Source organism: Echeneis naucrates, chromosome 10, assembly GCF_900963305.1.
Source record: "Echeneis naucrates chromosome 10, fEcheNa1.1, whole genome shotgun sequence".
Lineage (NCBI taxonomy): Eukaryota > Metazoa > Chordata > Actinopteri > Carangiformes > Echeneidae > Echeneis > Echeneis naucrates.
This window is the reverse complement of record NC_042520.1, coordinates 2,466,013-2,588,453: the sequence shown is the minus strand read 5'-3', so window position 1 is coordinate 2,588,453 and position 122,441 is coordinate 2,466,013. Positions and strand designations below refer to the sequence as shown.

Here is a 122,441-nt window from a genome sequence, read left to right as displayed (position 1 = left end):
GGTGTTTGTCATGGTGCAGGGAATGCTGGGATGTCTCACTCCACCCAGCGAGGGCCGGCCTAACACGATTTTCACTGAGCTGGTTTCACTCTATAATCCCTCTTGCGCTCTTTTCGTTTCCAGTTTGTAGATTATTGTGTTTTTCTGATCTGGATCTTTCCTGCTCTGAGGTTTTAACGCTGATCTTTTCACTGACACCAAACATCATTCGCCATTAAACTATATCCCAGTTGATGATAGTTGGAGGAATTCGTGCAACGCTGTGACACTAATACGGCACCTATTACACCCTTCAGCTGCATCTCATTTAGACTCCCATTCAGCCTTCGCAGATGTTCTTTGGTTTGTATGATTTGTATGTAAAATTGTGCCGACTCCATTGAGACTCTTCACTGCAGCCAGAACTTGACATGTTTCCTGGAATTAGGCTGCACGTAGAGAATTTTAATCCCTGCTTTCTTTTTATCTCACCTCTCTGTAACGCAGGGTTCAGCAGTCTGCCAAACTCAGGTAATTAGACTTCCTCAGTTCCCCCACCAAGCAAAGGCTGTTAGCTGCATGCAGTTCATGCGTGCAGCTCTTTTCTTTGAGTTAAAGAAGCGCAAGGCAAAAAATTTTCATATCCAAGTTGACCCGACTCATGCTAAACAGCACCACATAAGGAAAAGGGTGAAGTAGGTGAAGCATGTTTCGAAATACTGAACAGACACCCACATTTTTCAAAATACTCCACAAAAAGTAAAAGGTCGCCATTTTAAGCCGCTTGTTTCTTTTTTGTCTGAATGAATTTAAAAGACACAAACCTTTTTCTTTTTCGACACAACAGCTGTTGTAGCGATATGGGGATTATAAAATGCTTCACACGCAGACTTAGTGCTGGCAGAAAAAAATGCATACTATTTGGGAAGGTTGTGCGAAGGCTGAGTCCAGTGCAGATCATGAAGCACTTCCCCAGACTGGATTTCTCTCATGCTTTTGCTTCCTTTGGCATTAAAGACCACCAGAACAGATAACAGATTAGCACCAGCAAATTCAGGTTATCTTGCTGCTGATGTCGCCTTTTAGGATTTCTGCAGGTCCCTCAAACATCAAAGTAACCCGTCCTTTATATTTTACACAAACATGCTGAGCACGACAGTTTAAAACGGACCCTGCAGCGGCTTCTTTTTCTGTTTCTCCGGCTGCTTCGTATGATTGTTTTAGAGAATGCACGTCCTTGGCTCCACGCTGGCACTTTAATTTTTGAGAGAGAAATTATGATTTCAATTTTCATTTCATTTTGAGGTGCATGAATCATTTATCTCTTGATAAATTTACCGATCTGACTCTGAACCTGACAAAAGAGGAGCGACGGCAAAGGAAGGAGGAGGCAACTGCTAGAAATGAATCAACAAAACCTTCAATTAAGCGTCAATATTGGGCATCTAAACAGAAGAGTCAAGTAGAAATTGAGAAGTGCAGCTCTCTGTACTTCTAAGATGTAGCTTGGGTGACACTCAACTATTACTCCCATATTCTGAATCTGGGAAAGCCTCACCTAGCCTGCGATGCACTTTTGTTGCAAGGATGAGCACAAGCACACACAGACACACACAGACACACACACACCAGCGCTCACTCCCCTTTCCCTCACACATACTCCCCTGACATCTTGTTAATGCAACTCCAGCCAACTCTAATGTACTATGTTCTCTCTCTCTCACTGTATCTCCTCTTGTGACACACACCACGCCTCTTCGTTTTCCAGTGCAGGCGAAACAACAGCACTCGCACTGACTCACAGACATCCGATTCTCCCGGCTGAATTGCGAAAGCTGATCTGTGCGTTTAAGTGGCGAGGTGGTCTGTTAATCAACATGAGAAGGCAGCAGCAGGACAGAGCTGACGTGTCATATGAATTCCCCAGCGAGGCTCCCCAGAGCGCCGCTTGTGCGACCTGAACGCTGGAGGATGATGGCAGATGCTGGCTGCTGTTTGTGTTACTGATGTCAAATGTCCTCCAAAGCACAAGAAGAACACAAAAACATCATAAATGAAATTTTTCCTGCTTTGACCATCTGATTATATTAACTGGACTAATTTGTGCTGAGCCGATCTTCCTCATGCAAAGTGTCTTAAACCTAAAGGGGCAGCTAATGACCATCAGGAGGCGACTCCACTGGTTTTAAAAATAGTCCAATTGTATTGAAGTCAATGGGGAAATGGCCCTAATTCTCCTTCAACTTCTTACATTAGTAAAAGTTTTCCAAATGCATTTAAGGTCACAGTCGGTAGTTTCAGGTCTTCTGCTCTCTAACTCATCCCTATGAAATGTCTGTGTTTATCTGTCGTCTACCTGAGTGTGACTCATCAGCTGCACCTGCAGCAGCAGCAGAAAAACCCCGAACGCTCGTCGTTCTCTGAGCTCAGAGTCTCCACACAGTCACTCTGGGGCAACAATAGCTCTTCCTGGTGATGTCGTTTCTCAGGTTAACCCCTCCCTGCCCGAGCCATCCCCTCACTTCCTGGTTTGTCTGCCAGGTTTCTCTTCCAACTCTGGTTTCCAACTTTTAATGCTGTTTTATACTGAACTCCAGAAATTCTCTTAGTGTACCTCAGATCTACATTAAACCACTGATATTAAACAGATCAAGTCCAGGGAGCTTCAAATCGCACGCTTGATATTCAGTGCGTAAAAAGTTAAAACATTTTCCCTGAGATGCTGAAATATAATCCTCAGTCCCTTTAGAGTTTTTTATTGTTGCTGTGAACCCCAGGAGGAGCTGAAGCTTCATTAATATGCATCCACTGATTCAGTTTACATTATTAAACCGCTCCCCGTGGAGTGCTGCTTTGGAGTTATGGACCTTTTTTTTTTTTTTAAATAATAAAGCCAAATTGTTCAGCCGGAGCATCAAATATGCGCACAGGCCTTGTTGAGATAGAGACAGTCCTGCTTTCTCAGAACAATCCAAAACAAGTAGTGGAATAGTCCGGCCCGAAAGATGTCAGTGGTCTTCTTCATTGTAGCCTGGATCTGTTGGAGAGGATGAAGTTTAAATCAAACACAATGCAGCTTTCTGAGTTTGGATTTAGAAACCTGGACTTTCACAAATTCTCAGAAATGTCTAAAGCTGGTCCAGCTGGGTTTTCTAGGTCACTCTGCGTGACCTTTTGACTCCCAGTGCACCCAAAACTCAATCATGGCAAGTCCGGTTATTGGAATCTGGGAGTGAAGCATTTTTTCACCGCTGACAGCTCACGGAGGCCGAAAGGAAAGCTACAGAGAGAAACTGACAAATGTGCCCTTGGCTCTTTAGCACGCATTTGAATTTCTATGCAGTCCAATTCAGAATCATTTCACAGTGATTATTTGGGGGTTGGGGGGGGGGGGTGTCCAGCTCTTTCACCACACAAAACATGACTTGCACTTGGAAGCAGCAATCGTCTGTGTTTTGTGTTTGATAATGCTCCGGAACACTTTACACTACTAATGTTGCTATGCAACAAAAACTTGGATTTCAGGTAATTGTGCTCAGCAACAAACTGGTGAGGTGGAATCTTTTGTGAATGGAGCAGATGTAATCTGTTCCCCAACATTTTGTCATGGCCTGTTACAGTGCAGACATTTTTTCAGGATTTATTTTCCAAATTGTGTTCAATAAAACTCTCAGATCAGATTCCTTCACTTAAATTTGATTAGTTAATGCTGTAAATTATAGATAGAACAAGCTGCTGGTGTTGTTACTTAGTGACACTGGAGATATTTTTTCACAGAAGTCTTTTTCACTCATTCAGCCTGATTAGACCTCAACTACGAAGCTTCTGTATATTTTTGGACCCACAAGCAGAACGCTGTCTGAAGTAAAACCAACTGAAGGAGTTTTGCAAAGCAAAGATGATAAAGCACGCTAGCAGGAGCACAAAACCTGGAGCCTCAATACATTTCAGTCGAAACGAGGCTATAAGAAGGGAAATGGCCAACCCAGACTTATATACGTGATACGATGACAGCTGGAAGGCCACGCCCAGATTCACAGTGAAACAAAAACAGATGGAACTCCATTTGGAATCAGACGAAGGTCCATGTGGACCTTAATTTGGAGCCGATGTAACAGGATTTCCTTCCCATCAGCCAGACTGAAAAATTGTAGTTCTGTTGTGTCGTCTTTGTGTAAAGCTGCTCCTGAAGCTGCACAATGTCTGAAGGGACGGATGGACAAGGACACATTTACAGACCAGTCCATTTGCCTTCCAGTGAGCACGAGATGTGTACGTCTTTAGTTCCACAGTTTGACCCTGAACGTGAACTCTGAGGGAGGGAGAGGAGCTCAGTCCTCTGATAGATATTTTACCTCTTTGAAAACCTGAGAAGTTCAACGCACAAACCCGACGAATCCTCTGAAGAGACGACAACACACACACAATGTGTCCTCTCCTGCCTTTTCCATATTGGCATGTAAATAACTTTTGGCTGATCCAGTTTGAGCATGTGTGGCGTTTCCTGCTCATCCCGTCACCTGTTTTCGGTTTGTCCTTTACAGAGATTCTTCCACCTGGTCGTCGGTTGTTGTAATACTCTGGCTGCTCGGTGTCATGTAGTGGCTGACCTGCTCTGTAGCCGAGTTTTTATGATTCTACTCACCGAACGTCTTCCTGTGGGCTTCGGTTAACTTCCATGAACTGGTGGTCATCTGTGGCTGTCGAAGACTCGTCGTACTTTCTTATTTCTGGGTCAAAGAGGGGAGCACCGTATCATCAGCTTTACAAGCAGACATTGTCCTTGACATTCCTTCTTCTACAGAGGCGGCAGCAGAACTCGGCCCTCCTCTGCAGACAGATATGTATCCGATAATCTCAGTCGTGCATGTTTTTATTTTTTTATTTTTTCCATTATCTAATTTTTATTATTATTATTTTTTTTTTATCTTCAGCCATGCGGCGCCAGCTCTTGGCGAGGAAATGAATCATGGGTAATAATATTCTGTGGAAGGAAATGGGCGGCTGAAATGACTCGTGGCTGTAATGTTGAATGGGTTCAGCGTTGAGTGTTTGGCTGTTTAATAGAGGTGTGAACGACGAGTGAAGCAGCGATGCATCACGGCAGAGAGTCATCTGAGTCATCTGAAGTCACACAACATCCACTGTGTTTTTACGTTCATTCATATTTTGCAGATTCATGCTCTGCAAAATAAAAACAATTTCCAGATGTAATCTAAATATCAAGGTGGACCCTGTTTTATTCTGCAGCTGCCTGCATTCCCCTCTGAAACATTTTTTACAGATTTAATCGTCACTTTTCAGACTCCAAACAAACATTGGTGGCTGGATAGGAAGCAGGAGTTAATTAAGTGCTCAAAGAACACCTTGATGTCTAAAACGTGAAGACAAAAAGGGAAAAATAAACCTTGTTTTGGTTTCAAACTGAGAGCTTGACAAAAATGACATTTTAAACATTGACATTTTAAAGTGACATTTTCTTCAAGACTGACAAAGGGGCAGAATCCTCGCTGATGGATCTCCTGTGTGGAAAAGATTGATCTTAAAGAATAACCTTTCCAGTCGTGTTAAATCTATCAATCCCAGCTGAAGTTGGGGCGGGACTAAACTTTGGCAGAGGGACGGCGTGCGAACCACTGAGCCACCTCAGAGTCGCAGTACGTTTGAACCACAATTCATATTTTATATGAACTTACATTTTTGTTGTCATGGAGTATGCAGGGCTGAAAAGCGGAGCCAGTCAAACCTTCTATCAGGTGACCATCAGGGGCGAGGTTGTATTGAAGTGTATGTGAAAATGGCCCTCCTTCCGACTTGGTTTATTAGCTCACTTAACGTTTTCATGATGAGTTTATGAGCGCAGTTTCTGCTCCTCTCCAGTACAACATGGGTTGCCACTTGGAAAAGCCTTTCAGTTCCGTGTCTCCAAAGGGGGGAATAGTGCATCAGTTAAGCCTTCGCAGTACTTGGATTGTTTAAAAGGACTCCTGCGCTTTATTTATACACATTTCTGTCGAATTTAAACCAGCACATTTGGTTGCTTGAACAATTTTGGCCGCACAGTATGAGTTCGTAATGATGGAGGCGCACTGGCAGGTCTGCAGGTTTTAAGAGGTTCTAAAAGGGATATTTGAAAAAAAAAAAAAGCATGTTTTTTTTAAAGAGCAGTAAGCTTTCCATTGTACTGTTAATAGTGTTTGTTTGTAGTTCTCCTTCCAGTTTCTTTTTTACCGTAAATTATTTCTTTTACATCTACACGGTAGATTTCCTTGCGGTGTGGCTGGTAGTTATTAGAAATGTATGAGGCCTGTGCAAATGGCTCCTTGTCTTGCAGTGAAAGAAAGTGTTGGGGAAAAATCTAATGCTCTTGTGGGAGTCTGTGAAAAGGTCCCTTTGTTGGAACGACGACGAGTCAACAGTTATTGTGGGCTGTGCAAGAATCATCAGTTCTGGGGGGTACAATCAGAGGCTGAACTGAAACTTGTTAATGTCAGTACTCGTACAGATACAGATAAACAAGAAGCTGGAATATTCTTCCACCCAGCTGAAACATCTAGTTGCCCCTCTGGAGGATCTGGTGTTCCCTGATCTGACCCTCCTGTCTCTGAGCAGCAGGACCTGGATTTGCTTCTTATCATGCACACCTTGTTGTTATCTGCAAACCTGTTTCATAAAGTTTAAGTTCACTACGAGAGGAAGAGTTAGGGGCTAGGAGTTAGGAGTTAGGACAGGAAGGACAAATGAAGAGCAAAGAGAAAGCTGGACATTTATGGGTCAATTAATGAAGACCACAAGCTTGAAGTCTGAGAAGCTGCAGGTAAAATGAACCATAGAATAAATCCTCATTACAGCATGCTGTCTCCTGAAGAAACAATCCATCAGCAACTCACATAATTAATTCAAACATGATTATGTTTTTCACCACTCGCTACACTTCCATGGCTTTATGAACATTTAACAGTCTTGTGGTTTCTCTCTGATGACTCTGAATCAGTAATGGAGGCTAAGCAGCTAAATGAGCCCAGCAGAGAAGAGTTTTACTGCGAAATAATTCTTTGGAGTGTGAGGCCCTCCTAACATGTTTGACTTGCAGTTAATGATGAATAACCTCCTTTCGGACGGTCGCTGAGGATTCATTCATCCATTTATTTACATGAACAAAGTGCATTAATCAGCCCCTGTGATCGTGTGCCAGCGTTCGCAGGCAGCCAATTGTAATCCAGCTGTATAGGCTTGGGATCGGAGCTTTCTTCACATGAATTTTGCATTTGTTACCATGGAAATATAAAAAAAATTAAATAAATAAACATTTACGTGATAAATATTTCAGTGGGTTTGATTCTCCTGGACCTGGCAGATGATGCCATTGTCCTCTCAAAAGGCTTTGAAGTGGTTTAAATCACGTTCTCTGTTCGTATGGGGCAGTTTTCCTCCTCAGCAGGCCCTCTCACTCATGGGGTCCCCCAGGGGTCAGTTCTGGGGCCTCAATTGCTTTCCCTTTATTTGCTACCCCTGGGGTCGATATTTAGGAGGCATGGTATTTTCCTTTCACCTTTTTCTTTCTTCTTTCTTTCTTTTTTTTTAAAAAACATGGTTGGACTTAAAATTTTTAAAATTAAACAAAACAAAACAGGAGTTATCCCGTTCAGTCACCCTGATCTAGTCCAGGACTTTGCCAGCTCCCTTGGCCCATTAGCGCCTTACGTAGGATCCTATGCAAAGAACCTTGGTGTAGTCACCGATGGTGCCTTTAACTGTATGAACAGGACAGTTCTGTTGTTTGGTCTAGCTTTAGTCAGTTAAAGTTAAACTTATTTATACCAGAAAGTCATTCATGCTTTTACTCTCACTTGTACTACTGCAATTCTTTGTATGTGGGCATTGATCAGTCAGAGCTAAACCGCCTGTAGCTCGTCTCCTAACTGGGACAAACAGGTGTGAGCACATAACTCCAGTGCTCTCTTCAGTTCACCGACTCCCAGTCCGATATAGAATTGATTCTTTTCAAGAAAAGATTCTTTTATTCGTTTTTAAGTCTTTAAATGGGCTGGCACAGAATGTTTGTCTGACCTTATTCATTTCATCGGGCCTCCATAGCGCTCTGATTTTGGACGTTCCTCGATCTTTATTAAAAAAAAAAAACTAGAGGAGCACGAGCAGTTGCAGCTCCCACTCTGTGGAACTCATTAGCCTTGGCAGTGCGGACCGCAAGTAGCTTCGCCACGTTTAAAACACAGCAAAAGGCAAATTTCTTTCAGACACCCCTTTTAGGTCTCCTATCTTTATGTTTCATGCTATCAGAGCATGCATTATTGTGTTGTAACTGTAAAGCCCTCTGCTGTTTTAAAATGTTCTGTATAAATTGAGTTGTGATATCCAGATATGGTAAACATGGAGGAGGTAGCTCAAGTCTAATAGGTTTGATGCAGAGAGCAAAGCCAGAAACAGAAAAATCAGTAGAGGGTGATGATGATGATTGACTCCTAACATGTATCACACTTTGTCTATTTTTGAAACTCTTCTTTCTCTCTTCTTAACACCAGACAAAGTACCTTCACCAGAAAAACCTGACAGTGAGCAAATGTGGAGAGAAGGGCAACAAACTGCTATTTTTACTTCACATATGACAGTAAATTTATTGGATGAGACCTCAAACAGATTGTAATAAATCCCAAATCCCACTGAAAGAAGGCAATCAGAGCTGGGATCAGAGCTCGTCGTATACTGAAACCTGAGAGGACGTCTCCGCACCGCAGTCAGTCTGTTGGACAAAAAATAACATGTTTGATCAGGAACCGGCTCACTTGCTGACGTCTAGAAGACAGAAATCCAGACAAGCACGGGAAAAAAAGGAGAACTAGGAAACTAGAACGCTGTAAGAATTTTAGAAAGTGCTTTCATCGGAGGAAAAATATTAACACAACAAAGATCAAACAAACAAACAAACAAAAAAAAAACTGTTAATGTGATATTTGCTTGGAGAAGAAATATCTAGAAGTATCAACAATCTCTATTCTGACTTTTTCATCCATTAAAAGAAGGAGCAGAGCACCGGCCTGGAGAAGGTCTCCCCACAGAAAACAGAGGCAGTTACCCCATGATGTATCGTGGCGCCTCTTTCCCCCGAGCCAGTTTAATTAGAATGATCAGTCTGGAGCACAGTGGAGGTTTGCCATTGTTTGCATGACGTGCCCTCATTTTGCATTAATAGAAAAGATTCATATTTAATGGCAGCATGTGGGGCCTTTCAGGGAGAGTCTGTGGGCCACAGGTCTGAATTCCTAAACTGAAAATATCAAATTTATAAAGTTAATGCATCAAGGTGGAGGCTCATTACCAGCTGTGGTTTGTGTTAAAGTGCGGATGTCGGCAGTGGCCCGGACAGGTCAACCACAACAAACATGGCAGACTACGCTCATCTGGTGAGTGACTTCATCTTTTCAGTGACCTGAGAGAGACGTAACTCTGTCGATGATGTTTGATAGCAGAAATCATGAATAAATCGCAGCTATGTCGCATCAAGGTTTCAAACTTTTTCCATTATTACGTCCACCAACAGTAGTCCCATCCTGGTCGCCCAGCGCTCCGGGTTTTCGGTGTCTCCGCCCCCCCCTCTGAGAATTGGAGGCGTGGCCTCATTAATCAGCTCACCTGCTTCCTCGGCTCATGGCCAGCTGAGTGGCTTTGAGTAGCTGTGCCTGTTTTTAGCTCTTTCCAGCTCATACTCGTCTCCGTGCCCTCGTACTCCCCCAGCCTGAACCAGCCTCCCTCGTGGCCTGAAGGTCACCTTATGCCTGGTCCTGCTGCTCATATTTCCCCTTTCTGGCCGACAATAAACCCTAAAAACAGACCCAATCCTTTGCATTTGCGTCGACCCATCTGGGCCGTGGTAGATATCAACCTCACACCAAAACCCACAAAAAACTGGAATAAATAAATGTCACTGAAATCATAATCAAACAGGAGTCGTACCAGCACCCAGACCAAAATGCACCATCACAACTGCAACACACCGGTGGACAGTGCATAATGTTTCAGAGGTGTGCGATGCATTAACACCTGTGAGCTTGACATTTCGCCTGAGTGCAGACATCTGATGAAGAGTGCAGCACTCGCAGCATCACCTCGCAGATGCTGATGATTTTCACACACCACGGCGTCGCGCTCCTCGTCACTTCAGTCAGAGCCGTCTCACTGTGCGACACATCCAGACACCATCTGCCTGACAAAAGACAGGAAGAGTCCCATCAGACACACAACGTGCAGACAGAAAATGGGCTCATCATTTTGACCAAACAATGCCAAGCCTAAAAAGCAGGAAGGGGATTGTTTGAAGGAATAGATTGGAATAGAAAAAAAGCGAAAAAAACTTTTTTCATCTTTAAAAAAATGCAATGAAATTAAAGATCAGAATTACGACCTCATTGGTTACAAGTCTTAGGTTTTACAGCCTTTATAAAACCATACAGCAGAAAAATGTAAAGCAATTTGCAGCTCCACGTCTCCAAGAAAAAGTCAGATTTTACCGGCTGTGACTTTTTACACAGATAAACAAACCAGGAAGTACTCGCAGGATCTCCACCAAGAGACACACATTGCTGGGCAGACAGAGAGGACCGGTGGGGGGTGGCTGTCCTGTCGGATTCATCAGGACCATTAAAGTCACTGAGACGGTCGTCACACAGCCTCTATTTGATTTGGGCAGAAGGGTGAAATCTTGTTATGCTCCTAATGAGCAGAAAATAGTGAGGTACAGGAATTGGTCCGTCTGCCGCCTCATGTTGCTGACATTTTTGTCCCCGCCCGGGCTTCAGAGGGGAAAAAGGGGGACAAGGACGACGTTGTGGACAGGGGACGCTCTCACCTGAGCTGCCCTGGAGGACGCTTGCTGTTGATTCCCGGTGAAATACCTGACAGACAGCGAGCGTGGGCCACTAATGAGGCCTACGCTCACCCACCGTGACTCCGGCCTCGTTACGAAGGTTGCTGCTGTTTCTGCAGCGCAACGTCCAAATCAACGAGAGGAATATGGTGTTAAGGCAAACGGCAATCAGTTGTCATCACACTGGAAGAAATGCCATCCATTTTGAAAGAATTTAATAACCTGACGTCTCATCATTAGCACACAGGGAGTAATACAGGAACTCCTCCGGCCTCTTTGGTTTAATTATTTACACTGCAGTATATCTTCGCTTACAACCATCAAGTGTATTTCATACTTTCTTATTTGTAGCAGATGAAAGTATATTCTCCACACAGTGAGTGGAGCTGCAGCATTTTGTGATGAGTGATTTAATGTTGGGTTTTTGTTGTTGTTGTTGTTGTTCACTGTGAGAAGACTGAAAGGCGGCTCATGTCGGAGTGCCTCATATATGCCATTAGTGCCGAAGTGAAAGCCGGATGAGACGAGACATTAGACCTGAAAACAGATGAACCCATTAAAAAAAAAAAAAAAAACAAAGGGAGAGGTTTCAAATACTGCAGTTTATCAAAACAAAGGTACATTTGTCGTGACACGTGTAAGTCAGAAATCTGAAAATAAAATGTCAACACAGACACCGTCACTCGAAGTTAGTTATTCTGCACAATTAGTCAACATCAACGAAACAATCATCAAGTTAAGCATGTATTGTTAAAACATTCCTGCCCTCGAGCGTCTTTCGCCAACCAAGTTGCACCTGAGATAAATTATTTTGTAAAAGCGATAGTTAAAGAAGCAAAGGAATTCATTTTTATTATTATTATGATTGTCAACAGTTTAGTGTTGTTTGTGTATACAAAGTCTGTGATAAGTCATTTCACGTGTGACCACAGCGTAACCCTAACTCTACCTTCATTCACACAGACTCACATGTATTTTATGTTGCACTGAGTGTGTATTACTCCTCCACTGAAAATAGTCCCCCCCTCCAGCAGCAGCAGCAGCAGAGCCAGACGTTTGTAACTTTTGTCCTCTGGCTTCCAGATGATGAAACTGTTATCGTAAACTGGCGCCGCCCACCAGGAGCCATCGCACATTCCCACAGTTTCATTGTAAATATTAAATCTTTGCGATACATGTTTTCATTTCTTTATTAATTTGTCTTTGTAAAGTCTTTGTCTTGCTACGTCTAAATTCCTTGGAGGTCTGAACCCGCTCGCCAATCAAACCTGATTTTGATCCTGACAGCAGATATTCCTTCAGCTGTAAGCTGATTAAAATCAAGTGTTTTCATACGTCCATAGAAAGTTTGAGCTCCTTTAAACAAACCGGAGCAAATATCCAGTTTCATGACAGAACGACAGCCACGTGTACAGAAAGGCGTTGTACTGTTTCCACCATGATGGATATCATTATGAAGTATGTTGATAGCCTGTACTTTTCATCACGTTCAGGCTTTTCTCTTTCTCCCGTCGACTGATTAATGGCAGATAAAGTAGATGTGTCACATAAAATAGGAAAAGACACGCTTTGAGGGCGAGTGGTGATTGTCGCCTTCAGGGGAAATGTTGACATTTACGAGATCATTTCATTTTGCAGTCATTTTATTCGCCCCTGTGCCGGATTTCACTCGCCAACTTTACATCACGTAACAGCACACATCACAATACGGCTGTTACGAAAATAAAGTCCCTGCGGGGGGCCCCGGGCCCTTATCTGCATACTTCATGTTGTTGCAACAAGGTGGGAAATGAAACCACTGGATATTTTTAGTGTTAACAACCAAAACCTGCATCATTGGGCCACAAAAAAAAAAAAAAACAACGGACACCAAACCAAACGCCTTCCTCTTACTCAGAGCTGCAGAGACAAGATTTCCATCGACGGCTGAATTTATTCACAATTGTCTAAAGAAGTTTTTGATTAAACTGGCATTGGGGGAATAAATACCTTCTGAATCGGAGCAGTTTGAGGCGAATTTGCAACAATCGGTGTCAAGGGGATAAACATTTCTGCACACACATTACGGTTCTATAGCAATAGGAAGTGTATGGATTGTTGTGCTTGGCGGTTTGTGTTACTGTGTTGTCGCCCCCTCGGCCCTCAGAGCTGCCTCAAGTCCATTTATTTGATGGGATTACTGCGACGTTCCCTAACGAAGAAGAGGGGAAGTTCACAGAGGGGCTTTTTAAACCACCATCCGACAGGTTCCCTGACTGCCCTTTTCCCCTGAATCGGCCTCCTTTGGCGCCGACCTCCACAGTGCGTGACACCTTCAAACGGTATTAGTGTGAATGCAACATGGGCTTCTTGTTGTGTTGTTGTTGTTGTTGTTGTGGTTGTTTCATGATCATGTTGTTATTTTCAGGGTTTTTTGTTTGTTTTGTAAGGCGAGACTGAAGACATTTGTCCACTTCTGCTCGGATTTAAACCTTCTCTCTTCTGTTCCGCTCACCAGGACAATCAAAGCTTTACCGCTGAGTTGAGCCGATGTGGTAAAACGCCCCCACGCTTTCGGTCCTCACAGCGGGTCAACAACAGCACAAGCATTATTATTATGCAAATACTACCTGCCTTGTCTGAGGCAGCGGCCGCCTCCCAGCACTCTCAGGCTAATGTGATATTACACAGCTGTCTGTGGGCACTGCGGTTTATATCTGAGCCTCAAATGGACTCAATTTTGCCTTCATTAGAAAAAGTGAATCAGAATGTATTTCCCTTATCTCCCTCTGCCCCCAGCTGCCCTTCCCCCTCAACAAGAAGCTTCCAACGAGATTAGATCCATAAAGACAGAAAGGCTGCAGTGGCACGGACACCAGCCACGAGCCGAATGATGGAACAGGAAAAGTTCACACGTTAAACCTCATACGTGACCAAAGAACTGGACTTTCTGTGGTTTCGCTCCATTTTACCTGAAATCTGACACATTTTGAGGAAAAACTGTCAGCCAATCAGGCTGGCTGTTTATGTGGACGGAGAGTTGGGATTTGAAATGTCTCTGATGCTGAAGGGCAGTTTGTATTGAAGTCTATGGGAAAATGGCCCTCCTTTTCACTTGATTCAGTACCTCTGTACCGGCTTTCCTGATGCGTTTAAGATCTATAGTTTCAACGCTTCTTCAATATAACATGATTGTTTCAAATGCATTGGGGCGGGGCCAGAAGGTGATTGACAGACAGAGAGGAGGTCAGATCCATCCCTATTCTTAATATATCATCTTACGGATATCAATAAAAGACCGGAGAAACTGTAAAATATGGAACCTTAAACACATTTTTAAAAAGTTGCTGTATTTCTCCAATAAATTTGTTGGCGAGGTGCAGCATGAAGACATATATTTATAAAAAACTATAACAACCTGCTGACACCGCGCCGTGAATGAAACAAGGAACAGGAAGCATTGGAGTAATGAGATTGTCGCGGGAAAAAATAAAATAAATATGAAAGATCTGGTTATGTTTTCACATGAGCACCTTCTCCATCAGTCATGGCCTCATGCGGTGCAAGTCACACTCAGATGAATACATATTACCTCATACACATATATGAGAAAATCCATTAAAAAAGGTCATGTCGAGGGAAATGAGAGAGAAAAGCAGAAATCTCTGTCACTCCTTCTTTCCCTTTTTCTGTCTCTCATGATGTTGTTTTCCTCGCAGGATTCGGGGTTTGCATAGAGATGAAAAGCCAGCAGCGATGTGTACACTGTCGGGGGGGTGGGGGGAGCATTTCTCCGCCCGGCTCTGCCTCGTATTGTGCCGAGCAGACCTGGTTCATTTCACCCTAAATCATTTTGAGGACAGGGCGCAGTAAATCTTGACAATAAAACAAAAAGTGGTGCCATTCTTAGAGCGCTCCGACGGCTGAGCTTTGTGTCTGGGCGTCACATTTTTCAAATCTTCTGACTTCATTGTGAAAAGCTGCTGCAGAGGTTGAACACAGTGTGAAACCAGAAGCATTTTGGTGCATTTCAGAGGTAGCCCACCGATTTAACAGCGATCACGTGATCAGTTTAAAGGTGCTATCTTAGGTTTTGTTGCTTTCAGAGACAAATTTCATTCCTATATTCACAAAGGCTTATTTCCAGCGACACTACTGTTTCCGTGCTAACCAGCCAGCCTCAGCCAGATCTGCATTAAAGTTAAACCAAGAAGCCTTTTTTAAGACGGATTGTTTAGATACTGCTACTCCAAATCAACCTGTGGTGCCTTCATTTGTAGTTCATATATTTGCTTTTTACAATAACTGGCCTTCCTGTACTGCCAGCAGGCGGTAAACTCTGGCCGCTCGCTGCGTGCTGTCAGTTTGAGGAGTCAGACTCTCCTGAGTTGGGTGTCGGCGGCGCCCTGAGCTGAGGCGCCACAGGCAGATCCGACACTCCTCCGACACCCTGATGTCTCGCTCCGATCTCACTGTCGATGGTGACATTTCAGTAGAAGTGAGAGAGAAGTCAAAAAGAGCTGTGTGAGGACGCCCAGGCTCGTTTCTCTGCAGATAAGATTCGCTTTAACATGTTGCCTCCTCAAACACTTCTAACAATCATAAACAAATAAACTTAACTTGCCTTTGCTGTACAACTGCTGAATTACTGTTTCCTCCTCACCGGCGCTCTTCACTCCCGTTTTAATCGAGTTTATGTTAATAGGAGAGTTGCTGAGAAATTTAAAATAATAACATGAATATATTCACTGAAGTCGGTTTAATGAATCTGTTGAAACATAAAATAAATATAATGTTAAACTCTCCCGCGGTGCTTCGTGGGGAGCTCAGCAGGGCGTTATTAGTGTGAGCTTTGCTCATGGACTAATCTCTCTCAAAGACGCACTTATTTGTTTCATGGTACGTACTATATTTTAATGTACTTATCAACGGAATCTGATGCAGTTCTACTGCATTGCATGTAATGAACAGCTTTGAGAACTTTCCATGTTTTGCGAGGTATAATAATTAGCGTGCAGCACTTTGCCTAACTGTTTTAGAGCCAACGGCTATTTTTACATTAAAACTTATTCTTTGTACCAATTCAGAGCAGAACAGACAGCATCCATTACACAGTGGGGTTGGTAAAGGTTTTTTTTATTTTATTTTATATTCTACCTTCTGTTTGTTCCGCTGTGTCTTCTACAAGTATCAGCAAAGGTGCATTTTATCTTATTTACAAAGCGAGTACGCCCGAATATTCTCCTGTATGAGATGAGAATTATTGTATATTTCCTATTTGAGCCGCTTTGTTTGTGTGCAGTTGTGTGCAGGCTTCTTGGAAACATCAGTTCATTGCTTCCTTTGTTTTTGTACGATCTGCACAACAGTGGACATTCGGAGCCGGTTTAAAATCACTGCTGTGAGTGTTGGGATTGTTTTTCTGTGTCCTCTGTTTTGGAGGTAATTTCAATCAGAAGGGGGGGCGGCCGCAGACCGAACCTTCAGCTGACACTGGCTATTTTCTGTGAGCAGGAGCATTCTGTTAAACGGTTTGTTCACGGCTCTGAGAAGAGTTCAGGGGTTCAAGCTCGACCTGAGTTCGACCGTAACCGGAGCTCAGCCGCTGTTCAAACGCTCGCTGCCGGGGGGATTCAAATCAGTGACCTTGGAGTGACGGCAATTTCAAACCTCACAGTCCAACTCGTCGCAAATTTGGTGCGACGCTTCGTGTCACGCCACCCTAATAAGACCAAATGAGACGAGGTTAAACGCTTCACAGATATTACAGTCCTGTTGTTATAACAACAAGGAGGTCTCATCCAATCTAGATGAATAAATACATTTCATTATATTACTGTACTGTACTAATGTGCAGCGGTTCATTATTCATTAATCATTCCACATCCCTCCTCAGATATTCAGTCTTTGGTGCAGCTTCATTTCGAAAACTCCTTCCCTTTCTACCTCCATCTCTGTCAGATACTTTTTCTGGATCCAGAATCAATATCCCCTTGACCTTCAGACTTTGGTAAATAGCACGAAAACTCCACAGACATGGTGGCTGAAAGCTTTACTCGCCTTCGGCCTCAGCCTTTGCTTGTTTAGTGTTTAAGGAAGGTTGAGTAAGAACACAGTTTATTTGCAGCTGAGGCCTGTGGAGGCGCCGCACACTGTTTCAGTATAGCTGCAGCTTCCAACCAAAACACGTTTCTGCCTAATTGTTCATATCCTTAATTAACTTTTTTCTCCACTCATTTGCACAGAATTACGTTTCTTAGGACCATAATATCCATTTCAGCTTACACGAGAGCAAAACAGCATAATCCTCAAATCATCAGTTTTAAAATGACAAAACAAATGTGACATAAAAACAGTTACAATACGCAGAAATTGACTTTGTATGCAAAAAGGAAACTTAACAGATTTAAATTGTGCAGAGAATTGGCAAATTATCGAGGATGGTGTTTAACAATCAATAACTTCATTATTTATCATGCTTGTAATATCTGCGTCGCCTTTTCATTATCATTTTTTTTCTTCTTTTTTAACAAACTTTAACAATATTTCTTGTATTAAAAGTCCTCTATAAATAATAAAAAAATTATCATTAATATTTAATGAACTGTGATGCTCACAGGCCGTCTCTTATATTCATTCATTCATGTGAATAGATATGTAGAATATGAAGAAGTAATAAATCCAACAGTCTGGAAAATGTAATGACATTAAAATTGTTCATGTTATTATAACACACAACATATAAAACCTTCTGGTCTGATTTTAAACAAGCTGCAGGCTGACGCTTCCTATCAGGCTGCGTTTCATCATCTCTCCCACGCTGTGAGTTAAAGAAACAGTTGCTCCCATTTCGCATTGCAGTCATGTTTTGTTCCCTGTCAGCTCCGTGACTGACTGGAGCCGTAACAACTGAAAAAAGTATTCACCGTCTGCAGGATGTGGCGACAGAACATTCTGCTGGCAGAACATTCACTGATTTGCATTTTAATTAGTGCCTGAGTAAAACGGCGATAATCTAAAATCTGTTTTTTGCCACTTTCTGTCTGCACACGTTGCTCCCTCTTAATGGCAAAACGCATTTTGGAACGCAAACGTTCAGATTCTGATGTTTTTTGTTTGGTTTTTTTTTTCCCATTTGTGTCCACAAAAACTGCAGATTCTTCCCAAATAATCCACTTTTCTAACAAGCAAATCACTAAATTGAATTGTCTTTCTAATTGGTTGCAGGTGAAATTAAACCGGTTTTTAATGAGATAGTGGAAAGACTAAAGTTTCAATTCCACTTGTGCTGAACGAACCTCTAACTGCTCCACCTTTGCTTTCTACCCGACAAACACTGAGCAGAAACATTCAAGACGCAGCGACAGTTTCATCCAAGCTTCATCCTGTGCTCTGTTACAGCTCTCATCTTTCTCTACAGTCGGAGAGCTTCCAGGTTTATTTGACTGAAGCGATTTGGCTTCTCCTCACAAACAGCAACAACACGGCCGGCTCACTAATCAATACTGAGCCGGCTCATCCATAGCATGGATTTTTTAGTCAGCTGCTCCTTCCCTTTGCAGCCTGCTCTGATGAAAAGTTAACTTTAACTGCAACTAATGATCTGCTTCCTGAGAGGTCTGTTGGTGTTTACGAACAACGGCACAGTGTTTTCATTCAGGTTCACAGAATTAATGGAAAAACTATTGGCAGAATAACAATAAGGTCAGTGTGGCGTTTGACAGGAACTGCAATGTGTGATTATGGACGACGCCTCTTAAGCTGTATTGAATGTTTCTGCTTGGTTCTCTGGGCCATCATTGTCATGTTTCTTACACACTTATAGACCCGCAAATCCCCTGCAGTTCAGAGCTGCCGTTTCCTGCCCATTAGGCCGACGGCTGCGAGTCAATGCATTGACTAATCATTCATCATAATCCCTAATGTGTTTTAGAGATTGAAGTAAACTCAGGCATTTGTGCTGCATAAACCTTGATTTGCATACATTTACTGAGCCAAATAACTATTGTCTGCAGACTTCGCCGTAAGAGAGGAGAGATCAGCGGAGAAAATGACCTGCGATCTACTGTCGGTATTTTTATGGAGAATTGGGGTCAAAAACTACATTTTCCTGCCCACGCGGATGTGACCGTGCTGTCACAGTTTTGGAATCTGCTCCATTTATTTCATTTCAAAATCACTTTACTAGTTCCTGTTATCTTGTATCGGTATATCTATCAGGAGCCACCATTTTCCTTCGTCTGTCCTTTGGCGTTTAAGAAAGATGGCGTTTGCCTTTCCTCAGCTTGAATCACCGTGTTTAACAGTGTTCATGTGCATCATGAGGATTAATTAAATGCAGGTTCACATCACACTGTACGACTCAATTACAGAAAAGTGTTTTGAGCTCGTCCTTTGGGTGTCTCCAGAAAACGATGCGTGCTGTAGAAAGGAGATCGGTCTCACTGGGTCACTTCTCCTTAACCAAGAATAAAAAAAATAAGAGAAACACAATCCCAAGATACAGCGGGCGGGCAGTTAACGGCTCTGGTTGGACACAGAAGCTGTTTGAGGGTTTCAAAGTCCCAGAGCTGCTGAACGGAGGAGTAACTTGATGGCTGCTGCTCCTCCAATACATCCGCAATGCGTCTACCTGGCTGTTGGTGTTTTTGTGTGCGCTCAGTCTCTCTCTTTCTCCCCTTCCTTCTCTCACTTAAGCTCTGATTAACTAACGTCAATGCAATTCAGAATCCATCAAAAGACTAAAAAATAAATAATTAAAAAACCTCCTTAAGCCTGTGACTTAACAGTGTACTTGTGAAAAGTGAGCCCGCTGAGCGTGTAAGTGTTGTGTGTTGTGTGTGTGCACATGTGTGATCTGCATCGTAATGTCTCGTATCTTCGCTAACAGCTAGAGATGGAAATTTAAAAGATCCCTGCGTGGGAGTTTTGAGGCTGTGTTTGGGTTGTGCAGGGAGAGTTCATGTCTGCTTCCTTCTGCGGCATTGGATCTTAATATTTTTGGAAAGTGGGGCAACGAAGTCGGTCTGTGAAGGAGAAGCATGGAGATGAACTCAGTCAGGAGCTGGAGCCAGCAGGAGAGAAGCAGGTGTGCTGTTGGTTTATGGAAAATAGACATAAATCAAGACTTCTTTTAATGCGATGTGCTTCATAAGTACCTTGCTCTTCACCCGTGGCATTGTGTGCCACTCAGCTGGTCTTCACTGTTGGAAGATGTTAAATACGTCTAAATTGACAATATGACACATTCACAGCTCCAAACTGCTGACAGCCGCGTCGCAAACGAAGCCCAGAGCGAGCTGCCGTTCAGAAACTAAAGCCTGAGATTTTTCTGTGTGGCTGCTGTGTTTTCAGGAGATTTGTGTCTAAATCCGAGCTGCTGTTGCAACATCATCCGTCTTATTTTCATCACTGTTCTCCGCCTCGAAAAAGATTTACAGAAGTTTCTGAAGTATGACTGCTTGCAGCTATCAAAGTGAATAAAATTTCTTTGACAGCTTCCACGGAACGACAACAACTTATTGACTTTAATGATCGTCTCAGTGATGACGGGTTAGTTATGGAAGCCATTATTACTAATCATGGCAAACTGAGCAGCAGGTGTTCCGCAGACTTTATAGCACTGAAGCAGGATGAAAAAGTGTGAATTTTGTGATCTTCTAATAACGTCTACCATCACAACTTGTTTGTTTGTGTTATATGTAATATCTTTAATTGAATTTATGTATTTATTTTTTACGTTTCAACAAAGGGAGAACTATACAACATAAGAGGCAAGCAGAGAGAAACATGCAGACATTGGTTGGTTAGTCGTAAGTGAAACAATCATCAGGCCGACGTACGGAAAAACTTCTGCAGTCCAAATGGAGCCGTGATGCGACCGCACAGCTGGTAGCTCATGTTGCGGCCTCTGCTGTGAGTCTTTAGGAGACACACAGGTTTCTAAAAATGAATGCTTGATTCCAAAAACTCACACAGACACGACGGCCCTGATGAAGTATTGATTTTTCCTTTTTTTTTTTTTTTTGACCCAGTCTGGCTAATGAAGATAACTTTAAACACTGACACGATACGAAAACTGTGTCTGCTGTTCTCCTAAAGTAACTAACACGGCTTAATTGATAAGTCTTTATAGAAATGTTAATGTAAACAAGGAAAATTATGAACAGCGACATCAGGAAACGGTGAGCAGAAACAAATTTATTTGGATTGCACACTGTTGTGTGAATAACGTAGTGTTAAAGACATCACAACATAATGTCATTATTGCTCTAAATATTAAAGAGCTATTAAAGTGCTAATATCCAAAAGAGCATTTATTTGTGTTCTTAAGAAACAACAACTTTGTCAGTGTAGACTTTCAGCTCCTCTCTCTGGAGCCACAATAACAAGAGCTCACTGATCGGCTTTTTTCTGGGCGATTAAACAAAAATATACCAAATGTCAGCTAATCAGAATAAAAGGTGGTGACTTTGGTTAAATTTTAATGAACATATTGTGCAAAAGTCACCATCTTTAGCTTTTTCTGATGTAAACCATACCAGGTAGCTTTTAGCAGAATGTTCAATAAACGATAACGCCAAACAAAAGTATATTTTCTCAGTTCCTGGGAGGTTCCACCTTCTCCACAGCTCCCTGTTTCCAGGCTGATAAGTGATCGAAGATAACTTCTTCACTTTTTTGTCCCTGAGATGAGGAGGGAGGATAAGCTGCTTAAAAAGTTACCCATGATGCTTCGGGATACGGATAGGATCAGATAAAATCCCGCAGGCAGCACAACTGCCACCGTATTCCCTTTCAAATGTGTAAAAACAAGTTCTTCTTGTCAAAAGACCCGGCACAAAAACACGTCTTTCCACTGCAGCATGCAGAATTCCCCATATATGCTCATTTGACAGGTTTTCGTGAGGCTTTTGCGTTCGGTGCTCTACGCAACTGATGCGAAGACGAGAAAAGCAGCGAGGACGTTTCATCTTTATCCAGAACATCAGAGCAGATTAAAGAGTGCAACATACAGAGGAGAAGTCTCCGGTTTAGACTAATCTGCCATGAAAGAAAGAGACAGAGAGCTTTCTGTGTGTTTCTGCACTTGCCTTTTTATTTGTGAGTGCGGATGTGCGTGTTTTTGTGTTTGTTATCAGTGAGCTTAGACATTTGGCGGTGCAAGTTGGCAGAGAAGCAACAGCACAGAAAAATGTAGGAAAAAGCCCAAAAGACAAATGTTATGAGATTAAAAACCTGAGAAGGTGTGTGTGTTCTTTAAGTTTAGGTTATTTAACAGCAGCAGGAAAAAGAGAATCAGAGTGAGGAGGAAGAGTTTCGGCTGAAAGAACAACATAAATGAAAAGGCACGACAAAGATCACGCACTACAACACAACATGTGCAATAACACAATGAAAAAAGTTTTACTGATGTGACGGCTCTCTGGCTCCGGCTTGGTGCCTTTTCTTCACTTCACTGGCCGCATGTCTGTTTTTAAGATTTAGTTTTAAATGTTCGGCCTTCTTTTATGTAAATGAAAATAATTCATCCTTTATTTCATTGTTAAATATATATGCATACTACATACTGCAAACCCCCCCCCAACAAAAATCTAGTTTCCCTCAACATTTCCAGCCTGCTCTTCATCTCCAGCCGGTCCAGGCTACTTATCTTGAAAATCCCAAATGTCTGAGCAATCTGTCCACAGCAGGTTCAAACAAGGAAGAAGAAGGTGGGGGAGAAAGAGGAGACAATGTCTCTGGTTCTGCTGCATTGATTTTAATTTTCTTTTATTTTTCTTACAATTGCACATCTTGCAGTGAGTAAAAAACCTAAATCAGTAGGGAACCGTTTAAACTTAACTCAAATGGAGAAAGAAATCACGACTAGCGTTACAGTGCACAGAGACTGGAGTGCTGTTTTATCCCGTGGGGATTAACGTCAGGGCCTGAAGATGGATGATGTTGGGGTGGTGGTGTGGCTGAATGAACCAAGTGTCACCCCACCGCCTTTGGTCAACGAACAGCTGAAGAACCCGATTTTGAGGAGGAGCGACGAGTGGAGCTTCTGTGTAAGGCTCTCAATAAAGAAGAAATGCACTGTTTTCCCATAGAGTTCAGTACAATATGACTTCTTTGCACAGTTGCCCCCGGAAGGCCAGCTTTACACACAATCCCTAAGTGAAGGTTTGCACGGCCTCATGCTGCGTCTCGCTCTCTTCTCATGTGAGACGCCGGCGAGTTAAAGCTCCGCCTCCATCGCTCCAAAGTTCAGTCAGACTGAGCTTTGAAGGTGGAGCTGCAGCGTCAGTCTGGGATTCGGATAAAAAAAGCTCGAATGTGTGCGAATATCTGCTAATGAGTCTAATGAGAGGGTGTCTTCTCGCTGTGTGCGTGTGCATGCCTGGCGGTGTGTATGTGAGTGTCTGAGGCCTGAAGTTCGTACAGTATATCTGGGCAGACTGGCAGCGGGTAATTAGGGTGCCTGTTTCGCCGCGGTGCTTCCTATATCAACGTTAAAGGTGCCGGCCTTCCTCTTTACGTGATGGACGCTGTAATTACAGACGGAGAAGCTGACTTCTAAATTTGGCTGGAAATAAAATGCAGTTGTGCCCTGTTTAGCGATCCTCGCAACGATCCACACGTCTTGGTCAACAGCTTGGAGTCGTTTCAAAACTTTTTGTTCGTTTCTTCACCTTTCAGACTTTCAGTCCCGGCAGGAGCTCCGTACAAACTTTCCCATCAGGCATCTTGTGGCAAATGAATTGTGGGTGAAACTGTGCAGATGCCACAGACGTATATCCTGTCTTAGAATCTGTCAAATTTATTTAAACTACCTCTAATGATAAATCTAGGGCCCTCTGAATTATGCATTGCATCATGGGAAGCAGAATACAACTCTTGACAGTTGAATTTTGGGAAACCCTGCAGAGTTTGGAGAAGGAACAAGCAGTGGGGGAAGAAAGTCGGATACCTGGAGACCGAGAGGTTGAGGCTGCCAGAAAGAGCGAGCTGGGAGTTGCTCAGCGTAGTTGCGTTGAGTTTGAAACCCAATGTGAAATTATATGTAAGAAAAACTTTACTTCCTGCCAACGCGGCTGAAACTGGCTCATTTCTCTGCTGATGGGAAAATGTTCCTGCTGCAGGTGAATGGAGGATTGTTGTTTAGAATCTCAACTAATAGTGACAAACTGCTGCGGAGGATCTCCTCAGTTTCTGAGCAGAAAGTGTTCAACATCTATCATAACAGAGCAGCAGGCACGACTGCCTGGAGCCGAATTAACCTGAGGGGAGAGGAGGTTTCTGCAGCTGAGGTATCAGGAAGTTCTGCAGCTCCGACAACAACATTTCACATTTTGAGTACGACAATAAACAGAAGTGCAGCATGTGAAATGGCCCCATAATGAACTGGAAGACTGAGGAGCCGTGCAGGAAACGTGAAGGGAGGAAAAAACCACAGGTGGAAAACAACAAGTCAAACCACCCACGCCGCTGACAGGATTCATATATCAGCCCTCAAAGATTTTCAGCTTTCAAGTATGAGCTGTTGTGAATGTGTGTGTGTGTGTGTCTAATAACACATGCTGCTGTTGAACTAAATGCTCATCACGGAAATCTTTTATTTCATCAGTGTTTACGATAATATTCATCTTGTATCACCACGGTAACGGAACAGATAAAGGAATGAAGAGGTTTAAAGTATCATCACCAGTCATGTGGAGACTTCCTGTAAACAAAACAAGCCCATTGGTCGTCTGGTGGCAGGTCGTTATGACCTCATAGAGAGGTTTTGTTGCTAGGCAACGCCTAGCGGTGTTATTAGTAACTGATGGCAAAAGGGGAAAAGTGTTTTGATCAGGAGGAGGCGGATGAAAGAAAAGTTTTAAAACCAACTGTGTAAACTCAGAGCAGTCCTAAGGAAGCTCAGATTTGATCCAAATCATTTCCCGTATCTATCCCCGACACGTTTCACATTTCACTTTGGGCCATTTATCGTCATTTCTGCGTCGTTTTCAGCGATCACTGAGCTCAGAGCAGACAAAGGACACATCTTTGGCCTCTGTGACTGTATGAGCCTGAAGAGAAATCTGAGGCTTGTTTTTGTGTGTTTATTTACAGTGACTTTGTCCTTGGAAGAAGAGAACAAAGGCTATTTTTTCCTCCTTTTAATTTTTGTTAACTAAATCATTTCCCTGAGGATAAAATGTAATAAAATGTGTTGACCATCTGAAGCGGCAGAAGCAAACGTTCTTCTGTATTCAGCTCCAAGTTTGACTTGCGGAGAGAAAAACAAGCCAGTCTGGATTCATCCACAGAGAATAACAACAATTTTGAAGCTAATAAAGAAATCCATTTGTTTTAACAGCCAAAAACATTGAACAATATTGTTTAAACTCTCCCCTGATCCCGTTTCCGAGGCGCTCAGCTCGTCCCTGAGGGTGATTTCCCGGCTTTCCCGGATTACGGAGCCGCTCTGCTGGAAATCCACGACTAATGTGGAGCTTAATCAAGGCAGTCGTTTGAAAGGTCATCTAATGAGCAGGAGTGGAGATCATATGTTGGCCTTTATCCCCCACCGAGGCGTGTTGTGGGGAACACCTGCCGCCTCCCAGTCAAAACATTAACTCATCTTAATTGGCTTAAGTAATTCCTAAATCCAGTTCAACTGTGGACATAAACGGGTATTACAGACGTTCAGGATATATTTGACTCGGGTCAAATTTGGACGCTGCTAAGTTTATTCATTTAATTCATAAAAAGGAAATCTTGGCGCCATTCGTTTGCCAGATAAATAAGTTGAGTTGCTTTCATCTGGCTGAACTTCAAACAAAGAAAAGTTATAATAGCAATCTGTTTTTGTTGTGGTTGTGTTGATAATAAGAATATCTGCTTCTTTTTCCCTGAGCTCGTCATTAACGACCTTCAAAGTCAGCGAAAATAATATTTGGGACTTTTTTTAATTCATTTTTTTTTTCCCATTGAGAGACTGCTGCTGCTCCACGTGCAGGTATTCACATGTTCATTTTTATAGATTATTCACTAAATCATTAAAATCTGCATGCTCAAAAACAGGCTATTAATTATTTAGAAAGTCAAAACTGGAGGTTAATAGGAATTCCACATCCCTCAGGAGAGACGAATGAATCTGAATTATTCTGCTCTTCCACTAACAGACAATCAAAACTACCACGGTTGTTTCCAGCCCTGTAAAAGGAAGAAAGAGGAGCCCCAGATCCGACGAAACATTAATCCTGAATACGTTTCCATTTGAAGGTGATGAGGATCTAATCCCGTCGATCCTGACTCCGTTTGTCTCCGGAGTTATTTTGTAATAAATCTTTGTTTTTTTGTTTTGTTTTTTTTCCTGTTGGCTCATTGTGTAAACTGTTTACATCACTTTAATAACACGTTACTTCCATCAGTAACAGGTATTATAGGCACCGCTCGGGGGGCCATTATAACCCCTCATGAAATCTGACTCCTGAGTGAACCTGCATTCGCAGCAGATTGCGTTTTTCTGTCAGCATGACTCACGATCTTGGCTGGCTGCATTCCTTTCCAGCAGATTCATTGCACTCTTTACAGCCGAGACGCTGACGGTGCTGCTGTAGGGCAGGAAACGGATCGCCTGAAGGCCGACGCTCGACTGGATTATATTATCCAGCGGTGTAATTAGTCGTCATGTCAGGTTGTGTTTACGTTGTCTATCATTCATTTCCTTGGCGTGAACTTCCATTTGTTCATTTTCAGCTGCTCCTTTCTGAGTCACTTCTCGGGACAAATAAGTCACTCGTCATTATTCTGAAATATTTTGCCAAATTAATTTTCCTCCACGGGCTTCACTTCCCTTCATCCTTCCTTGTCATCCTTTGACTTCTCTTCCTGATTCTCTTTGGCCTCTCCACTTTTATATCGTCTTCCCTTCTACTCCTTTTTTAATCCCTTTCCTCTCCTCCCATCTCCTCACCTTCACTCCTCTTCTCCTAACTGACTCAGATGAGTCCCGTGGACACCAAAAGGTCAGTAAATGTGGGACCATTAAACGCACACAAGCATCATAACATTATAGCAGGGCGACATGCACACACTTTGAGGTACACACAGACACACAAACTCACTGCAGGTTCAGTCTGTGACACTAACTAGAAACCAGGATGTGAAAGCTGACATGTTTTTGAAGGAACAAAATCACAGCAGGTTTCCATTGATGCGTGTTACACACACACACATTTCAAATACGAGGTGGTCTACAGACTGTGACATTTAATTCACACTCCTCATACAGTTTGTTGTGCAACAAGGAAGGAAATTGGAAGTAATTGGTGCATCTTTGCGGAAAAAGCATGACATGCAGTAGAAACGACAGACGAGCAGTGTTATTTACATACGTGTCTATTATTTATGGGCGTATTTAACAATGTGCAGTCTGCAACGTTCAGAAGAACTGTTCAGATTGACCACAAAAGTATTTTCATTCTTTCTAAATACATGTCCATCTATATGTGTATATAAAGTGAACTATCTCTGCACATTATGTTCCTCTTTCAGTATGTATGTAAATTAGCGGCCTGGTCCTTCCCCACTGGCCTGCAGATTCGTCATGTTTGTCCTATAAATGTTGAAAAGAAGCGTGACAAGGCGTGACAGTTTCACCCTGAGGCCTAATTTCTAAGAAAGTGAACCCCCCAGATGCCAGCGATCTTTGCCGTGCTTCATGTAAGTTTTGCATCCGTAATAAGCTGGACTTTTGTCATAATGATGTGGAGAGTCAGACATTATTAATAAGAAATAACGTCTAGAAGAGGGAGACAAACGTTCGGTGCGATGAACATTTGCAGTGAGCATGTCGAACACACCAAAGGGGCTTGATTTATTTTGATTTTTTTTTTTTTTTTTAAACCTTCTGTTCAACCCAAAGAGAGGATTTTCTTCAACTCACCCCTGTCAGCTTTTCTGACAGCCCATCAGCCGATCATGTCGGGGAGCATATGGCAGAGCGCTACCCTGCATAACAATTGTTTCTATAAACCGCAAAATTCAAACTGATGTAATTTCATCATGTGACATTTAACCACCAGAGTGTTGAATAAGAGTAAACTCTGTTGTCTTTGCTTCTTTCTGCCCAGCTCTCATTAACAGTCCCTCCGTTCTCTCTCCTGCTTTCTGACGTCAAACTCTGATCCTCCTGAGAATCGAACATCTGCGCTCCGCTCTGCCATGAAGTGCTGCCACATCCCCAACCTCAAACTCATGCTGCATTCATTTTATCATTCCTACCTCTGAAGCGAACGGCGCGTCACTGGATGGCTTGGACATCAGCCTCCATCACAAACCTGCACCTGTGTGCTTTTAATTTCACCGTGAAAGGACAGTTTGAGATTTTCTTTAGCTCGCTCTCTTGCAGGTTAACTCTCCAGCTCGCTCATTGAAAAGTCAAAGACACTCCAGCGCCAACGGTATCACGTTTAGACGTTTCCTGTGTCCAAAGTGGGTGTGGTCCTGATTGTTTGTTCAGGTAAAAATAGAAAACAATAAAACCCCTGCAGCATTGAAGTGTTATCCTTGCAGACACTGTGCTCTTCTTGTGTCTTTGAAGGAACAGCGTTGTTGTCACAAACGCACAACAGCCCTCGGGCCTCCACGCCTCGGTGGATGCTGTATTTTCCTGTGGTCTGGTTGACGTGTGCGATGGACACACTGCTTTTTGTCGGAGGCAAATGGTGATGATGGGAGGACCCGAGCTTCTGGCAGCAGCTGATGTGACCCGCTCTCAAGGCAAACACTCAGTCTTGTTTAATTCAAAGCTTTGGCTCAAAGTCAGAGAGCTCTAACGAGCTTTACAAACGTATCCAGAAGCTTCCATGTCAGCGCTTATCGTATCTGCCACATATTTATATTATTCACACACTAATGAGATTTTAGCCTCCACACCGCGTTCCTGGCATCTCTCTTTGGACAAAGAAGGCGGGCAGAGTGTTTCCAAAAGCCCCCCCCCCCTCCTTCTCTTTGGTCAGAAACACACACACTGCGGCTCTCTTGTGAAATGCATTCTCACATCCCAGATATATATTGTTGTGTTTGTGCGGCAGAGCAAAAACAAATATATCACAAGGGGCATAAAGCCAGAGAGAAACACTGTATGTGCTTTGTGTGTCTGTCTGTGTGATCGTGCTTCAGAATTGGCATGCAGCTTTAACACAAAAGTCTTAGGGTGAATATTTATATCACGTTTGACACTTTAATGACAATGTTTGCATCACCGAACGTGGCGGAGCTTAACCTCTCAATTAATCATCGGCTGTTTGAACCACCTCAGGCTGCCTTTAAAAGCCACCTTGGCACATTAATATCATTTCAGCGTTTCCCACAGAATTAGACAGTAGATTTGTTAGCTGATCATATATTGTGACTGACCGTCTGCCCACAGCTCTCGATGACCTAACGACGGGTGTGAATAAAGCTGTGGTGGAGCAGATTTAGGTGATGGATGGGGAAACACTGGCGTCTCTGCAGAGCCTCATGCATCACAGACGTCTAAGAGAGCGTTTAAATCAGCAAAAATAACTGCGGAGGCGACGTTTTGCTTTGCTTTGCACACCTTTATGTCTGCTGCACCGTAAAGTTTGGGGATTAAACATCATATATACACGATGTTAGGATAAAGACGATCAGAAGACTGAATCCCTCTCTGATGATACACAGAACAAAACAGCGCAGAAAAATGACAGTGACAATGGCCAATGTTTAAACTGATTCAAACAAAGTGCTGTGTTCATCTGGTTTTGTTTACATCAACCAAACGTGGTTGAGGTATGAAGGCCGAAAAAGTCCGCACTGACTTGTCTTAAGTTTGGCCTCTTCAGTCACAATAATGAGTTTTAAAAACCTGCCTACTGAGACTAATTGTCGCCTGTGCAGCAATACATTTCCTCTCTATATTAACTTATGCAAATGAGTTTTATATTAATGTAATTCGTGAGGAGCACAGTTACACATTCACAGGAATCTGTGTACTGTATACTTCGTATTGTTGGCCTTTTTGGGGACCAGAATTTGACTCGCTGTCTGTCTGAATTTGTTTTAGGGTTTCATATTAAATAAAATAAAGAGTCAGAATAAGCCACAATTTATTACAGTGTCCTTATAAGTGACAAAGACATTGTGTGTGTGTGTCTGTGTGGTACTGCGGCCCTGTTGTGTTTCAATTTGTCCTCCTACTGTAAAAGCCCCATCAGTCAGCGCCTGGACGGAGCTGATTGGGTATTTAATCAATCCATTGACTCGTTGCAAGACATTTTATTTACAAAATCATTTTCGCAAACATTTCTTACTGTCCTCTGCTCTCGTTGGCACACTAACTGGTCAGTATTGTGACGGTTTGTTGTTTATTCCAGTTCGAGGCCAGGACTTTTCAACGCTCCTGTGAAAGAAGCTTAAAAAGCCCCAAAGGTCGACCTTCATGGTGCAAACATGGCAGAAAATCGTCCTTAAACTGATTCACCTGCTCCGTGTTAATTGGTTCACGTGGCGGCTCTGAAGGCAAAACTAAAAGAAGCGCTGACCGACATGTAGAGGATATCGGCTTCCACCTCTGAGCTTTGATTTCTTCGTGATCGACCAGCGTTGTGAGCAGACGTGGTTCTTTTTCCAGTCTCTGATGAAACGTGTGATCCACTGAAGCACAGAAGATTTTTTTTTTTGGGGGGACAGGATCATTTGGTCTCTCTTCCATGCTCTCAGCTTTGATCAGCACTTCCTCTGCTGTTTGGTTGTATATCGTGTGTGTCACAGACCTGGCTGACTCCTGTTGGTCCTCCATCCTTCCTGGTTCCTGCTCTAATGCTCTACTCACTGTGCTCCCTCCGGTTCTGACCGGCTCCTGGACCAGCCTGTGGTGCTCTCCTGGTCACATTTCTGGATCACCTCACTCTACTCGTGAGCTGTTTGCCCGCAAGTTGCTAATTCAGACTCCGTAATCGAACCATCTCCAATTATTACGAGTTTGGTGCTCAGCCATATCTGACATTTGTTCAATAACTGTATATTTCTGTCTGTCCTGTTGACACTGTGGGCCCAGATCTGTTTAATCAGACAGTCTTTCCAATATATTTAAGTTAGATTCTTGGCACGACTATCGCGTTAGTTTATAGGTCATGTATATTCTCTTCATGGCTTCTGTGTCAGAAGACTTCTTCTTCCCTTCCTACCTTCCATCCTTCCCCTCCTGCTGCTACACATAAAAGTCATGACATGGCCGTCTGATCCAAAGCTCGGTGAACCAGGACCGACTGGATGTTCAATGATCCAGAAGCAACCAAAATATCTGTAAGAATTCATGAATCCTGGCACAGATTGGCTGCGAGTTTTGATGAACTGCGCTCACCGACCGGATCCCTCTCATTGCTCCACACTAATTAGGGATGACGTGCAGCCGCTCGCCACGATGAATGGCACGTTTCTATCCAACCCCCAAAAGTCAATTTTGCCAGCTTTATTATGGAGGCGAGCACGTTATAGCTGGCCATACTGTGCGTAGGTTGATGGAGGGACTGGAAAACAAACTGTGCCTGTGGTAGTCATTGTAAATTATTCAGGGCCTTTACCTCAGTGTTGGCATTTCCATTAATGGCAGCAGAGAGTGACCCAGCTGAAGCCATTCAGGCTGCTCGCTGACTGACTCTCTGACAAACACATGCACGCACACACACACACACTATAAATAGGCCAGTCACAAGTCCTGCCTGTTCTCTCGACTCCAGTTTGATACAAGGGGGAAATTACTCGCTGTTGTTGTAACAATAACAAAAATGGGCCACGTCTTTCGTTTCATATCTTTCCTCATCACTACGAATGTGTTTATACAAAAGCCAGATCGCTGAGTCACCACACGAAGAGCAAAGTATCCTCAAGAGCTGAAGGAAGCGCTCGGCGTGATTGAGATCAAAGTGAAAACGGGACAAAGGGAAGTTGGGAAAAAGACGTGTCGAGTCATGAGATGACTTTACAGGTTTTGGAGGATGAGAGATTCACTTTGTGTCTCTGCCTGCCCTTGGAAAGCCTGATGAAAGGAGTGTGGTGTGGTGGGAAATGTGAGACAGGCTTCAGGTTATATTGACAAGATGGGGCTTTTAATGTGAAGCAGCTTGACACCATCGCCTCTCTCTGTGTGGACGGAGGTGATGGTGAGGACTGTCAAGGCAGCCTCAAGTCAAAGTCCTGACTCATGGCGATTATTTTTGTCTGTAAAGTTTGTTTTCTTCGAACAAATCTGTGCAGCATCACCTGATAGGCTCATCAGGTGATGAGGTTTGCAGAAAAACAAAAAAGGATGTCTAAGTCTAAGTAAGTTATTTATTTATTCATTTAACTTTGTCACATTACAAGTTCAGGAGAATATAACGTGGGGACAATTTAAACTGTACAGCTACACACTCAAATCCATATAACAGAATAATGCACACGACTGATTTCACCATCTAGTTGCTTTTTTAGCTTGTGACTTTGGCAGAATCTCTCCAAAGTGGACTTTTTCTGAAGGTGATTTTTAGCTATGATTACTTCTGACCATGATGACAGCTCAGTTATGTACCGACGAGTGAGCTACATTGATGTTTTCAGCTCAAAACTCATCAGGAGATGCCATTAGGCCAGAGAGCTGACTGTGTTATTCAGGACATCACGCATTAAATTGCTTTTTCCTCTTTCTTTTTTGTAAAACAGTTTATCATATCTCTTCATCACTAGTTAACGTCTAGTTTCTTTCTCCCATCTGAACGATGTGCTCATTGAAACATCACTCAGTAACCGTTTCATTAAATTATAGCGTAAGTACCGCAGGTGGAGAGCCCGGTGACTCATTAACAAGCTCTCACTTAGTATTTGACTCTACACTTGAACTTACAATTAAACTAATGTTCAGAGCAACAGGCTGCAGGTGTTGGTGAAAGGCGAGAACACACCGGGGACGCCTGCAGAGCAGGAAGGGGAGTCTGCACAAAGTGGAACCTGCCAGAAAACAAAAGGCAGGGACAAAATTCGGACATCTCATGTCCTCTTGAAATGTACGCAAATATAAGAGTGTCAGGAATTTTTACTGTTCTCATCTTCCTCTAACATGAACGACAGATTTACAGAATGTGCAGATTTGGAGATGGTGTCTGTAGTTGGAGCTGGTTGAAACACATGCACATTGTAACTCTTGTCCCAGGGAGTCTGCAGCACAAAGAGCCACTTACTGTCTTTAAAAGGGAACATAACTGTATTGAAATCTATGGGAAAATAGCCCCACTTGTCCCATGATGTATTGGCTCAGTGGTCTCACTCTAGTTTCAAGTCTTCTTCAATGCCTCACGATGTTTATTTTTTAAAAGAAGGTCCCATCTAGTGGAAATCACACCATAACGTTTAAACTTTGAATGAGCACCAGAAACTGACGAAGCAGCCTCTTTATTCATCACATCAGTGTGTTGACGGTGTTGTTCCCTGCGTGGAGGGATGAGAAAGTGATCCATGCTTCCAGCGACATAATAAAAGTGGAGGGTTAGATTAAATAAGGGGTGTTTTGGAAAAGTAAGGGTTCGAATCCAAATCCTGAGCCACGAGGAAAATAAATCACAAACCTCCATCTGCTCTATAGGTTGCATTTAGGTTGCTGCTGGTGTGAATGTGCTGAAGTGTGATATTGGCGATGAATCACCTTTTCTCAAATAAATAAAGGTCATAAAAACCTGACATTTGTTCCACCCACCTGACGCCGCGGTAGCTGGCTTGTGTTGACACCGAGAAATACCACCGAGAAGTGTGTGACAGCATGTGAGCTCTTTGACACAACATTCAGTTCACACTGTTGTCGTGTGCGTGTGTGTGTGACAGTTTTTAGTTTTAGTTTTGTTTTTTCTGATGCAGGAAGATGACAGCATAAATGTTGGCTGCTCACAAATCTCTACAGGCGAAACAAACCCGGGGAAAAAATTTATTTAAAAAAAAAACAAAACAAACAAAACCTGGATTTGGGATGAAAGGGAAGAAAAAGAGATGATGTCATCGTCTGCGTCACGTGGCGTCTCCGAATGCTTGATGGATTCCGGTTTGGCGAGGGAGGAAGTGGGTTTGTGTTCTGGCCATCCATCATAACGGGGAGATGAGGCAGAGCTGTGGTGACAGATTGACAGGGTGTGTGTGTGTGTGTGTGTGTGTGATGGGGGGTCAACTGAGGAACAAGACTCATCCAACAGATAATCTAACCATACAGCTGTAGAGACATTGATTCATATCTGGGCCTGATCTTCCTCTTCCTCGTCTGTATTTTAATTTGAAATGTAAAAAAATGTAAATATATCGTGTCTGGTTTCCCTCTCAGAAAAGGAAAGAAGTCTTCTGAAGTGTTTTCACATGAAAGGAATAAAAAATAAAATAAAAAAAGAGAGAGGGAAATAAGAAGAAAAGCCCCAAACCAATGTGGGGGGGTGCAGAGAAAGGCACGAAAATGCCACACAAAAGAAGAAGGCAGTTGTTTTATGTGATGCTGCCTTTTGAATTTGTGGCCTTAACAAGCAGAGTGAGCTGGCTCATTTCAAGATGTTATTTATCCGAAGTGAAATAACTCTGAAAATCTTTTTCTTAGTCTGAAGGAAAGTTGTCATCGGCGCCAGACTAACTGAAGTGGAAATAGAGTCGGCGAAACTGAAGAGAGAGACCAAGCAACGGTGTTGTGTAAAAATGATTTCAGAGTTTAGGAGTCCGTGAGGCAAAGAAGAAATCCCCGGCCTTCTCAAGAGGCCTTGGATCCAAATAATTGTCTTGCAGTCCTGCGGCCAGGACTGGAAATTACACGGTTACAGTCGGCGATCGGTGAAGGAGGGCGATTGGACTGACAGCACTGATAACGCTGATCGCTCCATCTTCCCCGCGCTGCCATTCGTCATTCTGCTCCACCTCGATATAAAGGTTAAACACCTCTCTGTCTCGGCGGAGCCACTGTCCCTGCACACGATGGACTGAGGTCTTTGTCAGCAGGTCGACGAGCTGACCTTTTCATACTCCGACCGCAGAGGCCAGACCTCATCGGCTGTTTTCACATCCTCGCCGGTGAGAACTGGTATTTTCTCTTTGTTGGGTTCACAGTGAAGCTCCTGCTTTGGTCTGACATATTCATAAAATAAAAAGTTTTTTTGTACATACATTGATAACTCAGGTTGTTTGATTTAGTTGTTGATTTGAGCAGCAAAGAAGGTTACAGATTTATCTGCAGCTGTTGCCAGAGCAACACAATTGGACAACAAAGTGTTGTGACCAACAAAAGCAATTATTATCTGATAATTAGGTAATAACCAACTGTCAGATACAAACGACTCTAATTATTATGGTTTATTAAAATGTAATGAAAGTATTAATCAGAGCACAGGTTATTGTAAAACTGTTATGGCCTTTAGTTTCAATTATCATAACTTAATTTAACAACATTAGAAAAATAATCAACTCTGTTTTTGTTTTCAGAAATTATGAGCCAAAAGAAAACTTAAAACTTTCAGGCTGTTACAAAATAAAAAGTCCAAGAAGACTCTGTATAAGAAGTCTGTATAAATTACTACAATGGGGATTTTAACAATAAATTGTATCCTTGCAGACTTTCTGTGGTCGAGCTGAAACAATAATGACAGCTGAACTAGTGAAGTACAGTTAAATAATATCATTAGAATGGAATATTTTTATTATATATATTTAATATGGGATTATGTTGAATTATCGATAAAACCATTCCCATTTTCTCACAGAAGGTTTTCTGGCCAATCAGCGCTCACCCTGTTCCCTCATCTACAGGAAGTTCTCATAAAGTGGAGTCCACCCAACGGTGGCGTCCCCGAGGCGACGTCCACGCTAAATGTGTCTTCAGTCTCAGAGAGGACAACGAAATCTGTCCAGATTTAGTATGTTCGAACGTACAAGGAATTTTACTGCAGTTTCACATTGTTCTTAGTATTTCATTCCATATCAGAGATGAACGTCATCTCTACAAACGCGCCTAAAAAAATGACCTGCTGAGTGAGCCAGTAGTCTAATCTACAGAAAATACTGTAGAGGAGGAACAGCGGTGTAATTTGTTTTATCATAAAATGCCAAAATCCACAACAGCTGCTAGCAAAGACAGCAAGATCAGTCATTTTTCAAAGTTTTCAGACCAACTTTTTCAGGTGCACAAAACAAACACACGCATCACCCAGATGGTTGCATTCAGTTTTACACCGACGATGGCGAGATTGGTTTCCCTCCTTGAAGTGATGCTTCAGCCGTTATCAAAGCGTCAGAATCACAGCAGCCACAGCTCCACTATTGTAGCGAAGCAAGTCTGTGATGAATGTCTCGTTGACATAAGGGAGCGAGCGTCTCTGCGGACTCCCATCTAAAGGCAGATATTCATGTTTAATTCATCTGTAGCCTCGTTAATTTGGGACAAGTGCCTTGATTTCTGACTCCTGCACATGGCCGTCTTCCCCTCGGTTGCTTGGAAACACAGACCTTCCCAGTAACACTTCGGTGGCTCCGCAGTTCCAACATGAAAGTACAATCAGGAGCTTTCAGAGAGCGGAACGAGACGTCTTGTCTCCTCATCTCTCGCTGGCCAGGCCACGAGTGTCCAGCTTCTGCCTGCACATTTTACATGAACCAGGAAATATCAGGATGAGACGTTTTCAGAGAGAAGCTGCACATTTTCAGGACAGGATGACGCCGGCCACATCCTGGCCTCAGCTGTTTGTCCCCACTCTCTGCCTGTGTCTGATCATCTGATCGCCCTGCACTCTGTTCCCAGGCCTTTTCTCCTGTTGTCTGCCGGCCTTTGGTCAGTTAGTCCTGGTTCTGAGTGGTGCACTTCACCGGTCTCTGATGGATCAGTCCTCCTCCCTCCCCCGATCCAGCTGCCTGTTATTTGTGCTGCAGGTAAAGCCGGCTTAACTTCCTTCTCTGAGTACCTGTCTGGATTGTGACCTAAACAAACACCAAGACTACTTCAGGACAAGCTCAGGTATGAGTCTTTGGTGCTGCACTGTCTGTGACGAGTGACCAAACAAGCTACATGTGCTGTACCCACCGCAGCCAATGTGCATTTCTACATTATTTCCTCAAGGGAACTTCAGGCAAGCAAGGCTGAACTGCTTTTGAAATTAATATTCAGATTTTTTTATTACTTTAAACTATTGCAACAGTGATTCTTTACTTCCTCATCATTAGTAGCTGCATATCAATTAAAACACAAACGAGTCTTTCGAGACAATACATTTATGCAGTCTACTTTTAATTTGTAAAGAGATGAACTCCCAGTTTGCACAGTTGTGCCAAAGTTTTGCTAATTTGCTGTTGACACTAATCAAACATCTCTGATTTGTAGCATGTGGTGGCTTTTGTTCTGAAGCAGCCAGAGATTCCAATTAAGTCATTTCGAATCTAATGATCACTGAAACATCTACAAACGACAGTGAAGAGCATCAGCCAACCAATTTCTACTCATTACACAAATCATGAGATACTGATTAAATATGTTCTTGGAAGATTCAGTCAGTTTAAATTAATTAGGATGAATTTATTAAAATTAGTAAAACCTTAATTCAAATTTTAGCTCCACATTCATAAGAAATCTCGACAGATATCTTTTGTGCTGATTTCCATTTGATGAGGTGAACTCAGGTATTCATGGAGAACGAGGAATTTAAAAAGATGCTTTTGATTTCTGAAACTAAAAGTTTCAGGTAAGCTGGACCAAACCATTGGCAATATTAGTTTGGCTTTGAGCCTCATGAGGTCTGAATGGAGCCGAGCTTCACTGTGAAAGTCTTTAGGAGATATCGTCATGTCAAGTTTAATACAAACGACAGCTGTGAACTCGCAACCTCTTTCAAACTCAGACTCAGTCGCGCAATCTCTGCAGCAAGATCAAGTGTTTTAAATTGCTGTGAAAACTAAAATTCATCAAATCTCGGTAAAAGCCAAGTGAATTTCACGGCACTACTCTTCACCCCCGCTACGAGATAAAGTGGCACTTCAGCAGCCAGCACAATCTGCATCCTGGCAACTATTCTGAGAGGGATGTATTCACTTATCTGCCGCTCTAACGTGGCCACCGGGGACTGAGCATGTGTGCAACATCTGATTAAGCTATCAACCAGCTATTCAACAGCCGTTATTTTATTGTCATACCGAATGCAAAGAAAGCTCGAGAAAGCAGAGGACGACCGGTGATCCTCTGGGAGCGAGTCGCCACAGGCAGGATGAGGATGCATCACAACGCCTCTCAGCTCTGACATGGGGAAGTGTTATCTACCTGTGAGGGCAGTCTCACACACTCATGACATTGCATTCCCCAAAACTGAACCCTAAACCATCCCTTTAAATTTGGGGGTCCGTCATTTAGAGCACCATATAGCAGCATTTCAGTATTTCGATCTGAGGAATTCAGAAAAAGAAGACACACGATGTGGTGCAGGGCGGCCTAATGGACACCAGAGCTCCCATCCAGAGTGTCTGATAACAGATTGATGCTCTCTGAAATCTCTCTCCCTCTCAGTGTGTCGTGGAAGTCTTCCCAAGGGCCAAAACGACTTTTTATTTTAGACCCAGCCTGTCTGGAGAACTAATGGCCAAATTTAAGGCCAATACAGATGGCCATTAAGCGTTGGTCCAAGGAAATGAAAGTCCTTACAGTAATCCATTTCTGACTGCATGGAAGAAAGCAATTAGTGGGTAATGGAAAAAACAGGAAGGAACTGGGAAGGGAAAGATTTATTTCATTTTATTTCTGGCAGCAGCTATCAGTAAGTACTTATCTGTTATCAATAAATAATGACTTATCTGTCATCAATAAATAAGTCATTATCACGTGTTGTCAGGTCACCATGGTGATCAGCTGCCAACATCACTGCATTTTTCATGCCAGATATATTTGGTGTGGGCCAAAAACGGAGCTAACTGACTGTTGAGTTAAACTCGCTACAGGTAATAACATGATGTAGAAGTATCATATCAACTTAACCTGTCCAGCGTGACCCTAATTTGAGCTGAGATTGGCAGCAGCTCCCCTCGCGGCCCGGAAACAAATTAATTAATATTTATATATATTTCGCTTGTGGATCAGGAAATCAGTCCAACGAAGAGGTCAGCTGATACGAGGCAGGCAGTTCTTTCTCCCCCCGGCTGTGATATATTAAAACTGCAATGAGTACATTTGGCTCAGTTTTAATAGACGATCATCTGTAACATCTGGACAGTTGCTTGTATTTTTCTTCATTCAAGTGACATTTCTTCAGAGCTGTCTCATGATATGTAAAGCTTCCAGAATCCAGAAGTACGAGGCAGCCTCTGTCAAAACGGCATTACTATATATAAAACCTCCAGAATTCAATATACAATAAATGATAAAGCAGCTCACATATCCTGCAGCTCCGCTTGTGCACTAAGCCGCTTTTCGCTGAGAAGCCATTAGAGAAAATGAAAGAGGGGCAGATATCAACTATAATAAAACAGCAAAACCAAAGGCGGGTGCATGTGAAGAGGAGCCAAAGCAAATGAATGTTTTCAGCAACTTGATGGTAGAAAATAATGACGTCATCGGCAGTCGAAGACAAAACAGGTGTTTGCAAAACAAAAGAGTTCCATCCAGGGATTTTCTCACGCAGCTTCAGATGGACCATAATTTACCACAAACTATTGATTTTTGTTGCAGAGGAGCTACTTTGAGTCTCGTCTCCTGAGAATAAATTGCACAGTGAAATGTATACTGTCATCCACGAGGAGCCTTTCAAGGAGACGGATATTTAGGAGTCTGTCATCAGGAGGTGGCGAACTTCTTACACGTCTTCTGCGTTCGGACTCAAACTAATTCTTTGTCATTCTGGAGGATTAGTATTTTCCAACTGACACATCCAACCATTGAATTCACGTGATGGAAGATTCATTCAAACTTAGAAAAGACGAAGGAGTGAATTAACCAGAGCAAAATGAGACGACCTTTAATATCCGGCCGGATCGGCCCTGAAATCCCTCTGAGGGGCTCTGATTGTGTTTGTCATGTTCTCGCAGAGGCCAACTTCAGGGGAATGAGTCTGATAGTTGATAAAACAAACGAGAAGATGAGATCTCGTCCTTTTAGATAAGATCTGCTAAAGTCAAAGGAGGCAATTTGTCATCCGTGTCAGCAGCTTTTGTTTCTGCTTTTTCTGGCTCCAAAGTTTCATCTGAGTCTCTGCGAGTTCTATTTTGTTCCTTTTTTTTTGTTTGTTTTTGATAAAGTTACGTAGTAACTGTGAAAAAGAAAGATATAAAGTTTATGTTGGATACTTTTCTAAGATCTAATCTGGTTTGATGTTTCAGACACGGTTTGAAATCCAGTGACTGAAAACTGCACGGTTGACTGATGAAAAACCTAAAAAAGTCTTGATTTGGATGCTGCAGCAAAATTTGAAGCTGCATCAGAAAAGCACCTTTCTGTCTTAAAGGCTCCGTTTAACACAATTTCATGCAAAACTGTGTTCACTCTCTTTCAAGGACTCAGATTAGAAGTTCCAGGTTTTGTGTGTAAGAAGCTGAAGCCGACAAGAAATCAGGTTTGTTTCATTTATTCACTGGTCTGAAATCAGGTGACCTACGAATCAGAAGGTCAGTTGTTTGGTCCTCAGCTCTTCAGTCTGCATGATAACGAAAACATATTGAATTTCAAATGGCCTAAATTTGATTTAATGAGATTAGCGAGCACTGTGTGAATGAGTGAATGTAGTTTCCGCTCTGAGTTCGTTTAGCTTTGACTGGTTACTCAGATGAGCTCCCCATAGAAAGACCAGCTGGCATGCATGTAGATTCGAACCCAGAACCTCAAGGCCACTGTTCCACTTTACCACCGCGCCAACCAAAGCAGCAAATGCAGTTCAGAATAATAAAGATAACGGGCCGCCCGGCTCTGTGTGGTGTTCATAAATCTGCAGAGACTACAATACTCAGTAGTCAACGTGATGTAGCTGGTTAATTTCATCTAAAGAATTAATGACGAGTTTTTGTTTTATTTTTTTATGAATGATGGGATGAATCTTTGTGTGAAGCTTATGTTGAACTATTTTCTTTTTTTTACAAAAGTAAACGGACCTAATCAGCGCTGCTCCACAGTGTAAGTATTTATCTTTTTACTCTAACTGACGACATTTAAACGTGTTTGTCTGACATATCACAAATCCCAAAGTGAACTTAAAAAACTGGCTCAGCTGACTGTGAGCTGATTCGCAGCCACAGCTTAAGACCAAATAGGTTCATCTGAATGTGGCACAATTTTAATCTCCACTTGTAAATTATTGATAGTCTGAGTTACATAAGAGGCGGCTCAGCCCTAAAATGTCTGAATGTCATCAGTGTTAATGAGAAATGTACTTTTGAGTGTCTGCTGAAATGTCAGACAGCGGAGGTCAGAGCAAAGTCCAATTAAAGAGCGTCGGGCCTCCGTCTCATTTGCAATGATGAAAACACAACTGTGTGTGTATGTGTGGGTTGCTGTCCATGGATGAACAATATATCTCACGGATCATTTATTAGCTATACAAAAATCCATGCCTTTGCTCAGTTTTATAAGTAGACATGTCAAGACAGGCAGCAGCCACAGGCAGTGGCTCTTATACAGCAGTGCAGAAACACTTAACGGCCGAGGGGGCTGTGATTTTCCTGGAAGTCTCTTCCAGATTTTCATGGATCAGGCTGAACTGTGACCCCACCCCACAGGTGTTGGCAAATTATTCAAACCGAGAGGATTTTCTAAGAGCTGCACAGGGAGCAGCATCTCTCCCTCTGTTGCCATGGTTACCACGACAACAACAAGATGGCAATTTGAGGTCCAGGTAAATATTCCTCCATGTTGGTCGATCATCGCTAACAACAACAACCTGGTTAAGTTTGTGGAACGCCGTCCTCATACTGTTGTGGCTTCGGCGTCGCCTGGCAACAAAGCCGAGCTACGAGATCATAATAACCTGCTTCACTGTTTTTGTTTTTGTTTTGTTTTGTTTTGTTTTTTACAAAGCTGGATAGTCTCGCAGTTTTGTACCTATCGAAGGGCTAAAACTCGACCTTAATGACGGAGAGAGTGTCGGACACTAATTAGTTAATTTAGTTAAAATTCAAGTAAATTCAGTTCATTTCCCTCCAAATTGTTTTGAATTGAATAAGTTAAGACACAGGAACCTACCTCAGAAGTATATAATGTCAAAAGGCCTTTGAGCAAGGCACCTTTCCCCAGAGAAACAAAGTAAGATAAAATAAACTTTATTGATCACTGAGACTGAAGCGGCAGCAGCAGTGAATTACAAATGAAAGATCTAAAGATGAAATAAAGTCAGACTGAAGAGCCGACGAAGGGTATAAATGTTGTTTTAGGGAATAAATAACAGGTGAAATAAACAGAGTATGTTAAAGATTCTGATGTTTAATGATTTAATACGATGGTGTGATGTTCTGCTGCAGTGAGTTCACATGAGGAGAAAGACTGAAAGAGACGGGGGCTTTCCTTTTTCCTCCAGGAAACTGAGTCAGGCTTTTCTGCCACCACTCAACAGGACGCATCAGTTAATCCTGAGGCGCTGTCTTCTGCCGAGCTCATGGGAACAGGATTTTATAAGAAAATCTGCAGTCTTTTTCATTATTTCTGTTATTTATTTAACTTTGGACTGTTTAGTACCAAATAACAACCCATAAAGAAGACGCCTCCACGGTCTGACTTCGACTGAAGCGCAGTTCATGCAGAATAAAGATGGTTGAGTTGTTTTTTTTTTTATTATTATTTATAACTCTATAGGTGTCTCCTAAATGTCACAGTGACAGATTTTGAGGAGTCTCTGTTCCTCCTCCGTAGGGAAGAATTTGTGAATAATGCAGAGAGGTGTAGAGCAAAACACCACGAAACAAAGACGCTTACTTTATTGCAGTAATTTGATTTTAATAAACACGACGAATAAATAACCTCCATGACAGAAATATAATTTTGTCGTGGTCTCATGATACACCTGTTTAGTGTGTCCTCCTCCGGTTGCTATAATCTTAAACTAAATCAGCAGTGGAGGGACAATTACATAATCATTCTTGACAGTTGCATTGGGATTAATTATTTAAATCGGATGCAAACCTTCAGGCTCCCATACGACCTCCTCAAATCACTGAAATAGCATTTAAAAACCTAAAATAAAAAAAGAAGACGACATAAACTATAGAATGACATCAGGCGTGGTAAACATTCAACTTGAAATTTCGATTTCTTTCAATTGTGACAGCCGGGCTCGTCTTCCACAGGACGAAGAGTCTTGTTTTATGTCTGCGATCTGCTCCTTGAGGATCTACAAATGACATATGAAAACAAAAACATGAGACTCATTGACAACATTTTCTGGCTTTCTCACCGCTGAGTTCAGTTGAGGGCTTTCGTCAACATGAAAAACATTTTGTTGAGATCCAGCGACATCAACCTTCGAGGCACAAACTTGTCTCTCACGTCTGATAAATTGTGGACACGCTTGATGTTTTCCTCTGCGGGAAGAAGCCTTCTCTGCTGCACTGGATTTGCCTTCGAGTCTTATCAGCTCTCCAGCGTCGGGCTTGTGTGGGTTTTAATGTTGTATAAGCTTTTTTTTATTCTCTTGAATGGAGCGGAAACACTTCTGCCCTCTGACATCATTCACTCCCTCCATTATCCTCAGCCACAAAAGACATATATTACATAATCTCTCCTTGCTGCAGAAGAAGCCCGTGGCTGTTTTTTTTCTTTCTTCTCCGCCTCGTCTCAGAAGTTTATCAGAAAAATAGGACTGATAATGATTTTCAGAATAAATATTGACTGATAGTAAGATAGGGAGTCGCCTGTAGCAACACATTGTTCAGCACTCCTTATTTTCAGGCAAAAATCTTCTTTTCTTTGCTTACCTGAGTCTAAAAGTGATGACCTGTATGAATAAATGTCTGTTTCATAGCATAGATATTGAAGCTGTATCTAAATATTCAGAAATGTTTTCTACTTTCAGGGATGTTTTGATATTCTGTGCTGTTGCTCTTCTCTGTTGTAAAGACGCTTCTTGTTGCTATTTTGTTTTCAATAAATAAAATACTAAAGTAAGAAACAAAGTTAGTAGATCAATACATCGGAAGTAAGGGTGTTGTTAAAGTTGTGTTAGCATTTTGGAGACAATCGACTCAAACTGGACAAAAACGCAATGTTAAGAAAAGTTTCAGGAGTGCGAAGAGCCATTTGGTTGCTTGATGCTAAAAATCACAGTTTGAAAAGACGCAGCAGTGTTGCAGGAACGGCAGAAGAACATTTCAATATCTTACAATTTTAAATCGTGTAAATTACACATCAGCCGGCTCACTTCATAAGACTGCTAACTAAAATGAAACATCAAACAGGACGTTTTGATCTAGTTTTAAATAAGATAAGTCAGTATAAGTTAGCTGGAGGATGGAGAAACATCCATCACATGACACACACACCTCGGCCCAAAAAGGCACAATAACCGGACAGGAAGAGGCAGAAATTGAATTTGGTGAAGTAACAAAAGCCCTTGATGAGCTGTATGATTCAATCATTCTTCTCATACATGTGTGCAGGAAGGCGGCGAGCTCGGCCAGTGACGGTTTGAGTCTGCAGCTCATCCGGCTCAGCTTTACTGAGCATGCTCCTGCAGCGGTGTGAGGAATCCCATGGAGGCTTTTTTTTTTTGTGTGTGTTACTCTCTGAGCAGCTTTCATGGTCACCTCCAACTCACCAGGAGCTTCAGATCCTCCATCCAGGCTCTCTCCATTCTCTCTGTTCTCTGCAGGCTTGTGAAACATCAGCACTGTTTTTGGTGTCGTACGTTGTCTTAGTACACAACTCTGTAAAATTCTAGCATCGATCTGAATAATTTTAGTCAGCAGCTTATTCAGGATTTCACTTCAAACTCTGAGGCTGCAAAAATGAAGCCGATGCAGAACCTGCAGTTCCTCAAAAGGTCACATGACGCTTTAAGTCCAACTTTCCTGCAGAAATAAATGTATGATGAGGTTCTTCCATCTTTAGTGTGGCTGTGTAATTTCAATAGCATGAACTTAAATTCAAATATTGTTCATTGTCAAGTCGTAGCTTAAGTTATTTTCGATAGGTCCCAAAACAAAGCTCAGTTTAAAGGACTTGTGTGAATTAGGCCGCATCAGGTTAAAAGCATCAGTGAAACTAAACAATAGTAGTAAATTTGTCCGTCTCTCATCGGTTATTTAGATTCAAGCTTCAAGAGCTTGAATCTAAATAACCGACAGATTGTGTCTATGCATCAGAAACTTTTTGAAACGATTCTCATGCTTTTCATGACTTGGCCCCAGTCATGAATGTGAATGAATGCAAATATAAAAACACAATAAAAGCAGATAGAAAGCTGTGAAGGACACAGTGTGAAATATCTGCTCCTAAATCTTCTCCAGCCCGGAGTCAAGAATCGCTCTCTTCAGTTTGCCGGAAAGACAGCTGTTGGATTCACAGTAATGTGATGGTGGGGTGTGAGATCACATCGACCCGATCGATGTCTACAGCCTCCCTGACTGCATCAGACAGCTGGAAGATAACACCTCATGATGCAGCAGCCGCCGTGTTCTCTTTCTCCTCACGTCCTGCTGAGCGAAGACCCCTTTGAAGCTCAGCGACTGACGGATGCTCGCACTCTGCTTCCTCTGCCTCACGCTGAAGTCTGCCTGAGTGCGCACGCACGTTGTGGAAACATTTGCATCTGTCTGAATGTTTCCGCTCACTGGTGTGTTCTCTGCATCAGTGAGCATTCATCCTTATGAATGCAGAGATGGAAAGGGTGTCCTTGAGTCTGCAGTTCTCTTTTTCATTTGTGTTTTTGTGCAAAATGTAGTCGACTTAGAAATGGACACAAAGCTGCCATCATGGAGCAGCTGAATGCACACGGTTTGACAAGGCATTATTTGACTCTGAATGATTTTCAAAAGCAGTTTAGTGAATTTAATGACTGCAGAAGACTGCACTTCCTAAAATGGCCACTTGAAATTGTTTTGAAAGTGAGTCAGTCCTCATAATAGCTGCAGCCCAGTAGAGAGAGAAAAAAAACAAAAACAAACTAAAGAAACAAACGGAAGGATTGCTGATTTAATGTGAACAGGAAATAATGAAAAACTGAAAAATAAGTAAAGCTAAACAGTTTAAACTCTCACCAGCAGCCACTCATTACATTTATAATAACTATAACACAACAAACTGTCCAATAATTGTTTTAACTTTAACTTTGATTTATGTATGTGCATGGAGAATGCATCTATCACATTATATCCCTGATAGATCACATATGCTACAGGAACATTATTAATCCAGGCAGGTTTCCCCTGACCTTTTCTTTGTGCACCGAGTTCTAGACAAGTGTATCCTGTGTACTAACGCTGAGTTATGAAATAAAAGACTTGTGTATTCAGTGTAGCTCTTCTTAAAAATAACACTGCAAGTCGTTTCGCCTTGACACACAGCAATTATATCTGATCATTATCATGGTTTGGAAATGCAGATATGACCAATTGCCGTGTCCCACCGTGACCTTTGCAGTACGTACGTTCAGTTGTGACGCTCAGGCGAATTCCTGCAGAGACAAATGCCACCGAAAAGTATTAAAACATGGGCTGGTGCTACAGGACAGACGACGAGATGCAGTGACATTTCAGTTTTTCTTGTTTCATTTCTGCAGTCGATGCCCCTGAAGAGCCCACCAGTGAGTTCCACATTCAATATTTGAAAAGGAGCCATGCACACCAGCCGCACTGATAGCCCACGGCCCATTATTTCAGCTTGACACCAGCTGCATGCTGGGATATGCTGCAGTGGAACAGGGGAAAATCATCTAAATCAGAAATAAAATCAAATGTCATGGAATTCCTGTCAAATGCATCATGGCTTTGGAGGGCGGCTGTATGCTAAGCATCTACGACAGGCCCACTGTGTGCTGGAGGGAAGAGGGAACAGGTGTACTTCTATTGGAACGCGTTATGTACCTCAAAATGTAACTTCCAGGGTTTCCTACGTTTAAGAGGAACAACTGGCTCTCTACATTAGTTTGGGTTTATCTGTCTCATGGAGTGTGTTTATGTCTTTGCTTGAGTGTTTATATCCCATCAACTAGCTTTGTTCCACTCCAGCAACGCACCTTAATTAAACCACCACGGATGAATTTATTCTATTATTGCGGCGTCTGTGCCAGTGGACGTCCCAAACGTGTCGTAGCTCCCCTGTGCTTCATGCATTGGTGCAGCTCAGTTTGGCGTGTTAGGACTTTACAGGAGAAAACAGTGCCACGGTAATCCTCAACAAAAGACAGAATAAGAAAATTGGACCTGAATGTGTTGCTCCGCTCCCCCCTCAGGACCGCATTTCTTCAGCAGGGCCTGACACAAGATGGATTTACTTATTATGGTGCCTGTGCATGCCAATGAGTGAGACATGGGGAATCAATAACTCCCTGAGAAGAGTGTGAGGGGCATATAAATCCACGGCCAATCCAGGTTACAAACGAGGCAGCGGCTGCCCAAAGCATCCAAATCACTTCTGCTATAAATATTATTCGACAGTTACTAAGAGAATTACCATGTTAATTAACTCCAGATAGCCTCCCTTTGTCTTCTGTATTTTGCATAATAACCTAATTTCACAGCACGGCGGTGTAGTGGTTAGCGCTGCCGCGCCACAATAAGTCCTGGGATCAGTTCCTGGCGTGGGGCCTCCAAAGACATCATCTTTGGGTTCATTGGTGACTCTAAAGTGTCCGTAGGTCTGAGTGGTTGTTGGTCTCTGTGATGGACTGCAGACCTGTCCAGGGTGAGCTGGGATCGGCTCCAGAAACAGAAAAGCAGTAGGAGATGGATGGATGATCCTAATTTCAACCTGCTGGACCTGCCCACTGTGAGCCTGAATGGGTTTCATTCATCAGTTGCATTCTGTTTTTTTTTTTTTTGTTGTTGTTGTTTGTTTGTTTGGTTGTTTTGTTTGTTGTGCTGCTGCACCTCAGAGACTTTCATAGTGCCCATCATAAGAGGGATGGTGGTCACCTTAATTCTTCAAACTGGAGCATTTCAGCAAAAAAACAAACAAACGTGAATCTTCCATAAACAGCTGATTACCGAGCACTCAGTGAGCTGTGAGGATTTCACACTGTTGGTACATAGTTTGTTTGCGGCAGAACATAAACTGAGGAGACTGACATCTTCATGTTAACGCCAGAGTCAGACCTCCGTCACACAGCTGATCGTTTAGTCAAACTTTATTTACACAGCACTTTTCATACAAGCTCATGCAGTTCAAAGTTTTTATCTACTTTCGGAGGTGAAAAGAAAAATCATAATCCAGGAATAATCATAAATATTCCAAACTGGCTGTAGATGTGAATGTTTGTGCGGAGGGACTGGTGAGCTGTTTTAGGTGCTCCTGGTCCTCAACAATGGGCAGCTGGCATTGGTCCAGCTTTCTTCTTGTGCCCCTGCAGAACAGAATAATTAGAATAACAGCAATTTACTCGGTGAATACAATGGAGGTCAGTAACTAATGACCAAAAACCATATTCATCTAAAAGAGACCTGCTTGGAGCATCAAAGCTGAAAGCTGCCTGATCAAATGTTGACAGAAGACTCAAGGAGCCATACTGGTTCATAAAATGTAAGCATGTTGGCCGTATTTACTGGTCTGAGACCACAAAGTGCTTTTAAAGCAAGTGAAAGTAGAAAAAAATCAATATGCCTCAACCTTTCTGGGTTTTTTTTTTTTTTTTTTTTTTAATCTTACTTGAAATTTTAGTGGTAAGATCAGAGAAAGTACGTTTAGATTCAGCTTTGAAACTATACAGAAAATAATCTGCACTAAAGGCTGCAGTGTGCTTCAGACTAAGTTTCTGCAACCCACCTTCCGACATGTGAGAGTGCTGCGCCCAGTTAAATTTCCTCCTTTCATCCTTTTTGTGTGTGTGTGTGCGTGCGTGTTGTGTGAGTGCAACACATGAAGTACCTTAAAGCAGAGCGTGTCCCAACGTTTGTGGCGTTTTTCTCATTTTCACAGTTCATCTCACTGAGATTAAAAGAACACAGAGTCTTGTTATCATCGCCAGAGGAGCCTAACAGCAGATTTGGATCACATATAGAGACTCTTTGCCTGCAGACATATTCAAATAACACATCATATGGCCCAATTTGTTTGAAGTACACTAAAGACTTCAGAGTTTCATCAAAGTGATGCTGGGTTCATTTGTTTTTCCATCTCCCAACAGAGTAACCTCAAAAGGAGTCAGCGCATTTTGAGACTGTTGGTCTTTCTCATGCCGCCTTTTCCTGTTAGCTCGTAACTGCAGACTGTCGTGCAAGCCTTAATTGCAGCCTCACCCTCAAAGCTCATTTTAGCCATTGCGACCCTCCTGCCTTTAATCTGCGCCACGGCCAAAAAGACTTGAGTACGTTGGGTGAATGTTCAACGCCTCAAGTTGTAGACGCCAAACGTGCAGAAGAGCAGGAGCAGGCTGAGATAGGCTAATGAGTGAAAAGAGAGAGCTTACCCCACTGAAAACCGTTCACTTGTGTCAGCACTTTGTGTGCGTTTCTGTAAATACAGCCCAGCTCTGGGAGCTTTTCTACTGAGCAGAGGCAGCGGCATTCACCCGGGAAGTGGATATCTTCTATTTGCATTGTCACAGGTGGAAACGTGGCCTGCTGTGTATCTCTCTTATCCAGACTGGCTCACAGACTGCCTGTTCACGTATGTGCTGCCTGGTACAATGCCTTACAGCCGCAATCCCATTTCCAGCTCAGTGCTTTATCACCTCGATGACCCATAATTCATCGAGCTCCAATGCAAGCTGCTGCAGCATGACAGAATCTGATTCTGCGTCTTTGTATGGCGAGGTTTGTGCACCTCCTCTTCAGAAAACCGAATTCAGTCCTTCAAATACAGTGCCGCTCCTTATTCCTGTTTTTCTGTCAGCAAGATTGAGGATATCAATAAGGGTTTTCTCAACGAGTCCCTTTTGGCCCTTCTGATGCATCCATTGAGAATAATGGACAATCCAATCAGACTGACGCTCAGACCTGTGCAGCAAACAGCCTACAGGGGCAGATCCATCAAGATTTACCGCCCCCCCGCCTTTCTGCCCCCACCGGCAGCCCCCATCACCAATACTTAACCACACACACACCCCCTCCACCCACTGCCCACTTGTTACTCGAGGGCTAGCAAGGAAATGTGCAGAGCTTCACGGCAGCAAATTAATGGACCCTTGTTCATTGTTTTTCAACTGGCAGATACACCAGAGGGCGAAGCTCTTAAAGAGGCATAAACAAAACCAAACAAAGCAACGAGCCTTTGTTGTTCCATTAAGCTGTTTTTATTTTATGATGTAATCTGCATCAGCTGTTCGCTAAGATCGCCGTGTCTGAAAGTCTGATAGATTTTAACACTATGCTTTAAAATGCTGGATTTGGGAGTTTGATGGCTGTCAAGTCACATCAGTTCCAGAGTTGTGCCAAGCGTACATTGATGTTCTTATCCAGAAAGACAAAGTGGCATCATGTCAAACCATCACAAAAAGTCTGTAAGTGGTCATTGTGTAAGTATCAAGTATCTCCCTTTGACACAAACTAATGGGTCCAGAATCAGGGCTGGTTTATAACCAGATTTAAATTGAATTAAAATGAGACAAAATTTGAATAAACTGTTCAGCTTACATCAACAATTCAGCATTTGATAGATGTAAACTGATGGAAACTCGCAGATTAGTGAGACAAGCTGCAGTTTTTGAAGCTCACCTGCAAGTAAGAATTTCAGCACCGGATGCAAATTATGAGTTCGCTCCCTTCACTGATGCGTGAGCAGGTCACACGACCCTCCACTAACTGTTCACAGCTCAGGGCTCAGTTCGCCCTGCGTGTGAACAGGAAAATGTTCCACCAATTAGTAATCTTTTGTCCTAATGCAGATCAGATCATCTGTGGTACAACATCTTATCCCAGGTTAATGGATTTTGTCTTTCCGTATCTCCATCTCAGTGTTTATGAATATGCAAAGCTTAGCTGGAAAGAGGTATGAATGCAAAATGTCTTTGCTGTTCTCAAATCTCACATCTGTAATCCCGTCTTTAGCCGAACACATCGTAAAGATTCACTTTCACGTGGAAGTCATTCCCGTCTCGATTTGTCCGTATTAAAAAGTAATGACGATGAATCTCAGGTGAGATTTTGGCATGAAAGAACAAAAACTGTAGCCTGGCCTGTCACAACATATCCAACCTTGGCTGGATTCCCAAGTGGCCACCATCCTCTTCCTGCTCAACCCATTTTCATCTATTGATTCATTCATCAATTCATCTCTTAACCGACTGTCCCTTGGCTCCGTCCTTTGATTTGTTATAATTGTCAGGGCTGTGGGTATTCAGCGTGTCCAAGTGGTCATTTCAGCTCAGCGTTTAAAATGGTTTCCATGAGAACACAAGAGATTGGTGTTGTGAAGATTGTGCCAGGAATGCAGAATTGCTTTCCAAATAAATGTGCTTCTGAGGCTGTGAAAAAAAAAATATTTTTATTTAGCTTTTTGTTGAATTTTCGAAAACAATGTTAGAATTATAAAGGAGAAGTGATGTGATACCACTAAAGCTGCTTCCCATCACTGAGCAGATGTGTATCTGCTTTCTTTCTGAAAAAAAGATGCCAGATTTCTTTTGTGGTGGTAATATGTTCTAATTGTATGGGAGTTGTTTTTTTTTTTTTTAAATTGTACATCATGAAGAGCACCTCATATAAATTTAGAACTTTCTTTGTTTTTCTCAGAAAGGATGAAGTGATTACATTACAGCCTTTTGTGATGCTGTCATTCTTCCCGCATGGTGTTAAGTATTCTCCAGGCAGCCTCTGCTTTGTCATGCCAGAAGACGTCAAAATTATATTGACATTTTTCTCCTGCTCTTATGTTAATATATTCAGAATGACTGCGGTGTTATAGAAAACACCACCCCTCCCGTCCCCTTGTCCTCTCTGCCTCTCCTCATTGCTTCCCGTTATATTTCTCCATCTGCAAAGGCAAATGAAACCGAGAGATGTCTGCAGTGTTCCTGGTGCCAAATTCATTTCCAATATGGATGGGGCTCACAGGGGGATTATGTTGTGATCGCCCAAAACAATCAAAGCCCAGTCCTGGGGGCTGCATCCTGAAGTGGTGCTGCGCTGAGCATCATCTTCATCATAACCTTGAAGGACCTTCACTGGCACAGAGAAGGGAGTCTGTGGACGACAGCTGGGCAGACAGCGCCTCCTGTTGACCGGTTAGGGATGGCACCAACGTCAATGGGGCTGAATGTGTCCCTGCAAAATGACCCACAAACCTGTCTGTCCTCAGGAGGGGGGGTGGGGGAGATAAAGACATCCAGTGAAACCCCAGAACCATTTCTAAGAATAAATAAATGGATGAATGGGGTCGAATTGCTTTATTGTGTATGAAAACAAAAGTGAAAAAATGAAAACGTGAACGCTGAAACTGTGACCCTCATCCGAGGCTTTTATTGTGAAAATATGCGAGCCCGCCCACTACTTCCGTGTTTGAGTCCGTGCTTCGTGCTGCCTCTCTGCTGCGGACTGACAACTTCTGCCTGCTGTTTATCAGAAAATAATCATGTCTCTGGAGGTGGAATCTGCAGAGTAAGTTTGCAAGTTAGTTTTACACGAACTCCGGCGTTTTTTAAAATAAATCTTCATCCTTTAATTCCGATTTTTGTCACAGTTTCTGCCGGTGAGGCCTGTTTCATCCTCTGCTCGCGTTAGCGCCCCGAGCTAAGCTAAGCTAAGCTAAGCTATGCTAGCACAGTTTGTCCCGTATGGATGTTGTCTGCTTTTTTTTGGTGCAGTAAATTAAGTTAATGTAATTCTGACATGTCGCTTTGTAATTGTGGATCTCAAACCCACGCACTTTGTGTTTCCAGCTCCAAAAGGAGGATCTTACTGCTGAAAGATAGAATAAGTTAGCAGCTAGCGTTAGCTTAGGCTGCACGGCCAGTTGCTGTAGTGTTCATCATTCTGCAGCTCAGAAACAGAAACCCTAAATGTTAAGCACCGCCGGTTATTTCAACAGAATAAGTCCGTTTTTCATAGTTTACTAAGCTGCAGAAACGTTAAATGAAATGTTGCAAAATGTTTATTAGCATCAGTTATTTCCGTTAATGCGATCTAAAGCCTTAATATCGATATGTGAGAGTTTAAGAGCACATATTATCATATTTAGGTATAAACCTATTGAAAGCATTTTGATTTGAGCTCCTGAAACTAAACATGTTTTGTTTTGTTTATTGGTATTATTATTATTATTTAAAGGCTTAAAGATGTAGCCAGTAAATAGTACCAGTGTGTGAATTCCAAACTTCTTCAGTGTCATTTCTGTACTTTTTACATGTTTGTCTTCTTTAAAAAAATCACCTTTTGGCTTTAAAACAGCAGCAGGTCCCCAAAGTGCAGGGGTTTTATTTTTGATTGGTATTTGGTGTTTTGATCATCAAGAAGTTGATTACATTGATTCTTTGGATTTAGACAGTTTAGTGTCTTTTCACGAGACCATGTTCTGTGTCCAAATTTGCTTATCAGGGGGCCAGATGACCTGCTGCAAACTATATCTACTCTGCCCTGATGGTGTTAAGTGATAGATGAAGATCTAAATGTAAAAATAGTGCTGACTTTATCCAGCAGTCGTATTCATAATTGGTTCTTTCTTCCCTGTGAAGCAGGAAATACAGATCAAATTATTATGTTTTCATGGCACTTTATTTTACTGACCTCGATGGCTCATTATTCAGCACTGTGTGTTTAATTTCTTCAGTTGAAGTATCCTGCTGTCTTGTGTTATTTGCCTATCCAGAGGACTTACATCAGTTTTGTTTTCCACAGTGTGATCCGTCTGATTATGCAGTACTTAAAAGAAAACAATTTGCACCGGACTCTAGTCACGCTGCAGGAGGAGACCACAGTGTCCCTGAACACCGTGGACAGTATAGAAAGCTTTGTGGCCGACATAAACAGCGGTCACTGGGATACAGTCCTGCAAGCCATCCAGTCCCTCAAGCTCCCAGATAAGACCCTGATAGACCTTTATGAACAGGTGAGGTTTGCTTAAATTCTTGTCTAAAAGTTGTCCTTAGCGAAAACACTCTTCCAGTTAAGAACTTTATTGATGTCATCTGAAGTCTTGTACCCTCAATATCACATTGTTCCGTGTCATTTCCTGACCAGGTGGTGTTGGAGTTGATCGAGCTGAGAGAATTGGGTGCAGCTCGTTCACTTCTCAGGCAGACCGACCCCATGATCATGCTTAAACAGACCCAACCCGAGAGATACATCCACCTGGAGAACCTTCTCGCTCGCTCGTACTTTGATCCCAGAGAGGTGAGTCCAAACAAGCCACGCAGCAAGATGCAATTTTTGTTTATCCATGTTGTATTCTTTGTGTATCAGGAGGTCCCCAGCCTGCATTTGAACAACTGTTTTTTCTTTGACATCCAGGCGTACCCAGACGGCAGCAGTAAGGAGAAGCGCAGAGCTGCCATCGCTCAGGCCCTGGCAGGGGAGGTCAGTGTGGTGCCGCCTTCTCGTCTCATGGCTCTGCTGGGACAGGTAAGCACTCTAACAACCTGCAACTGTGATTTGAGCCTCTACTCAAGAGCATTAGCATTTAAGCGTGACATTTATACAGCACACATCTTGATTATCGTTTCCCATACATACCAGTAGTGACAACATCTGGATAAAGTGTAGTTTTTCTCTTCCCTCAGTCTCTGAAGTGGCAGCAGCATCAGGGTCTCCTGCCCCCCGGTATGACTATTGACTTGTTCAGAGGTAAAGCTGCTGTCAAGGATGTGGAGGAGGAGCGCTTCCCCACCCAGCTCAGCAGACACATTAAGGTGCCAACGCTGTCTGAGCATACAAGCAACAATAATTGGCTGCTTCATTGTATCAAGCTGAGCATTCAGCCGAACTGTCCAAAAGTTGTGTTGAGTTACAAAACTTAGAGGAGTTATGTTTTTCTCCTCCCGACAGTTTGGACAGAAATCTCACGTGGAGTGTTCCAGATTCTCCCCTGATGGCCAGTACCTGGTCACTGGCTCCGTGGACGGCTTCATTGAGGTCTGGAACTTCACCACCGGAAAAATCAGAAAGGTAACCAAAGACACACAGACCACATTTATGCGTCCCAACATGACTTCTGCGACGTTGAAATCATTGTGTGTGCTGTGCTTTACAGGATCTGAAGTACCAGGCTCAGGATAACTTCATGATGATGGACGACGCAGTGTTGTGTATGTGCTTCAGTCGGGACACAGAGATGTTGGCCACCGGAGCACAAGACGGAAAGATCAAGGTGGAAAATTCACTCTACCTCCACTTCTCTCTTTGTTCATATGCATTTTATTTACGTACAAGCTGAAGTCATCCATTCATTCATCTTAATACCCTGAAACAGTGATCTGCTAAATTAGTGTTGCTAATATCAGCAAGAAGCAAGCAAGTTACTTTAAAAATTCTGTGTTTGATCGTTCAGGTGTGGAAGATCCAGAGCGGTCAGTGTCTGAGGAGATTTGAACGAGCCCACAGCAAAGGAGTAACATGTGTGAGCTTCTGCAAAGACAGCAGCCAGCTGCTCAGCGCCTCCTTCGACCAGACAATCAGGTGAGCACCTCAACTCTTGTTGTTTCTGTCTGTTAGCTGTCAAAGTTAAGTGTTGCAACGCCAAGCTCTGAACTGAGTAGCCTTTTTTTTTTTTTGGATAATGTTTGACATAACGCTTGTGTGCTTTGAATAAGAATCCACGGACTGAAGTCAGGTAAAACTCTGAAGGAGTTCCGCGGTCACTCCTCATTCGTCAACGAGGCCACGTTCACTCCAGACGGCCACCACATCATCAGCGCTTCCTCCGACGGTACAGTCAAGGTAGGAAAATCAGCCGATGTCCCAAATCTGATTTCCAACCTCACGGTCCAACAGCGCCATATGAAGTCTTCGCAAAGACCAGTTTCTTATCTTCATGTGTTGACATGTTTTCAGGTGTGGAACATGAAGACCACTGAGTGCACCAACACCTTCAAACCTCTGGGCACGTCGGCGGGTACAGACATCACCGTCAACAACGTCATCCTGTTGCCCAAGAACCCCGAGCACTTTGTCGTGTGTAACCGCTCCAACACGGTGGTTATCATGAACATGCAGGGACAGGTCAGTTCAAATCATCACAGCTCAGTCTGGGGAAGCACTGCCTCAATTAATGAGTATGAAAGGCACCGTTTATTTTTTCAGCTTTTAGTTATTCAAATACTGTCACTGTTAAATAAATTAGTTATAAAGAGATCGAACAAATTAGAACCTGTGCTGTTATTCTGTGTATCAACGTGAGAATGGGGCTTCTGTGTCTTCTAACAAGACGCTGAACCTGAATCACTATAAAGTGCTACACACATTTAGAAAAGGGAAGATAACATTTTGATATGTTTGTCTGACACACATTCATTTTTCATATAGAAATTAAAAGCCAATTTTAGACAGTTATAATATCTTAACTGAACTTAGTTCACAGAGTAATTCTAAGGTTTGGTATCATCTAACAGGGCTAATAAAAGCATCTGTCTTCATCTCCCACTGCAGATCGTGAGGAGTTTCAGCTCTGGTAAGAGGGAAGGTGGTGACTTTGTGTGTTGCACTCTGTCGCCCCGTGGTGAGTGGATCTACTGCGTGGGCGAAGACTTCGTGCTCTACTGCTTCAGCACAGTCACGGGCAAACTGGAGAGAACGCTGACGGTATGTTACTGCGTCTCCAGAGAGTAGATCAGAAGTGTTCAGGAATATCACGGCTCCTTGTTCCCTCAGCGCCTCAGATCGGCACGAGAAGCTTCATCTTTACACAAATTTAACAGACAAATCATTTTTTCTTCTGCAGCAAGCAAACGTAATGAAGTTTTCTCTGTATTCTGATCAAATTCTGCTGAAGCTGCTTGACTGAAATAAATATACAGTAACAGTTAACATCATGCTAAAACTTAGTCACATTTTATCCAGTTTCTCCTGGAATCATATAACCTGCTTCTTCTCATGAATTATCAGAGATAGACTTCCTTAATTAACAAGCTCACATTACTGACATATCAGGCAAGACAAGGCAAATTTATTTGTATCGCGCAATTCAAAGTGCTTTATCGACATTAAAATCATAAATAGAAAATAGATTTCAAAGAAAAAGAAAGTACGCCACTAAAAGACAATAATACCAATTGGAATGATTAAAAGCATAAAAAAAGTAAAAGCTGCAGTGAATAATAATGTTTTCAGGCCTGCTTTAAATGAATTAACAGTTAGTGCAGGGAAAATGTTCCATCAGTGAGGAGCACAATAACTGAAAGCTGCTTCACTTTGTTTGGTTCTGATTCTGCCCGATGCCCTCATCGGTCTGGATACTTCATATGGAGTTAATAAGTCCTACACCATTTAGTGCTTTGTAAGTTTAAGTCTATCCTCTGACTCACAGGAAACATTAACATTATTTTAGTGTGTAAGTAGTTTAGTTTGGCTGCCCAGCAGTATAAGTTTCTTTTTAATGCTTAAACAAAAATGTGCAGCTGATTGGTACCGCTTTTTATAGCTAGTAATTACATTCATACAAAATAAATACAATACATGAGGCATTTTCCTGACTGCGATGGGGCAAATAATAATATTAAATGAGAAAATATACATCGGAAAAGTATTTTTGAGTGGTGAAACAATAAACAGAGGGCTTGTAATGTATAATCACACTATAGGATGGAAGTTGATAAAAGCAATATAAGAAACAAAGGTTTTGATTCAGTTACAGTCTTGAACCTTAGATTGAGCTTCCTCCATCGTGTCACTCCTTCCCTCCTCCAGGTCCACGAGAAGGACGTAATCGGGATTGCCCACCACCCGCACCAGAACCTCATCAGCACCTACAGCGAGGACGGCCTGCTGAAGCTCTGGAAACCTTGAGTCACCGACCCCGAACCGAGACTCGGACGTTCTCGCTCGGCAGCTGCTCCGGTCGCTCTGGATGCCGTTTGGCCATTTTTGTTTCGTTTGTGTCATTTTGCAGACTCTCTGGTCCACGTGGACTCAAAAGGTTTGGACGTACGTGTCGATGATCTCAGTTCAGTCGTCACTTCTCCACATTCAGCTGCACGTTTCCATCTGATTCTGGTGTGTCTGAATATTAAAGCAGAGTGTACCGGAGATTTAAAGTGCTTTGTTTGTTATATTAATGAAAACATGCAACTGAATGTATTTCCAGCAGAGCCTCATTTACCTCAGCCTGAGGGTCGAGGTCCATTTTTAGATTCTTATTCACCTTTTAAAATATCATACAATTCTCAATTTATCAAAATTTTCCAAAATATTCCATTTTCAGCCCATAAAATAATTTAGCGAGCAGAAATGATTGAATGTGCATCTTCCAAAAAAACATCTGCTTTATTTTGGCTCCATTGTTATTGAATTGATTTTTCAGGTGACTTTCCAAAGAAACTCATGAAAATGTGAAGCTGACATACTTTATCAGAAATACTCTTCAGCTGCACTGAGAACGGACACCTTCATGTTTATCCGGTCAGTAGAAAAGGCCGAGTGCAGACACTCTTCAGGTAGATAAGGTTCTGCTGATGACCTTCACGTGTTTTTCACAGATGAGGGGAGGAGTCAGATGTCTGTCGAGGGCTGTAGATACTAGACTTAATTCTTGTTTTTGAAAATTCCACTTTTTTGTAAATATATTTTTTAATAGCATTTTTTTTCCAAGAAGAGCTGGTTAAACTGTGTAGTTGTGTCTTAGCTTCAATTTTCTGGCTTTATTTCCACTCAAACATGGATCTGATTGTCTTTGTCAGCAGAGATGACTATAAAATGTATCCTATGTTTTAATTGTATCAATTCTCCCATTATCCATTTTGAATCTGTGTCATTTAAAAAAAAAAAAAAAGTCAGTAATTCTTTTTTGGCCTCCCTGAGCGATCTTCATTCTCTTATTCCAAAATCTGACGGCTAATTTTGAAATGTACAAATTTTAATTTGATGAATCATGAAGAATTCGCACAAATCAGACATCTGATTGCTAATCCACACGTCCCCTCTGTATGTCATCCTGTCTGCCATTAAAGCTGTTTAACCAGAAAAACATCCGTTTTTTTTTTTGGTGCCTTGGTGAAACAGAACGAGGCTCCTCTGCTGCTCGATGAAGAGCAGGGTTGGCTGAGTTTAATCCCTGAGTAAACTCTGCAGAGTCAACTCAGACAGAAAGAGAAACTACAGGGTTTTCATTACCCCTTCAAAATAAAAGCACATTTGTTACTGAAGAGGAAAGTTTTGATTACAGGCAATGATATAAAATGAATTTATTGAATGTCCAACTTGGATCCCTGGAAAGGTTCTTAAAGTCTTCGATAGTTTTTCCTGAGAATCATCTTGCCAACTTAAATGGGAAGCTGATGGTTTTCTGTGGCTGAAGACTGTTTGTTTTTCAGAATTGTTTCGTCCAGTTGTTGTCCCGATTGGTCGTTTTGTCAGAAGGTTCATCACACGTCTGTTATGATTTACTGAAGCACTGAAGAGTTTATTCAGTTTGGTTTGACGTGCGACCTGAAAAAGCACTAAACTGTCACGCTCCATCGCAGACTTTATTTTGTAGACCTGTGACAGGAAGTTGTTTCTGCGCGGCGGGGGCTTTGGCAGTGCAGGTCGGGGAGGTTGACTGAGTGCTGGTGGTGTTTCTTTAGAAGGCTCAGAGTTACTATGGCCGGAGCTCTGCACTTCACTCTGCTCCTGTTTCTCCATCATGGCTCTTCTGTCCTGGTGCGGAGTCGACCTGCTGACGGAGGCTCATCCGCAGGGGGACCCCCCCATCCAGCTGTCGCTGCAACTGTGAGCCCTTTTCCTGCAGGAGCCACCTCTGATGCTCCCACAGCCGGTTACAGTGAGACGACAGCTGAACGTCCAACTGGAGGAACCAGGAAAACTGCAGCTCACAGAGAAGAAGACGAAGGTCCTGTGGAGCTAGGTGAGAAGATATCACATTTTTATTTTTAGGGTTTAATTTTGGATGACTTCATTGGTGCAACATCAGTCCATAGAATTGGCTCTGGGATTCAGCTGGAAAAATGTTCATGGGGCAGTTGTGTTAATCTGCCCAAACTAATTGTTGGTCCCATGTGATTTTCCTTTCTTCAGTTTTAAGAGGAAATGTAGAGTAGCTACTGAGGTCTGGGTGTTTGTAGACAAAGTGGGATTCCTCAGATCCTCGTCGAGACTCAGTGTTAGAAAGCTCTGTTGTTCTTTGCATATCTGCAGTTAGAGTCAGTGTCCGAGCGTTGGGGGAGGATGGGAGACTTCAGCTGTGTGTGTTCTCTACTGATGAAAACCAGATGCTCAGTGTGATGGCCCAAAAAAAAAAAAAAAAAGTGTGTGTGATGGTGTTCATGAAGGCATCAATTCAACGGCAGGCTGCAGCCAGATTGGTCCGAATGTAAATTGATGCAAACACGTCGAATGCGGCAGCAGAACTCCCGTGAATGCCGTCTGTGATTTTTAAAGTTGTGTCCTCTGGTGGCTTCAGATGGAGCAGCAACAGCCACACACACGCACACACACACCTGAGCTGAAGAATGCTCTCTGCATGCATTCACAAATTGGTGTGCCTTTTTGTAGCAAGGAGGTCCAGCAGGAGCGTTACTGTAGGGAAGAAGTCCAAAGCGGTCCAGAAGAAACCCAAAGTCAGCAAACAGAGGCCAAAGCTTGTTAAGAAAACCAAGTGGAAGGTGGAGACGGTCCCACGTATGTATCGGCCCCGGAGTGAACAGTATGCAGCTCGTAGACGTCAGAGGCAAACAGTTTGGAGGTTTGCTGCAGCAGGATGATTCAAGCGGTCTCACTGGGACACTGAATTATCAGCAGCAAACACAAAATCAAACTATTTGCCTGTTTAACCCCTCCAGTCCAGGATCAGATGCTGAAACTGCACATGCTCTCTGTCTGCAGCTCACACTAAACATTTTTCAGTTTTAATTCACCCACCAGCTGCTTTGTGTATCAGTTCTTCTGTGTGTGTGTGTGTATGTCTCTGTGTTAACATTCTTGTGTATGAATGTGTGTGCGTCTGTATGTACAGCCTGATTGGTGAACGGTCGCAGCAGATAAATGCTGAGTAAGCGACTTGTCTCGTCCTGTGAAATCAGATCCACTCAGGCCTGTAAGCCGGAGCTGGAGTCGGATTATCAGACGGTGCCATGCCGGAAAAGCCGGAGAAGCAAAGTTAATAACATCGGCGCTCCTCTGTTGGCTCTGTGTCAGAAAAGCACAACACAAATCACAGAAAAGAAGATCTATAATTTATAAATGAGACGTCACCGGTTCTTTTTCCTGCGAGTGTGAGAGGAGCAAACAGCTCCAGATGATAATTAGACGAATGGTCGGAAGCTCAAACCTCCTTTGATTCCTGCTCAGCGAGGACCAAATGTTGTTCTCATGAAGCTCCATGAAAATTTGTTTTTTGCGGTCAGTTTTCCGGTCAGTCTCTTTTGTTCAGAGAGATCTTTGTGTTTTGGTGGGAATCCAGTAGAGAAGTCAACAAGTCGCACAACAGAGATCTGACTGGAGTACAAGGCCAGAGGGGGTGAAGGAAATGCCACCTACGTCTCAGTGTTGATCTGAGCTGCTCCTATACCTCGGCCTGACTCTTTCAGCAGCCGGTGGAGCTTCCTGGCAGGAAGAGGCCGTTTGAACCGAGCTGAACTCTCCAGACAATGAGAGTCTGTGTGAGGTTTTAATGCAGCAGGAGGTTTAAAAGAGCCAGGGCTGTTCTCTCTGCTTCCTGCCCTCCTCTTTCAATTTACGAGACATTTTCTGAAAAAAGCTCCAATTCCAGAAAAGAGAACAATAAAAATCTAAAAATCTGAAAAACATTCAGACTTTAGCTCGTGGCCAAAGGTGAAGGTAGGATGGAAGACTGCCCCGATTCTCCGGTCAGTCTCGCCCTCCAGAGGTCCCTCACTCGGGAACACCCTGAGATACTTGAACTCCTTCTCTCGGGGCAAAGACTCGGGTTCAGATCAGGGAGGCTTCTGGAGGGAAGCCCCACCAGATTCAACCCCCAGCTCCTTCCACTCCCACAGAGAGGTGCCGGGCTCCGGGCAGGCTAACCTTCCTCCCTCCTTTATCTTTCAGGAGCCATAGAATTCATCTGCACACATTTTTCCTTGTTCTCTCACATGCTTTAGAGGAATGACCTTCTAATATCTTAACTCTCAGCTTCTCAAGTAGTCAAGCGTGTGTAGAATGTACACACTGTGTGTCTGTGTATATGTTATGTGAACATACAGCGTGTGTGTATAATTATAATGTACGGTTGACTTACTTCAGCAAAGCTTTTGGAAATCAAACTGCCTCTCTTCACAAGTAACCCAGAAACTGGAGACTCATTCTCCGTTTTCTGTCTGATGGGAGTAAACGTGTTGCTATAGAGATGCTGTTGGCTGGAGATACAACACCATCTGTCATCAGCAGTTAATCCAGGATTGATCAGAATGAATTCAGCATCATTAGTGCCATCAGTTTGACTGGCTTGGCAGTAGAAGCTCACCCATCAGACTTTTTACCTCTTGTCCTTGATTGATGATGTTGATGATGTTGATGTGATCACCGAGTGTCTTTCGGCGGCATCAGAATGTCCCCCTCTGGGTCTGGAGTCGCTAAAGGTCAGAGACGATCAGCTGAGGGCGTCATCCTACAAGCGGCGAGGCCTTGGCCCTCACCGCGGCCGCCTCAACATCCAGGTAACCAGGCAGTCCGACGGGAGCTCCGGTCAGTCTGTCCAGAGCAGCAGCATCATTCTGTGTGTTTCAGTCCGGCATAGAGGACGGAGACATCTACGACGGGGCTTGGTGCGCTCAGCACAGAGACAGGAAGCAGTGGCTGGAGGTCGACGCTCGGCGACTGACCCGCTTCACCGGCGTCATCCTGCAGGGACGCAGCTCCATCTGGAGGTCAGAGCTGGAGGTCGAAGGCTTCACAGCACCAGAGAGCATGATGGGAAATGACATGATTTTTTTTTTAACTGTACTGTTCCACTGAAGCAGACGTTAGCTGTAAATTAGCAGCATTAGTTTGTATCACCTGATCTTTTCCTCCGTCAGCTCGTCTGCTGTGTTTTCTCTGTTCACAGTTGGGACCTGGTTCACACCTACAAGGTCCAGTTCAGTAACGACTCCCTGCTGTGGAAGTCCTGCATGAACGGGACGAAAGAGGCTGTGAGTAACCGAGCTGTTTTCCATCACACTGAAGTCTAATCGTGAGTTTGAGGTTCGGCTTTGATCAGTTTCCCAGCAGAGGCTAAAGATGAATTCAGTTTTCTTTTCTATTTCTCCAGATTTTTGAAGGTAACCAGGACACGGAGAGTCCCGTCCTGGCCCTGTTCAACACGTCCACCGTGGCCCGCTACATCCGGATCAACCCTCAGACCTGGTACCAGAACGGGACGGAGGGGGACATCTGTCTGAGAGCAGAGGTGTTGGGCTGCCCCGTCCCAGGTTCGTCTGTACAGAGCCTGACACGTGCTGTTGTGTTTTCATTCTACGTTTAACCTCCGTAACGCACACGACCCTCCTCCTTTATTAGATCCCAATAACATCTACCCCTGGCAGACGGAGCCGCCACAGTCCAGAGACAAACTGGACTTCAGACACCACAACTACAAGGAGATGAGGAAGGTGGGAGAGAAAATGCCCCAACACAACAGCGTTCATATTTACTGTGCCAAAGGACATCTTTAAAGAGGCAGAAGCCGTTTTTTAGTTTTGCAGGGAGTGTGTGTGTGTGTGTGTGTGTGTGTGTGTGTGTGTGTGTGTGTGTGTGTGTGTGTGGTCTCAGTTTAGTCTGACCAAAAAACAAATATTATGGGATGTTTCACGCCATCGTGACAGTGTCCTCACTGAGCTGCCACTACCTGCAGTCTATGTGAAGACACCGTCCTAGATCTGATGGACAGAAGACAACAAAGATGGACAGTCCACGTAACACACTCAGTGTTTTAACACAAACTGGACAGAGGAAAAGATTGTACACAACACACTCAAGAACCACAACAGAAGACAGACAGACAGACAGATGAGTTACTTCATCATTTTTTCATTCACAGTGATAAAATCAGACTTTTTCCTCTCGCAGCTGATGAAGTCGGTGAACGAGGCGTGTCCTGACATCACCCGGATCTACAGCATCGGCAAGAGCTACACAGGTCTGAAGCTCTACGTCATGGAGATCTCCGACAACCCTGGAAAACACGAGCTGGGTGAGAAAAACAAAAACCTCATTCAGATTCAACTGCTAGTTTCACTGTTTTATCAACCAAACGTCTCGTAATGTAATACTAATGATATATAACACATCAGCTTTTCAGTGTGAGTGCTTGATTCGTTTTGAGCGAAGAGGTCAAAGGTCAACGTAAAGAAACCAGTCTTTGACTAAAACTGACAGTCCAGCACTGTGTGAGCCGTAAACCTGCACGAGTCAGAGCTCCTCTACGTTTGCTCTGAGCTTTACAAATGTTTTCTTTGGCCCTGTCGGCTCAGACCACATGGCGGCAGAGAGCTTTTCCCGCCAAAATCAGCGAAGGAAGCACAGCATGAGTAGAAAGAAAGCGGGAGATCACTTCGAGGTAGAAAGGTAGGAAACTAGGGGGGTGGATAGGGAGCTAGGCAAATAACTGAGCGGTATGTAGATCATTTATTATAATTATTTTTATTTTATTGTGCTCCGTCTTTTTTAATTTGTTGTATCACTTTTCTTCTTTCTTGTGTTATTTCATTGTTATTTTTAATTAATCTTTTCATGTTTAAACACATTTCATCAACATATCTCATTTTTAAATTAGCCGTTATCACTTTGGATCGTAGTCCCCTGTATGTGCCTGCGTGTGTTGTCTTTTGTAAAGCACTTTGATTTGGTTTCTGCTGTATGAAATAAAACCTGATGGGTTGGGAGGTTAATAGGTAGTGAGGAAAGTAGTGAGTTGGGTGGATAGATAGATCAGAAGGTTGGTCGCTATGTGGCTGAAGTAGATGGTTATGGAAACGGGCAGGTAGACAGGAAGACGGCTTTGTGGAACTCTGTGGGTAGTTTGAGCTGAAACTTCTCCTCGTTAAAAGTTTTGTGGAGGATGTGTGAGATTTCAGGGCTACTTGTGAGAGTAATGCATACGGGGAAAACAGGAAACAGATCCAGGTCTCTCAGGGCACTCAGCTGCATTCAGTTGCATTCTGAAAACAAATGCGTTGTAAGTAAAATGAGTTTTGAAGATAAGATCAGGTCAGGTCAGTATAATAAAGACATTCAGTTATCTAACTTTCGGGCTTTTGCTTTTATCTCGATTCATATTTCGAAGCAGACATTATTCTGTTGCTCCATCTGGACTCAGCAGTGGTTTCCCCCTGCAGGAGAACCGGAGTTCCGTTATGTGGCGGGGATGCACGGGAACGAGGTGCTGGGCCGTGAGCTGCTGCTCAACCTGATGGAGTACATGTGCCAAGAATACAAACGGGGCGACCAGCGCATTGTCCGCCTGGTCAAAGAAACTCGCATCCACCTGCTGCCCTCCATGAACCCTGACGGCTACGAGATGGCCTTCAAAAAGGTGCCAAAGGTTATAAACTGTTTGGAGCCAACCCGGGATAATTCAAATGTTTCTGACCTCCACAGGGCTCGGAGCTGGCGGGTTGGGCCCTCGGCCGTTACAGCTACGAGGGAATAGACATGAACCACAACTTTGCCGACCTGAACTCTGTGATGTGGACTGCCATCGAGCTGGAGACGGACCGGTCCAAACTCATCAACCACTACTTCCCCATCCCCGAGCAGTACACCTCTGAGGAGGCCTTTGTGAGCAGAGTTATAATAATGAAATAGTTTTCCTACGTGTGGCTTTGACCATTCAGTCGTTTCGTTCGTTGTCTTTCTGCACCATCGACGAAATATCTCATTGGTGATGAAGTTTAGCTGTTTTTGTGTCATCTCATTTTACAGTCTGACAGTTAAACTGATAATTGTGTATTTACGCTGATAAACATGAAGACTTTGTTGCAGAATAAGGACCACAGCCACCAAAAAACATACACAAATCTCAGAGACTAGAAATTCAGCTTAGCTCTCACCTCAGTGATGAAAAAAATCTGATTATTTTAACTGTAAACTTCAATTTATTCAAGAACAAAAGTTAAAAATGAGGTGAACTTTGGCTCTTCCACCTCCACATTCAGGTGGCGTCAGAGACCCGAGCTGTGATCAGCTGGATGCAGAACATCCCCTTCGTCCTCAGCGCCAACCTCCACGGCGGGGAGCTGGTGGTCACGTACCCGTACGACATGACCCGGGACTGGGCGCCACGCGAACACACGCCCACCGCTGATGAGAGCTTCTTCCGCTGGCTGGCCACGGCCTACGCCAGCACCAACCAGGTCGCTGCTCCTCCTCAACGCAAACAACCAAAGTGATACTTCCAGTTTTAGAAACGTCACACGACACGTTTTAGATTATTGATCTAAATATTTCACAGTAACATTCAAGTTTTCTGACAACAATGTTCAGAAAAATGCATGAAAACATAAATTTGTGTGGTTTTTCATGCAAGTTAACTTTTTGCATAATGAATTACACTTTCTGAGTAACGTTTAACCCTCCTCAGCAGGAGTGCACCTCGAGTCGACAACCAGTCACAACTCCACAAGCACAAAAACTTCTTTAATTCCTCTCTGGAGCCATCTGTGTTTTTTAGGTATCGATACCGAATGAGCATCGTGAGTATCGAAGGATCGAACCGACCCTTAACGTGTCCTTCTGTGTCCAACGTGACCAGGTGATGTCCAACCCGGACCGGCGGCCTTGTCACAACAAAGACTTCCTCAGATACAACAACATCATCAATGGAGCCGACTGGCACAACGTACCAGGAAGTAAGATCATTTGCTGTTGAGTTTCCATAAGTGAGGGAGCAAAGTGGGAAGATTAAGAAAAATAAGATGTTTTAATTTCTAATGTCCAAATTCCAAACATGACAAATGTAAACGTAAAATAAAAGCAGTCTGGTAGTAACTGCAGCAGATTGCCTTTCCCCTTTTGTGTTCCATCGTTGCAGGCATGAACGACTTCAGTTACCTCCACACCAACTGCTTCGAGGTGACGGTGGAGTTATCCTGCGATAAGTTTCCTCACGTCAGCGAGCTTCCCATCGAGTGGGAGAACAACCGAGAGTCTCTGCTGGTCTACATGGAGCAGGTCGGCCTCATTTAACATCATCACCTCTGCTTTAGGCTGATTTCTATTTATGTTCTTTTGCCTCTTTATTGCAGGTTCACCGCGGGATTAAAGGTGTGATCCGGGACAAAGACACAGAGGCTGGGATACCAGACGCTGTAATAAAAGTTGACGACATCGATCATCATATCAGATCAGGTAGTTTTTACATCTCACACCATTATTATGAAATCAATAATTAAGGCTGTGAAAATGGAAAATGTGTAATGTAGAATCTGCATGAATTTTCTGTCAGTGTTATTTTTATGATGAGTAGATTGAGGCCTTTGGATCTGCTGCCATGAAGTTTTGAATGAAATGCATTTCCTTCTGCAGCCTCTGATGGCGATTACTGGCGGCTGCTGAACCCCGGCGAGTACAAAGTGACGGTGAGCGCAGAGGGGTACTCCCCCTCCTCCCGAACCTGCCAGGTCATGTACGACTATTATCCCACAATCTGCGACTTCCAGCTCACCAAGATGCCCAAACAGCGGCTCCAGGAGATCCTGGCAAAGGGAGGGAAAATCCCCAAAGACCTGCAACTCAGGCTGCGGCAGCTACGTCTACGCAAGCTCCGAGTCACCACCAAGGCCATCAACCAGAGGCGTGCAGCCGCCGCCGCCGCTGCTGCCGCCAAACGGGCCAAGAGGGTGTGATGAGGATGAGGATGGGAACAAAGCAGGACTTGTTCTTACTGGAGTCATGTCACCATTTCTTCTTTAAAAAAAAAAACAGCTGTTGAAATAAGAATTAAATCTGCTGTGGAGCAGCAGAAGTCACTGCGTCACCTGAACTGCTGCGTTTGCTTTGGACTGTTAGCGCTCTGCTGGCCCGATGAGAGAACGAGGCCTTTCCTTTTCCCAGAATAGCTGCAGGTCAACAGGAGGAACAAGTACTGCACACAGGAAGCGGGTCCGTTTTTTGGACCATATGCACCTTCACACTCTCGATTGTGAGAAGAGGACAGCAACTTTGTCTTTATGTGTTTACCTTAGTTTGGTGACCACTTCCCCTTCAGCCGATCTAATACGGCTCAGATTGAAATAACACCACTCCTTCAAAATAAAAGTATCATGCCCACAAATCTATTAAGACTACAAGATTTTGTACAAAAACGTACCCCCATGTTGTTAACTGGATCTTTATTTATGACATAATGAACATTTGACTTTACAGGTAAAAACTGCAGGAATAAGACTACTTCAGGATGGTGAGCTTCCACTTGACTCCGTTTCTCATCTTTGGGGGTGCCGGGAGCTCAGCATCTACAGCAAAGGAAATTAATGAGACCCAAAAATCACTGGAAGACAATACAGAGCAGACAGGTTGTTCCAACGGTGACCTGTGAGTCTTAATGTGAGGTAATAAACTGGGTAATGAGCGTTTATCTCTTAAAATGCTGCCGACCTTGTGAAGCTGCAGGTCGCTGCTGCTGCTGCTGGAAAGACGCCATGATGGTGTTCGCGGTCGAGTTTGGCCCAGTGATCTGGAGAGCGGGAAAAGAGTAGCGATATAAATCCTGACAATTTACAAACACAACACTGCTCTTGTTTCTAATTTGTTGAAGATATCTTGTGTTGCTGGTGTTTAATTTGGTCAAAGTGCGGACAATTAATTCACCAAAACTACAATCAAGACGCTCTAAAAACATGCATGTTACTGACGTTATAATGATCATTTCTGGTATTCTAGTTACCGGAGCTTGGTTCTGTTGGAGGCCTTCAGGCCACACCTCCGGCACCGCTGTCTCCATCGTCTGCAGAGCTTCCTCGAAGGCCGCCTGAAGCTTCTCGGCCTGTTTGTCGAACTGGAACAGTACCAGGGCTTTCAGCAGGTTGTGTACCTCCTCTGTGTTCCATCAAACAGGCATGGAGGGATGGAAATGTGTTAATGAAAAGAGGTTTAAATAAATATTGGATGAGTTTTTATCAAGAATGCCATTTTAAAAATCAAACAAATGTGAAGACAGCTTTCATCTGATCCATTTATGTATTTAAATCTTCGTCTAAATCTTCAGCTGAGACTGAAATAAATAAATTATGACATTTCTATGTCGAGTGTTTGAGTGTACAGGTCTGTACCTCTCATCTTGTCCACTGTGGTAATGATCTCGCCCAGAGCGCACATCAGTGCTCTGTCCTCCATCGGGCTTCCTTCCTTCAGACTGAGCTTCTTCCTCTCGGCCTTCCTCCGGTTCTTCGATGATCTCCTGCGTGAGCATGAAACCAGAAAAAACAGTCATCATTTGTGGCACATCTAGACATTTAGAAGTAAAAAAATAAGATCTTACGAGGAGATGCGGGAGTTGCTGTGGGAGTATTTGGATCCGGTCATCACGCTACTGGCTTCAGAGTAAAGCTCAGCATCAGGACAGTCTGGGCCGTCCTCATCTGAAAGACGACGTAAAAGAAGAGTCTCCACATGCAGCTGCTACAATGGCTAAAAATAGACATTTTATTTTATTCTGTCAAAATTAGATTAAAATTAACATGAACTTGTTTTCCCGCAATAGATGAGCAGCAGCAGCCAACACACACACACACGATGAAAACTTGCTCTCACCCAGCATGTCCAGTCTGGCCTTCTGTTTCTGCTCCCGGACCACAGCCAGCCGGGTCCTGTGCCGGCTGAACGTGGCCAGCTGAGCCTCAAGGAAAGCCGCCTGAGTGTTGACGGCTGATGCAACACAAGGACAACATCAGATACAACACTGAAAATCTTCCTGGACGACCCCCCCCACCCCAACCACAAACTCTTTAAATGGCAGAAGACTCACACACCTTTTTCACTCCTCCCTTATCCAAATTGTACATTTTGTACAATTAGTGTTTTTTTTTTTTTTTTTATTCTTCTTAGATGCACAGTTTGCTGTACACATTTGCATTTCACTGTGGTTGCACCACATGTGACAAATAATGATCTTGAATCTCTTGATTTGTAAATTTAGACTCACACTGTTCTTACCTTCCAACAGAGCAGGCTTCAGGTTGGTTTCAGTGATGTCCTGCCTGTTGTGCATGTACGTCTGAAATAAAACCATCACACACGTCAAAGGATGCTGCTTCAGTTGGAACATTCCAACAATGCCTCTGGGATAAATAACATTTCTGCCCACTGACCAATCGAAGTGCCTCCTCCCAGACTGCACCGGTGATCAGAGCCAAGATGGCTTCCTCGCAGTCCTGTTGGAAACAAGAACACAGACAACATGAGACCTCAGCGGCCAGCTTCAGACAGGAAGTTAATCCGGTTCTTTCCCCGTCAGAAAGCTGCTTCATTAAGAGTCGTTTGGGTCGGCTCTTCTCACGCTCTTACTTTGGCGTACTGGTCCAGCAGCAGAGCGGCCTCCGAGTAGCGCCGCTGCTCAGTAAGCTTCTCTGTGAAGGAAGGAAGTGGAGACCATTGTTGGATTGGCGTGTCAAGAACCACATCACCTCCCTGTCAGTCTGTCGCAATGGTTACCTGCCAGGTCCCTGGCCAGCAGAGCCAACTGGTCAGGAGGCAGCGGGATATGCTGCGCCACACAGATGGCGTTTCTCCAGCTGGAGCTGCTGGCGAACGCCTGCAGGGCGCCAACTGACTCGCCACAGCGCCATAGCAACAGGCCGGCCTGCTCCACCTGCTGCTGCTCCACCAGGTGCTCTGCATAGGCGCAGCTCAGAGCCTGGAGGTCAAAAGGTAATCTGTGATGTCTTTGAAATCGAGGCTCCTCCACACCATGAAAGAAAACGGCGTCTGTACCTTATAGTGAGCGCTGTTTGTTGTAAACAGTCTCAGAGCTTCACTGTAGAGTTTCTGCTCCTTAACCAACTGCAGAGCTTCGGGGAAATGTTCCTCACCTGAGCACAAAACAAAAAATAAATAAAAGTAAAAATAAAAACATGTAACTAAAGCATTTCAAAACTTATTTTTCTTTCAAAATTTGGTGGTTTTTTTTTCTCGAGGTTGACAGATTTTTCTTCCTCTCAGTGTTAATTGTAGGTATTCATATGAGATTGGCACCACACAAGATTTCTGCCTCTTGAAAAATGGCTGCAGACAAAAGCAGAAAGCAGCAGAAGGCTCTGATGTGACTGACCACACTTGCTGAGATGAAACAGAGCCTTCCTGTAGCGTTTCAGGTGTCTGTCGATGGTGTAGCGCTGGTAGTTTAGCTCCAGACTCTTCAGCATGTTTAGGAAGGGAAGGTACTCTTTGGGGTCCTGCAGGGACAAAAATCAATGAGTATCAGCCAAATTCATCCCCTATTTACTGCCTGGTCATATATTAATAATAAAAGGATCAAACTGGTCCCTTTAAAAGTTGATCGTCTAATTTGATTTTGGAGCAGCTCTTTGATGAAGTGGAAGTTAACAAATCTGACAGCTTCCATTTTTACTCTTCTGCTTTGATGCATAATCTGCATATTAATGTTTTTGTTCAGAGGTCTTCCTTTTATAAAAAGGGCCAAAGCATTACAGTTCATTTGGAAAGTAAAACTGAAACAAACAAAGAGCTGTCTGACTTAATGACATCATTAGCTTAACTGATTATTTAGAACATAAAGTGTCATGTTTTCAGATTTGTGATACCGTCCCTGAAGGAAGTAAGCTGTTTCCTCCACCGCCTCCTCCACCTCCTCCATCGTCTCTTACCTTCTGAGATTTCTCAGCCACCATGAGCACGAGGTCGAAGTCGTATGTTCCCAGAGAATGTTCGTACAAGTCGTTGACATTGACGAGGAAGAGGAGGTACTTCAGCGCCTCTTCTGCGTTCACAGCACCCGGAGCTTCAGGTGGGTTCTCTGGACGAATAGAAACGGCACTAAAAATAAGATCTGTTACGTTGCATTACCATCTATGTGTGTTTGTTGTGCTCACCTCGAAGCTCGTGGACTTTCTGCAGAGCGACTTCCAGCTCTGGAACCGTCTTCTTCACATGAGCCGTTAATATGGACAGACAGAACCTAGACGGGGGAGATCCTTTTATGTCCCCCTGCTGATTACACCTACAGAGTCTACAGACTTTTACAGCTATAAAGGAATCTAGATCATTCGTCAGACAATTTAAATACGTCACAATATGTTGTATCACTGACTTGTTTGGATCCATGGACTCCATGGCGCTCCGTAAAGCATCACAGACCACATCCACCTTAAGACCAGAGGCTGGTGGCAGCTGGACAGGGGTGCTCTCAGGACGGGGGTACATGGTGCTGGTTGTGTCCTCCTCCCTGGGAGCCAGAGCAAATCAAAGAATAGAAAAATAAAGATTTCATTATTTCTTTCATTCTCATGGAAAAGAATTTTCTTTCTTTCAGCTCTGGCAGTCTTACCTGAGTTCAGTGAGGAAGAGGTTGATGTGGTTGATGGAGTTGAGTTGTGTGATGAAGGTCTCTATGTTCTCCAGAAAAACCTGCAGGCGAGAAAACAACACCTTTTATTTGTTTATTTATTTATTTTTATTTTTATTTTTTTAATTGAAGCACCAACTCCAAACTGGTAAAGATGACAGACATCCAGGCTCATATATCGTTACCCCACAAGACATCTTAAATCCAAATTAAATGTAAAATTCAGGGAGTTTCCTTCAAATTTGACAGAAATAGTCACTTAGGCTAAAGAACAAATTATTTTGGTGGTCAAAGGTCCCATACAATGTTTTTATTCAAGGCTTCACATTGAAATTTGTAGAAAAATTTGTACAAAATATCACATAAATGGTTATTTCTTTATGGGACTGGATAAACTGGATAAACCTGAAACTAGTCTTAGTGGTGGAGGGATACAACCACAAAGCTAAATATCTTCATCCTTTCAAATGTAATTTTACACATTTATGTGTTTATGGGATTTTTGTTGATTTTAGAAATCAGTGTTCTCTTTCACTAAATCTTGGTACAAACCTTTGGGCTGTGGTCGTAAATCAGGTTCAGGTTGATCCTCAGCTTCCTCATACACTCGAAGGCTTCTCTGAACTTTAAACTAGAAAACAGGAGAAAAAATGACGTGCTGAACTGAGCTGAACTCTCCTTGAACAGCGTGACACAATTTCCTCCACTTATGCTCAGCTGGGCTGATGGTTTATTTAAGAGTCGGGCTGCAAATTAGGTTTGAGCGACACCCAAAATCCTCTTTATTGGCTTTTATGTTTCAGCAATAAGCGATGCCACTGAACTGCAGCGGAACAACTTCTTTATCACAAAGTACAAAATACCATTTCTTTGATGAAAGATATAGAATATGGCTTGAAATTTTGTAGAATTTGATATTTTTCTAATACAATGGCAAAACCCACAAGAAGCTGGGTTTTTTAAACATTTTTATAAGCCCTAACCCAAAGTTTATTATGAAAAAGGTGAAGATTTGGAGATAAATATAAAACAAAGATTACAGATGTTGATTACAGTTGTGTACTTAAAATTAGTTTTGCCTGGAGTGACTGTTGTAACAGTCATTGTCATTGTAATTGTAACATCACTTAAAAACTGGGGATGTGATGTGATGGAAGAAGATCGCACTCACTCATCCAACCACCTCCTGAGCTGAGCCAACACCAGTGCTCTGTGATGTACGGTTTCCAAGTTCCCACGAGGCATCTGGACACAAACACAAATGATGAGAATTTTTTTTCCAATCTGTGTTTCTGGTTTTTAAAGCAAAAACAACAAAACTGACCTGTAGAATAACTCTGGTGTCTTGAGGCACCACAGTGACGATCCTGGATCCTCTCTCCACCCGGCGCAGCGTCTCGTCATTCTGACCTCCAATTGAGGCCAACGCCGCCTGCAGCCCTGCAAGGTCAGAGGTCATTTACCTGGTCCAAGAGAAAACAATAACTACAGCACAAATCACCTTGTCTTACCTTTGACACTGAGTGTACTGAGCTGGAGGCAGCGGCAGGTGTGGGAGTGTGTGGTGATGAGGAGGAAGTCGTTGCAAATGGCGAAGGAAGACACGTTAGAGGCCAGCTGAGAAAGAGGCAAAAGGGAATGAACATCCCATCAGCTGTGCCTCTGGACCAACATACAGAGAAAGTGGAAAAGCGAGGCGATGGTACCTCTGTTTCTCCAGCATACAGGTGTGATCTGTCAGTCAGGCCCAGGAGATATTCCTGAAGATGTTAAGGTACCAGCATTATGCCTTTTTCCTGTATTCTTATGACTAATCATGTGACCATAATTCTATATTTCTACCTCCCCACTGATGGAGCAGAGGGCCATCTGAACACAGGGAACAGGGAAGTTCATTTTACATCCAGTGGAGTCACACCAATCCTCCACAGACTGCTCAGGACAATCTACAGAAGAGATTTAAAAGAATGTCAGACGTATGTTATTTACTTTATCTATTTAATGTATCTCCTGTTATTATTAGAGTGCTATTGAGCATTGTTTTATCAAATTGCTGATTAAAGCAGAATTTAACCTTCAGAGTTAAAACATAATAATCTACTTTGTTTTAGTTACCCCAAAGCAATTTCCTGATCTGCCCATCCTCCAGCTGTAGAGCCACAGTGCCAGACTGAGAACAGTGAACCATACTGACCACAACACCGTCCACTTCTATCTCAGACCTGAAGCAGAAAGAACTGCATGAACAGGCAGCACTGTGACAGCTTTGTGTTCATTCACAAGGAATGCAGGACAAAGACGTGCTGACCTGACAGCGAGCGCGTCGCTGTCGTTCTGAGCAGGATGGAGCATCTTCAGGGTGGAGGTCGTCGGCAGCAGACCGGTGCTGACGCCCAAAAACAGCTCATCCTGCAGCCACAGCATCTGCCGCAGAGCCAGAGGGTCGTCCTGGAGAGCAGGTACACTGCAGGACGCACAGCAAGCAGGAAACAGTGAGGGCAGAAGCAAACCAATAAACGGAAAAACAGAGAGACTGTTCACATTTTGAAATTAATATGCTAGTTATTCAAATGAAAAAGTAAACAGATATTACACTATGAGACACGATCATCTTATGGACACAGTATCACGCACAACATTGTCTGTAATTGTGTTACCTGAAGGTTTTCCGGAGGACCAGTGGACGAGACACAATCCTAAATTCATCAGCTGTTTTTTCAGCTGGTTCTCTGGAGTCTTGATAACATGAAAACAATCAGGCAGGTTACAATAATAAAACTGAATCCAAACATATTTTTCGTCTGCTCATGCACAAATTCTTCTTCTACCCATAATCCCCCGTTAAAGTTTTTGTCTGTCGTCACTCTAGGTTATCTTCTATTCTAAAGACATACTGGGTTTAATGAGACTCTTCGAAGGTATAAAAAAAGTTATGTATTTCAAAAAGGGAGAAAGAAATTCTGCATCTGATCTAATGCCTAATGTTATTTTGTTCAGTTATTAGCTCTTTATGGAAACAGTGCAAAACCAACCTTGGCTATAGACTGAGATCTGTCCATTAGCTGTGAACGCTGCCAGCTCATTGGTTCTTTGTGGTTGGCAGAGGAAGGTCACCTGGTTGACCGCTGACTTCAGCTGGAGCTCGAACGAACACATTGGTGGAGGGACGACACACTGCCTGAAGGTTGTCACCAGGATTTTATCTGAGAGGTATGAGACAAATATTAACACCACACTGGATTGCTCTGCTACTCCACCTTGTCCTTTCATCATCGTTCCTCACCTCCATCAATCACAGCTACGCTGGCGTTGTCAGTGGCGTCCAGCCCGGGGCTTCGCTCTGTCGTCCATCCCCAGTCGTAAGTGATGCTGGTCCAGCTGCGCGTCACCAGGTGGAGCTTCAGGGGGTGTTCGGGGTCCCAGCAGACACAGACCGGCGCCTTCTGAGGGTCTCTGCCAAAGTCCAGGCTCTGTTTCAGATACCAGTGGTAGTTTCCAACTGTCCACAGCTGGACTGCAGAGGAGGAAACAAGTTTGATATAAATTCAACACAGACTGAGGGAAAAATGTGATTTAAACAATTGATGGCTTTATCATTTCAATTTCATGGTGGAACAAAACAGAAAAAAAGTGAATGACATATGGGGGAGAATCTGTCCAGCCAGGAATCAAACACAAGGCTTGCTGCTCTGATCTCTGATCTGTGCACACATGGTATTTGTCCCAAACACCTAACCACTTGTCTATTGGGTCACCACTAATTTGTGCTTTTATTTAGAAATGATAAAAACTGTCCCTTATCATCATGTTTCATAATATACTAGAATGTATTCATTTTTTCCTTAATTTTGTATCCCTTGCTTGGTATTTTCACATGAAATTAAAATATTCTATCACCAACCCAATAAAACAATATTTCAGATGAGGGAGGGTGAGGGTTTTAAAAATCATCTAGAATGTCAATATGTGTGGTCTCGATTTAAACTACAGTGACACTTAGTGGCGGTTTCCAAAAAGACCAGAGTTGATGGCTGAGCTTACTGCAAGTGTTGAAGCTTCCATCCTCTCCAGCTGTCATGTCCTCCACCCAGACTGCTAAAACAGTGGAGTCACTGTTCCACAACAGCTCCTTCACCTACAAAGTCACAAACTCATCAGAAAAATAATTTGATAACACTGTTCTCTGGATGATAAACTGCTCCACTGATCCTTGTTGTGCTGAAGATTTTATATGTTAAATCAGATTTCTCTGGACAAACCTTAGCCTGGTCCTTGCTGAAGGGCAGAGTGAAGTCTCCGTGCAGCAGTCCATTCTTCTCCATGAACACCACGCTGTGTTTGTTGGGGTGACGCTGAGTGCTTGCTATCAGGCTGCCAGACGGTCTGAGGCCCAGAGAGAAGATTTTCACTTACTTCACACCTAAATCAGACAGCTTCTTTCACACATTTTAAGAGATTTGCTATAAGAAAACATCACAAGCAAGATTAAAAAAAAAAAAGTTTAATGAACCAAAAGGAAACTGCTCTCTCTTACTTCCAGCAGAGTGCCTGCTCCAGGCCGTTGACGGGCTCACTGGTGGCCTGCAGGATGCCCTCTCTGTTCCAAACACGCACCTTCCTTGCTCCCGTTTGAGGACAGACGGCGCTGACGGCAAACAACTGACCGTCACCCCGCCACGTCACTCGTGGCCTGCGGTCGTCCCACCCAGCAGCTGGCTGCACCTCCTGGAGTTTAAGTTTACATCATTTGCTATATGTTCATTTAAAAGCAAGTTTACACTCATTCATGCAAATCCACTGAAACTCAGTTGTGTCTGTGGTTGGATCTGGACCTGGATCTTCCTCTGTGCTGCCTGTTTCCCCTCAGAGCCGTGGAACTGAGTCTCCTTCTTGCCCCAACCCACTGTGATGAACTTTCCTGGGAAGCACACACAACATGCACAATGTTCAAAATATTATATGAAGTATTATTATCATAATTTATCTGCTGGGGACAAATAATCTGGAGTCACTTTACCTTCACCAAAGTCGTCCTGGTGGATTCTGATCTCGGTGATTGGCTCAAAATCTTTGGTCATCATGATGATCGTTTCCTGACCTGTGAGCACAAGTTTTTACCATTTTATTCACTCGTTGACAAACCTGTTGTTTAAAATAACACGACTGATTTTATCAATATTTTTTTTTTCGTTTGTGTTTTTTTTAGAAGTACAGACCAGTCGTGAGAGTCACAAGCTCTTCATCAGGACTCCAACTCATCGATGTCAGGCCGCTGTCAACACTGCCAACACACTCAAACTGTCGACAAGAAACAATATGTGAGGACCCTCATTCAGAGGTAAATCCTAATAGTCTCTAATTAATCTAGGAAATGGACAAATGTCTCCTCACTTCTTTTTTTTTTTTTTTTTTTTGGTGTACTGCTGACCTGGCATGTATTGAGGCTGAAGAGGACAACATCGCCACCAGCTGTGGCCAAACACACTGACTCAAGTTCAGCCAAGTCCTGCAGTCCAACCACAGCTCCGCTGCCATCCTCTGGGAGGAAATTATCGGCTGTCAAAGAGGCTTCACTTACCACCTACAGGAGAGAAAGGCATAAAGTTTCAAAAAAGAAATTTTGCCTCCCCCTCTAACTTACAATTATATGCATCAATAATCACATTAATTTACTGCTGTAGAGAGTTAAAGCTTAAACAAATTTATTTGCTTTTCTCTTACCAGCCCCATCCCTCCCAGAGACAAAGAGACAAGTACAGTAAGTTATCACAAGCTCACCTGGCCCGTTCGGGGGTCATATTCTGTGATGGAGTACTGAGAGGCAACCAGCAAAGAACCAGTGTCAGCCCGCACAGAAAAACACTGTGGGGAGCCCAGACCCTGCAGCTCCGAGCTGCACAGGCTCTTCAGCAGCTTCAGGTTCCTCATTTCACCTCAGGACAGATGCTGGAGGCCAAAGGCTGCAAAGGACATTTAACATGTAAAACGCTGAAACCAGACAGTCTGGAAGACTACACCTACAATTACAATTGAGCATGACTTTTGAAGGATGTTAATGAAAATGATAACGTGTTTGATTTGATTGTATCGACAAAACAGCATATTCCATGTTAAATTAATCAAAATCCAATTTTAATGGCTTGAATATATTTAAATATTCCAATTGCTTTTGGTTTTTGGTCTTTAATGCAAGTTTAATATTTAATGCATTTCTTTTCCTTTGCAACGCACCTTTCCCACTAAAAGCTCTAGACATGTCAAAATAAATCAAGTAAATTTAATATTCAATGCTTTACAGCTACACAGACGATGTGGACTACAAGGGTACAGATATCTCACTGTGTATTTCTGAGATATGACTGTAGACACTGAATATTAAATGCATCGTTTGAATTATGAGGCTAATTTAATAGTTTTTGCATCGCCTTGTTTTACCGACCAATTTCAACCAACCCAACATCAGACCAGTTTCACAAACGGTGTAAAGTTCCATAGATAGCCCATAAACAGTGTAAACTTTGGGGATTTGTTGGTGGAATTATAAAATGAAAAGTGTGCTGGTGTCCGAAAATGGAACTAGAAGTACTAGCTTAAAATTAAAACAGACACTTCAGCGGGTGACCAGAAAATGGCGGCAACAAAAATCCTCCAAAAAAATCAAAAAGTAAAACCAAAAGCAACTTACCTAAAAAACCAACAGCTGGAAGAAATAAAACCTTTTAAATGTCCAACATCAACAACACACCAAAACACACATGTGGCGTTGTCGCGCTGGCGACCTTTCACCTCTGACGTAATGACGTCAGTTCGTGCCGGTGTCGTCCTCTGACGACACGGCGTAAATCTACGTCGCCCGGAAGCTGTCAAATAACCGTCTGATCAACTGTTAGCGATGCGGATGAATAAGAAAATAATAAAGACAATACATTATAAATTATTCTGGATACGTGATTAAAACAAAACCAAAAATATCGGAGGCCCCAACGAAAAATATCTGACCATTTACAAGTTTCTACCGTTCTTAATGTGAATACATTTCAATTGATAGTATATCATAATATAACCATCCATATATATATATATATATATATATATATATATATATATATATATATATATATATATATATATATATATATAAGACAATTTTGTCTGTGGCACACAGATAAAACGATAAAACAATACACTTTGATCAGATTTTTTTTTATTACCATTTGCATACAACATATGGTGAGACGGATAATTACAAAATTACATGTCAAGATTGTTCTTTTGATCTTGAAGTAACAGAACAATAGAGCAAATTAAAACCTCTTAAAGTGATTTACTGGAATTGTGGGGTTAGTCAATAATTGTAGTGTAAATGATGATAAACCAGAGAAGAAGTAGGCTGATAAAATAAAGTCCTGCAGATGGTGGAGAAGGGAAGAGATTCATTTTCACCCTTGGTGCAGATTTACAGAATTTTGCAACTATTCTAAGTGAACACTTAGACATATTGTCAACAGTTTACCGTATTCTTTACAATCGAGGGAATGTACTTCAAATTAAAGTTTACGTGCTTTGTTCTTGCACTTAAACTCTTAAACCAACAGAACAGGCAGAAGCATCACTTTCGTACTTGCCAGGATTAGACTCAGAAAGGCTGTGATTTCAGCTAGAGGTATGTTGGAAGACTACTTCTGGTAATTACTTAAGCTTGGCCACTGTACTGAGAGAGAAACTATGTGAAACAAACACACTGGAGGACATCAGAGACGCTGCTAGACACGAAGTAGCGTCAATAATTTCAGGTTTGTTGCAAATCCCAAAACACATTCCACAGTTCTGACCTTGTAAAAATCACAAAACTTAATGAAGAATTTTGTGAGTGTAAACAGCTGGAGGGGTGACAGGCAAAGCAGTTGAATTCCAGTATACATGTTCACCAACAGAAACCATTCCCTAAAGAAAACACACAGAAATAAAGATGTCAATGAACACACTGGCTGACAACGAAAGCAGAAATAGCAGTGTTATTATAATATGTGTAAAGTGCTTTTTCGTTAGAACTTTATATGATTCAGGCAAGGCTGCTACTAAAAGGACATTAAATGTTAATGTTAAAAGTACTAATACTTAAATCTCAATGTAAAACTATAATTCATATTTTTTTAAGGTCAAAAGAGGTTTACAGATTTACAGAAGGTCTATGGCAGTATAAACATAAAACTGTGGGGAAATAAACATAAATCTTTGCGTTCTGCTGGTACAGGAAAAAAAATAGACTTTAACACTTTCGCACAATCATGTCACCAGTTCTTCATGAGCAGAAGCAGAGTCCTTTCATTTAGTGCCGTTGTATTTGACCTCCTTCCCGCATTTCTTCAGTGTCTCCATGAGAACCTCCACATCCTTGTCAGACTCGATCCAAACCAGTTTCTTTGGCAGGTCGATCTCAAAATTCACCTCTGAGGTAGAGAACACAAAAAGGCACTTGTTTTTTTTTTTGTTTTTTTTAAATCACCAGGGCAAACCATCCCACAGAGCTTTGCTTTGGCTGGCAGACAAATTAAGTAGTTTCTTTTTGTAATAAGGTACATGATGCATCTTGGAACACAGAAGTGTGACAACAGCACACAACATTTTGAATAAAGCAAATAGAAACAAGGAGCCACCACAGCATCAGCTGACTTTCTGACTGAATCAATATCCAATTAAATAATTTTGGTTTCTAATGGCAATACTTGAGCACAATGATCTGACAGTTTGCACACAAATATTAGTACAGTATTTAGTAATATTGTTTTATTTCATAGCCATGTTCATGTAAGTGGACAGCAGTGAATTGGATGCTTTTTCATTTTTAATAAACTTGCCATCTTCCTGTATCAGGTTACACAGACGTGTTTGTCATATATTGATCTTTGCGTGCATGTCTAGATGATCCAAATAAATGGCAAAAACCTTTTGGATTCTGTCAGAAGAGATATGACAGACTCAAAGGAGAAGAACCACCTCACCTCCAATTTTGTTGAGGACTCTAGTCACAGCTCCCGAACAGCCCTCACAAGTCATCGCCACCTCAAACTCGTGCTTCTGTTGGGCACAGATTCAAGCAGTTTAATCACGCTGTATAATGGGCTTTATCATACGTATCATAAAATCTATTCTGTTGGTCTCTCAGATGCAACACATACACTGTGTGGGATTTTTTTTTTTTTTTTTTTTTTTGAAATTTCCCTGAGATTAAGATTTTAAAAGTGAGAAAAAAATAAAAATAAACAATGGACAAATCTAATGAAACATGAAATATTTGGCTTGAATTGGTTTTGTTTTTACTTGATACCCCCAAAACAAAAACTTAAATTGAATGAAATGATGAATCTTTTAATAGAATACATTTTAGCTAGATGCCTGCTCTTTTACTGTTAACCAAACATGACAAACACACACTATTGGGGTGCTGAAACTTTAACCTACACTATCTACTAGTTATGCTAGTTACTAGTTATTAATGTAGACTTAATGTGCAGTTGGATTCACACTGAAATTAAATCAAGCCGAAGACGAATGTGTTCGGTAACTTCAAAAACTAGCCTGGACAGCTAGCTTGCTAGCTACTTTCCGGTGGAGGAAACGCAGTCCTAATTAAAGCTTAATTTCACAACATATTAAAAATAGCAGCCATAAAAACTCACGGTCATGTTGGAAAATTATGTCCTGTAACCTGCTGTCAGCCCAGCTGCGGACTTTCGCCTCTGACTGTATCGCAACTATTGCAAAAGTAAAACGGTTGCGAAGTCCTGCAGAAACCGTCAGTACCTGTTTTACGGTTAGCATCAAGCTAGCTGCCGTCAGCAGCACAACTTCCGGTGTGAAATATTCAACTAGAAATTATATATTGGGACTTTTTCTTGCAACCTTTCTAAAAATCAAAAAACACTTTTTTTATTTTTTAAATTATTTTATATCAAATATAAACCCGTGGCATTCTCTTTGGTTATCAACAAAATTACAAAATATAATTAGATTTTCAGTGTTTTTTTTTTTTAGAACAAATAAATCTTCCTGTATGAATACGTATACAAACAGTTTCGATTACCTCCCTCTTTTAATAATCCCCTGAGGTGGGAATCCGTCTTTGTTTCAATGTAAATATTTATTTTATAATGTTTTGATTTTATAAATAAAGTCCCTCTTTCCCCGATTTCTACACTTCCGTGTTTACTTTGGCTAACTTGATGTTAGCTAACTTAATGTTAGCTAACTTGACGTTAGAAAAACTCACCCCGGCCATTTTCTGTGCGCATATCTTTTTATTTTGCTTCGGGTTTGCTCTCATTTTATTTTTTATCGTAGTTATTTAAAAGAGAATTAAATATTTAAATAAAGCAAACTTTTAAACGTGGCTTTAATGTCGTCTGACGTCCATCCTGTTACGCTCGTTTTCAAAATTAAAGTCTGAGCAGTAGCGGCGAAGAAATTCCTCAGATTTGATTTTTTTTTTTATTTTACTGTTCTTTGTTATTACTGTAAGACATTCAGGTAAACATGGTGTGGTTAAAAAAATAATCGATTGACACACTGCACAACATTAAAGGTAAAAAAAAAAAGTCAGACAAACTTTCCTTCTCTAATCAGCCGTCAAAAATCAACGTTACCATCATTTACGAAGAAACGCTCCCATTATAAACAATGGGGCAATCGCTGTTTTTCCCCCGTTATCCATTTGAAGGATTAAATAAATGGTCAATAATCTGCAAATCAACTAATCACTTTTGCCTGAAAGTATTGTTTGGCTCTTTGGCTGTCTGGGAAATAAAGAGAGTTTCAACGGAGCACATCGACAAATATTTACTCCTCTATGTTTATTAATGTGATTAAAAAATCTATCACATAAGCCTCTTAAAATAGATAAATGAATAAATAAATAAATAAATAAATAAATAGATAGATAGATAGATAGATAGATAGATAGATAGATAGATAGATAGATAGATAGATAGATAGATAGATAGATAGATAGATAGATAGATAGATAGATAGATAAATAAATAGATGAAAACGTTAGCCGCGCGTTGCTAACCCGTCTCCGTGGCAACAGCGCGTCGCTAGAATCTCCGTCCACGACTGCATGACGTCGTCAGCCGGCCTTTGTCACGTGACCCCCCTGCTGCGTTCACTGGCTCGGCGGCGAAGCGGAGCAGCTCCGAGCCAAAAGATCGGTGCTGCATTAAAAACCACCGACCATGATCCCGATATGAAAATCTGAGCTCTGTGGTGAAGCCGGGCCTCTGCTTTATCCAGCCGGGACTGGAGAGAGAAGACTGGATTAGCCCCCCTCAGAAAAAAAGGTGGGTGGTAAAAAAAAAACAAACAAAAAAACAAAAAACAAAAACAAAGGTGGAGAGCAGAGCTGGTGGGTGTTTACGGACACAAACATGGCACCGGGACGTTTGGCTGACGTTAGCTTGTTTTTCTGGCTGTTTTGTTGGTTAGTCTTAGCTAACGTTAGCCAAGCTACATTGAATATTACCGAGGAAAACGAACAGGTAACAGGTTTATTCTGCTGAAGAGATGTTCCCATTATAGCCCCTGTCTTCCTTCTCTGCTGGTTCACCCCCCCCCTTCCTCCACTTCCTCCACTTTGTGTGTGCGTCTTTCTCGGGAAGCAAACAGCGACTGACCCGCCGGAGCTCAGCCCCATCTAACCGCTGTCTCAGCTATCACTGTTAATCAGAAGGAGGGCATCCCGTCATGGATGTTTGTTCCGTCGTCCGCTCCGGCTAAAAGATTCATTCAAACATAACGGGGTTATCCGGTTGATTGTTAAGATGTTGATTGTCAATTAAATAAAATACAACAAGAGAAGACGGACAAACACACAGGAGTGAGCTGTGTGTTGTCTTATTAACCAAACACAGCATCAGCTTTGACATCCAGGTCTCTGACTTTAAAGGTCACCACATGCTGCTCCTCCTCTGGTTTATTTTATTTTAAGACAAAGACAAAGACTCTCTCTTTGTTTATGTTTGGAAATAACTTCCAACTGGCATAATTCTTCTCCAGAAGTAACTCACCGTGTTATTTTTATCTGCATTTCCACAGTGGACAGTTGAGTTGAGAATCGCTGAGTGGCTCATAATTGAAACTTTGACCAGCACATAGTAATTCTGCAGTCATCTTTTTTTAGCACGCTGAATGAATAAGTGCTGAGTGTCATTCCTAACGGGAACTACCACCAAGTTTTACTGTGTTTGAATACAAGTTCCTCTTTGTAATTCAATTTCACAACCTACAAATTGGGGTACACGTGAAGTAGACGAAGGAGAAATGTCTGAAGGGGAAGTATTCCTCTTCACGTGTACCTGCAGGGAATTGCAAGCTATTTTGTTTCCTTAAAATTTTTAAATTGTCTGAACCTTTTCTGGCATCTCTAAAGCACCAAATCAGCAGGTGAGCAGCAAAGCCTTTGGACAAATCCACCTGTGATTAGAGACAGCAGCAGTAACATGCAGCAGGTTGTAATGATGTTGTCACACACCCTGTTTGAACCTTCAGCCCTTATGCTGCTATTACATAACATGATTAAAGTGGGCTGTGGTTAAGTGCCTTGCTCAAAAGCCATCCAATACGTCTGCGTGTCTGTCCAAAGCCCAGTGAGAAAATGTTGCAGAGAAACAGCAAAAAATATTTTGAACAGATATGATTTTAAGTCACAAGTGTTGACTAAAGCTTCAACAACTGGTCTTACCACCTTGAGATTATTTATTCCAATGATTATATGTAGCATGCCAGTTGTAATTTCACAGAGCTCAGTTTGATGTATCCTAATATTTTGGTCAACCATCAATGCAAAACTTGAAAATACTCCACTAAGTATCACGTGATTAGCAGAGCGTAAATAAATCAAACTGAAAGCAGCAATAAAGTTCACATAATGACTGAACTGTTTCAGGGGGAGTATAGTAGAATGACCAGTACTCATTAATACAACAGTGATATACTGTTGTATACGCAATCGTTATCTCTACCCAGAGGCTGTTCGAATGTTTATGCCTCATTGAATGCACATTCACATTATGAAGGACTGGTTATTCTTGATTATTTTATAGATATATTTTACATTTATTATATTGTACGCTGCTATACCTGAGTACAAATTTTGTTTCATGTACAAGCGTGCAAATGACAATGAATCAACCTTGAACCTTGAAAATTAAACTTTTAAACAACAAGATGTAGATGCCATTTTAAGAATTTTGTGCAAAGACCTTGTCAGGCAGTTATTATTATACAAAGAAGAGTTAAATACAATAATTTACATCCATTTTATCAGTGACCAATCATATGCCAGTATGTTTAACTTTAGTTTTTGCAGGATGTTTCCTTGCACAGTATTCAAGCGAGGGTTGAATTCTACTATCTAAACTTCTCTTTTCAGTGGATAAATGTGGAAAAAAAAAAAAAACAAAAGCAGATCTCAGCTGTTTATTCTGTAATAGTCATCACTTCAGTGCTATTCGGTCTCTGGGAAAAGCCAAAAACATTTTAGGATATATTGAATTTTTTTTAACAGATTTCATGAGCAAATGTATCATTATTTTATGTCAAATTACATTTCATTTTCAGCCATTCCTACATTGAATTTTGACATAAACAGTGTTAATGAAGGATCATTGAACCATTAACGATCACTGTAGTTTCCTTATTCACGTGAACTTGTTTCCCTGCTGTTGCTCAATCTAACACAGAGTTATTTTGTCTTTTCTGTTGTCAGACGCTGTCAATGCTAAACTCCCTGAACTTGTAACTTTAAGAACCACGAGGCTGGGACACAGAACCCCCGTCTGTCCACAAACACACACGACCCAACATGATGGCCTCCAGTGATGTTGACATCCGAGGTGAAGGTATTCAATCAAGCATGCCTATTTTAGCCCATATATTATTTGCATTTGGTTTTTTGACTGCACTCTTAAAAACTGAAAACTTTTGAGCCAATGACAGTGTAGATGTAATATAGTAGATGCACTGAAGTTATTTGTAATCTCAGTTGGCACATAGTATTTTAGGTTGATATATTCATTTTCCTCAGGTGTCTTCTTTGTCAAAAGAATGTTATATTCAGTTTGTTCAAAATACCACAAAGTATATGTTTTTACATGTTCTGTGGTTCTTAGAGGATCATTTATCTGATCCATCCTGAACTTTGTTAAGAATCATATCTAAACTTTTCTATCTCGCAACACATTTTGTGTGGAATACACCAAAAGGACAATTTTTACCTTTTTGCACATTAAAGAAAAAAGCCCCGTTAAACCAAAATAAACTTGAAAGTAAAGTTATCAGGTTTTGCAGTCTCGAATAACCAATACCAATGTGTGCCTAATACGCTGGCCAGCTGCTGTTTGATTGACAGAAATGGGAGGCAAAGTGACAGTGTGGAAAACTAAACAAAGTAAATAAACCTGCGCTGGAGCTACGTGTCATGTGCAAACAGTGTTTTACTGTCTGTACTAAGGGGTGTGAAGCGCAGCAACATCTATATGGACCTGGACGACATTTGTAGGTGCGTTTAAATGCTGTTTAATGTGCTGCAGCCGAGGAGATATCTGACTGTGTAGCATGTGTTTTTGGCAGTGTACTGAAGAAGCTCAGGTGCTGGATGAGATGTGATTTTGAGTTTGTTTGCTTTGAAGGAGACTCGGGCAGGAAGTGTTGCTTGTTTCGAGTCAGTGGATCTTGTGTTGCAGCTGCTGCTGTGTAGCTCAGCGTGACTGTCTGACATTATGACTTTATGGAGAAGTTGATTGACTGTTTTGAAATAAGGTCGCCTTCTATATCGACACAGATGTCAGGGTGATTTGAATTGATGCAAAGCAAGGGGCAGCCAGCAGGAAACCACAAAAGATAAAATATAAACAATTCCATTACGGTTTCTGATTTGTAGCTGATACAGTATGTGTCCAGTCACAGACAAAGGCCATTGTTATCTCAGTACTCACTACCTGAGTACTGAGAGGTTTTTGAGCATGGAGCTGTAGGTTTTAAAGATGTTCTCAGTTTCACTTGTATATACTGTGTATTTTTCACACGGTGAGGAGGCGCTTGGCGTGCTCACGTGAAAAGGATACTTCAACAGTGAAAATATCTCCAAGCAGTTCTGGGTGAAATGTTTACATTTTGGGATTTTTAAACACTCTGCTGAAACCGTAATCACAAGAGAATCACAAGAGACTATATTTCACTGATAACTGTTGTGATGTGTTGAATGGAATCAGAGAAAAAAAAGTGTAGAACAAACTAAGACTGACTTTCAGAGTCACAAGTTTTTATTTTCATTTGCCTTGAGCAGGATACATAACAGATATCAGAGCCAGCACTCCATCAGGCTCTCCTTTAGTCATCTAATACCACAGAAATTATCCAGTGTCTTTGGAAAAAGTGCCTGACTTAAAGTGCAGCTTCCGTCTCAAAGTTTATCTTTTTGTCAATATTTTTTTAGAACAAATCACATGACTCTTTGTATACTTAAGATGTGACTTGGCGATGAAGAGGGCTGCAATCTGCATCCGTATCCTGGTCTAGTGATTCTGCAGTAGATCTGAGTATTTGTGGATGTGATCACCACGCCACGATGACACCATCCTCCGACAGATTTGACAGAGGAGAAGATTTGAAATAACACACAAAATCTGTGGTCGACGTGGAGACTGCAACTCTTTTACATCACCAACCCAGAAAAGAGACATTTCAGTTTATATAGTGGCTCGAATCTCACTGCCTCCCCTGCGTTTGTCTTCTTTGAAGTCAACGATCGTCACAGTCATGTGTGTCCTCAGTTTGAACACAGAAGGGCAAATAAAAAGGGTGAACTGGCTTTTATTAGAGACTCCCGCGTTTAGAATAAAATAGCTAACTGGCAAACAAAGAAGAGAATGTAGAAGCTGAAGTGACACTCTGAAACATAATCCTGCTTGGTGGGCTCAGATAGATTGGATGGTGCCTGATGGCGCTGACTGCTTTGTTGTGACAACAGAAAGTTAAAGAAGTCCTAGTTTCTGGTTTTAAGGCTCATTTTCGTTTGAATGACTGTGAGCATTTCTTATTGGATTTTCACACTATTTACAACTATTATTCTAAACTCAGCCATGATTTGAATTGATTGCAGGATTTTCAGATTTACTCATTAATATATTATTTCTGTCCTCCTCCTCTTATGAAATAAGGAGAGGGATAAGGGAACTGTAGACAGGAATTGCCGATAAGTCATAGGGAGGTATAGAGATAGAAAGCAAACAAACTTGTTCAGTAGCTGTATGTCACGTGGCAGACGCTGTGCTGCTGCTGATAATGAAGAGTAAGGAGCACAGCAGCGTGAAATGGGACTTGGATTATTTCAGCAGGAACATTTACATGCTGTTTGATGTGCTTTGAATGAGTAGGTAATTGGCTGTCTAAACTTTGAACTGATGTTTGCTCTGCATTGAAAAACAAACTAATTAGTCACTATTAAGCCTAGTAAGGGATTTGTTCGCTCTCTTTAACAGCTCCATAGAGACTTTGGTCTAGACCTGCTCTATGTGTAGTGCCTTGATGTAACTTTGTTATGATTTAGTGCTATATAAAAAAATACATTTGAATTTGAATTTAACTAGGTTTTGCTGCAGGGCTTTTGAAAGAAATACTTGAGTGTAGAAGGGAGGCGATATTGAAATCTGTTAATCAGAAAAGATTATATTGATGGTTTCATGTCTTTTTTTTATATATATATATAAATCTAAGACCAATGTAAAATGCAAAAGCTTTAGATTAATCCATTGCCTAGTATGTCATGACTTGTGTATTTTTGTAGGTTCTTTGTTTTCTGACCAGAATCCATCAGAAATGGATGCTCTGTGTCCGTCTCCTCCTGGGCCATCCCGACCCCAGCGTCACTATGAGAGGATTGGCAGCCGGACAGGAACTTCGTAAGCATCATAAATCCAACAAACAGTTCACAGCCAACAGTCAAATGGCGTTTGTCTGTACTAATGCAGATTTTTCCTCCTCCAGTATCTGTCAGACTCTTATCCACCTGTTGAAGGGGAACATTGGTACAGGGCTGCTGGGTCTCCCTCTGGCTGTAAAGAATGCAGGTCTGGTGGTGAGTACACAAAGAGTTTATCAGCTGATCACAGGACGTCTGGTCTGGGCTCCATTCCTGTCAGATATTTACAAAATGAGACAGGCAGGATCACATTTGCAGTGAAGTTTGCAATTTATCTGGATTTACTTTTCGCTATGATTGTGGGCTTTTGTCTACATTGACGAATAACATGTTTACACCTTTCATTTACAATACCCAGAATCAATTCCCTGTAATTTAAAGAATTCTACAACAGCTTCTCAGTCCACATTAGTGAATCCCTGGTTAATATGCTTATAATGACGCCTTTCACTTGAACTTCCAAATTTCATAAGCTAGCCTGATGCTCAGCAGCAGGTGTCAGTGATTTTTCTCTAATGTCTGCCTGTCTTTATTTCTCTCTCTGTCCAGCTCGGCCCGGTCAGTCTGCTGTGTATGGGTATCATCGCAGTCCACTGTATGAGGCTGCTTGTCAAATGTTCCCACCACCTCAGTGCAAAGTAAGTGACACACCTAAGAGAGTCTTAACACTTTGAAACCAACTCTTTGGCCTGGATTTCCATCACATTATCCTACTTTAGGAGTAGTTACACAAGAGAAAGGTCAATCGTAAGCACTGAGGCTTGATGTTCACGCTTCCTCACAAACCAAAAGGGCTTATCACGTTTTCTTCATCCACATTAATGCAACATTTGTCGTCTTGGGAAGCAATCTTTTTTCTAATACTCATAGTATTAGAGTCAAAGGGCTCAAAGAGCATGCACTCAGAGGATTATAAGTTATGAATTTTATAATATAATTAATTGATATCATTACATGCAATTCCTGGGTTGTGTCAAAAAGGACATTGGGCATACAAAACCTGATCCAAATCCTTCAGGATGCCAAAAGGCAATAACAACAATAGCGTTTATTATGAAAGTCACTATTGTATCATATAGAAACTCAGCAGAGGAACCCTTTACAGGACAGCTGTGGTTTTTGCATTATAGTTTAGCATTATCAGCATTATCAGTGAAATTTTGTTTTGTGTTGCATGAAATGAAAACACCTGGGGAAACGTTGGCCCTAAAGCCATTCATAAATGAAAACACTTTTTATTCCAGTGCTGATCACTAGTTTGATCTGCACTGCCAGCTGGATAAACAATACAGATAAAGCTCTGTATGCTGCAAAAGTGAAACATGAAACAAACCTCGAATGAAAAAGTTCACACCTCCTGAGCCACACAAATATAATGCAGGCCGAGATAAGCTGGATGAAATCTGAAATCTGTTTGCATGTTGTTCTATATTATTATATATTATTCCGGTTTCTTGGATGCTCTGTGATCATTTATTCTTGCTACCTCTGTTTCCTCACAGCACACCATGGAGACTTTTTCTGCCAATTAATCCAATTGTATGTGCTGTAAAGCCACGATAACAGCCCTGCCCTGCTTGTCTTTTGTATACATAGCTGTCCACTGTGCCAATAGTGACTTGCTTGTTTTTGCTGGCCTACAAGTTACATGTCTCCACCCTTTTCCACAGTGTAATCAGTAGCACATGAGCCACAAAGCAGAGAATAAGAGAAACTTTGTCTTTAATCAACTCCACCATTCAGAAGCAGTGCTGTCCAATTTCAAAACTGAGCCAATAAAAAGATAACAGACAAATATAGCGAGTTGCAACTGAGCTGATGCTTCCTGTGACAGTGAACCCGCCTGTCCACAGTGTCTTTGCCAAGTTCAGACAGGGATATACACGCCAAAGAGGATTAAACCGATAGAGAGCATGAATGAGCAGCTTCTACAACAAGCCAGAGTCTGAAATATCCTCTACACAGTAAACACCCAGAGACGTACAGAGAAAAAAGCTCATGGGAAAATGATGCACTTCCTTTTCACAGAGTTTTAGTCAGTCATCACTTCCTTCTTTCCCCTTGTTCATGTGTAGGAGGCACTAGTTGCATTTATTTCTAACACTGCATTAATCTGTCCACATGAATCCCTCCACATATGGAGAAATTCCTCCTCTTCACTTTATTGGCCGCTAGCTTCTCTTTCCACACCTTAGTTTTTTCTTCCCAGCATCTGTAATTTGTTTATTTGTGTCATTTGAGCTTCACTGCAGTGTTTTCATACTTGCATTTTCATTTGTGGTTCCTTTGTGGTTGAACCGGTTGACTCTGCAGTGTGTGAAAGTCTGTACTTGTGCGACTGAAAAATATAATGGTGATGATGAACCAGTTGAACACATAAACATCCCTGCTGAATAAGTTCAGGGGAGAACAGCAGTCTGCTCAGTTGCAGTGCTCTTTAAAGAGACCATTGTATCCAAACAGATGTAAACAAAGGCAGTAAGAGTCTAAATGTGTTTCTTGTCCAGGGTGAACAGGCCGTCTCTGACTTACGGTGAAGCAGTGCAGTATGGGATGGAAAATGTTCCATGGCTGAGGAGACATTCACAATGGGGAAAGTAAGAAAACTTTTTCCAGTAAAACTTACAAACTCATAAAAATACTCATTGCAGCGAGAGTTTTTGTTTTTAACGCCTGTTTATGATGAGAAAATATAATAATAATTGGCCATCTGCACATTTTAGGAAATAGTGGTTTATTAGAGATTTTTTATGCATTTTATATCACACAATGTAGACAATAGTGAATACTTCACTTTGTTTAGAAAAGTTAGTAACTCTTGATGCTCTCAAATGTACTTTTTATGTTTGTTTTTAATTGCTGTTGTAAACTCTGATGCAAAGCCCCGATGGATGGGCAGTTGTTTTAAGGAAAGTCCTATTTTGTTGGTCAGAAAGAATACCCAAACTGTACAAATGAAGCAGAACCAAAAACCTGAAATTACAGGAACAGTTCAACATCTTGGGGATGAGATTTGTAACAATTCTTTATCCGAGGAGGAAATAGGAAACTATTGCCAAGAGGTTAGGCTAGCTTTGTAACAAAACTGGAAGCAGCTCCCGCTCCCTGATGATAAAAATAAAAACACAAAGTTCACTAATTCAAGTGTAATCCTGAAAAAAATTAACTCCTGATTCAAGCACAGACACCAAATACTGCAAATGTGGAGTCTAAAAATATGAATGTTTCCCCCGAAGAAAGGCACCTGATCTGTGTGATGATTTAATTCATTTATTTTATGAGTCCTAATAATATCTGTATGAAGATTTTTCTGATCTACCATCTGACCTCCTGTCTTCTTATTCTGTTGCTCTTTGTGTCTTTCAGACGGACAGTGAACTTGTTTCTCATCATCACTCAGTTGGGCTTCTGCTGTGTGTACTTTGTCTTTCTCAGTGACAATGTCAAGCAGGTCAGATTAAACAGACACACACACACAAACTAGATGTGGTTTTAAAGGTGTTACCTGAAGTTTTATTCAATATGTATCTATTAGCTTTATTCATGCATGTTTCCTCTGTTTCATGAAGCCATTTACCTGTATGTGAGACTTTTTGCCTTGCTATTTATCAATTTACACTTATTTTGAGTCTTTTGCGTGTGAAGCTCTAAAAGATAGTTAGCAAACAAGTATCTGTTTACTCTGATTGTGGACTCACAGCCACCCGGGTTATTTTAGTTTCTATGGAGATTTCCAATATTATGCAAGAGTGTTGCCCATGCATGTACATACGTGCACACTGGCGGTGAGGAGGTTTCAGAAGGTGTTCAAAGTTTAGACATACCAGGAAAGATACGAGAAGTAGGTCACAAGTAGTGGGGGGGGGGGGGCTTTAAATTAAAACAACCCCACACCCCGCATCTTACAGAAGTTCTAAGTCTAACTGCCATCATGAGGCCACATAAGTTGGGAACAGAGACAAGCTTTTTGGAGGAACTAAAACACATTCTGAAACTGCATTTGAATCTCTCATACAAGAAAATACACTGTCATTGTTTAGTTTTTATTATTCGTCTTGGTGGATCTGAAGCCGACGTGTCACTATTGTTTACTCCATGTTGTTAAATCACAGGAATGTTTGCTTTGTCCATGATTGCTGTGACTTTTGACCCCTCACCTCTTTACTACCAACTGACCTGATGAACTGATGTGGAAAGTTTTACTGATTGAACTGATCCCAGTGAACTTTTCCTACTGATTCAACTTTACTGGCCTTTCAGTATAGTTTTCTCGACAAGTTAAATAATATAGTTAATTAGTGTAGTACAGCTTCTTAGCACTAGATGGTGGTGTCTGCCTGCTGTGGTGCTCCTTCCTCAGCTGATAAATCAGTTCACTTGAAAACATTTGAATACCTAGCAGAGATATACATGTTTTTTATACTACCTAAAAACCACAGATAAATAAATAATACAATCAATAATAACACATAGCAGAGAACAGATAAAATATTAACAGCACACTGAATTTGAATTAAAATAAAATAATCAACATAAAGGAGAAAAATTCTGTGCATGTATTGAGAGTGGTCTTTATGACACTGATGACTGACGAGCTGATAGTAAAACAGAGAAAGAAGGAAAGTAATGAATGCACAGCAGATGAAATGTCCTCTCCTCCTCCTCCTCCTCCTGTCTGCCTTCACTAGGTGGTAGAAGCAGCCAATGCCACCACCTTCAGCTGCCAAGTCAACCACACCAACCAGACACAGATCCTGGTGAAAAGCTTTGACTCCCGTCTCTATATGCTCTGCTTCCTGCCCGCCATCATCCTGCTGGTTTTCACCCCCAACCTGAAGTACCTGGCTCCACTGTCTCTGGTGGCTAACCTGGTTATGACTGCCAGTTTGATCCTCATCTACTTCTACTCCCTCACGGTAGATGCATCAATGGTTTCTTTTGTGTGTGTGTGTGTGTGTGTGTGTGTCCGTGTGTTTTATTTGCACAACTCCACCATTTGTTTCACTGATTTGTCCGCAGCATGCTCTATTACTTATAATTGATTCACAAGAAACCAGCCAAATGCTCTTAACATGAAGGAGCAGAAAATGAAAGTTTTCGTTTTGCATTAGCAGTAACTAAATACATCTGACACGGTGATGACAGGGTTCCATTTCAACAGTAATATTGCCGAATTCAATAAAATTTTATGAACAGTAATACTGGATTACTCATCACACAGAAAAAAAATGGTCTCTTCCATGTCAAGGTCTTCAGGCCTCCTCCCACCTCAAATTCCTTTTTTTTTTTGTTCTGTTCTGTCTCTGTTTCTCTGATTGCTCTCTCAGGTTGTTATGGATAAAAGGACAACTAGTACTGACAGAATCTCCAGATTACCTGTTTTCTCTCTAGAGTATTTCATCATGGAGCTGCTGTGCTTTTACAGATGCATTGCAGTCCCCTGGAACTGGCCTTGCCTTGAAAGAAAGCAAATATATCAAAGGGTCCAGAATATTTTAGCAGTGTCTTTCAGCCCAGAATGGAGGGTGTTGTGTCCCTGCTCCTGTGGTTAGGAGGGAGTGTTTAATGACCTCACATTTTAGGGGTTTGGCTAATTTAGTTTATTGTAATTTTAACAGGAAAGTTAAATATGATCATACAAAGTGAGAGCATGAGAACCTTTGAACCAGAACCATGTTTCAAGATGGCGGCGCGCACAGTCGCAGCGGCCCAGCGCTCCTCAACTTTCGGCAGCTTTTTACTTTTTCTACTACTTGTTGCGTCTTTGTTTACATCTCTACTTGCTGCAAGAGTGCAATATAGTAGAGCGGAACTCCTGACCGCTGCAGTAAACGCTCTTTGCACACACATGGACTTAAACCTCTGGAACACTATTTCCCCGGAGATACGACGATTGCCGAGGGAAACCAGCTTCACCCACCCCCCATTGAAGTGGCGCCGGCGGCGCCGGCACAGAAAGCAGAAGCGGGGCAAGAGAGCGGGGCTAGCGGCCAAGCTAAAGGCTAACCCCCACAGACCGGTCATACCTAGCCTCTTTCTTACCAACTCCCGGTCGCTTCACAACAAGATGGACGAGATACGACTGCGGATTACTTCTCACAAACTGGAATACTATGTCTTGATTGTCACGGAGTCCTGGCTGGATCATAACATACCCGACGCGGCGATCCAGCTGGCGGGCCGCGCTGTTTACAGAGCCGACCGAACAGCAAACTCCGGTAAGAGCAAAGGAGGAGGACTTTGTGTATACATTGATAACCGATGGTGCACTAATGTGACTGTTAAAGACACCCACTGCTCTCCGGACATTGAATACATGATGCTGCAGTGCCGACCCTTTTTTCTGTGCAGAGAGTTCACATCGGTGGTAATTATTGCTGTCTACGTGCCTCCTCAAGCTAATGCTAAAGACTCCATGGAGATGCTACAGCTCTCCATCAACAAGCATTTAGCCGCGCAGGCAGACAGTGTAATTATTGTGGCAGGAGATTTTAACCACGCCAACCTAAAGTCTGTCCTGCCCAAATTCCACAAATATGTGAACTTTCCCACCAGAGAGAAAAACATTTTAGACCAGGTGTACTGCAACATCTCCAACGCATACAAAGCCAGCCCTTTGCCTCATCTGGGTCTCTCCGACCATCTGTCCCTCTCCTTCATCCCTGCGTACAAACCACTGATCTGTAGACAAAAAACAGCTACAAAGACAGTCAAAGTCTGGACTGAGGAAGCCACCGCAGCCCTGCAAGACTGCTTTGAGGTCACAGATTGGGGAGTTTTTGCAGAGGGGACAGACCTGAATGGCCACACATCTGCAGTACTGGACTACATCAGCTTTTGTACTGAGAATGTGACAGAGAGCAAAACTGTTAAAGTGTTCCCCAATCAGAAACCGTGGCTCAACAGTGAAGTGAAGACCCTGCTCAAAGCACGTGACACTGCTTTTAGATCTGGGGATCCACAAAGCTACAAAGATGCACGGAAGAATCTGCGGAGAGGAATTATAAAGGCCAAGCGCAGTTACCAGCAGCGCATAGAGGCCCACTTTTACAGCAACAACTCCAGAGGCATGTGGCAGGGGATTAAGACACTGACTGGCTACAATAACAACACAACAGCCACAATCTCATCAGACAGCACCCTCCCAGATACACTGAACCAGTTCTTCGCTCGCTTCGACCGTCACAGCGAGAACTCAGACACCCTCCCTGTCCCACCAACCAACAAAGACCTGCTCCAGCTGCAGCCACACCAGGTCAGGGCCACCCTGCGCAGAGTCAACGTGAGGAAAGCACCCGGCCCAGATGGTGTCCCCGGGCGCGTACTCAAGGCCTGCGCGGACCAGCTCGCAGAGGTATTCACCACCATCTTCAACCTCTCGCTTCTGCAGTCTGTGGTTCCTGCCTGCCTCAAATCAGCCACCATTGTTCCTATACCAAAGAGGAACACAGTGAACTGCCTGAACGACTACCGCCCGGTTGCTCTCACCCCCATCATCACTAAATGTTTTGAGAGACTTATACTCCCCTTCATCAGATCTGCCATCCCTGCTGACCTCGACCAACATCAGTTTGCATATAGAGCAAACAGGTCGACAGAGGATGCGGTCATAATGGCGACCCACACAGCCCTCACTCACCTGGACCAGAGCAACACCTACGTGAGGATGCTGTTTGTGGACTTCAGCTCAGCATTTAATACAGTTATCCCCCAGAAACTAGTTATGAAACTGAGCAACTTGGGCATCGGCAGTTCACTGTGTGCATGGTTATTGGACTTCCTCAGAAACAGACCCCAACGTGTCAGGATGGGAGATCGCACCTCTTCCACGCTCATCCTGAACACTGGAACACCACAGGGGTGTGTCCTCAGCCCTCTCCTATTCTCACTCTTCACCCACGACTGCTCCCCCATCCACCCCACAAACACCATTGTTAAGTTCGCGGACGACACCACCATTGTAGGACTGATTAAGAATAACAATGAGTCAGCCTACAGGGAGGAGGTCAAACACTTGACGGACTGGTGTTCCAATAACAACCTGGTCCTCAACACAGCCAAAACCAAGGAAATCATTTTGGATTTCAGGAAATCCAAAAAGACGGTGCTCCCCACCCTCTCCATTAAAGGAGAGGAGGTTGAGAGGGTGGAGAGCTTCAAGTTCCTTGGAGTACATATATCGGCCGACCTCACCTGGGCCGTCCACACTTCGTACCAGGTGAGGAAAGCCCACCAGCGTCTTTACTTCCTCAGGAAGCTAAAGCAGGCTCACCTCCCCCGCCCCCTGCTGGTTAACTTTTACAGGGCATCCATCGAGTCCATCCTGACCTACTGCTGTACAGTGTGGTCCACCAGCTGCACAGCCAAGGACAGGAAGGACCTGCAGCGGGTGGCGAGGACGGCGGAGACAATTATTGGGACCACACTTCCCCCCCTCAGAGACACTTACGCTGGCCGACTGAAAAAGAAGGCCAGAAACATCAGCACAGATCCCTTACACCCCGGTTATCCCCTATTCTGCCCCCTCCCCCATGGAAAGAGATACCGCTCTCTCAAAGCCAGAACTACAAGACTCATTAACAGCTTCTTCCCCCAGGCCGTCAAAGCCATCACCCCACCCCCACCCCCACCCAAAGACTGACAATGGCCACACTCACTACCAAGTGCAATATCCCTTCCCCCCCAAAGACACCTACCTGCTGTAAATAATGACATTGCCATAATGTAAACTCTTTTGCACTACAGTATACACTGTTTCCCGTATTTATCATACCCATTCCCATATTTATCATAACCATTCCCGTATTTATCATACCTTGGAAATACTTATTTTATATTTTATATTTTATATTTTATATTGTTTTTATTGAGATATCGCGCTTTTGTGTTTTTCTTGTTTTTCTTTCTCGCTGCCATGTGGAGCTGCTAAGCATATTTTCACAGTTAATGTTGGTGACAATGTGAACAGTGACAATAAAGGATTCTATTCTATTCTTTCCCCATTAAACAAAATAACCGTGTCTCATTTCAGCAGCTGTGTTTTCCTGAGGCAACACAGCAGAGAAACAGGGCAGGGCCATTTTCAAGGCGTCTTCAAATGCAACTGAGAAACATGGCCCTTTTTTTTTGTGTAACACAACCTATTCTATCTAGAATTAGGTTAGGCTTTGTGGTGAAACGTTAAGGACAGACATAGATTGTGAAGAAAAGCAAAAATCTTCCATAGTGCAGATGGCTTTTATGGTTTTCAAGGACTACAAAAGGCCAGGCTTTGGTCAATCACATTCACCAAAGGATCTCATGCTGAATGGTTCTATTGTCTGGGAACTGTACTGATGTCCCTCCAGCCTAAACATTGAATTCAGTCATTATTTAACGCTTTTCTTTGCGCTCTGCTGATACACCAACTCAAATTGTCTTCAATTTCTCTCATTTGGGTTTATTTGGCGACATGTCAGTTCCCCAGTATATTATTCTGTTTCTTCCGCAACTACAATCAAAGCCTAATTATGTTGAATGATTCTATTACAAGCTAATGTGATTTGTGAGCACAGGACCAATGGGAGGTATTCTCCTGGCACAATGGTGACTCGGTGTGATCACAGAGGGGAGCTCTTATTTGCAGGAGTGATGATTAAGTTTTGAACTGTCTGTCTCTCATTCAGAAATAACAAAGCCGTCATTCTAAAGGGAGCATTCAACAAAGCCTTGGATCATATCAAATAAGAATATTATGTTTTCTCCCTTTTCCTTCCAGAACATCTCATACCCCATCAGCCTACCAAAGGTGGGACGAGCTAAGGACTACCCACTCTTCTTTGGAACAGCCATCTTTGCCTTCGAAGGGATTGGAGTGGTACGTGACCAAGAGATGAAAACATGCTGAACCTAGTAGTGGTGTGGGGGGTGGGGGGGGGGGGGTAAAAAAGAAAGAGAGAAATCAAGGGTCAAAGACATTAACATCCATACAGCTAAAACCCCCTAACAGCTGGTATTAGCAAGGATACATGTGGATACATTATCTGGATTATGACATTTGGAGGTGGGGGTCTCTGCATTTATCCCAGGTATTAGAACTGCTCTCATTATCTCCATTATGACTTGATTTTTAATATTGGAATCAGACAGACCCATGTGGTGAACCTGGCAACAAACTGAGCAGAAGAGATGAGAAAAGTGTAGATGTAGATCTGTGACAGAATACTTCTGTTATAACAGTACACCATAAAACTTCAGCTATAATAATAAAAAATACTTGTAAATAATTTAATGGCATTTATATTTTGAAAATGTTTTCGTGTATAGATACTGAAACATTATCCATTCTATCTACTTTGAATTTTTTTGCTTATATTTTGTTAAAACTGAGTGGTAATTGGTTCTTATCACTGAGTTGGTGCTGAAAACACAGCAGTGCAGATGTCCGTAACTCTTTTAAGATTGGTTTGACATTTTTTCTATGCTAACAAAAGCAAAAATAAATGCAGAGATTTCCTTATTAACACCTAATACAGATCTGTAATTTGATTTGTGCTTCCAATAATCTTGGTTCACTTGGCGTGTTTTCAACCTGCATTAAAATGCATTTGTTTAATTTCAGATAAAATATCCAGCTACAGATGACTGTAGTTTACTGATTGCACATATTTAATATAATATCATGTGGTTCTGTCGGCAGTCTAGAGGAAAGTCATTGGAAATTAACACAGTGCTGTTTTCACTTTGTTTTATTGTTTTTTATTCGCTCCTCTTCAGAATCCTGGCATTCATATCTCTTTACATCAGGCTAGAATTTGAAGCTTGGATGTTCTAAATGATTTCAAACCTTGCAATAAAGTACACCTATTACAGGGAGGTCTACACCCTCCTCATTCGTATTGTTTGTTGTTAGAAGGATTTAAATTTTGCATTAGCATGCATGAGACCTTACTCAGGCTTAACATAAATTAAAAATTGTGAAGTGTATATGTTACTTTTATTTATTTTTTTGCTGTGAGCAAAGGCAAAGTCATCATTGGTATTCAATTAAAACCACTCAGTGTGCTGAGGAGAAGACTACTTTTCAAAAATGTCGACTGCAAAGAGAGAGAGAGTTTCAGTCTTTTGCCGAAATGTCACAACAAATTTCATTTTTATAACATCCTTCAGTCCAAATCAAGACATCACAGCCTGAGAGGAAGTGACATTTTAAAATGAGAAATTCACAGGAACACGGGAAAGGCATGCGTCACTTTGTTTGACTGTTACCTCTAGTGTTCAAATGTCATGGAATCATTTTTGGCCACTGTCCTGATAACAACCTGCTTGTGTCTCTTTCTCCTGTGGTTCTGGCAGGTTCTTCCCCTGGAGAACAAGATGCAGAGGCCTCAGAGCTTCACACTGGTTCTGTATCTGGGCATGGGCATCGTCACCTTCCTCTACATCAGCTTGGGCACCATAGGATATATGTGTTTTGGAGATCAGATAGGCGGGAGCATCACACTCAACCTGCCTAACTGCTGGTAAGAAAACATCAACACTCTCCAAACTACATGTGATGTGGGAAGGTCTTTTATGAATCAGTTTTCAATGATTACAGGTGATTTTTCAATCAAATGAGAATGTGTTCCTATGATGCCATCTTATGGCCGCCTTCAGATAAATGACACACAGCAAGAATTTCTCCAGCTAATTAAAGTTGTTTTTTTTTTTTATGGGTTATAAAAACACAATGTTTGAATTTATAGTGGAATTATTTTAACACAGTTGCTCTTTTTAACTTGATATGGTTTTTCTGAGGAGGCCTCATGGTTTTAAAGACCATTAGAATAAGTTGATCGTAACCAAAATGAAAAGGAGTGCCACTCATTAAACCCTGGTTTTTATTTTATGTATGTGGATGAAAGGAAAGTGGCTGACTGCCCAGTTCAAGTGTGTGCCAGATGTTAATTAGAATTGGTAATTCAACCACGTAAAATATTTAACAGAATAATCCCCTCTAAAGCAACAATACCAGCTACACTGTTTTACCTACTGTCTTTCATAAACTGGTTATAAATCCTTAAATTGAATCCTGAATTAGTTTGATCAAACCTGTGAATAGGTGCCGTCTGACAGGGAATACAGAGGACCAGCTGCTCAGCATGTCAAGGGTGATTTGTAAAAAAAAAAAGATATCTTCTCATATCATTGTTTAATAGCTATGAAGCTTTTTCAGTTGTTAATCTCAGTTAATAGGCACTATCCTCTTTGCAGACAGGAAGCTAATAAGCGGTGTCCAGGAATTAAATAGGTTAGGGAAATATTTTGGCCTGCATCCTCAGAGGAAACTAACTTCCCAGACAAATTTACGATGTGTGTTGGCTGGTCTAGTTCCCGGCAGTTCTTATTAACACCATTCATCTTCATCCCTGTGTTGAAAAAGCTCAGTTAGGAAGTGCCCTCCTCAACTTGTTCCTCCTGTGAGATTGTTTTTCTTCTTTTATCAGAAAGTTAATGAAACCAAACACTCGGATCCGAGTTGTTTGTCCATTTCTTGTTGCTATCACTACGGCTGCAGGGGACTGACGTCTTTTGAAATGTCCCCTATTTACTGGGCCGATGCCACTAATTAGTGGAACAAACAGGCCATTCAATGAGGCTGAAAACAGAAAGACTGTAATTAGCAGCGTCTGTTTTGGATAAAATTGAGTAGTGGACAGGGAGAGACAGACAGTGTTTGTGTTTCACAAGGACTACTAGCTGATTCCTCTTCCTCTTGTAATAATTTTGCACTAAACTAATTTAAACATGATTTTTCTTTTTCTTTTTTTTTCTGCAATAATTTATATTATATAATATTATTTGCAAATATGCTTTCATATCAGCAACAGTATCTCAGACACTCTTTATTTCCTTTTTTCTTCCAGGACCTACCAGGCTGTAAAGCTTCTATATTGCTTTGGTATTTTCATCACCTTCGCCCTGCAGTTCTACGTTCCAGCAGAGATCCTTATACCACCAGTCGTGGCTCGCGTTCCTGAGAGATGGGAGACAGCGGTCGACCTTCTGCTTCGCACCGTCTTGGTCATCTTCACATGTAAGTCTAAATCAGGGAACAAAGTAGTGCCAGATACCGCACACTGACATTAACCACTCTTGTGGTCCAAATCCAATTCTCTGACTATGAGAGTAATCACTCAAATGTAATCTGTCAGACTTTGCCCAATGGTGCTGTTATGAGATCATCAGTGTTATTTGTTTCAGTGAGTAATGTCTCTGTCCATCTGTGTCTTGTGTATTGCTCTTTTTAAAATAATTGCTTTAAAGCCTAGCTTTAAAAGTGTTTATTGAAGTCTAATGTAAAGGTGTCAATTATGCACAAACACAGAAGTGCCAACAAAAGGCAATGAAGAAGACAACTGTAAAACAGCAACCATAAATATGGAAAAGGTTAACACATTTTCTTTTTTTGTCATGAGCTTTGCAAATGTTTCATAAAAAAGAAACTTTTTTAAATGTTTAGTTCAGGAAACAGGTAAATGTTTCGTTGAAAATATGTCTGATTGGTGGATTCTTCAACTTTCCCACCCAAAATCTCCAGTTTTGGAAGGTAGGGGGATAGGAGGATGAGTAACAGACAAAAAACAAAAGACAGGGAGAAAAGAATCTACCAGATCTCCTGCATCCTCAACATCACTTTAGTCATGAATACAGGAGATTCTATCACCCAAGAAGCATTTTGCAGTTTCTGGCTTCAGACCAGCTCATTCTTCTTCTTTTCATTTATTGTGCGTTCTCACAGTCCCGTGCAGGAAAGCCCAGCACGATGCTTAGTTTCAGTTCTTAGGAGGAACAAGATGCCTGGCATCTGTTTTGTGATTATTTGCTGGCTACTGTAAAGTTTTTTAAGTTCCCTCTGTGGAATGCCTCGTTCCTTTTATTGCATTTTTTTTTTCCTATCATGTTCATTTATACACAAAATGAGCAGCGACAATCAACACACCATTTGGTACTTTAAAGCGCCCTAAACAAGGAAATGAATGCGCTTTTATTTATTTCTTCTTATTAATGATTCAAATGACAACCAGCTCAAAACCACATCTAAAATCAGCCCCTTTAAAGTTGTCCTTTCTTGTGTTAAAGTAATTTACCAGAGAAAATAGAATAGCCGCAGTTGTGTTAGTGTACATCTCAGAAACCTGGAGATCAGATAAGCAGATGCACTACATACTCAGAGCTGTTGGTTTGAATCTTGGATTGGCTTAATATTAGTCAGAAGACTGAAGGTGATCGGAGCCAGTTGTTGAGGAATTACAACCAATTATTAAGTACTGTGGAGCATCATGAGCTAAACCAGCAGCTAAATGTCCACTTTGTATGTTTCTCTTAGTGTTCCCAGGACCTATGAGGAACTGGGACGATTAGGCGAAGCAGTTTAACATAGCATATTACAGAACACACAGATTTTGGCACTAAAAACAGCTGTGTGTTTTAATATTACATGTCTTTTGTTTTTTTTTTCTTTTTGTGCAACACCCCAATGCATTATTGTGTTTGTGTGTACTCTTCATGGTTGATAGGATGCCTGAGTTAACACTTACAAGTTATGTGCGTCTTTATTCCTGGAGCAGTGTGTGTGTGTTGCTCATGTGTTCACCCAGACAGGTATTTGTGCAACACTTGTTCGCTGGCCTCCCTGTGATGGAGTAGGTGACCTGTGAATGGAAATGGAAAAACCAGTAACGTAATAGCTGTCAGTTTTGACACTACCCTCACTCAACATCAGCTCCAGTATTGATAATGAACGGATAGATTTCCTAAAGGTGTTTAGTTTTAAAAGGTTTATGTGGATATGAGCAGCAGCTCCACATTCGGCAACATTGTGGTCATCTGAAAAAGGGTTGTTATTCTTTAACAATAATAACTGATAGCCTCGGTTCTTTTTGAGGTCTTTGGGGGTGAAGGTAAGACTCAAAATGAAATGACAGGTTGGAGAAACATCTGCAGTCTTACGGGCACAATAAATCAGAAGCAGAAATTCTCCATCTAAAGATCGGTCTAGCTAACAGCCCTCACCTGTCCTTCATTAGCTTTGGAGAGCAGCTGGAAGAATGAGTTAATGGCTTTTCATTTGGCAGATGCTTTTTACAAGTGACTTGCAGAGAGCAATGTCACTAAAGCAGAGGAGAGTTGCCCTCACAGGATGCCTCGGCTCTCTTACACACAGAACAAGAAGCTTTAAGGAATCAGACGCACAACACACCTTGCCTGGATTGCCTCGGCCAGAGTTCATTGCTGCCGATGAAGACATTTAGGCTACCCACAACCAGAAAAAAACAGACCTGGAGAATTGGAAGAAAATGAATGGATTAGTGGATGGATACAAAGTGCTTCTAAAGCAGCTACTAAATGGTTTAATCCAGGCAGCGGACTCAGAAACCAATTCAAGAGGAGTTTCATTGATCCTTTCACTGAACCTGATTTTTGCTTCCATTGCATGCTGTGGCAAGACATGATCGATGACACAAATTAAATTTTGGATGGATGACACTATCCCGTTACTTGTTCTAAAAATGAGCCATGGTCGCTGTTGTTGATGCTGTTTAGAGGAAAAAGAGAAAGCTAAATGAAGCCTTCAAAACAGCTTAGTTTGTCAAAAACAAGGAACTGAAGAAGTAATTGTGTTTGCAGCAGGCACACTGAAATCGATTGCCAATCTACAGGTAATGAGAAGGATGGAAGCTCATGCCCACATTTCGTTGTGTTTGCAATGAATATGGTACGTGTGGACTGAGTATCAGATCAGTAGCATATCCTTTTATCCTTCAAATGGCAGTTTGCTGATGGTACTTATGCAAATATTTGAGTAGAGTTGAGTCAAGAGAAACAGCTGGTGGCACTAATTCTCCAGTCAGGGACATTAAACCTTCACAAACAAGCGAAGATTAAAACGGTAGACTGAAAACATTTATGTTTAATAGATTAATTTAAGGAATGTAATGAATGTGAGTTTGTTTTGTGCAATTCCTCAAGAGCTTTGTCTGAAGTTTTTTTGTCTCTGCAGAACAAATATGCACATGAAAACACACCTGGTAACAATAATCAGTAACTTTGAACTCATAAAAAAGGTCAATGTAGCAGCTGTATTTGAAAACTATCTTCCATCAGCCTCAAATCAGCTTCTTCAAAGCCTATTTTTCTGAAATGGCCAAAAGATTGTCTTCCTGGTGATGAATGCAATTACAATAATCCCGATTTAATGTACACGTGTTATTGAAATGCACCACTCTCCCAGTTCAGTGAGGTAGTTAGATGTCAAGTGCTTCGTATAAAAGCCTGTATTGAATGATGGATGTTGTTATTCAGTATTGGGTTTATGAGCATCAGGCTGGTTTTGTCCACCACATAACTTGACAGATTAACCATTATAAATGGGCAAACATAAGATTTTTATTCCTGTCAGGAAATGTCCTGCTTCAGTTCATTTGCAGCCTCACCTCACTGCACTTCACATTGAATAAAACTTCAAGTCACGGCAGAGTTATTGACTTACAGGACCAGTGCTCTTGTTAGCCCCAGGATCTTCATTTCCTTTATTAGCTGTGATTGGAACCTATAGAGAATTATGCAAATTGGGATTTGCCACAGTGTGCAGGTGTCTGCACATGCATGTTGATAAGCTAATAAAAGGGAATAAATGCATACATGTGCCACTTCATGTCTGCCGGTCATTTGCAAGGCTGCTTGTGGTTTCTGGGGCACCGAGCAGAGTATGTGTTGTTTATGTGGGGGGGGGGTCTGGTGGAGGAATTGTGTTCCTCAGGAGATTTGGTTTTGAATCCAAATTCAAGATGAAATTGAAGCAGTGAAATATCAGCTGCACACAAGTGGAGTCTGTCTTGAAGAGAAATCCTCCAAGAGTCTCAGTCTTTGTACGGAGAGAAGACGTGGCCTCTTTGATGTCAGCATGGCGTAACATTTATCTTTGTTACACCCCCGTTGCTGTATTTTTACCAGTGTTTGCCTTTCTTGGTCTGTGGTGCAAAGTATGAGTGTACAGCATCCAGAGAAACTAAACCCTTGGGAGCTTTGCATGGACCAGCTTCAGCACTGTGTGAAAGAAGAAAATCCTCATGGAAAAGTACCATGAAGACTCTTAGACTGAAATAGAAATCCAGAGAGACCTCTGTCAGTTATTTAGAAGCGTAGCAGAGCCCATGCGTTAGTCCTAAAGGATATTTAATGTTAGACGTTTTCCCGACTTTAACTCTGAGTGTCTGGAAAATATTTGTTCACTTCTTCTTTACCATTTTGAAACGTTTAAATTGGTGGGCTGACAGACCATCCACAATGTCAACATTTCTTTAGAATTGTGCCGGAAAATGTCACAGGATCTCCAATTTTGCCAAAATGGCCAAGAGTTTTCAATATTTCTCATAACCCATCTCTCAAGACCATTTCAGTTTGAACTTAAACATTTAAATGAGAGTTAAAAGCCAGAACAACCACTGTGTTTTAGACTGTCCCTCTTTTAACTTAAACTCCTGCTGGAAAAGGTCGGTTCATTTCTTTTGAAGAGAACTCTCAGTTCTAATTCACCAGAGACAGGCCGAGGGATGGAGGAGTGTACAGTTTTTGTTACTGTTGCTTTGGATCAGAGAGCCTCTGAATGGGAGAGGCAGGAAGGCTATACGCTTCCATATTGTTTCTTGTAGTTGTACTTGTCATGATGCTGTTATATTACAGGGTCTGACAAGGATTGCCCGAAGGCTGTCCTTCTTTTACTGTTTGATCACTTTAATATATCTCACATGAGCACTCAAAATAAATTCTTATCACTAAGCCTCTGGCAAAGCTGGATCCAATGATCTTGACCGGCAGTGGCAGATATAGATTTCTGAAACAACCTCAAAGGGAAAAGCTTTTGTGTACTACTGTGGCTTGTAAAATTGTGATTGATAGCCAGAAAGTGCTGACTAATGTGTGACATAAATATTAAAAATATTGCCACTTGGCAGGAGAAGTTTTCACAAATAAAGGATACAAGCTCACATTTGTAGCTTTCTTATTTATTCTATCATCCAGATGGTTTGGTGGCTGAAACACAGTTTGTATAATATCAGAGCTTTTTGGCTGCAAACTGCTACCTGCTGTTCCTGGAATCAACTGTGTCCCACAACGCCGCTCTTTTGTCCGTTGCTGTCTTATCTTTCTGCTTCCTTTTCACCGTGAACATCCACGTCTTGCTGACTGAGCTCTCCGATGTGTAGGCATCTCCAAGAAAGCCCATTCTTGGTTTGAGTCATGTCTCCAGAGGCAGTATCAAATGTGTCACAGCTCTGATTATCTAGCATTACTTACCATATCACTGCTATACAGATGATACCCAAATATGCCTGTCATCGATGTCGCAGTCTCAGCACAGACTTTTCAAGAACAATAAATGAGAGTTAATCCGTCTATCCATCACAATACCAGTTCTTTGACTCTCTCCACATACCCTAGGCTGCAAAGAACACGAGTGGCCTCTTCAATGAGCATATATTTTTGTATTTAGAATTTTAGTGTAGGAAAAGACACTGTTGATGAGAGTACTCCAAGTGTTCAGACCTCAAGTCTGAACTTGTCGTAAACATGCCATCAATATCTGGTTTTCTGCAAACACCAACCAGGTCCATCAGAATAATTTAAGAGTAATGTAAGAAAACAAATATTCTCCACACAATTACAGCTCTAATAGAAAATCCAGTGAAACATAGACAGCTCTTTCTTTCCACAATTCCCTGATTTAATGGCGCTTTAAATACAGAACTTGCCCTCACCCATGTACACATTCTTACTGAGAGATAAACCAAACACAAATTTGTTGTCTAGCTCCCTATATTGGCTGTACTGGTCATTTCATTTCCTCTTTAAAAGTGCTTCCTTTGTCTGAGTCACTTTGCCACAGGCTTTGGTTGAGCAGCTAGCATGTGCTGTTAAGCTGTTGACGGGAACAAGAGACGACATGAGGATGTCGCGTGAGCCTTCTCTTTTTTTCTTTTTGTACTTCATCCTGGAGCACTGTGGCACAAAGGTGGCACGCCACTGGGAATGCAGGCTGAATGTTGTCGGACTGTAGTGCTGTCATATTTTTTACCCTTTCAAAAACATGGCGTGTGCACACATTCACTGTTGTGTCTTGCAGAGCTGATTTATCTCTGTTTAGCCTTTGCTTTCTGTGCTTGTTTCAGCTGGTGTCTATTAGAGGCACCACATCAAATGTCTGATGTGATGTGATGAACCAACTGTAGGTTTATTGTAGAAAAGGCTTTCTTCAAAACAAAATAACCAAAAAGCCACTATTGATTTCTGCCCATTTTGCTTATTTTGGGGCTACAAATAAGCTTAAATTAAATACTGCTAAATATTTTTAACACATCTATGCAATTAAAAGGGAAATCTGGCTGTAGGAATTTGCTCCCATTCAGCCACAAGTGAGAATAGTAAGGTCTAACACTGAATGCTGGGTCGTGCTGGGTCATGAGGTTCTATTCACAGTCGCTGTTCACGTACAGAGACCCCATGACTAATGCAGGCTGTGATGAGAGGTAGATGTGTTTGTGTGTGTGTCAAAAAGTGTCACACACAAGAAAGTTTAGCGAACAATCTCCAAGCACTAAAAATCCCAGCCTAAACAATGAAATGGAGAATGTGAACCTTTATTTCCATAATTATTTTATTATAGGGCGAATAAAAACAGACAGAAGGTGAACTTGGTATATTGGTAACGTTCCTGTCTTTGGATGTTGTGTAATTCAACACAACAGTTGGACACTGTTTTCTCTATGCTGTGATATTACATCTGTATTTTCTTTTGTTTTCCATCTGTTAGGCCGCACAGATATGTGTGTAAGATAAGGTAACAGTTGTTGCCTGAGTGATCACTTGCACGTGCCTAGTTCTAAAGGTCACATCTGAGAAGCAGATCAGAACACGGTGTCTGAATGTGCAAGTCACATTTTTTTTAAGCTGGCCTTATCTTTGAATGACAACCTTTGTCTGCAAACATGCAAACCGCCAGGTTGCTTCAGCTGAGCTAAAAGAAGCACAGGCAGCGCAGATCGTCAGCCTGAGGATTTCTGTCTTTAGCATGGACCTCCTGCTGGGCGGGAAAGGTCAGCCTCTCCCTCCAACTCCATCTTCCCTCACTTGCTCCGTTTTCTCTTTGCTTTCAGCTTCTCTGTTTTCTCATTGTCAGCATCTAGATATTAGACGCTCATATATTTTCTGGCATGTATTCATTTTAAGTATATCAAAACATATGTAATGTCTTTTATTAATCATCAATGGAATATTACTGGGATATATCAGATATTCATATCTTAAATTGCAGAGATGACTCTCCACTATCAGTGCAGTGGCCATTAGTGAAGTGGCTGTGTTTTTACACGCAGCTCTGTCATATCCCATATGCTCCGCTCAGGAAGATATGGGCTTAAATCAAAATTATGTATGATGTCCAAATTATCCTGAAGCTTTTTGTTTCAAAGAAGAAGAAAACATTTTGCTGGAAGGCACAGTTGTCAGTGCCGGTAAATCTTGTCTTAAGAACAGGACTCAATGATTTGAAGGACAGAAAAAGAAACCCAATTTCTCTGCATCAGAAATTAAAACGCTCTGTCCAGACATGAGGAAAGCTCAAGTCATCATTATTTGATCTTAGATTTCCTCGTCCTTGTGGTTTAAAGCATCGCAGTCTGGCTGGGCTGAATAATATGAGCATGCTGTGTCTATCTTAGTGTCGTACCGACTGCGTTTATTTATTTTTAGATAGTTCAAGGTCACAATAGCTGATTGTGCTGCTCTCACTGTCTTGCACCTCAAAATCCTGAAGTAGCGCCTGAGAAGCTCTTTTATAAATGACATGCACATTTGTATATTCTTTACATTCTATTTTATGTTTTACAGTTCATCTGTTATGTCTGATATCTGGCTGCTGTAACAGAAGAATTTCCCAGTTTGGGATCAATGAAGTACATCTTATCTAGTAAATAGTATCTATCTATCTTTAAAGTCAGGCCAGAACAGCATCAAGGCGAGGACGACCTTCACCCCTTGATGCTGTTGTTTTCTCCTCTTATTTATCCTCCTCATTCTGGGAGCCTCCATCTGTACAACATTTGGGTCCAGAGTCATATATCTTAAAAATAACTAAACAAGCTGGCATGAAGTTTTATAAACATGTTGTGTCCTGAGGATGAATCATGATGCTATCTTGTCCTTTAAAGTAGACTTTTCTGTTGTTTGTTTGTTTCTCCTCTAGAATTCCTGTGACACCAAATTTTCCATTCATGGACTGGAAATATTTAGTTAGCATGTTGTTTGAGTTTTCTGCAGCAAGGTAAATTTAAAGTGGCCTTAGATATCTGATATTAAGGCCTGTTTCTTTTCCTCATGTTTTTTTTTTTGTCAAACCACCAGCAGAGCTTTTGACTCTCCGTCATTGTTTGTTGACTTCTGTTGTTTTTGTGTCATTTTTTGGGGGGGGGGCGTCTAGCAGGTTTCATGTAATCACAGGTTCCATTCCATTCTCTGCGAGCGACATGGCAGGCCAGAAAGTTTTCACAATGCACCACAAAGAAAAGAACGGCAGTTCATGCTGTGGTATGTGTTGTTTGCGTTGTGTAACAAAATAAGCATCAATCACATATTTGACTGTTTATGACTTTTCTTTTCGTCCTTTCACTAATTGTGTCTCTCCTGTGTCAGCAGAGGGACAATTTATGTGATTTGATTCCGAGCCATTTGTAGTTTCAGCATCTCTTCACACGATATTGCCTATTCAGTGGACGCCTTTAGGTCAGCTCAGTTCCTGAGGTGTCATCATTTCTTTACCTTTCAAGCTTCACTTCAGTCCTGTCATTACTTCAAGGCCACCATGTTGGGAAACATGACCAACGTTCCAAATTTTTTTTTTCCGTTCCCTCTTCCTTTTCAAAAGGAAGCTAATGAAATACACACATGAATATTTCACTCAGAACAATAATCTAACAATAAGACAATAAGACTGATCTGACTGATTACGTCAGTATGTTCTTCTTTACCATGCAACAAATAAAACCTCCAACTGTTTAATGTTTGCTCTAACACCTGAATCATTCAAAAATTCATTATAAAATGTTTTCAGTATCACTTAGCAACAAAACGCTCAGGCATGTGACCACTTTGTCCGACATGAAAATGTTCATCTTTGACAGAAGACATTTTCTTGCTTTATATTTTGCTCAAGACGTGTGTAATTTTCTTCAAAATTATAGACCCAGCAGTGATTGATATGGATGTATTCATCAGCCACACTCTAAACAAGCAGCACACCTTATTTATCACACTTTCCCTCGCAATCTCTGAGTACTGCTGCTGCACAATCAGCGTTTGCACGGCCAGCCGGACGTAGGCTTTTCTATCTGATCTAAGTGTAGTGCTTCTATTACTCCACAGACATGGACATAAATGGGGCTATTAGCTCGCTGGATCAGTTGTCAGTGTTGCAGGATACAGAAACATAGACAGTATGTTGTTCGATGACAAGGAGAGAAAACCACTCACACCCTGCCAGCATGACTTCAGTGTGTCTCCTCACTGCGAAAATATTATATTTAAAGGTCCCATGTTTTACTCTTTTAAGGACATATATTTGTGGTCTTAAGAGCCAACAATCATTGTGGCGTAAATGTGCTCTCTAAGGCCTCTCTTTGGAGCTCTAGATTCACTAGCCTCGATCTCAATCATTCTTTATGATATCTGGAATTCATGAGCTCTTATTTTCAGATATAAATGTTGTAGTGTGTGTGTGTGTGTGTATTTCTTTAACAGTTTTTCTCTTTGTGTCTTTCCAGTAAGTTTCAGCGTATTTTTGCACGTTTTACTGAGATCAAATATCATTGATCTCACCTGACCAAAGCAGACAATCTATGGGCATCTGTGTCAAACATGAAAACTTCAAAGGGGATTTTTTTCTTTTTTTTTTTTTTTTAAAGCACAGAGAGGTTGGTGGATTTAGTAAAACAACCAGAGATGCTCTCAGACCTTTGCCTGCTCAACCGAACTGGTCAGCTCATTCTAAAGAAAGAAAGTGATGAGCTGTAGAGTGCTTGTTTGAAGAGTAGAATTCTGTGTTTGCAAGTCCTGAGGCATTAATTGATCCAGAGTCTAACTAAACCATTCAAGCATGCTGCATGTTATTTCACTGTTGCAGTCACTGTACAAATGCCAAATGATAGCATGAATGTATGAACACAACATGGAACAAAAGCTCACATTAAATGTGGGGTAATAACAAGGACACACTAAATCACAGCAATCTAACAGCCTATGAAGACCAAATTATACACAAACACACCTTTTAATGTAGATCTTAGATAACAGAGACTTAGCTTTGAACAGCCGCCTGAGAATTTATGCCTGAGCAGGAAAATGAGAGACTGTGGTGAAAAAGGCACAGAGGTGCCTTGAGACGAAATCACAATGAATGCAAACAACGATTTACCTTCTGAGCTAAAGCCGACAATAGTGGGAAATGATTGCTCTTAATTGTGCAGCTTGAAATGAAAGTATGCTGAATAAGGATGTTTACTGCAATTTCCCAGCCTGGGATAAATAAAGTATATCTATCTATTACTGCTTGTTCAGAGCGAGGCCTCATGTATAAATCCATATCAATTTGTTCTGAAGCTGTGGTTTTTAAATAAATAACATAGGTCTTGAGCACAGTGGAAAGTGGCACGCAGAGCAAAAAAATAAAAAGGAATCACATTTCCTGTTAAAGATTTATATATTTGTAAGGGATTTTAACCCTAACCCAAGTTTAAGGTTTTATTTGTCTCGTGCAGAGGTAATCAAAGTATCTACCTGCTGGCACAGTGAATGAAAGGAAGGGTAAAAACAGCAGAATAAGTTAAGAGACAAAATCACATAAATGATCCAACAGGACAAAGAAAGGACAAACATCAAGAGCCATAGTTGTTTTACCACAGAGCAAGCAATCCCATTTCCTGGCGCCATCATGAAAATCTTATTGCAAAGCAGCACATGGAGGAAGTGTTCGCTGCACATTAGGACTTTAGTGGGGCAACAGCACTAACCACCATGCCACCGTGCTGCCTGTGATGTTTTTCAGTCAATTCAAAATACTTTTTACTCATACTGACTGGAGGTACATAAGGAAATCTGAAAATTAAGGTTCATTCCTCAATGCCGCCATTTTAACAGCATCGTATTGCAAGAGTTTATGAAACTGCCTGCAACATAGTTGTGAGGATCAACTTGACAAATTTGGCATGAGTCAAACAGAATTTTTTGTACACTATAAGGCTCGATAACTATCACATGTAAACACATTTAATCAAGTAAAAAATGCTTTCTGTGCCCTTGACCTCAGTCACACGCTGAAACAGCTTCATCTTTCCTGTTATTTCTCAGGACACAAGAAGGTTGAGTGCGTCTGAAACTTGGCTATTTAAAGCGACAGCAGTTCAGTGGGCGATAAATCCAGAGCTGTGTCTGCTTGAAAAGAGTTTTCCCTTCTCTTTCAGCTCATCGGGGCGAGGAGAAACCCCAACTGCTGACTCAACACTGTGACGAAGTGGTCGCAGTAAGGGAAGTGAGCCAGAGGTTATGCTGATAGAAAAATGGAGGGCAATCAGCAGGGATGGAGTGAGAGGAATTACTCAGGCAAAGTGGCACAGGAGGCATGTTTGATGCCAACTTAATGATCATTAGGGTTCAGGGCTGTTTGGTTAAATTCTATATTTCGCTGGTGATGATGAGACACAAATCAGTATATTTAAAAGGTTTATTACTTTGTCTGCCGCTCTCCAGCATCATGGTTTATAGATTTGTCATTGACTAGGTCTAGGTGATAAATAAATTGTCCACCTACTTATTGCGACATGCAACCACATCTTCTGCAGGGTAATAACCACTGTCATTTTAATGTGACATGGAGCAATTCTTCAGACGGTCGCCGACAGCGAAACCCATTACAAGATGTAATGTGAAGATGGGATAATCAGATTCACAGCACCAAAGTCATCTCAAGGCAAAGTCACTCTGCTCCGTAACAAAAGACAAGAAACAGCTCTGTATGCACCCAGAGGTCGTGGTTATTGCCGTATTTGCTCACAGCTGTCGAATATTGTAAGCTAAAAAACATATGAGACATTAAAAGGCCTCAAGATGACAGATGAAAGAAGCACACACCAATGTGGAAAAGAAATGGCATTTTAAAAAACAAAATGGGAAATAACTATGAACAAAGTTCCCTGACAGAACAGCAGTTGTAGTTCGACTAAATCAGTGGCTCTCAAGTGTTGTAGCATAGTATTACTATACTGGTGTATAGTGTAGTAGTGTCTTTGTCTATAAAATTGTAACTTTTAATGCGTATTAAAAATAAGGAAAGCTAAAAATATAAGAAAAATACACATCCACTTACAGGAAATTAACTTTATTATCCATGTTTTTCAGTCTGAGTGCATTTTCAGAAAATATTAAAAGCGCATCAGTTTGTGTGAACTTCAGTAAAGTGAAATCCTGATAAACCTTAAACACTTTTCAACCAATGAGATGAATGTAACTGCCGGATCAGTCTCCAGGAAACAAGTTACAACATAAATGTACACAACACACAACTGCTTGAACCATTTTGTTACTGCTTTGTGTCAGCAAATCAACCAAAAAATGGTACCATTCACAACTTTAGTCAAAGGAAACACTAATTATTACAGACTGTACTGAACTGAACTGTACCGCTCAGTGGAAACACGTCGGGCTCAAAGCCTCATTACAGTTAAACAACTGAGTCACACATCTGCAGAAATTAGTGAGACAAAACACGGACCATCAGTGTTTACAACGGCGAGAACTTAAGAATAATTTGGTTCACAAGACGTGGTGCATTGAGATGCCCACAAGCTCCGTCTCCTCAAGGAGCGTTGCCTGACGTGGTGCACCTTCTCCCTGCACTGACGGGAGAATCGAGGAGAAATTTGCTATAATGTCGATAAGACTCTTTTACTTTACTGACTGCTGTTTTGAGATGAGACGAGAAGTGTCAGAGAAGTTAAGTCTTGTCTGGTGCTGCCCACAGCTCCACGCTGAGCAGATCCTCTCCTAACCAATTAACATTACGAAACATCTACAGACCTTGGCTCTTCCCTTGCTGTTGGTGTCATTGAAAATGGCCTGCGAGGCTGCCATGGTGCCTGAACTCCCCTCTGTTTTAATGAGCCAAAGTCCACCTGGCGGCCAATCAGCTGGCTCGGAGTGGAGCAGATGAAAGTCGAAGTTGGCCCGGGTTCGGTCCTGTGGCGTTTGCTGACGGCGAGGTGAAGAGATGAGGCAGTAAGACAGCATGACATGCCATCTTTGGAGGGAGGGAAGCCTAAGACTCCCTACCAATCTTAGATCTAATCCCAGAGCATCCCCTCCTGTTGGCCAAGGCTTTGCAGCTGCAGGTAATTGACTCCACCTGGCTGAGGAGTTCTTTCTGCTAGTGGATTTAAAAGTTGGGTACTCGGTTAGAAACTTCCTGCTGACAGTCTGAATACATTCATACTGCGACTTTGTCCCTTTCCTCTGAGTCTGCCACCTATTTCATTTTTCAGCTGCCTGTATGAACTGGCCTGGCCTCCCTGTTGGTGGTGGAGGGTGTGAAGATAAAAGCTTGGAGTTTGTAGTTGTGTGATAGCTTGTTATTCTAAATGATAGCCACAATTCCACACAGATTTAGCTTTACTCACCGTTCATGTCCAAGGAAATGAAAATTAAATTACTACAAAAAGCTCCTGGCTTTTTCCTCCTTCCCACTTATTCCTATTCCCCAGATTTTCACATCTACATGTCTCGACAAAGTCTCATTTAGTAATTAAATTACAGCATTGCGTCAGCAGTATTTTAGCACGCTGGTTGGATCTGATAAACGATGAAAAAGTTACTGTAGAAGCCAAAAGGAATACTTAAAATAACTCCAGTACCCTGGACCTTTGGCAGAGGTGCTCAACTTTCAACAGCCTTTTAGTTTCTGGTCATACAGCAGCAGAAGCAGATGCTGTAATAACTGAAATAACTAAACCAACCTGCCATTTTATGACATCACAACGCAGTGGAGGAGACGTTAAAAGACTCTGAGATGACTTTCAGTTCATGAAATCAGAAATATATCTTCATGGATATCAACACTTAAGACAAACAGCGACAGTATGAAATATTGACGTTGTTTGTGAATTGTTTCTAATTTCAATCTCTTTCAAGAGTGTCAACTTTAAGATGTGATAATTGACATTTACAGTTAGAACCTCTGCGACCTCTGCAGCGTATGTTTTTATCAAACACTGTGATTGATTTACCCAACAGCATAAAACCAGCATCGCCACATTTTCTCCCTTTGTCACATCTCTGTCTTTTTCTGAAGGAGGCTGTACCTGTGGGAGAGCTCTCAGGCACCAAAGATCAGAAGGCTGAAGGGGAGAAAGTGGAGCGTTTTCTCTGGATCAGTTATATCAGCCCTTGGAAGGCCAAATTAGTGTGCTTGACGCGTTCGCTCTTCAGCCCTTTGAAGCTGTCTGATGATCCTCATTCTGCCTCCCTGTCTTGGGGGACTGCAGACAGGCTTTTTAACTGCAGCCTTTGTTTCCATGAAGGCTCAGAGCACTCTTTAGCCATGCACCGCTCCTTCTCCCCCCTCGCCGTCCTCCTCCACAGCCTCACTTGATGGCTCAGGAATCTTCAAATGTGGTTTTGAAGAACGCCTTTCAACGGGGAGCCCCATTCCCTAGACGTGGCAGGTTTATTCTGTGGGAGCACACCCTCTGGTCACATGAAAGCTTGACCTTGCCATCACCCTGTATGTTAATTTAACAGACTTTGTGAACGGGCAGTTGCAAGCAATTGATTATGCTTTAAAGAGTCTTTTGTCAGCCGCTGTTTTGGGCGTCTGACAAACAGAAAGAAGAAGAACACCTGACTCGTCCTCTCCGCTCTCTGTGGGAGAAGATGGTTACTGACAGTCTGTGTTTTTGTGTGTGTGTGCAGCACATTTCTGGTGTGTAAATTGTGTAAGCTTCACCCAGCGGGGTCGGAAACGCACACCTCGGCTCCGTCAGTGGGTCGGAGCGGGCCCTTGTTTTGTCTGGCCGCTGTTTGTGTCCTCCGTGACAACGTGGCGAAGGTGACCATAGCAGCGTGGTCACCACAGCATGTGAAAAGCAATGGCAGCCCAGGGTCACAACCTCTTGCTTTCTCGCTCTTCTTCTCACCTTCTCTGAACGCCTCTCATCTGCTGCTCCTGTCCGCTAAAGAAAAGATGAAAATGAAGGAATCGTCTTTTATGTCTCTTCCAACAGAGGGAGAACATGATCGAAGTTCTGCATCACAAACACAAAGAGGCCGAACGTCGCTGTGTTTGTAAACGAATTCAGGTTTTACTAAAACGTGTTTCTGTTTCCAAAAAAGCTTGATACACACAGTCACAGTAAGTCTGATACGTTTCCTGTGTTCTTGTTTGATTTAGGGGAAAATAAAAGACCTTAGACCTGAAGTGATGATGATTCTGTCAGTCGTCTCAACAACGCAAAGGAGTCTCCCAACCAGGATGTGTCTCCTCAGGCAGTTGTTCGTACTGACGAGCCCTTTCTGATAGAGATTCTGAAAATCATTGAAGGATGTCTTCATTTTTAGGATAAAATCTCTTTAGGCGAGGGAAGGCTTCCTCATCCTTCTAAAACCTGACAAGGCATTCCTGCCTCTCACAGTGAGCTCAGTAAAAATGGGCTCTGATTTTCTTCCCCTCCTTTGAAGATTCATGGAGAAGAAACGGTTGTCAAACTCCAATAACACGGTTATGTAAATAAATACTACTGCCTTTATTTAAGTTTACACTCAAATATAGAAGCTAACACGAGGCAGCCTGATTATGAAGTTGTGATTAATATTTAGTTTATGTTAGTGCCGTCACAAACGGTAACATCTGGACGGCTAATGGAACAAAGTATTATTAGATCTGAGGTCATGGTCGGGGTGAGCAGTCCCTTATTTTCCTCTCGAGCAATGTGACCTCTCACCCCTCTGTTCTATCTGTTTCCCTCCAGGTGCTCTCGCCATTCTGATACCGGAGCTGGACCTCGTCATCTCCCTGGTCGGCTCGGTCAGCAGCAGCTTCCTGGCGCTGATCTTCCCTCCCCTCCTGCAGATCATAGCCTTTCACACGGAGGGCCTGTCGCCGCTGGTCACCGCCAAAAACGTGGTCATCAGCCTGGTGGGGTTGGTCGGCTTCCTCACAGGAACTTACATCGCCATCGAGGAAATCATCAATCGAAACGCGGAGAAACACCAAGAGACGTTCTCCTCCTACATGGTCCAGTGATGGCGGGAAGTGACTCTCGGCAGGTGGAGATAAACCCACCCAGGACATTTAGGAACAATTTTAGGGCACATTTAAAATTTTCCTCCTCTTTGATTCGCTGCTGTTGGACATGACGACCAGTTTAGGGATAAAATCGCTGAGGAAAATCGCTGAGGAAGCCTGAAGCTGTAAGGATTCGTGGTTTCAGTGTTGTGTTTCATTATGTCACAGCGGTACGACAGCATCCGGGAGTATTCATGTTTGATCAAATCCAGCCGCTTAGTGCATCGAACGATAACGTAGTAACATTAAGAGATAATTACTTCAAGTCGGAGTTAGGCTTTTAAGGAATCAAAGGTTTTTAGAGGTCTGATATCAATTTACAGCCTGACGACATTAAAGTTTTTAAGTTTTAAAATCAAACTACCTCACAAACTGGCATCAATTTGATCTTTTAAAATGTTTGACATCAAGACACAAACTTTTAACCTTTTGTCCAGGCAGTATCTCCTCTCAGACCTTCTCAGCGTCTTGTTTTAGAAAAAGCGGGGGAAAAAATTACTTGTTTTGTTGCACTTTGATTTTATGCCTTATTCAGCAAGATGGCACAATACTTTGACAGTAGTTCTAAACAACGCATTACACAAACTTTAAATCAAGTAACTGTAAGAGAATTAAAAAAAAAAAAAAAAAAAAAACTAACTAAAAGACTAAACAAGATCGGGTATCAAAATGATTCAGCTCCAAATGAAAACCACAGATTCTTTATCACATCCCAGCAGTGCGTCCTTATTGTACATAATAACATCACAGACACACAAATCTTGTTATTATATCACTGCTGGTTCAGCTGCAGGTTTAGCTTTTTGCAAGAAAGAAAAAAGGGAGCACGGGCTTCATCATGTCTGTGTGATCTCCCACAGCAATTATCACACCCGGCACCACATTAGTATTAAGTTATCAGTCACCACGCTGCACTTTCATTGGATTTCTTTAAACACTTTATCAGCATTAGACAGCGAAAAAAAGTAGATCAGATGTACTTCCTGTTTTTTATGGTGCCTAAACATGATCAACAGTTTAAGAGGCCTATTAATCAGACTGAAGCGTTCTCCACTGTATTAATTTAGTTATAGCTTATCAGTCTCACTCGCAAATGTTAATTTGACAATGATGAGCTGTTGAACTACTGTACATATAAACAATAATAACAAGCAAAAAGGGAGGAAGAAAAACTCCTACAATAAAAAGGAAAAGAAGAATAAACAACATTCAACTTATTAAATGTTGAACAGAACAGCAAAGAGCTCAAAAACTGATGAGCACATCCAATTTAAGCGAATACCCGATCTCTAATCTGGACAAAACGAAATCTTAGTTCTTCTGTGTTTATGTGGGACTTTTTCTTCTCTTTGTTCTTGTCTTTAAAACTTTTATTTTTTTTTATCCACTTGTTTTTTTTAATGTGTTTTTATGTTTTAATGTATTTACTAAATTAAATGATTCTGCTTTTTTTTTTTTTTTTTATCCAAGCAGCATGCATCTTAAAGAGTTCCGACTAACTCTCGCTAACTTTTATTTCAGTTTAATTACAGAGGGACTCTGCATGTAAAATAATGTAACATATATGTAAAATAAAACAGTTTAAACAACTAAGCTCTAAATGTCGTATGACTACAGGCTAACACGTGCTGTAAGTTCATCATGAAGCTTCTGTGCCGGTGTTGATGTGACAGTCCCAGCCTTACTGTATGTGTAAAGGATTTGTGACAGCTGTTGGTTTGCGTCACAGTTGGTGTTGTTTTTGTGTTGCAGATGTGTCATATGTTGGATAATCAAATTATTCTCCATCACCTGTGGGCGATTCTTGTGCTGAAGATGTTTGAAAGAGATTTTCTTTGAAATTTGCAACTGGACACTTTAAGATGATGTTGACGGTGATGTTGATGGTGGTGATGTGCAGCTGCCCAAAGACGACCAATTTAGTTCATTATTTTTCATTTCAGCAGCTGTTTAGTTCATCAAAACTGAATAAGAAAAAAAAAAAAAGGCCATGTCCACCTTAGCACTCGATCCTTTCTTTATTCCTCACTCAGAATAAATAACATTCAAAGTGTCCTGGTGTGTTTCGCTCTCTTTTTCAGGCAGCTGCCAGAACTCCGGTTCCTCTGAGGGTGGAGCACGAGAAACATTCATTCGTCTTATTTCCCCGGAGTCTCTGGACTGTGCAGAGGTTTTTCTCCACACTCAGCAATAACAAGTTTTTTTTAGTCTTTTACTACTTTTTCTTTTCTTTTTTTTCACACATCACTAAGTCACAGTGATCAACAGAAAGTGTCACCACACTGGACAGGCTTTATTGTTGAAGACCACCGTTTAAATGTTTGGATGTATTCCAATAATTCTGTTTCCTCATCATTGTAACTGGTTTTTACTGAATACCAGGCCAGAGCTGAAAACTGATTTAAAGACTTGGAGCTGGATCTGAACAGGCTTGTCAAACCAAATCAAATCAAAATCAAATCAGATTTATTTGTATAGCGCCAAATCATAACAAAGTTACATCAAGGCACTTTACATATAGAGCAGGTCTAGACCAAACTCTTTATCCACAGTAATGTCCACAGTAACTGAGTAAATAAACTCAGAAACCCAGAAATCAAACAGCTAACATTTCCACAAATGCTGATAAAAGATTGACATTTTAAGATTCATTTGCTTCAAGAAGCGCCGACTTGATTCATTTATTTATTTATAAATCACCAGTTGACAGCAGATTGTCTCAGAGCACTTTAAAAATAGCCCAACAAGAGAAACTAAAGTGTCCTTTTAAGAGGCCGATACCTCGAGCGGAACCAGACTCAGGCTGGTGGAGTCGTCTGCGTTGGTCAATAATTAGAATAAATTTAGCAGCAGGAGCCGGATCTCAAGGACAGTCCTGCACTTAACTGTACGGTCAGAAGACCTCCAGACGTGGACCAGACTAAAGAGGATGTTTAACAGATAACTATGAATTACTCAGCAAAATAGTTTTCTCTTAATATTGAAAACAGGCTAGTAAAATTTCCCACCTCTGGATTATTTACTTTATTTCAGTCCAGATTGAGGTTATTATTTCCCCACTTTCACAATCATATTTTTAATTTCTCACATTTTCAAATGAAATCAGAAAATTCAAATCCCAAAATCACTGCTGAGGATTCAAAACACCTGATTTCTGACCCAGCTAGCTATTTTTATTCCCTTAAAGGACTTGAGTTTTCATTTATTCTCCCTTCCCTTTTTCCATTTCGTGATGATGCAGCTACGACTCTGCTGGAGGAAAAAAGGATGTTGTGTATGTTTTTTAAAGTGAAAATAAAGGAATCGTCTGGCTAAAAACTAGATTCACATTTTAATAATCGGCCTGCGTCATCCATGGATCTGTTAATGGCTCTAATGCAGCCAGATAAATGCACAGTCATATCACAGGGGCTAATATGCTGGTTAATAAACAGGTCGAAGGCCATTCAGAGTTAAATGGCTGCTCCAATGTGATGCTGACTTCCCTTTTTCCCCTCAATTACCAGCAGCCAGCCACAAGATTGGTCAT

General features: G+C 42.0%; 5 protein-coding genes across 12 annotated transcripts; 3 read left to right on the top strand and 2 right to left on the bottom strand.

Moving 5' to 3' along the window:
* Positions 1-52,420: 52,420 nt before the first annotated feature.
* smu1a (SMU1 DNA replication regulator and spliceosomal factor a) lies at positions 52,421-58,907 on the top strand. Its single transcript, XM_029512396.1, has 12 exons — positions 52,421-52,528; positions 53,765-53,975; positions 54,107-54,259; positions 54,377-54,487; positions 54,646-54,774; positions 54,911-55,030; positions 55,116-55,232; positions 55,413-55,540; positions 55,675-55,801; positions 55,916-56,083; positions 56,510-56,662; positions 57,767-58,907. Exons 1-12 carry the CDS (start codon positions 52,503-52,505, stop codon positions 57,863-57,865), a joined length of 1,542 nt encoding a protein of 513 aa, XP_029368256.1. The 5' UTR covers positions 52,421-52,502; the 3' UTR covers positions 57,866-58,907.
* A 714-nt stretch (positions 58,908-59,621) lies between these two features.
* On the top strand, positions 59,622-68,389 carry LOC115049683 (probable carboxypeptidase X1). 2 transcript variants are annotated; one of them, XM_029512104.1, is made up of 15 exons: positions 59,622-59,921; positions 60,569-60,694; positions 62,582-62,691; positions 62,762-62,901; positions 63,081-63,165; positions 63,285-63,444; positions 63,533-63,624; positions 64,082-64,205; positions 65,350-65,546; positions 65,612-65,791; positions 66,169-66,366; positions 66,765-66,861; positions 67,044-67,183; positions 67,258-67,360; positions 67,538-68,389. In XM_029512104.1, the coding sequence occupies exons 1-15, from the start codon at positions 59,657-59,659 to the stop codon at positions 67,855-67,857; spliced, it is 2,337 nt and encodes a 778-aa protein (XP_029367964.1). In that variant the 5' UTR covers positions 59,622-59,656; the 3' UTR covers positions 67,858-68,389. The 2 variants fall into 2 exon arrangements, with proteins under 2 accessions (XP_029367964.1, XP_029367965.1); XM_029512105.1 differs by lacking the exon at positions 60,569-60,694.
* On the bottom strand, positions 68,327-79,319 carry elp1 (elongator acetyltransferase complex subunit 1). Of its 3 annotated transcripts, none has more exons than XM_029512103.1 (36): positions 79,219-79,319; positions 78,312-78,493; positions 77,962-78,114; positions 77,750-77,831; positions 77,551-77,631; positions 77,366-77,451; positions 77,068-77,255; positions 76,793-76,916; positions 76,575-76,668; positions 75,817-76,047; positions 75,566-75,736; positions 75,191-75,269; positions 74,842-74,997; positions 74,649-74,755; positions 74,376-74,479; positions 74,240-74,293; positions 74,045-74,150; positions 73,858-73,973; positions 73,705-73,778; positions 73,086-73,164; positions 72,516-72,595; positions 72,279-72,413; positions 72,061-72,146; positions 71,836-71,984; positions 71,280-71,403; positions 70,943-71,040; positions 70,664-70,865; positions 70,517-70,578; positions 70,321-70,383; positions 70,166-70,226; positions 69,764-69,877; positions 69,492-69,591; positions 69,283-69,410; positions 68,898-69,049; positions 68,609-68,687; positions 68,327-68,466 (listed from the first exon to the last, which is right to left on the bottom strand). In XM_029512103.1, exons 2-36 carry the CDS (start codon positions 78,459-78,461, stop codon positions 68,399-68,401), a joined length of 3,936 nt encoding a protein of 1,311 aa, XP_029367963.1. In that variant the 5' UTR covers positions 78,462-78,493; positions 79,219-79,319; the 3' UTR covers positions 68,327-68,398. The 3 variants fall into 3 exon arrangements, with proteins under 3 accessions (XP_029367963.1, XP_029367961.1, XP_029367962.1); XM_029512102.1 differs by having other exon boundaries at positions 68,399-68,466; positions 77,068-77,258; XM_029512101.1 differs by lacking the exon at positions 79,219-79,319 and having other exon boundaries at positions 77,068-77,258; positions 78,312-78,461.
* A 407-nt stretch (positions 79,320-79,726) lies between these two features.
* Positions 79,727-82,354, bottom strand: atox1 (antioxidant 1 copper chaperone). The gene is made up of 4 exons (XM_029512826.1): positions 82,214-82,354; positions 81,536-81,611; positions 80,818-80,983; positions 79,727-80,477 (listed from the first exon to the last, which is right to left on the bottom strand). Exons 1-3 carry the CDS (start codon positions 82,217-82,219, stop codon positions 80,859-80,861), a joined length of 207 nt encoding a protein of 68 aa, XP_029368686.1. The 5' UTR covers positions 82,220-82,354; the 3' UTR covers positions 79,727-80,477; positions 80,818-80,858.
* A 1,337-nt stretch (positions 82,355-83,691) lies between these two features.
* Positions 83,692-119,564, top strand: slc36a1 (solute carrier family 36 member 1). Of its 5 annotated transcripts, none has more exons than XM_029511906.1 (12): positions 83,692-83,869; positions 86,296-86,422; positions 89,374-89,488; positions 89,574-89,664; positions 90,058-90,146; positions 92,016-92,105; positions 92,875-92,959; positions 94,197-94,424; positions 99,266-99,364; positions 100,843-101,009; positions 102,396-102,565; positions 118,596-119,564. In XM_029511906.1, the coding sequence occupies exons 2-12, from the start codon at positions 86,392-86,394 to the stop codon at positions 118,868-118,870; spliced, it is 1,440 nt and encodes a 479-aa protein (XP_029367766.1). In that variant the 5' UTR covers positions 83,692-83,869; positions 86,296-86,391; the 3' UTR covers positions 118,871-119,564. The 5 variants fall into 5 exon arrangements, with proteins under 5 accessions (XP_029367766.1, XP_029367765.1, XP_029367769.1 ...); XM_029511905.1 differs by having other exon boundaries at positions 86,296-86,428; XM_029511909.1 differs by lacking the exons at positions 83,692-83,869; positions 86,296-86,422 and adding an exon at positions 86,488-87,087.
* Positions 119,565-122,441: the final 2,877 nt, after the last annotated feature.

What these genes read in the sequence shown, in the direction of transcription:
- smu1a (XM_029512396.1), top strand. Translation starts at nt 52,503, where the DNA reads ATGTCTCTGGAGGTGGAATCTGCAGA. An exon ending in AGCTCAGCAGACACATTAAG is followed by an intron (nt 54,775 to 54,910) that starts GTGCCAACGCTG and finishes TCCTCCCGACAG; the next exon opens with TTTGGACAGAAATCTCACGT. An exon ending in AACTGGAGAGAACGCTGACG is followed by an intron (nt 56,663 to 57,766) that starts GTATGTTACTGC and finishes TCCCTCCTCCAG; the next exon opens with GTCCACGAGAAGGACGTAAT.
- LOC115049683 (XM_029512104.1), top strand. Translation starts at nt 59,657, where the DNA reads ATGGCCGGAGCTCTGCACTTCACTCTGCTCCTGTTTCTCCATCATGGC. An exon ending in CCTACGCCAGCACCAACCAG is followed by an intron (nt 66,367 to 66,764) that starts GTCGCTGCTCCT and finishes CAACGTGACCAG; the next exon opens with GTGATGTCCAACCCGGACCG. An exon ending in CGATCATCATATCAGATCAG is followed by an intron (nt 67,361 to 67,537) that starts GTAGTTTTTACA and finishes TTCCTTCTGCAG; the next exon opens with CCTCTGATGGCGATTACTGG.
- elp1 (XM_029512102.1), bottom strand. Translation starts at nt 78,461, where the DNA reads ATGAGGAACCTGAAGCTGCTGAAGAGCCTGTGCAGCTCGGAGCTGCAG. An exon ending in CAGTACACTCAGTGTCAAAG is followed by an intron (nt 73,974 to 74,044) that starts GTAAGACAAGGT and finishes CTGACCTTGCAG; the next exon opens with GGCTGCAGGCGGCGTTGGCC. An exon ending in TGCTGGACCAGTACGCCAAA is followed by an intron (nt 70,384 to 70,516) that starts GTAAGAGCGTGA and finishes TGTTTCCAACAG; the next exon opens with GACTGCGAGGAAGCCATCTT.
- atox1 (XM_029512826.1), bottom strand. An exon ending in AGTCCTCAACAAAATTGGAG is followed by an intron (nt 80,984 to 81,535) that starts GTGAGGTGGTTC and finishes TCTCTACCTCAG; the next exon opens with AGGTGAATTTTGAGATCGAC.
- slc36a1 (XM_029511905.1), top strand. Translation starts at nt 86,392, where the DNA reads ATGATGGCCTCCAGTGATGTTGACATCCGAGGTGAAG. An exon ending in TGTTGACATCCGAGGTGAAG is followed by an intron (nt 86,429 to 89,373) that starts GTATTCAATCAA and finishes GTATTTTTGTAG; the next exon opens with GTTCTTTGTTTTCTGACCAG. An exon ending in GGCAGCCGGACAGGAACTTC is followed by an intron (nt 89,489 to 89,573) that starts GTAAGCATCATA and finishes TTCCTCCTCCAG; the next exon opens with TATCTGTCAGACTCTTATCC.